This window comes from Thamnophis elegans, chromosome 1 (assembly GCF_009769535.1).
Source record: "Thamnophis elegans isolate rThaEle1 chromosome 1, rThaEle1.pri, whole genome shotgun sequence".
NCBI classification, from domain to species: domain Eukaryota; kingdom Metazoa; phylum Chordata; class Lepidosauria; order Squamata; family Colubridae; genus Thamnophis; species Thamnophis elegans.
The window spans coordinates 19,586,559-19,730,737 of NC_045541.1; the positions used below are offsets into that span (position 1 = coordinate 19,586,559).

Below are 144,179 nucleotides of genomic sequence, written 5' to 3' on the forward strand. Positions count from 1 at the left end.
CCAAAAGTGGAAGGTGGTATTTTTCAGGAACTCTGGGTACAAAAAGGATCACTAGCAGAATGTTATGACAATTCTTATTATGACTTTTTCCATCTCAGGCTTTAGCTTTGTTAGCGCTCGGCAAATGTTTAGCTTGCACATTTAACTGCGAAATGTGTGTTGAGGGCGAGAAAGCACGTTAGACCAGTCCCAAGCAATCTCTCATATTTAATCTGCAAACCTGCAGTGACTAAAATGGATAAGCCACTGGCATTTGCCTCTTCTATTCACCTGGTCTAATTGACCTAAAGACAGCGGTGACTCCAATCAGCTACATTGGGCACAGAATGACTGCCAAGAGCCTACCAAGGAATTGTATTTTCTCCGTAACTGTGAGTTGGAAGAGATGAGTTGAGCAGATACATAAATTTGATGCTGATGCTGATGCTAATAATAATAATAAATAATAATAATAATAATAATAATAATAATAATAATAATAATAATAATAATAATTGATTTTTTCATGTTCCTTCTCGGCGACCCTGCTATCACCTGGTATTGCGATGTCTATGATTGTGAAAAATAAGGTCACAATCATAGACATCGCAATACCAGGTGATAGCAGGGTCGCCGAGAAGGAACATGAAAAAATCACAAGATACCAGGACTTAAAAATCAAAATTCAACGACTATGGCACAAACCAGCAGTGGTAATTCCAGTGGTAATTGGCACACTGGGTGCTATTCCAAAAGCACTGGAATTACATTTAAAACAGTTAAAAATTGACAAAATCACCATCAGTCAAATGCAAAAAGCCGCACTGCTTGGATCTGCACGCATATTAAGAAAATACGTTACGACGTCCTAGGCCCCTGGGTGGGGCCCGACTAGTAACCAATGCCAAATCCGGTGAAACAACTGGCCGCTGTGATACAATTGTATAACAAGAACAATAATAATAATAATAATAATGGATAACCTAGGATGCTGGCAGCAACATAAATCGACCCTTAGAACCAGTCAATGGTATTTGTGATGTATTTTTGAATGTTCAGTTGGCTGAGTTTCATGTTTAATGAATAAAGTAAATAATAATAATAACAATAATAATAATAATTAAATAAATAAATAAATTAAATAAATAATTAAATTGAATGGTGGAAATACAATCAAGGCCATAAATACCTGGGCAATACCAGTTATAAGATACACAGCTGGTATAGTTAACTGGACACAAGCTGATTTGGACATTTTGGACCAAAAAACCAGGAAACTAATGACAATGCACTACAGTTTATATCCACGTGGTGATACTGATAGACTGTACCTGCCCCGAAAATCAGGTGGCAGAGGATTATTACAAGTGAAGCAAACAGTTGAAGAAGAAAAACATGCACTGGCTGATTATTTAAAAGAAAGTCAAGAACATCTATTAATCGAAGTAAAGAACAAAAATCTACTGAAGGCCCAACAGACGAAACAAGAATACAGAAAAGACGTGATAAAATCAAGAATGGAGAGTTGGCAGAACAAAGCACTGCATGACCAATTTCTGGAAAAAATAAAAGATAAAGTGGACAGTGAACAAACTTGGTTATGGTTAACAACAGGTACATTAAAGAAAGAAACAGAGTCACTAATCCTGGCTGCGCAAGAACAAGCTATCCGCACAAATGCCATTAAGGCCAAAATCGAAAAATCTTCTGATGATGCCAAATGCAGACTTTGCAAAGAAGCTGATGAAACTGTTGATCACATACTCAACTGCTGTAAAAAAATTGCACAGACTGATTATAAATTGCGGCACAATTCAGTAGCACAAATGATCCATTGGAATTTGTGCAAAAATTATAATATTAAAACAGCAACAAATTGGTGGGAACATCAGCCTGAAAAAGTCACCGAAAATCAGATGGTCAAGATCTTGTGGGATTTCCGTATACAAACGGACAAAATACTGGCGCATAATACACCAGACATCACACTGGTTGAGAAAAACAAGGTTACAATCATAGATATTGCAATACCAGGTGATAGCAGGGTCGCCGAGAAGGAACATGAAAAAATCGCAAAATACCAGGACTTAATCAAAAGCACTGGAATTATATTTAAAACAGTTAAAAATTGACAAAATCACCATCAGTCAAATGCAGAAAGCCGCATTGCTTGGATCTGCACGCATATTACGAAAATATGTTACAACGTCTTAGGCCCCTGGGTGGGGCCCGACTAGTAATCAATGCCAAATCTGGCGAAACAACTGGCCACTGTGATACAATTCTGTTGTTGCAAATATACATGTGTGTGTGTGTGTGTGTGTGTATATATGTATATATATATATATATATATATATATATATATATATATATATATATATATATATATATGTGTGTGTGTGTGTGTGTGTGTGTGTGTGTGTGTGTATGTGTGTGTGTGTGTGTGTATATATTTATTTATCAGCACAAATAAAAAAACACACACACATATATATATAATAGATACCTTTCACCCTGGCTTCGCTGATAACGGATAAGAGCCTGTGGCCTAATGGCTAAGATGTCTGCCTAGTATGTAATATAGCCCAGGTTCAAATCCCAGTAAGAGTATGGCTAGCTGATGAGAGCTAAATAGCTTGAAATAGATCTATACTAGTCTCCCTTTATTTATTTATCAGCACAAATTTAAAAAAACACAAATATAACAAAGGCAACAGTAAAAATATTGGGTTTCTGTCGTGATGGACTCTTGTGACGAGCCGATTGACAGATGATGGAAGCAGTTAGCTTCCTCCCATAATTGGGGCTTACCAGGGGTTGTAAAAAATCATATATATATATATATATATATATATATATATATATATATATATATATATATATATATATATATATATATATATATATATATATATATGTTATATTTATGCTGATAAATATTTATCAGCATAAATATAACAAATGTAACAAAAAAGGCAACAGTAAAAATATTGGGTTTCTGTCTGGATGGACTCTTGTGACGAGCCTAATGACAGAGAGTGGAAGTGTGACCTTCCTCCCATACTTGGGCATACCAAGTGTTGTGACTTTAAGTATATATATATATATATATATATATATATATATGTATGTATGTATGTATGTATGTATGTATGTATGTATGTATGTATGTATGTATATATATATATATACATACATACATACATACATACATACACACACACACACACACACACACACACACACATACACACACACACATATTTTGGTACCTTGCCTCTTGCCTTGTGTGTTCCTCCTTGTTATTTTGCAAACGGTATCCTTGGACGCATCATATTTTAGACCTCAAAACTGCAGTCAGCGTTTAGGCTGAATACTGACATAAAAATGGCCACAATAATGGATACTTAAAGTGCATCTGTCTCCTTGCCAAAGAGAAGACAACAGAGCCTGCCATGCCCTATCAGCTCTGGATTAAAAAATAGATAGAAAGATAGAATATCTGATTTCATGAAGGCCAGGGACCATTACTATGCCTAATTTTGTAAAAATGAAGGTATTCTTCTAAAAAGTTATCTATTTAACAACTGCCCTGCCTTGATACTTTTACCCAAGCAATTGTTTTATAGAAATTGCAAAATTGATTGATAGAAATAAGAGATTAAATTGATCCAATCTTATGCTGAAACCATGTCAATTCAGTTTATAACATCTTGCTGGCATGGAATTTAGATAAAAAAATCTGATGCAATTTATTTAATTGGGAAATAATCTAATATTTAGAGAGAGTGCCACGATGACTGAAAATCAGTGCAGATTTTTGGCGTCAGATGTGAAGAATTAGCATTAAAAAGATTTAGAGAAGGAACATCACTACTTTTCTGTCTCCTGTACAGTACTTTAATTATATGTTTAAAATATCTGTAGAAATCTTCAAAGACACATTTGAAATGTCCCATTCTTTTCAATTTGCTTTATAAACCAACATTGCCTTTTCACTTCTAAGACCAAGATGAGGGGAGCTCAAGGCAAAGAAGCATGATCTTCTTGGGTTCAGACTTTGGGGCAAAATGAAGAATAATTGCGTGGCCTTTTCGCCTCATTGATGATCAAAACAGCTCAATGAGGCTCAGCAAATTCACTTTATACAGTAGGTCTAATTTTAGAGGAATACCTGAATAGGATGTAAAGCTACAATGAAAACAAGATTCTTCTCTCCACATTTGTGGAGAAGATAAAACAAACTGCTTTTTCAATTCAGGAATAATGTTTTCCTCAAAGAAATGAGAATTTATAATTCAGCTATGTTGATATTGTAAGCTCAGGTTTTTTTCTTTCATTATCCCAATGTGAGGTTCCTCTTTTTATAAAAAAAATTCCAACAAATGCAAATAGAAAGTTGGAAGTTACATAGACTGGGATGGGCTCAGGGGTGGGTTTCTCGCCCCGTTCCAACTGGTTCGATTGGAACGGGGCTGGCAGCGTCCTCGTGCACGCGCGCAGTGCACGCATGCGTACTAGCGTCTGTGCGATGCTCCAGCTGCTCCTGGAGGATCGCGCAGGCGCTGTATGCGTTCTGCGCATGCGTGGAAGCGCAGAACTCGTCAAAACCGGGTAAGAAACGCGGGCAGGCAGGTGGATCCTTCGGCGTTCCCGGAAGTTACTTACTTCCGGGTTCGCCGACCAACCAGTTCGCGGGGACCGCCGCGAACCGCCTGAAACCCACCCCTGGATGGGCTGCTTACAAGTATCAGGCAGAAGACCACCCTACCATAAAAGGTAAAAATCCTTTCCAGTTTATCTCAAAATCTCTGGTGAAACAGGGAAAGAACTTTGCATCAAATTGCCATTTTTCCCTTCCCCACTTTTTCTTCTTTTTATCAGTTTGTATGTTTCTATTTTTTTAAAAGAAATCTTTAATAAAAATTATGCATATGTAAAAAATAAATTAAGAATTAAATGCTTGTCTCCTGTGATATCAGCCTCCCTCACACACTATAGGAACGTCAGTGCATTTTACGGCTCTGCCTGCATGAAAAACAAGTTTGGAAGAAGTGTTTTGGACCTGGCATAAGTGCAACATACTTCTGATATGCTAGCCTTAAAAAAAACACCAGTCTTTTAAGAATCATTTTAATGATTCAGATCATTAATGCAGCTGCATCCTTATTTATTCTTGAAGTATACCTTGTCCAAATGTGTGTGTGTGTATCTCTCTCTCTCTCTCTCTACATATATATATGTAGTATCTATACTAGTCTCCCTTTATTTATCAGCAGAAATACCATATATATATGGTACTTTAAGTATATATATATATATATTTAAGTATATATATATATATATATATATATATATATATATATATATATATATATATATATATATTTGTATTTGTATTTGTGCTGATAAATAAATAAAGGGAGACTAGTATAGATCTATTTCAAGCTATTTAGCTCTCATCAGCTAGTCGAACCTGGGCTATATTACATCTTAGGCAGACGTCTTAGCCATTAAGACACGCACACACACACACACAATCATATATATATATATATATATATATATATATAGATAGATAGATAGATAGATAGAGAGAGAGAGAGAGAGAGAGAGAGAGAGAGAGAGAGAGAGAGAGAGAGAGAGAGAGAGAGAGAGAGAGAGAGAGAGAGAATAAAAAACACTCTTTGTTTTAGTATCATTGACTTGTAAATCTGAGACAATGATTTGGCAAATACAGAACTGTGGATGGTCATTGATCCAAGTACAAAAAAGGAAAATTCTTGAAAATACAAATGTTTCAAACAGGTGGATATGAGAATGATGATAGCAGGAGAGAGTAGGCAAGCAGTAACAGAGCTACCAAGGTGGTGGTTATCTTATGTCCAGGACCTAAAAGCAGGGTGAGGCAAAAATTCCTGCCAATGGAAAAACAAACTGCCTACAAGAGCTAACACTGAGTCAAAAGAGAAAAAAAAACCCCCTCACCTCTTAGATTAGCTCTAGATAAACTGATACAGAGCCAGAAATAAGAATTAGCTGACCTTTGCAAGTACGGAGCTGATTCTCTGATGCAAAAAATCTAATGTAAATATGTCCAGACTGTAAAAGGAAGTATGGGAAGTGGGACAGTCCAGGGCTTTGAAGGCAAAAAGTTACCTCAGCACCTGGGAGCCCAATTGTGAGCACTTAGCTAACTTCTTAAAACAAAGGTTCTTTTATTGAAAGGGTTCCTGTTATTTTATTTATTTATTTTTTAAAATCTGTTGTGGTGGCAAATATTTGGTTCAGACAGAAATCTTCCTCTGTACGTAGCAATATCTACTACAGCAACATGTCCTGCACACCATCTTAAGATGATGAAGCCTGATCCTGTTGGCTGAGATTGATTGGCATTCTAGTCCAATATGAAAAAGGAACTGGGTTGTGAAAGTTTGAATTAGAACTGCTATCATACACACTTTTGTAACCTTTCTTGTTGTTTCTAACCAAGCTTGCAGAAGAAAAAAGAAAATGACAGTCCACGTTGTAACATTTTCGCCAATTGCTTTGGACACGTGGAAATGAAAACCTAGTTTCTGATGCTGATAAGCTGTTTTTTGAGGAATATCACATTTCAGTCAAATTAAAATTTATCATTTTTCTTATCTATGAAAGTAGGCTAGAACATTTACCAAGTATGCAAATGATAAAAAAGCTAGTATTTGAACTGTGATATTTTTTAATAGATTCAAGGGAACATAGCTTATTTCCCTCAAAATAGTTAAAACAGCGAACTAGTGTTTCTCAACTCAAAGGAACAACCAATTAAATAGCCACAACTCCCAAACTATGTTCTATGTTTTAAGTATTAAAAAGGTAACTTGTGCATATTTGAATTATGAGAGCACTTAATGGGATCTTTCTTTCTTTCCTCTTCTTCTTCCTCCTTCCTCTCCTCCTCCATAAAAGCTTCTGTTGTTTTCAGAAACAGTATTTCATAAATTCAAAAACAATTTGACACATAGTGTAAAAAAACTTGGAATTTGGGAAGTATCAGTTAGTGATGTGTTGAGTCTTGGACAGAAAATCCAATACATTGATACTTTAATTGCATCAACTGGATTGATATAAACATAAAGCATTTTTTTTCTAACTCTTTAGTGAATAAGCAGCCTGCTCCTGCAATTTGTCATTGCTATCAATTTGGTCATTCTAAAAAATTAAATAAATGTGAGGATGGAGAACATCCAACTTCTCCAGAGTTTGTGGAATTGCAGTTCTTGATCATTGGCCATTCTAAGTGGAGCTGTAAGGATTCGGTGGGTTCAGTAAATTCTGGACGATAGCAAGTTCTCCTTACTGAGGTATGTGTAATTCAATCATAATTACCTGAGTCATGAGATTGGGCAACTCTATCCAAGGCAAGTCATCCCTTTGTCTTGGGTTTTATTAAGTAGCCATGCAGTCACACTCATGGTGACAGGGAGTCTATGGAAGGTCAAATAAATTTGTAGGTGGCACTGTTTAAAGTTACTTCAATGAGGAAAACTTGAGTAGCAACAGCAATAGTACTTAGACTTATATACCGCTCCTTAGTGCTTTACAGCACCTCTAAGCGGTCTACATCATCAGCATAATTGCCCAACAATCTGGGTCCTCATTTTAACAATTTTGGAAGGATGGTAGGCTGAGTCAACATGGCATTGGGCAGAGGGTAGTAGCAGAAATGGCATCAAAGTTATGGGTGAAATTAGGACCCCCAAATTCTTTTACATATTTTGATCTCCAGTATCGAAATGTAAGAAGATACATCATTACATCTTTAGGCAAAATAAATATTTTTATTGACACGATAGCCTTTTTAAAAAGGATTTAGCCCTTGGGTATATATGCCCAACGCAGTTTTCTGACATACTTCTCCCAATATTGTTACATTTTTATGAGTCACTGATTATTTAACAGAATCTTAATTTTGTTAGCTGAAAACATTTTTTTAAAAAACATGTAAGGTAGTTGATTAGCATTTAAGACATGGCTATATTCCAACTTTTGAGCATTACTGTATTAAACTATATATTAGGAATAACACCTGCTTCCATTTTTATTGGCTGTGGTGAATGTCATTTTCTTTAGGCTGTAGAAAAAAAGAATGAAAAATTTCCCCATAACAGCAGACTAATGCTAAGCCCATGTTGTTATATGCCACTTGCTTTGCCTTTTAAACTAGTGTTTTTTTTTTCCAGACTTGCTTTAATAGGCAGAGGAAATGGCTAAAAATCACTTCTCAATATAATTGCAGAGTAGTTCATACATTAAGTAAAACAAAAACAAAAAACAATATCCCAAGAAAAAAGGGAAGGATAAAGAAAGCAGAAAAATATATAAATCTTTTTTTTAAAAAAAAAAGTTATCTACTTTACAAAGATCAGGCTTTCAGTGTACGCATCTGTAGTAGTTTTAAGTAAATTTGTGTAATTTTCTAAACTCTCCACAAATGACAGCTTCTCCCAAGCATTCCTTTGTACAACGTCTTCTCTTTTTTTTAAGTGGCACTTGAGTTCCACAGCAGTGGAAACGATTACTCCAAGCTTTCAAAGTGAAACAATTATTGCACAGTTAAATACCTCACAGAGGTCAGTGGGGATTTTTGTTGTTGTTGTTGTTGTTGTTGTTGTTGTTTGAATCTATAACAATCCTAGGCTATTTATAACCAGGGAAGGTCCAGAAATCTTCAAGTCTTAAGAGGAACACACAAATAAATATTAAGGCCTGCAAGATAATCACAATTCTCTTGATCATTCACGCACATCAGTAAGGTGAAAAGTGCCTTGATCTTAGCACATAGACCTGAAATGGGAAGACATGCAGAGCTCAAGTCATTGCTGCATACAACTAGCAGCCTCCTCTGGCATCAGGAGAGCAGGCAGATGCATCCGTCCACATGTCCCAAAAGTAGACATCCATAAGGTCCTCTGGATCACATGCTAAACCCTTGAGAAAAGAAACATACGCGTTATTGAAGTCAGGAAGACACATGCTTAGTTACTGTATTTTTCGGAGTATAAGACGGAACTTTTTCCCTCAAAAAAGAGGCTGAAAATCTGGGTGCATCTTATACTCTGAATACGGCATTTTTTTTGCCTCCTGAAACCCCGCCCCCTTCACCAAAATGGCCATGCATAGCTTGTAGGAGGCTTTCAGAGAGCTGCTGGGGGCTGGGGAGGGCAAAAATGAGCAAAAAATGGCCCATTTTTTGCCCAATTTTAACCACTACCCCCCAGCCCCCAGGAGCACGCTAAGCTTCCTAAAGGCTATCTATGTCCTTCTTTTTAATGAAAAATGGGCCTTTTTTTTTTGCTTATTTCTCCCCCTCCCCCCCCCAAGCACTCTGCAAGCCCCAAAAGACTATTCATGTCTTTTTTTTGGGGGGGGGGGGGAAACATTTTTGGGAGGTTTGCAGAGTGCAAAAACTTTTTTTTTATTTGCCTCTTCAATACCTTGGTGCGTCTTATACTCCCGGTGCATCTCATACTCCGAAAAATATGGTACTTAAAAGTACTAGTGGGATATGCATTAATATTCTAAAAATCATGCTTTTTAATCCATACTTGGATTCAAGAGTAGTTGCAGACAGGTGGCTTCGGAAACCTAATCAGAGAACAGGACACTTTGTGGTTTAATTTTAAATGTGAGGTTTCTACTACTCTCCTTACGTGCGGTTTGCTACTTTTGTTCTGGGAGATTCTGATATGTCTAAAAAATTAAAAATGGATTTCTCCAGAGTCAAGATAAGTAATGACGGGTATGTTTCTCTCGATAGGTAGAGAAAATTGCTTTTCTCTGCAAAGAGCAGCTAAGACATGTTCGGTGGAGGTATTTAAAAAAAACCCATTCTATTAACTACAGTTCTTAGTGAGAAACAAAGGAAAGATAAGAGACAACATGTTTTATGATAGACTATGTCTCTGTTCTATAATATTCCCAGCTATGTAAGTATGCAGAAATACACAGGAGGAACTGCATCACAAAGGAAAATGCTGTTGCTATTGTGTCTTTAAGGGTTGTTTTATCAGGGTAAATCGAATTTCTGGTCATCTCAATCTGACATTAGTTTTAATACCGTTCTTCCCCACTCAAAGGGGACTTAAAATTGAAAAGCATTTAAAAGCAATGCTGACTTGGCAGCATTCACAAAGACAGGACTCTACTGCATAAACAGATGAAATGTTAGGAATCTCCTATGGGTTATGTATAAACCTTCACCGTTTTATTGAACAGGCCAACTGACGGGCAACCAGCTGAAGATCTTACCTGTAGTACCGATTCATGGCTGGGACTCTTGTTTAGAATTAGCTGATAGGCCTGGGGCAGAAACAGCTGCTAACAGCCCACTTACAATTTCCCGTCTGATTTCACCAACAATGGACTCCTTGATCTAAAAAAATAAAACCAGAGGTTATGGCCTCTACCAGATATTTTATTTTATACAAGCCTATAGCTCACCCAGCCTCACTGGTTCTGAATGGGAAATCCCTTTTCCCCCTCAATTTTTATTTCCTACTTTGGAGTGAAGTGGAGGAGGAGGTGGGGAATCTTTTCACTCCTGCTCATTCAGCCTTCACCTGTCTCAGTAGTTTCAAAATTTGGAGGGTTAACACTATGACTCTTAGGCTCACTCCCCCCAAAAAACAGAGCAGTTCCGCAGTGAACAAAATGGCTGGGTTTTCCATGTAGGACCAAATACATCATTTCTTGGGCCAAATCAGTAAACACCTTTCCGCTGGCGATAAGCAATGTGCAGTCTTTAAAAATCCTTTTTTTTCCCTTCAGCCCTCTGAGCTCCTTGGACTAAGGCTACTGAAAACTAACAATAGTTTCCTAGCCCTCTGCGGTTCAGGGTAACTTATAAGCCCTAAAATAATCATGTCACAATTAAAAAAAACAAAGAACCCCGTGCCCTCCCCCTCACGTGACAGGGCCCTGCATCCCCAAAATGTTCAATGCTGGTTTTGCTACAAAAATATTACACGCCAATATCTACAGGGTAATCCAATTACAACACCAACTAGGTTTATTTAAGAGAATAAATCACTGTGTGGTTTATCCAAACTATGGCTGAATATATTAAAAGGACATTAAAAGAGAGTGGGGAAGGCAGAGAAGAAGAGTTCATATTCCCATATTTTCTGAAAACCAATACTCTGCATAACAATCTGTTTGAATGAAATAAACCCTTTCTGCTTCTGGAAAAAGCTTATAGGAAATGGAGATGCTTCACCATTATTTTTCTCTAATGAACTCTCCATTATCATTTGCAATAGTGCACCAGAATCGGGGGGGGGGGGGGGGAGGGGCGACTTCACAGAAACTACTAAAAACCACGGCCTTTCCTTTCACAGTATCAATCCACTTATAAAACACTTTTCTCCTTTTTTGTTGTGGTTTGTTCCATTCAATAAATAAAAGGTCGGAGTGTAAGTTTTTCAAACTTACAGACACAACGCATCTTGACTTCTTTATTTTGTAATGTTTTTTTTTTCCCCCGTAGGAGGAATGTGCTCATTTATTCTGAAGGGTCAGAAGGCTTTTTTTCATTCGAGTAGAGAGGTCAAAAGCTCAAACGCATTACAGGCCACTCAAAAATGCTCTGAAACAGTTGTTGTTTTTTTGTATGGCCTTCGCCTTGCCCCCCACTGCAAACGAAATAATTCAAACAAACAGAAGGGGACAAATCGCCAGTATGCCCGTAAGCTTAACATTGTGGGGAAATATCAAGAATGCATATTAAATAAGCCTTCTTGCAAGAGAGCCGTTCTGTTTTGAAAGCAAACAAAGCCTGGCTAAAGCTCTGGGTATTTTATGAGACACTCAAGTATACAGTGACACACATGGCGGCCCAACACCCCCTCTTCCTGCAACACATATGACATTCAGCAAACTGACCAACTCTGGAATTTGCGAGACGGGAGCTGCACCCTTCCACCCACTTGCCTGGAGAGCTACCAAGAGAGCTCAATGGGACTTCTGTATAGAAATGTGTAAGAGGCAGGGTGGATAAAAATCGATTGGGGGGGGGGGGGGATGCCAGCAGGTGGCTGTGTTTTTGAAATCTTAACTAAATGAAAATTGTGGTATGGTGATAGTAAAATATATAAATTTTTAACATGTACAATCTAGACTGAATGGAATATACATGATTGTGGACAGAACGCACGAAATGTACTTGTGACCAATGGATACGCTTTCTACAAGATGTAATGACAGATGATGGGTTTTTTTGTATGTGTGTGTTTTTGTTTGTAATAAAACTAATAAAAAAATTTATATAAAAAAAATTGATGGTTATTTTTAAAAATATATATTAAAAAACCGATTTTTTTTAAAAAAAATTTAAATCAGATTTATTAATTTTTATCAAATTTATTTTAATATGTTTTTGGAGTAAAAAATCTATCTAAAGATAGTTTTCTATTTAAGATTCCCTCCAAACAATAAAATTAGGTAGCTCCATACTGGGTTGATTTAATGGCTAACAAATATTCTTTCTCTGCTTAGTTAACAAGCTTGCACTCAATCCGGATAAGACCGAGTGGCTGGTGTGTTTCCCTCCCACTAATTGGCCAAGTTTTCCATCTCTCAGGCTGGGGGGTCAAACAGTACGCCCCTCAGACAGGGTTCGCAATTTGGGAGTCCTCCTGGACCCACAGCTGACTTTTGAACACCACCTGTCAGCTGTGACCAGGGGGGCATTTGCCCAGGTTCGCCTGGTGCACCAGTTGCGTCCCTACCTGAACCGGGAGGCCCTCACAACAGTCACTTGTGCCCTTGTGACCTCAAGACTGGACTACTGCAACGTGCTCTACATGGGGCAGCCCTTGAAGAGCATTCGGAGACTTCAGCTTGTCCAGAATGCAGCTGCGCGAGCGATTGTGGGTGCACCTCGGAGGAGGGCCTTCTCTGTGGCTGCCCTGGCCCTTTGGAATGAACTCCCTGTGGAGATTCGAACCCTCACCACCCTCCAGGCCTTCCGCAAAGCCCTTAAAACCTGGCTGTTCCGACAGGCCTGGGGCTAATGAGCTTTTGTCCCCCCTCGAATGGTATGGTTGTTGTGTGTTTTAAATTGTGGTATTGTTTCGTTCGTGTTCTTTTTTTTCCTTATTTGTACCCCCCCCCCCTTGACTTGCGTTGTGAGCCGCCCCTGAGTCCCCTTCGGGGAAAAGGGCGGCATAGAAATATAATAAATTCAATTCAATTCAATTAGTAAGGTGCTAAGTACAAATATAATGCAATTAGGTTGTAAAATAGAAAATATAGTATTTTCAGTCATATCTATTTATTCACTTATTAGGATTATATCCTTGCAACTCTTGATTCATAAAAGTTTCCACTAGAGGACCTCTTTCATTCCTTTAGTTGTTAAATTCAGCTTTCATTTTTTTCTGCAGTTTTCCCCACAGAAACTCTGGGCTGCTACTAAAGCGGGGGGGGGGGGAGGGGGGACTTGTATCCACTTAGTATCTCTTAATGGATGAACAATAGCTTAGTTAACTGTTACATTTTAAAAATAAGCAATTAGCCAGTTGTAATTGATTGGCTGGTCAATATCCTTCTTTCCAAGATGTTCTGACTCCTTCCACAAAATTCATTTGTTCTGTTTAATTCCTTCTTGCCCAGTTTTAGCTACCGTTATGGTGCAGTCATTAGGATGCAATATTACAGTCTAATTCTGCTGACTGCCAGCAGTTCGATCCTCACCAACTCAAAGTTGACTAATTCTTCCATCGTTCCAAAGTGGGTAAAATGAGGGCCCATATTGTTGGGGGCAATAGGCTGACTCTCTAAACTGCTTAGAGAGGGCTGTAAAGCAGTGTGAAGCGGTATATAAGTCTAAGTGCTACTGCTACTAATTTTCAGCTCAGGCAAAACCTCTGACTTAAAGGGAGAGAGATGGCATAAGCATACCTAAAAGCAAGCAACACATTCCTCCCTGTAGCAAATCTCTGTCCTCACCTCTCGAATGACTTGCTGCAGTTCCTCGTTCTCCACACTCTTGGACACTTCCTCACTCGTAGGCCCAGAGGGTAACTTTTCAAGTTTATGCTCCGCAGTGGACTTGGATGTCCAGGGCTCCTCCTGCCCGATTCCTGCTCTTGCCGGGGGAGCGGGCATCAAGGCTACACTTGCCCGGTAGACTTTTTGAGTGGGTGGTCTGCACTTTTCAGATGACCATCCATGGGCTTTTCGACTGGCTTGACTAGAACACACCGAAGAGGAATCAGAATGTGTGCAGTGTTCAAATATAGATTCCGAGCCTTCGGGAGGAGGTGTGTGCATGCCGGGTTCGCCTAACCCCAATTCTGATTTCAGAGACGACTGCTCTCGAATGAGTTCAGAAACCTGGGGATTCAGGGAGTGGAAAGAATCAGACAGCCGTCATAGCAAAAGCATAAACATAGTATCTTGTTTTGGGGTCATAAATTACCCGTAACAACCCTGCATCCTCTAAAGCTTTCAAGAAGAGTAACAACACTAATAAATCTAATAACTGGCAAGGGTCCAGGTTACCCGAGGAAATGTCTCTTCTAAATTTACACTGATCTCTCCCGCCTACTCTGGCACAAAGGGTGCTTTATACCCCATTGGCTACAGAATTTTGATCGGTAGAGTCTAGGAAGAGAGCCTTTTCTGAGACATTTCTATGAAAATATTGCCCCCAGAGGGGAGGTTGGCTTCTGGTTAGCTAGGCACCTAGGAAAGACCTGCCTTCTAAAAATTTTCAGAAACTACTGTATTTTTTGGAGTATAAGATGCACTCCTCCCTCCCTCTCTAAAAGAGGGTGAAAATTTGGCTGCGTCTTGTAACTGAATGTAGCCCTGCCCACCTGCCGGCCCCCACCCTTTGGCCATTTTTGGCTTCTGCGCATCATGTTTTAGACCTGTTCCATGCTGCAGGGATTGCCACAGACCATCGCTGCCTCCGTGCCTCGCGTTTTCAGCCTCCAAACGTTCCGTTTTAGACCCATTCAAGGCTGCAGGGATCGCCAGAGCACATCACCACTGCCACGATGTGCAGAGGCCAAAAATGTGAGGCACGGAGGTGGTGATGGTCTGTGGCAATCCCTGCAGCCTGAATTGGTGATTGGGGGTATTATAGGAGGCCAATCCACCCGCCAATCAGCTGCTTGTGCTAAATCAGGCTGAAATAATGTGCTGAAGCTGACCTGATTGTTTGCTATTGTTTGTTAGTTTCTCTCCCAAAACTAAGGTGCATCTTATACTCCAAAAAATACAGTACTTTGCAACAACAAGGACTTGGCCTTAAGAATAGGGTCATACAAGAACCCCGAAGCATCTTTTTATATTTACAATTGTCAACCATTAACTGTGTATTTCACTTTTGATGGTTTTTTTAAAATATATTTTTATCTTATCTTTTATCTTCATGTTACCTTTTTTTACAAATATTTTTAGAGTGTTTCTAAAATGCTTTCTGATTTTCTATAAATTTAATTTAAACAATAATGAACATCCTATTTTGTTATGGAAGATTTCCCAACTTTTAGGAACAGCTCGAGTAAGCATGTGTTTGTTGGGGGATGGAAAAGAGATTAAACCCAACAAGCAAAAATCGCATGTCCCTATTCCTCCAATGGAAATCCTATACTGGATAAAGGTTAAGGTAAAAGTTTCCCTCGCACATATGTGCTAGTTCTTCCCAACTCTAGGGGGCGATGCTCATCTCCGTTTCAAAGTTGAAGAGCCAGTGCTGTCCAAAGAGGTCTCCATGGTCATGTGGCCGGCATGACTAAACCCCGAGGGCGCAATGAATACTGTTACCTTCCCACCAAAGATGGTTCCTATTTTTCTACTTGCATTTTACATGCTTTCGAACTGCTAGGTTGGCAGAAACTGGGACAAGTAACGAGAGCTCACTCTGTTACATGGCACTAGGCATTCGAACCGCTGAACCTCCAATCTGATGAACAAGCTCAGCGTCTTAACTACTGAGCCACCGTGTCCTACTCGGTGATACTGGATATCAGCCTCTAAATCAGGGGTGTCAAACTCGATCGCATTGCGAGCCTTATTGTGACCTATCGGGATGGGGGTTTTTGCCTTTGTGGAGCCGGGGTGGGCATAGCCTGCATGGGCCGTATCCAGCTTGTGGGCCGCCAGTTTGACAGGCCTGCTCTAAATCATCAGATGCCCACTTCCATCAGTACTTATCTTCATTTATTTATTTTATTTAGATTAAAACTGAAATCAAATAGAAAAGCTTGCTTCCATATTCTGAGCTGCCCATGACATATAAGAGCCAAGGTGGCGCAAATAAGAGCCGAGGTGGCGCAGTGGGTAGAGTGTAGTAGTGCAGGCCACTTCAGCTGACTGCTAACTGCAGTTCGGCGATTCAAATCTCACCGGCTCAAGGTTGACTCAGCCTTCCATCCTTCCGAGGTGGGTAAAATGAGGACCCAGATTGTGGGGGCAATATGCTGACTCTGTAAACCGCTTAGAGAGGGCTGAAAGCCCTATGAAGCGGTATATAAGTCTAACTGCTATTGCTATTGCTATTATGCATAATCCTACTTATAGCAATGAAAGACAGGCATTTTTTTTAAACCTCCCCCCCCCTCCCCGGTCAACTCTGATTAGTAATTCTGCACATTCAGATTACTTACTGGCTCCATCACATTCAACGGAGAAGAACATGACAAATTATCAATGCTTCTGCTTCCATACATTCCCTGGAAGGGAAGAGAAAGGAGAGGAGGATTAAACATTGTTTAATTGCCCATGCATTTTGAGATAAGAGGGATTGAAAAAGCATATACGAGTAATCCTCGCCTTCCAATCACAACTGAATTCAAAATTCCCATTACTAAGCAAGACAGTTGTTAAATAAATGACTGCATTTTATGACCTTTCTTGCCACGGTTGTTAAGTGAAACACTGCAATTGCTAAGTTAGTAACACGGTTGTTAAATCTGCCTTCCCCATGGACTTGCAGAAGGTAGCATGGGTGATCACATGACCCCAGGACAATGCAACCGTCATAAATACATGCCAGTTTCCAAGCGGCCAAATTTTGATCATGTGACCATGGGGAGGCTGCAACAGTTTTAAGTGTGAAAAAGTGGTGATAAGTCACTTTTTCAGTGCTGCAAGTTTGAACAGTCATTAAACAAACAGCTGTTAGTTAAGGACTACCTGTTATGAAAAAAAGTGAAGCCTATTTGAGAAGTAAAAAGGTATTTATATAAAGATAGTAAGAAAGGAAACTATTTAAAGCATTGTTTCTCAACCTTGGCCAACTTGAAATCCTGTGGACTTCAAGCTAGCCAAGGTTGAGAAACACTGATTTAAAGCATCATAAGCAATTAAATTGTCACCCACGCATCCCCAATCACCATTAGCCCCAATTCCCCCCAGGTTCTTTCATCTCTCTCATATTTGACTGTTCCCCTTCCAGGGGGAGAAAAAAAATGTATTAAAGGCAGCATTTGATAAATGTGCACTCCACAGATTTACTCTATAACAGTTTAAGTCGTCCATCTATGAATCGTATTTTCTACAATTTAGTTTCTTCTGGTTCCCTATATAAAACTTTCTTTACTCTGTTTTTTTCCATATTAAGGATCCAGAGAACTTAATAGAACTAGACTAGTCCACAACGTAGTTATTGAGTAACAAAATACGAAGCAGCTCCAATACAGTAACGCATAATTGGTAATGAAATCGAACTGTTAATGATCTTATCAAATTTAGTGTCAGGCCTGGAAGCCATCTTTGGCATTATGTCTACTTCAGGATTTCATTATTTTAACAAGAAAGCCACATAGTATCTGCAGGAACTGGGCCAGTATTTTACCAGATTCTTCAGCCTACACTGAGAGAAAAACAACCTTAGAATGAGCTAGCCTGCCAATCTTCCAAATCCCTCAAGATTTATAGCTGTATCTGCATGTCTTTCTCATCTATGTGGGCTGCCCAACGTTCCTAATATGACTTCATGTTATGCCTCCAGCCAATGTTCCCAATATTAAATTATATTAAGCTGTGAAACCTAGATCCACCTGCAAACTCACCGTATCCCAAAACAAATTGCTCACTTCATCAGCTGCAAAGACTGAAGGCGTAATAAAAATTGGGCGGCAGGAGCATAAACCTTACTTCCCACCTATGCGGCAGCTTTACTTTTCTTAGTTAGCAGAAGTTACCCTGAAATTATTCTTTAGTTGAATAGAAATTGCATCTTTAACTATATCAAATCGAGACAGGGCCTCTTCCCATCAGACAGCAGGAAATTTGTACCTCTTTGGGTAGAAACAATCAGGCTAATATCACGTCCTTGCTTTGTACTGAGCAACTTTACATTTTTGATAGACACAAGATGCTTGAGAAATGACCAAACGCAATACCCACCATGAAGGTTTGTGGTCTGTAAGGTGATGACTCATGTATGCTCCTAAGCTGCTCTTCAAGAGCAAGCAGCCGTTCCTCCAATTGCATTTCTAACTCCTGAAGTTCCATTCGAACTGATTTCCTCAGAGTCTGGAGCTGGTCAGCTTCATACCTAAATCAAAAGTAAGTTCCATGGATCAAAAAGAGTTTTCTCATTGTATAAAGGTAAAGCGGTGAAACGGAGATGAGCAGTGCTCATCTCCGTTTCAAAGCCGAAGAGCCAGCGCTGCCTGAAGACATCTCCGTGATCACGTGGCTGGCATGGCTAAACACTGAAGGCGCACAGAACGCTGTTACCTTCCCACCAAAGGTGGTTCCTATTTTTCTACTTGTATTTTTACATGCTTTCGAACTGCTAGGTTGGCAGAAGTTGGGACAAGTAACGGGAGCTCACTCCGTTACACGTTGTTGGGCTTCAAATCACCTAACTGCTGACTTTTCTGATTGACAAGCTCAGCATCTTAGCCACTGAGCCACCACGTCCCTCTTTGTATGGACCATAACAACTAGAAATATTGATAATCATCTAAAACAGTTGAGGAACCTTAACCCAAGGGACGTGTAGATTGTAGACGTTCAAATGAAGTGAAAAGAGCAGGAGTAAGATGGGTCCAACCTACCTAATTATAACAGACTTGAGCTTTTAAATTCATTTAAACAAGCTAAATATTTAATGTTCAGTACTGTATTTGCCTACAGTATATACAAAGATATCATTTTCTACAGAACAGAGCGATCCAGAATTATTTTCATAACGCTCTGTCCAAGGTAAAGGTGCATTGATAATCATGACCATGTAATGCCTCCAAAAATCTTAAAATAGGAGTATGTTCCAGAATATCACCAGCATTTCTCTCCACCCCAGGTGACTGCACTGAAAAAAGGGATGAAATGCTGAGAAGAGGAAACGATGGTGCAAAGTGGATGAGGCCCCATCAAGGACATAGAGATATATCCAAGATTCTTTTTATTTCATGGATTGTTTTTTAGAAGGGTTTGTTTTTTGTTTTTTTGCTTATTAAGTCTTACATTTAGAGCTTAGACTGCGTCTGTACAGAAGGTATGTCACCAATTTTCAGTTAGCAATAGCAATAGCAGTTAGACTTATATACCGCTTCATAGGGCTTTCAGCCCTCTCTAAGCGGTTTACAGAGTCAGCATATCGCCCCCACAGTCTGGGTCCTCATTTCACCCACCTCGGAAGGATGGAAGGCTGAGTCAACCTTGAGCTGGTGAGATTAGAACCGCTGAACTGCAGATAACAGTCAGCTGAAGTGGCCTGCAGTACTGCACCCTAACCACTGCGCCACCTCGGCTCTTTATTATGTTATTTATGTTTATTATGTTATTGTTATTATGTCAGAGAGGGATTCAGGTTTTGTAAAACAGAATTCAGGGGCTACCTAAAAGGACTTTTTCTTGCCACAGCCACAGCCATGGTATTTATCACAGTAGGTCAAACAATCTACCGGAACTGATTGTAACACAATGCTTTCCTCCTAGAACATTTTGTGAATAAAAAGGAGGGATTCAGATTAAATTAATAACTAGCCCCCAAAAGTAGATAGCCTTGGGATCACTCAGTTTTCCCGCTAAATGTACTTCAGTGATTGGCCATTGCCTTTTTTTTTTTACGAGATTTTTTTTAATTATAAAAAAAACTGTCTTAGTTTACAGCCAGGAATATATGTGGCATTAAGTGATAATGAAATCTGCATCATTTTTCCAGTCAAGATTGACTATAAGTATATTAAAAAATACAGTTGTACCAATACTATACTTGCTATCCAACATAGTATGGATAAAAAGAAATTTCCCACAAGATTGGGATCTTCCTTGTTGGAAACATCCCAAATCCAAAGGACTAGGAACTTGAACTGATGAATGAATAACCAAAGAGAAAGAAACTTACCGAGAGAGGAGATCATAGCAAAGGACAAAAAAATTGATCCAGTCAGAAGTATTTGGAGCAGAGTGAGCAGGAGAAAGATGGCAGGAAAGAAAATGCAGTGTGAGAATAGGTGCAGCAATTTAACATCAGTGGTGATCACAATAAATTGTTTTAGCAACAGAAGCAGAAGACTGTACGAACAGAGGACGAGCAGTGGGATTTTAATTTTGTTTAGGTGGACAAGAAGGAGAACCATGTTTAAGGTTAATTTAAGATTGCATTACCTAGAAGGGATTAGAAAGTGCTCAGAGAAAAGTAATGTATGGGAGGATTTTAGTAAAAGAGAATGGGAAGAATTCTTTATTGCCACATTTACCTCTCTTCTTCGGTCATGTGTTGATAAACAGCAGTCTGCTGGCGCAACATGGCCAATTCTAAATCCATCATTTGAGTTCTAAAGATGTTTAGGTTCCTTCTCACCACTTGAAGATCCTGGAATGTATTCTAGAGAAACAGACACAAACACGCATTTGAGCTCCAGTTTGAAAGACAATATCCTGGCAATATATTCTCCTGGATGTGTGTGTAATAAGGATGCGTCTGTGTCTGTGTGTGTGTCAGAAAAGCTGAAAATCCTGCATTGTAGACTGACATTCTTCCCATCTAGCACCTGCTAAAGGATTCTTCATTCCACACAAAAAAAAAAACCTCAGAAAGAGGAAGATGAAAACAGTCTAGGATCAGAATATCGGCCACTAAGCATTGGAATTGGGAAGTGTGATGTCATGTGACCGCATCACTTAGCCATGGAAACCTTAGCAGTCTCCACTGCCATCCTTAGGTAAGGACCTCACGGGACAGCAAGTTACGACTTATTGCTGGGGAAGCCAGCAGGAAATCGCAAGTCCAGGATGGCTTGCAAGCAGGCGAATGGGTGGGAAGTGTAATGGCGTGTGGTTGAGCAGGGGGTGCTGTGGCATCGTGCAAGCATGGCTAGGCAGGCAAGCGGGCAGGCATACAATATGAAATGTGGGCAAGGAGGCATATGTGCTATGGTGTATGAGATCTCTAAAGAGGGCTCTTTGGGATAGGAAGTGGCAGGAGTAACTTACCAGAGAGACTTGTTACCTTTCCTACCAGCTTCCCCATTGACTCAGCTTGTGGGAAGCTGGCAGGGAAGGACACAAAGGGCAATCACATGACCACGGGACACTGCATCTGACCTAAGTGTGAGCCAATGGCCAAGTGCCCAAATCAAGATCGTGTGACTGTAGGGATGCTATGAAGGCTGGAACTTCAAGGACTAGTCGTATGTACCACTTGTTCAGCACTACTGCAACTTCAAATGGTCACTGAATAAGTAGTCCTTAACCAGGGACTATTCTTATGTAAAAGTACAATCAATACATGTTATCAATTCATTTTTGTTTCCTTTTTGAGAAGGAAGACAACAGCCAACTAAAATTCATCACAAAAAGGCTTCGTTGACATACATTTCTACTATATACCCCCGATGGCGAACCTATGGCACACATGCCAGAGGTGGCACACAGAGCCCTCTTTGTGGGCATGTGTGCCATTGCCAGCTGCTCTTCTGGTTTCCGGTGTATGCATGCACAACGGCCAGCTGGTCTTCACGCACGGCGGAAACCCGAAGACCAGCTGGATGGTGCATGTGTGCGTGCTGGCCACCTGGTCTTCGGGTTTCCAGCACATACAAAGACCAGTTGGCCGGTGGGCCTGTGTGCACTGGAAACCCAAAGACCAAGTGGCTGGCACGTGCATGCACACTGACCAGCTGGCGTTTGGGTTGTTGGCGCCGGGCGTGGGCATGCACACATTCCAGTTTGAGCACTCTTTGCCGAAAAAATTCGCCATCACTGCTATATACATACAGGTAACATGGACACCCTGGAAATGGCGGCTTTTATGGATGAAAGGAAGAAAAGTGCCATTTACTTCATAGAGAGGTAGAATGGATGATTTCTGAGTGCTGTAAGAGGCTCCAGTGAAGTCATGAGTTCTCATCGTAGTGTTCTAGGGAAAAGAAACACAAACATACACCTGTCAGATCATTTTAACCCCCAGAGGCAATAAGAGTCAAGCCGCGACACAGCAGGCAATGTGAGAATGAGTCATGGACTTACAAAAGGTGCGATGGGTCTTGCACCTTCCACTTTTCTAGAACCCAACTTGCTTGGTGAATTCGACGTACGTGTGTGTGTGTGTGTGTGTGAAGTGAGGAACAGATTTTTGATCCTCAGCCTCCACTCTCAGCCCCTCCCTCAAAACGAGCCGCATTCCCTCCATCCCTTTCTCTCTCTGCAGATATGGGATTACCCTTCAGATTGACTCTGCCTCCATTGCAGAATCCTAGATTTCTGAAGAATGTGTTGACACGTGCAAGGAAACTTCGCCGAAGTGTTTTCCTGAAAATAATACAGGGTCTTATTTTCTTTTGACTCCCCCCAAAAAATAAGGGCCTGGCCTTATTTTCGGGGAGGACTTATTATTTTTGAGGTGCAGGAGGCAGCGAGCGTGGTCACCTCATGGCTGCTGCTGTGTTGCAATATTTTCAGGGAGGGCTTGTTTTAGCACATGCCCTCAAAAGCCTGATTGGGCTTATTATCCAGGGAGGTCTTATTTTCAGGGAAACAGGGTAGCACTTGAAAATATAGGCAAATAGCAGTCCCTCATGCCAGCTGATGCAATTATACAGACAGCTAAGGATTCTTCAACTAAGCAAAGGAATAGTTCTAGATTGAAACCCTTCTCCACCCTTCTCTAAATAGCAAAACGAACACCACCCATGGAGTTATTTATCTGTGAAATAGGTTGCACAAACAGACACTCCCCTAGAGTTGTTTAAAAATGGCTAGGCCGGTACACCCTGGAGCTTTATGAACTAAAGATGCCAAGGGAAAACATTACATTGTAAAAGCAATTTCACGTTCAGTCAATGGATTTCACAATACAGCTGGTTAACTCTATTCGCTTTTCGCTTGATAATCCACAGGAAAAATAATTATGCCACTTCAGTTCTTTTGTATGCTAAATGAGAGATTCTATATTTGAAAGTTATGTTCAAAAAGTTTGAATCTTTCCAACACTTCCCTCCCAAACACAACTCTTTGGTGATCATCCTACAATGTAAAAGCGAAATTATGTGACAGAGATATAAAGTACAAATTGAGAAAAAAAATGTTGACATTTTTTGTGGAAGCAGGCTGGTAAAGGAAGGCTGTATTGTGAAATCCATTGACTGAAAGTCAATGATAATGGATTAGTCTGAGAAGTAAAATACAATATTCAAAATGTTCAGGTTAGTTGTCTTCATGACAAAACATGGGCCACAATCCCAGAATTTCCACATGGGCCCCTTTTATGAATGCTGTCTAGAGATTTCCTTGGCATAAATTGCCCCATGCTGCATTTCATCCTCTTTAATGTACTTGATGCATGCTTTTTCTCCAAGGAGAAAAAAAATAAAAAGATCAAATTCGTGTATATAACACACACAAACACACACACACAATTTAATTTGTATATGTAAGAGGCAGCATAAGCCATTGGAAAAAGGCATTTTATCTAGATCTGGATGCTCAAATCTTAGTTTAATGGTTGTTCTTGAGTCAAAAACTTCTCATCTTAGCATCACAATCATGAAATATCTGCTTAACATCCCTTTGATCGCAAAGATTATGCATCTAAGTAAGAAAATAATGGCAGTATGTAATAATCCCCTACTCCTTGTCCTGTCAGCCCTAAGTCATTAATACGCTTTATCCTATTCTGCTTTCTAAGCTACAGAAACCAGTCATTCTTTTACATTGGGCAACCTTCCCCATCATCCACAATGATCCATTCCATGTGGGTGGGGAAGATGGAGTCCAGGATACATGGATGGTTCTAGAACAGAGAAAGGCTGGATTCTAGCAACCAATTCCACTTCCCCTTACCTGGGAGAGGTTTTGCAAGGAGTTCCTGATTTCATGCAAGACTCGTCTCAGTTGCATTTCAACAGTGGAGGGAGGGTTTGTGGAAGGAAACCGGTGGGGATGTCCAATGTGCCTCAACATATGAGGGCAGCCAAAAGGGGAGACCAATCCCCCACAGGAAGAACCAGGGGTGCTTGGGATGCTGTGTGTACTAAATGTCCTTGTCTGGCCATGGAAGTGCTGGTCTGGAAGGTCAGAGTGGAGAGAATGCAGAGAGCATGAAGATTGAGACATGCATGGCGGGAGGTGCAAAGGGCAGCTCTGGATTCTGCTACGAAGGAACTCATCCTGCCCCTTGTTTCCAACAGGCTGGGAAGGTTCCTTCCTCGTGGCTGACGGAGCAATGTGGAGGGTGGATTTACATAAAGGAGAAGAGCTCTTGTCAGTGTCTCCAGAGGACGTTTCTTCTGGGGTCTTTTCTTTCCCGGGATCATCCTCTGTGTCGTAGAGATACGTGAAAGAAGGAGGGCCACACTGCATTTGCTTGCCTGGGTTTAGCTGGAGATTCACCGAGGAGACAACTCGCACTGGGTTGAGAAGCGTGGTTGGGAGGGACTGGGAGCGTCTCAGGGGATAACCCAGTTCTGAGACCGGATGCCTCTTCTTAAAAAGAAGGTCCTTTGATTTGAGCAGGGGGCGATCTGTTCTGGGACTGGAAGACCCGCTGTCCTTTCTCTGGGCTCTCTGTAAAGCAATATTCACCCGCTCCACAGAAGAAGGAGAGGAACAGCTACTGTCTAGAGATGACATTGATTTGAGAATGTGGTGAGTTTTATAGGGCGGGAACTCGCATTCACTGCTCTTCTCCACATCACTCTCTTCACTGCTTTCGTCCAATGTTTCCAGTTCTGCTTCGCGGACTGGAGCGACTTCGTTTCTCCTTTCTAAGCTTTCTCCGTCAAGCTCTTCCTTTTTGCCATTTGAAGAAAGCCCGTCTTGGCGTTCTAACGTGTCCTGGCCTCCTCTTACATCCACCTCAGCTACTTCCTCTTTCTCCCGCTGCTCCATTTCCAAGAGGAGGAAATTCTCCTCATCCAGCTCACTGAAAGAGCACACTGGTTCAGCCACTGGCGTCTTGAGTTCTTCGCTGTAGGATGTCACTGTTTTCTCACTGTCACAGCTATCGGCACTGCTTCCCATGGCCTGCAGTGAGTCGTGACCCTGAGGGGAGAACACATGGAGAAATGGCGGCGTGAGGGAAATCAGGAGTAATAATACAATAATACAAAACAGTACACTTGTTTCTTCCCATCACCATGAAAAAGGTGATTCCACAACATCCACAGCATACATTGTTAAACAAGGCAATTCTATTTCAAGGTCACTCATTCACTGGGATTCTTTTTTTTTTACTTTTTCCAGGCAGCTGCTTACACACTTGGCTGATTCTGACAATTTCGCAGAGACTCGGGGAAGGCAGTTCTTTAAACCTCATGGACCAAGCTTTCGTTGCTCCACACACGTTTTTCTCCGTCTTGGGATATATATTTTTTTTCAGACAAGCACAACAGGATCCGTTTTTTTCCCCTGGATCACTGTTTTGCAATTTTATTTGCAGTGAGGCGGTCAGTAGGCTGCACATAAAATATACGCAGATAGTCCTTGATTTACAACAGCTCATTAAGAGGCCGTTTGAAGTTACAACGGCACTGAAAAAAGTGACTTATGACCATTTTTTTAGACTTATGACCGTTGTGGCATCCCCATGGTCAAATGATTTGCGCTCAGATGCTTGACAACTCTCTCACATTTATGACGGTTGCAGTGTCCCAGTGTCATGTGACTATCTTTTGCCACATTTCTGACAAGCAAAGACAATGGGGAAGCCAGATTCACTTAACAACCGGGATACTAATTTAACAACTGTGGGGATTCAAGTAACAAATATGGCAAGAAAAGTCGTAAATGGGGCAAAACTCACTTCACAAATTTCTCACTTAGCAATATAAATTTTGAGCTCAATTGTGGTCGTAAGTTGAGGACAACCTATAGGTAGTATTTTATTTTATTTTATATTGTACCCATGTTACAGGTTATCCTCGACTTACAACAGTTCACTTAGGGACCGTTCAAAGCTACAATGGCCCTGAAAAAAGTGACTTATTACGGCTTTTGTAGCATCCCCATGATCATGTGATCAAACACCAGAAGTTTGGAAACTGACTCATATTTATGACGGTTGTGGTGTCCTTGGATCCTGAGATCAGCTTTTGCCAACTTCTGACAAGGGAAGTCAATGGGGAAGCCAAATTCACTTAACAACCATGTTACTAACTTATTGTGGGGCTTCGCTTAACAACCGAGGCAGGAAAGGTTGTAAAATGGGTCAAAACTCACTTAACAAATATCTCACTTAACAACAAAAATGGGGGAGGCTGAATTGTGGTCATAACTCTGTACCTGTATATCGTTTTTATTTCTCTTTGTTAAGTTTCACTAATATTTTTTTTTTAAAAAAGAAACTGAAAAAGCATTCCAAGTTTTGATTTTAAAAAGATACTGGTGGCTTATAAGCTATGAAAATCTGGAAAACATTGCCCTAACTTTGAAAACTTTTATCAAGATTTGTAAAAAAAACACACACACACAAACAGATCTACTTTTCACTTGAGAAGTCTTGACATTATTTAAAGGTGATTGTGAAATTCTAAAGAAGCTTGCGATATAATGCACTTATTCCCCCAACCCTGCTTATCTCTTATTTCCAGACTCATTATTTATTTACCCGTTTTTGACCTTGAAAGTCTCAAGTAGGCTGGAAACAGAAGGACGGCCCTCTTGCCCTTCTGCTAACTTAGGTTCCCCTCCTTCGGAGCCTTTCTTCTGTCTGCCTTTACCAATAAAATCTGGCAGGCAGGAGTGATTTGTCTTTGAATAGAGAGGACCCTCCACCCTTTCCCGTTGTGTCCTCGGCATCACACATGAGTTATGTACACAATCTCCCATTCCAAAGAAGAACTGGGTACACAGAGTCCCCGAAGTTCAGCAGGCTGGGGTTTGGGGTTTTTTTTGCCCACACTTTTTCTTTGTTGTCCTCCTGGCTCCTTTATTAGGCATCAAGCAGAGCCATTATTCATGCCATCCACTCCCAGGGAAGCAGGAAACCAAGCAGAATTAAGACAAAGAAGTAACAGTCAGGAAGTAGGACACAGAGACCCTGCAGCCCTAAATACAACTATGGAATGAGAGGGAGTCAAAGAGAAACATAAACCAAAGAGATTGTTCTCTCTCTCTCCCTCTCTCTCTCTCTCTCTCTTTCCCTCTCTCTTCCTTTCTCCCTCCCTCCCTCCCTCCCTCTGTCTCTCTCTCTCCCTCCCTCTCCCTCTCTGTGTTCAATTTTACATGACTGCAATGGAATGAAAGTTCCCTCTTAATATAGATAGTCAAAGGAACAAGCCAAAAGCAAGAGAAGAAAATTCACAATTTAAAAAACAACAACCCACTTCCTATTTTTGACTGTTTCTGATTTGACAGCCATATCAAACCCTTCCCAAGTAGTGAATTTAATAGGTCTTTTGCCCGAGTAAACACATTCATAATACACTACATATTTCCTTTTTAAAAATTACTCAGATCCTTTTTGTAAATCTGTTTTTCGGTCGCATAGCTTGTTTACAAAATTTGTCTTTACCAGTCTACCCTTGGGCAAAGTATGGACTCTCACGAAAATTCCTTTTGAGCTTTCCCCACCACTCCAACAAATTCCTTCTCTAAAGCAGAAAAACGCGGATATAGAAAATATTGCAACTGTGGGTCTTAATCATAATTTTCACCCTTCCTTTCAATTTACCCAGACACTCCCTTGGTTCCCTTTGGTTTATCCTGAGCAACGGGGTGGAGGCGGGGGGTATCTGCTACCTAGCAGAGATATTTGGGCTCAAAGGATGGTTTTTGTATAGGATGAGCAGCAGATCCATACATCTTCATGGCACCACTGCTCTCAAGCAGGTGTGTGCAACCTGAAGCCCACCGGCCACATGCAGCACTGGACAGTTAGCAGACCCACAAGATAATGAAAAATATTTAAGAAATAAATGAATTCTGTTATTTATATATATTGACTTTTATGCATTTTATATGCGGCCCAGGCAAGCTGAAATGTTAGGCAACCTGGCTCTGAAGTGATGTATCTGCTGGCTTCAGTTTGACTGATATAAAATGGGTTTCTGCTGGAGCCAACTCCAAACTTAATGGGTCATAAAGTGAGTCATCTACCAAGAGCTGCAGGTCATAATGCTTCTGTTTGGTACTTCACTAAATAAAACACAGGAAAATTGATATAGAGCAACATGTTGTCGACTCTTGATTTAGGTGGCAGGCGTTCAACAGAAGCATAGCCTTCAATATCACTCAGTGCTTTTTCCCGAAGAAGTTTATGAAGCCATGACATATACTTTTGGGGTCAAGTAAATAAGCTGGCGTTTCTAGAAATATTTGGCTGATTAAGTTAAACTTTTAACGACTCTTCCCTATTCAGTGCTCTATGCGGTTGTGAGCACGGCATTTCTATGCTGCTGGTGGTTTTATACCTGGAACGTGATGATTACATCTTGCAATCATGGTGGGAAAAAAGAAATATCAGGTCTTGTAGCTAGAAGGTTCTGCTGCAGTTCAATCCAGGCAACAAAGGAAACGTCCTGCTACTGAATCACAACCTTAGAAGACAAGAGCTTTCCCACATTTCCTCTAAGGATGACGAAGGTCTCCTTGCTCACATGACAGGCAGTTAAGAATGGGGAAAGCAGAAATAGAGCAGCCCAAGAAATTTACCTGCAGTTGATTGAGCAAGAAGCAGTCGGTGGAAGAATCTTCTGCAAAGCCGCTGCTGTCGGAATGCTGACTTGCTGATCGTAAGAGCTGATCTATCCGTGGGGATGAGGGGAACGGGAAGGGAGACAAATGTTAAAAGCTCAGCAGATTTTCCAGCATGTACACAGTTCTCCATTTAGCTGGCAAGAGGATAGGTGCATTTGTTCATTCAGCTGAGAGGCCTGACCTACCAACCCAAAAGCTGGCTCTCATTCTCAGCTTTCAGACAAAGCCTGATTGTTCCTCTGGCTCTGTTTAAGCCCTTAATTGGGCCTTTAGATGGTTAATTTCTTTATTTACATTTTATGATGACAACTTTATTCAAAAGTGCTGGGGCCACCCCTCATTTTATTCTCAAGACAAACTTTGGGAGTGAACACTACTGAGTGATAGGATGTAACCTAAAAAGAGCTATTGAAATTCTCTGGTTATGACTGGACTTTGGGCCCAGTTCTCATAATTCACATATTAATCAATGAAACATCACACACACACACACACACACACACACACACACACACACACACACACACCAGAAATTTGACTTGCTCCAACCCTGCTGACTTTTTGCAGGGTACTAAAAACCCTGTTTTGCCATGAAGTCTAGGATCCTGATACCATGAGTGTCTCTCTTTCACGACTTAAGTTGAGTATTTATTTATAAGTATTCTTATCTGCTTTTATGTTGTTTTTTTGTCAGGTGCAAGAAATCAGGAAGCAAGGGGGTTCAAATGACTATAGGTTTATTGTATGCTAAAGCTCTCCACAAGAATCTGAACTACTAACAGTCAAAGCAAATTTGCGGTAGATAAGAGTCAGTGGAATTCAAGGGGGCCTGGACCCCTTGTAGGTGGGAAGGGACTCAAAACTGATGATGCTTTGACATCTCCCTAAGGCTCAACCTGGTCATCTCCTACATCTTTGTTATTTTTCATTCTAGTTGGGGGGGGGGGGGGTGTTATTCCTTTTTATTCTGTTTTAATTGAGAGCCATTCTGTCATGTATATGAGATGGGAGGCGTATAAATGTACTAAATAATCGAATATCAACTGCGTGTGTTCTTAATTATTTTTAATTTTTGCTTCGGTGGCATACTGTATGTTTAAAAGGATACTGTCTCCACGTGCAGCATAGTGATATAAATATAGATACTGTGTCTGAATGAATGAATGAAGGAATGAATGAAGGAAGGAAGGAATGAATGAATGAATGAGATACTGCATCTCAATGCTTTAAGTATTTTTGAACTTTTCATTTTTCTTTTACTTAGAAAATGTAGAACTCTACTTTGAATTTTTGTTCAAAGAGACGTTTAAGTCATATGCTTTTCTGAGGATAAACGAAAGTAACACAACTCAGAGCCCTAACCAAAGAAAAGACACAGAGGCAATTGTTCAGCTAGGACTGAAGCAGGCTCAGCTTAGAACTGGACAGAACCTATATCTACTTCAAGCCAACCCAGGCATGGCTCAGCATGCTACATGCTGCAGCTTCATCCTCAACTTGCAAGAACGTTTGGGAAAACGTTTGGGAAACTAGCCCAGATTTTAAAACATTTCCACAGGTCCAGGGTATTAAAAAAAAGGCCACATAGTGGTGATTTTCAACAAAGGACTTGTATAGACACATTTAAAATGTACAGCTACTTTTGATGATCCAAATGCAATCCATTGTTCGGATTCCTGGACTACATTACTTGCAAAAACTGTACAGTTTATAAAGAATAGAGCAATAAGCGGATTGTAGACAATCCTAAACTACCAGAAACATCAAGTGTTTTACATCCTTAAGATCAAAAACAGCTTTAGAAAATCAGAACAAATGAAGGAGAATTCCAAGTTCTCTATAATCTTCCAGACTAGAAAAGGGCAAATTAAAGTCAATGTTTACATATTGAAAACACATCTTCAGACAATATTAATATGTTGCTTCTAAATGTAAATAATCTGATTATTTACACAAATACATAGCTGAGAGATGAACAACAGTTAGTTTTGAGGGAAGACTTCCAAATGTTTCCTCTCTCCTTTTAGAAGAATGTTGGCCTTATTTTGTGTGGTTTTAAAATATAACACAGATGGCACTCTTGTAATCAAAATAAATAAAACGCAGCAAGGGTCTTCATTGCTTTTGATCCTCAGTTTGCATGACATTCTCTCTCTCTCTCTCTCTCTCTCTCTCTCTCTCTCTCTCTCTCTCTCTCTCTCTCTCCCTCCCTCCCTCCCTCCCTCCCTCCCTCCCTCCCTCCCTCCAATGGATTTTCATATTGCAAAGATAATATGCTTGGAATTCTATTATAAACAAAAAAGGGTGCTCAGAAGGAGAATGTCCAATCATAGAGTACTGCATTGTCACAGCTGTAATGCTGCAGAAACAATGGTCATGGGGTCATTTACACTGAAGAGCTGCTGAAACTGAAGCCATTCTTCACACAATACAAGCCCTTAAAGGGTCCTAACTGGGCTTTTAAGGTCTGAAGAGCTCAGGATACAATGGGCTGAATCTAACCTTTCTTTCTGCCTTTGGCAACATCCCACAAACAGAATTTAACTAAAGGCAGCAAAAAGGGGAGAGCTGAAGAGGCGATTTTACCCAGAACAGCAGATGTTTAGGGTTTAAGAGGTGGGCTGGGGAGATATTTCATTAAACGTGCGTCGCTTTTTCCACTAGTACACTGTTGAATAAGCAGCGTTCCACAAATGAAGCTTGTTTGTATTAATAGTTGTATCTGTCTGGGCATGCCTGCCTACAAACAGAAATATGTATATAAATAGAACATGTTATGCAAATGTGCTTGTCTTTTCGATAATAGGAATAATTGAGCAAATATAGGGGGAAGCAGGGGTGGGTTTCAACCGGTTCGTGGCGGTCCCCGCGAACTGGTTGGTCGGCGAACCCAGAAGTAAGTAACTTACGGGAACGGTGAAGGGCCCACCCGCCCACCCGTGCTCCTTACCCAGTTTTGATGAGTTCTGCGCTTCCACGCATGCGTAAGACGCATACAGCACCTGCGCAATCCTCCAGGAGCAGCTGGAGCATCGCACAGATGCTAGTACGCATGCGTGCACTGCGCGCGTGCACGAGGACGCCACCGGCCCCATTCCAACCGAACCGGTTGGAACGGGGCGAGAAACCCACCCCTGGGGGGAAGGGATCAATAACCAATCTCATTCCACTCTGTGCTAAAGCATACCCCAGTAATTCTAATGAATACGTATGTTATGACCAGAAAACGTCCTATAAAGTTCACTGAAATGTCCCACTATGTTCACTGCATTCTGATCAATAATAAAGCTTTCTCCAATCTGCTCTCTTTGAATGTGTCAGATTGCAATCTTCCACAGCTATAAAAAAAAGAACAGCTCTGCCACATCGGACCGATACAAATCTTTTTGTTTCTTCCTGAGATCTGCCTTACAAGGAGCAGAAGGTAGACTTACCCTATTCCAGCCATTGCTCCCCTGCAACTAGTATTTGGAGGTAGACTGTCCTGTATCCCTAGGTAACACTGAATAAAGGTAATGGTTTCCCTTGTACTTATGTGCTAGCTGTTCCCAACTCGAGGGGGAGGTGCTCATCTCCGTTTCAAAGCCGAAGAGCCAGCACTGTTTGAAGATGTCTCCGTGGTCATGTGGCCAGCATGGATAAATGCTGTAGGTGCACAAAACCTCCCTGCGACCAATTAGATCGCACAGATTAGGCCTCCTCCGAGTTCCATCTGCCAGTCAGTGTCGACTGGCAACCACACGGAGGAGAGCCTTTTCAGTAGTAACTCCGACCCTTTGGAACGATCTCCCCGTGGAGATTCGTACCCTCACCACTGTCCAGACCTTCCGCACAGCCCTTAAGACCTGGCTAGCCCGCCAGGCCTGGGGATAAAGATAATATGTCCCCACCCGAATGATGAATGAATGTTGTTTACTATTTTACTTTTATGTATTGTTTTGCAATAGCAATAGCAATAGCAATAGCAGTAGACTTATATACCGCTTCATAGGCCTTTCAGGCCTCTCTAAGCGGTTTACAGAGAGTCAGCATATTGCCCCCAACAATCTGGGTCCTCATTTTACCCACCTCGGAAGGATGGAAGGCTGAGTCAACCCTGAGCCGGTGAGATTTGAACCGCTGAACTGCTGATCTAGCAGTAGCCTGCAGTGCTGCATTTAACCACTGCGCCACCTTGGCTCCTATTTTTGCGTCTATTGTCTTGTACCCTCCCTTCCTTATTTTATGTAAGCCGCCCTGAGTCCTCTCAGGGAAAAGGGCGGCCTATAAATTCTAATAAAATGAAAAAAAATGAAATGAAAATGAAAATGAATGCTGTTACCTTCCCACCAAAGGTGGTTCCTATTTTTCTACTTGTATTTTTATGCGCTTTCGAACTGCTAGGTTGCCAGAAGCTGGGACAAGTAACAGGAGCTCACTCCGTTACGCGGTGCTAGGGATTCAAACCGCCAAACTGCCGACCTTTGTGATCGACAAGCTCAGCGTCTTAGCCACTGAGCCACTGTGTCTCTATAACACTGAATGTTCAAAACTATTTGCTCTTAATTAGGTCTTCCTTGAGTTTATCCCCTCCCCTTTTAAAACCATCCAAGTTAATGGCCATTGCCACATCCTGTGATAACGAATTTCACAGTTTAATTATGAGCTCTGAGAACCTCTGTCTGTTTTAGATTTCCTTCCAGACCCTTATTCTGAATAGCCTCAAGTTTTACTTCTTTGAGAGAGGGAGAAATTCTCCTCTCCTTCTCCACACCGTGCATGATGTTATGCATTTGAGTAATTGAAATAATAATTAATACAAATAAAACCCCAGGTTTTAAACTGCCTCAAACATTTTAATCATGATTGAACCCTTCGATCGTTCTGACTTCCCTCTTCTGTACCACCTGCAGCTGTCATGTCATGCCAAACAATATGCTGTGCAATATTTTTGTTCCTGTAATTTATAAGAAATAGCAAAAGCTGAAGACAGGAATGTGTAAAAAAAAATCACTGTGTGTGTGTTTAATATTCGGTAGGATCAGTAGAACAGAGAAGGTGTTAGACTAGGAATAATGAAGATCTGTTAATAAAAGAGGGGCTGTGGAGTATGGTTGGATAAAACATGTGAGGCTGCTGCAAAAATAAAATATGGAAAAGAAGAAGTCTACATATTCAGACCTGAGCTTTTTAGAAGGAAGTGACAAGAAAATAATGATCAGGGCCATGTCTTCTAATTTAGCTCAAACAGAATGCTAGTTTGAATTAATCCTGAATTTCAGTGTATAGTCCCACTGTTTCATCTTAAAGAGCATATACTTTGCATCCAGGAAAAGGTCAGCTTTGGTCCAGGGTTCTTCCAAATTAAAGGTTTTTTAGGAAGCCAAACCTTTAAGAATTGCCACTAGCCGGAATGGAAAATATCTCCCCGATAATCAAATAAATCCATTCACTATAAACCAGATTTACACACGGATGTTTCTATTCTTCAACTGTCAAGATATTTGAATGTTCGTTTTTTTCCCTTGCAGAGTTAGATAATTTATTTTTAAATGTGTATTTGAATTTTGGCAAATGCCAGTAAGGCAAATCTCATGGCCTATATAAGATATACCCATTAGGCCATTCATGAATAAAAAATAGAATCATTTCCTGAATCAACATTTTTAACAATATTGAATATTGTGCCTAGCAACACTTCATATTATACAAATGAAACTTTTTGTTCCAGTCTGTCCTTCACCAAAGGAAACCTTGTGAGAAAAACATACCTCTACTTGGGTTATGTAATAACAAATACCAATGCTGAATACACAAAAGAGAAACTTGTTTTCCTGTAATTAAAGTTCATTATCTAAAAGGAACATCATATTAACTGTGCTGGAGAACTGAGCTTTTTCTCCCTGAACAATGTGTTACTAAATTAAGCTGAATATGATGAACACTTATATTAAGAAACACTATTCAGAAAATAGACAAAGTAAATGTAAAATGTAAATGTTGTTAATATAAAGAAAAGGACATACAAATTCTATGAATTTAATATAAAAATGTTAATGTTTTCAATCTTTATGCCTAGGCTTTTTTTAAAAAAAACAAAAGGAAGCAAGCCAGTGAGATAATCCACGTTTTACTGTAACCCTATTAAATAAGTTATTGATAGCAGCTGCAGGCTGATCTTTGAATAAACAAATTCTATGGGTTTAATATAAAAATGCTAACTTTTTTAATCTTTATGGTTAGGCTTTTTTAAACAAGGAAGCAAACCAATGAGATGAAACATATTTTACTGCAACCCTATTAAATAAGTTGCTGATAGCAGCTGCAGTCTGATCTTTGAATGAACAAATCTATGAAAAATATATTATCAGCTTAACAAAGAAAAAGAAAACAAAATCAAAGTAGTAGCTTTGGAGGAGAGTCATAAGCAAACAGATAAAAATAATACATCTGTTGTGAACATACTTACGAAATAAGCAGTGGAAATAAGATTGACAGATAGCTAACGGATTGAATGAGATACCATCCAAACCAACGCCAAAGATTTTCACATAGGGTTTAAAACCAAGCCTGAAGAGCTCACACTCGCAGATTTAGTCTGGTAGTAACTGCTTATTAAGTGTACTTATAACCAAAATAAGAGTAGCCGGTCAGATATATGTGTATCAAAGCTTCTGAGCCAGGATGTAAATATATATACTACATTCTCAACCTGCTAACGGCAACGAGTGATGGCTGGCATGCTCGGAGATGGCTCTGCGTGTCACTTCCAGCATGCGTGCCATAGGTTCACCATCACAGTCCTATAGTGAGCAGTAGAGGGATGTAATTAAAGTGGACACCCAACAAAGGGAAAAACTACACGAGCCTGCTCTGATCTGGAAATAGAAAGTACAGTCCTAGAACAGTCTTACTATGGAGGAAACCTCACTGAACACACTTGAGGCTTAACACTTGCGTCTTATGGCAATGCTCAGGGCTCCTATGTCACATTATCTCAGTGTCTGAACACCGAAGACTTTTGAATCATCAGCATTTGGAGAATAATAAAAAGCTTTTCGGTTTGGGGTATGCCATTTTAAGGTTCAAAACAGTCATTTTAAATGACAGGGCATCTTTCACTCATATAAATATATTGCACCACTTCAATTCCTCCACCCCGTAACTGGTGAAGGGTCAGAAAAGCCAAACCCTTAATTAAGGTTACAAGTCTGATGCAGCCTCTGTCATTTGGGGTGCCGTTTCACAAGAAGAAGACACTATGATCTGAAATGTAATTAAAGGGCAGACTAGGATCTTATGGGTGGGCCACTACTTAAAAAGCTTAAAGTACTTGGGTTGACATTTAGTGGTTGGGATGTTTCAGGAGGATCAAGAAAAAAATGAATCTACTCACCTTTTTTTGTTCTGTTTAAAGCCCGCTGACTTGCATTAAGAGCGTGTGGAATCTCTCCCTCTGTACTTTGAATCTGCAGAAGAAAATTAGTGCATTTTTAAACCTATGCTCACAGGCAATAAGCTTTCTAGTGAATATGCATGGAATTTATACCTTGCACAATTGGCTATTTAGTAATTAACAATTCCAAACACAATAACCTTGGCAAGCCAAAGGAGTCGATTATTGCTGTTTATTATTATGGTGTATCTTTTTCAGACTTCCTGGAGTGATAATGCTGAAGTTGGAACACAGGAACAATAAAATGTGAAAAAGCCGTGACATCAGTAATTTAGGATAAAAGGCTTTTTTAAGAACAATGGTGCAGAGCAAAAATAAAAAATAAATCAGCAGAACATCCCATGAGGTTTGCTTTTAGAAAACTTTTAGGCAAACAAAGACAGAGAGTTGTTAGTTCAGTAGGAGGGATGTGGGGGGGGGAAAGAAAGCTGTAAAGCTGACTCAAACTCAGAAAACCATGATAGCTAGTTTGTACATTTCATAAATGTCTTGTTCAGGGTCTACGTTAAAAAGGAGAAGAAGAACAGGGGAAAGGAGAAAAAAATATATTCAAGGTAAGGTTTCTATTCTATCGGCAACTTTCATGAAACTTTCTAATTTTCTTTCTCAGTGCTCCACAAACCTTCAAACCTAAATAAAGACTCCTGAAAAATTAAAAGCTACCGCAGATTGCTTTCATTTTTAGTTGATGCTGTGTTTCAGAATATGGCAGATTCATCCTCCAACGATTACAAATTAAAAACACAATGTCTTACAGTGGGAAATACTGCAAGCTTCAGTTTGCATGTCCCCCTCGGAAACAGCAAAAGGAAACTAGACAGGAAGTTTTTGTTTAAAGAGGAAAAAAAAACAGGGTCTATTTTTTATCTATGTCACAAGACAATTGATAGCAGCTATCTGGGCTAACTTGTTCCTTGTGCAAAAATCTAATTAACTTTAAGACTTCAAAATATTTTGGATAATCTGATCCAAAGCTACCAATCGAAGGAAATATACCTATGTTTCATAGCAACTGAGAGCTAGGAAATTATGAATGCATTCAACTTTCAATAGATACAAACTGAATGTAATCCACTCTAATCTTAATTGCAGGAAAAACGATTTCAGCAATAGAATAGTAAATGTGTGGAACACCCTACCTGATCCTGTTGTTAATTCCTCTAACCCCCCATACCTTTTACCTTACGCTGTCTACTGTATACCTTATGCCTACTGTCCCTGTCCTCCTGTCCCATTTATATGTGCTCTTTTTAAATGTTTATGGCTATATTTTGCTTATTTATATGCATTTATTTGTGCCATTTTTTTCATGTGTTTTCATACTTGTTTCCTTGTACTTGCCGACAAATAATAAATAAAATAAACAAACTTCTACACCAAAAAGTTGTATTTTTCCCTCCTTTTAATAAACAAATGAACAATACTATGAACCCACGTGCTACAAACAACACACCTGGTAGGAGCATAAGATGACAAGCTGATAGGAGCATAAGATCTTGGTGAAGTCCCAAGTATATATAGAGCCGAGGTGGCGCAGTGGTTAGGGCGCAGTACTGCAAGCCACTTCAGCTGACTGTTATCTGCAGTTCGGCAGTTCAAATCTCACCGGCTCAGGGTTAACTCAGCCTTCCATCCTTCTGAGGTGGGTGAAATGAGGACCCAGACTGTGGGGGCGATATGCTGACTCTGTAAACCGCTTAGAGAGGGCTGAAAGCCCTATGAAGCGGTATATAAGTCTAACTGCTATTGCTATATATAGTATATATAATGGGACTACATCATACATAACCCATTTAGTGTCTGTGAGTTTGCCTTTGGGAAAGAGGAGTGGCCGATCCACCAGGCAGCTCTCCTGCTGCTTGGTGCTGGCCCAGAACCAGATGCCATTTTGGGAATGGCAGGGCCGCTTCATGCCATCCTGCAGTAGGACTATCCTGGAAAGGGCTGCAATTCTCACAACCTGAGAATGGTCGCTGCTTCCAAAATGGTGCCCACTTCTGGGAAGGAACCACACTGCTTCCATTGAGGAAAGCCATATGGTGGATCAGCTGCTTCTCCTTCCCAAAAGCCATCTTTGGAAATAGTATGGTGGACCAAGGCAGGGAAGGGTGGATGGGACTCAGAGGGATGGGAAACGGAATGGGGTGCCTCAGGGTTAGGGGAGGCCCTGGGAAGCACGGGGGAGGCCACATGCGAGCTGGGGAAGTGCTGCAGTGCAGGTCTCCTAGGGCTTGAGAGACCGCCTGCTGCCAATTACCTCCCAAAGACCCATTAGATCGCACAGGGTCGGCCTCCTCCGGGTTCCGTCTACCAGCCAATGCCATCTGGCTACGACCCGGGGGAGGGCCTTCTCTGTTGCAGCTCCGGCCCTTTGGAACAAACTCCCCGCAGAGATTCGGACCCTCACCTCTCTCCTGGCCTTCCAAAAAGCCGTTAAAACCTGGCTGTGTCAGCAGGCCTGGGGTTGATGAGCTCCCTTCCCCTCTCGACAGGTGTGGTTGTTGGCTATCTTAAATGCTTGTTTTGTATTTGTGTGTTCCCTTTCCCGCTTGAGTTGTTCGCCGCCCTGAGTCCCTTTTGGGAATAGGGCGGCATATAAATAAAACAAACCACAAACCTCAAACCTTCCCCATCCCCTGAGCGGAAGCCTGTGTTCCACTTAACAATCGTAATGGGGAGAACAGGGATTGTGTGCATTAAAACCCTTTGTTTAATGACCACGACCTACGACCATATTTCTGAGCTTAATTATGGTCATAAGTCAAGGACCCCCTACACTGTTTTCACTTTCTCCCTTTAAAGTTCCATTTGCCCAAGTATCTTCTTTCCCAAGATCATGGATTCTTCTTCAAAAACTGTGGTGTTTTTCAATCATTGTGAAGCTACCATTTTTATTTTGAATAATTTCATTGTTCTTAATTTTATCTTCAGAGCCTTTTCCTGGGCACTGAAATGTACTAGTTCGCCTCTGAAGCTTTAAAATAAAATAGAAGTGACCTAAATAGAATTTAAGTAATTCAAGCAGTGTCTTAAATAAAGCATGGAATCTATTTGATTCCATTGGCTTTTAGGTACATTTCCTTGTTATTTGTCCTCTCAGCATTATAGACATAGGAAACAGGTCTTCACTTTTTTAGACGCCCTCTGAAATCTAGTAACACGTGGAACTATAAATAGCCCTTTTAATTACAGAGGTTATATTCAAAATGTGTAGAGAAACTGCAAGGACAAAACCTTTCCACAGTTGTTTTTTTAAAATCTAGATCAGTGTTTCTCAACCTTGGCAACTTGAAGATGTCCGGACTTCAACTCCCAGAATTCCCCAGCCACTGATCTAGAGGTAGTAATTAACATAAACTTGAAACTCTAGGGTATTTAATTCTAAAATTCCAATTTCAGTCTGGGGAATTTCAAGACATTTCACTATGAGTGATTATTCTGATTTTTCAAATCTTTTAAGGAGCAAAAAAGGGAAAGAGAAAGAGTTGCAGGGGGCAGTAAAAAAAAAGAATATTAATCAAGCCTCACACATTTTGCCTATACACCTTGTTTCAAGGGAACCATAGAAGAAAAATTTGAAGATATTCATTAAACATTTATAATATTTGTTATAATGGGTAACTAACAGGTCAGAACACTTGCTTTTTAAATCAAAAATATAAACATTGTATAATTATATAATTATTACATCACAGAGACACCTAAGTATACCTAAACACTGCTTATTTAATCTCCCTGAATCTAAAAAGACACATGATTTCATAAGTTGACACATACTCCTGCTATTAAGAAAAATATTTTTTAAATATAAACACGTGTCCCTATTTGTTTTTTGAAAAAACAATTTTAAAAGAAAAAAAATGGTAGAGTTAAAGAACTCCTAAAAGCAATTTTTTTTAAATAACCTGGCTATCTCCTGAATAACAAATAAAGGGATTTTTATAAATACACGTAACCAATAATTACAGCAAGGCAGTAATTTTAAGATGTTTTATTTTTGACAGCATGACTAAATATTGGCTGAACTCTTCGATGGCATCAGAAGGGACTGGTGGTGGGATCTGTAAAATATTTCCCCTTGATCTGAGACTATGAGGAGATCTGGACAGAGTAGTCTTTTGTAATCAAGGCATCAGACTTGAAACTCAGTAATCATGAGTTCTAGTCCTACTTTAGGCATGGTAGCCAGGCAGGTGACCTTGGCCAGTTGCTCTCTCTCAATCCTAGGAAAGCGGGAAGGGCAAACAACTTTTTGAAACCTTGGGAAGAAAATTGCAGGGACTTGTCCAGGTAGTATCCAGAAGTAATACTAATTGACATTATCTAAAAGAATAACAGGGCTCAGTGAATCCCTACTAATCTTTAAAATATGATAAGGAAAATGAAGATTAAAAATGCATTAAAATCCATTTTAATAGTTGCCACACCAAAACTGTTGGAATGCTTATTTCTGTTGTCTTTTCCTTCTCCTATATCTATGATGGCAAACCTACGGCACGCATGCCACAAGTGGCACACAGAGCCCTCTCTACGGCCATGTGCAGTGCATGCCTCCCGCTGGCCAGTTTGTCTTCGGGTCTCTGCCGCGCATGCGCAGGGAGCATGCAGAGGATGCACACGTGCACAGCGGGCATGAGTGGGGGCGGGGCACATGCATGGGGGGGGCAGGCACTTGCATTGCATTTTGGGCAGCACCGCGCAGTACCCTTGCACCCCGTTTTGGCTTCCAGATTGGTGCAGGCAGCCTTCCAGGCCCAAAATGGGGCGGGGGGGGGCGCTTTCAGCACACAATGACAAAATGGTTAGCCACTACTGCCTTATTTTAAGAATGTAATTCTGTACATTCCAAAGGACTGGGGAAAAAATTTACATAGCAGGAGCTCAGCTTGACCCAAGAGATACATTTTACTTCAGTTTAGCTTCATGTTGACACTGGAATTAATATAGCAATAGCAGTTAGACTTATATACCGCTTCATAGGGCTTTCAGCCCTCTCTAAGCGGTTTACAGAGTCAGCATATTGCCCCCAACAACAATCCGGGTCCTCATTTTACCCACCTCGGAAGGATGGAAGGCTGAGTCAACCCTGAGCCGGTGAGATTTGAACTGCCGAACTGCAGTCAGCTGAAGTAGCCTGCAGTGCTGCATTTAACCACTGTGCCACCTCGGCAATATATGTTTAACGCAATTTTGCCACACTGATATTTTATCTTTGAGGAAAAGAGCTGCACTATATATGGGATTTATTGAAGTCCTTCCATGAACTCCTGTTCTCAGAAACTTTATCCAATTTGTATGATTGCCAATTACATTGTAGACTGAGGAACTCCAATTATCATGAGTTAGAATTGTGCGTTCCAAAATGTAATCTAGTGAAATATTATTGTCAAGTTGGAATAGCTAAGAAATCCATCAGTTTTGCTATTTCTAAGGCCGTGATGGCGAATCTATGTACTCGTGCCCAAAGTGGCATGCGGAGCCATGTCACCAGTTCCTCTTCCGGGTTTCTGGCATGCATGTTTCCGGCATGCATGCGTGACGATCAGCTGGCCTTCGTCCGTGCAACAGTGCTGGGAACTGGAAGAGATGGTCTGTTGTTTTCCTGTGTGAGCATGCGCGCCGCCCAGTTGATCATCACAAGTGCATGCACGCCAGAAACCCGGAAGAGTGGCTTGCTGGTGTGCATGCATGCGCCAAAACCCGGAAGTTCATTTTCTGGTTTTCCGATGCGCATGCATGCGCCCTGGGAACCTCCTCTTCCAGGTTGCAGCCCAGATGAGCGTGCACTCCTTTATCAGCACTCAGTGCTGAAAGGGTTCACCATCGCTATTCTAGGCTATTTTCATTTCTTTTAAAAGATTCTTTGGATTCTCAGAACAAATTGCACCTGACATTCTTATTTGCCCAGTACAGAGAAGTAGATCCATACCAACATGGGAAGCTCCTAACAGGCATGATGGACTTACCTGCAAGATTGAATTGGAAATATTCCCCTTTAGCTGTCTTTATGCATACTGCTATTGAGGCAGAATGAGTAAACTATGATCTGAAACCATTACAACAGCCTCATTGTCAGCCACAATATGAATTTGGACTTAATTCTGAATACCAATAAAAAGGGAACCACATAAGTGCTCAGCCTCTTTAAATGCATGTGTATAGTTAGTCTTTCACCCTGACATATTATGGAACACATCCAGACGGTGCCACCTATGGGGAGAAAATACCTTACACATAATTCCTACTCATAAGCAACTACCTACACATGCTTCCTTTATAGGACTGGAGACTCTGCCTATTCAAAAGCCGTTGGTTATACACAACAACCTATTGGCATACTTAATGTTGATAAGGCAGGAGTTGGCGTTTTGATGTCCCTGTCCGAATATTTTGGGCTACAACCCCCACTGTTTCTGCCCAATGGTCATACTGGTTGGACTGGGAACTGTAGTAAACATTTTTTTTGCAAGGCATCCAGTTTTATGTGCCTGTTTAATATGAGTAATGCAGGAATATTGTTAGAAGCATTCCAAGATGAGAGTACAAAAACGTAAGAAAAATCACAAGAGGTGAAATCAAGAAAAAAATAGAAAAATATGACTTTTCTGATATAAAACGAAAAAGAAAGATAGCCTTTTGAAACTCTGCTATTAAGAGCTGCCAGATTGGTTAAGCAGTCTCCAAAGTCTGCACTGCTTTCTTAGGGATCTGGCCTCCATTTTCAGACACTTCCTTGGCTCTAAATTGTTTTTGGTGATAAAATCGTCTAGTTAATCTTTTTCATAATAATACATTCAGACAATACTTCTTTATTAAAATAGAAAACCCAAAATCAAAGGACTTCCTTTTAGGAAACAAGCCTATTTTCAAAACACCAAACTAAAGCATTGTGTTCTTGTTATCACCATTTAAAAAGAACAGAATAAATACTATTGAAATGAAAATGCATTGAACTTGATTCAAGGAAACAAAATCGGGATATTTCCGTGTCCAATTTGCAGTAATATGATTCAACAGATGCTTCCACAAATTACATTTATTTGCAGTCCTCCAAATGATTTTGTACAGCCCAAGTCAATAATCTTCATACCCCCAAAATTAAGCATTCTTACTTGAGAATGCGGGCACCGTGTTTTCCTAAAAGCGTTAACAGTTACCCATTTGTGTCCGTGCAAGCCACTTTTTGGAAGAGAAACTGATGAAGAGGTATCCTAAACCAATCACTTTTAAGGACAGATAATTTTACTAAAGTTTTGCATGAGGAACGACTGGCAAATTTGATCACGTGGAATACAAAGAGGTAAGTAGCATTCCTTGCTACCTGGAGAGACATTGGCAATAAGGCAGCATTTATTTAATGTCTCTGTTGAAAGTTAAGCCAGGCTATAAGGCCAAAGGTACAGTAACAGCCAACCTCTGGAGAGGAGATTTTGGACCTACATCAAGTTTTCTGTTTTTTTTTTATGTGTGCACTAACAACTCTCTTATGGCATACAGGTAGTCCTCGACTTACAACAGTTCACTTAGTGACCATTTAAAGTCATAACGGTAGTGAAAAAACTGACCATTTTTCAATCTTAGGATCATTGCAGCATCTCCATGGTCACAAGATTTACATTCGGATGCTTGACAACTGATTCACATTTACGATGGTTGCAATGTCCGATGGTCATGTGATCACTTTTGGCAACCTTCTGACAAAGCCAATGAGGGAACCAGATTCACTTAACAACCATGTTGTTAATTTAACAACTGCAGTGATTCACTTATCAAATGTAGCAAGAAAAGTCATAAAACGAGGCAAAACTCGCTTAACAAATTTCTCACTTAGCAACATAAATGTTAGACTCAATTGTGGCCGTACGTTGAGGACTATCTATACTACTTCTTGGCTGCTCCTGGGCAGCAGAATTGGAGGATCTACTGGTAGGTTTTTGATTGGTTTCCATTTGATTGCTAAGCGTTTTTGTTTTCTAATTAGACTGTAAAGATGAAAGAAATTTTTGGCCACGGTTTTATGCAACTGAACTGTGATCCCATTTCGAGTATAGAAAATAAGTTTCTGAGCCGAGACACTGAGTCAGAGACATAGTAAATTTTTTAACAGTGAAGTTTATCTTCTAATCTGAAGCTACTTCTTTATGCTTGAATTTCAGGGTTAAGGCATAAACCAAAATTAGATCGCGCAAAGCTAAGCCTGCATGCCTTTAAACTGCTTCATAAATGAGTCTTCGAGAGTCTCCCATTGTTCCTTTTTAATAAGCTTTCTCCACAAAAAAACACCCAGCTTCCTGCCTGCCAGATCACAAGAACTGCCATTTTGCTGAAGCAAACTCAGATTATGCCACTTAATTTTTCTCTTCCCATCTGATTCAGAACTGAAGTTAATGATACTAAAATCTAGTATCAGTAAAGGTTCCCCTCGCACATATGTGCTAGTCGTTCCCGACTCTAGTGGGCAGTGCTAATCTCCGTTTCAAAGCCAAAGAGCCAGTGCTGTCCAAAGACGTCTCTGTGGTCATGTGGCCGGCATGAATAAACGGTGAAGACGCACAGAACGCTGTTGCCTTCTCACCAAAGGTGGTTCCTATTTTTCTACTTGCATTTTTTACGTGCTTTCAAACTGCTCGGTTGGCAGAAGCTGAGACAAGTAACAGGAGCTCACTCCGTTACACGGTCGGTGCTAGGGAACTGCCGAACTGCCGACCTTTCCGATCGACAAGCTCAGCGTCTGAGCCACCACATCCCTGACTAAAATCTATACATAAATAAAATCAATACAGGACCAAAAATGGCCTCTATACATTTGAATCAGAAAAGAAAAAAAAGGCAAGATGCTGGAATAGGGTTGTCATTGGTAAAAATTAGAGAAAGATTAGAGCAAAAAAATCAGGCCGGTTGCATAGCAGAGCAAAAAACAGTAAGGACATAGAACAGAATATTTATATATTCTGTTATAATATATTTTGAACATTGAACATACAGTTCTTCTTAGTCCATAGCAAATATCTCCTTTTAAAGGAGATTTCGATAAAGATATGAGAATTGGGAGATAGACCCACTCTAAAAATGTGTGGAAGCCAGGATATGTTGTCATTAGCAAGTTGCTACCTTCAACTATACCTGCCCTGCAACCTCTAAAGCTACATACAACACCTAACTGAAACATCAACAGCAGTTCCTTTAATACTCCTTAAACAAAACAAACCCAAAAGGCAAAAATAGCAATAGCAATAGCAGTTAGACTTACATACCGATTCATAGGGCTTTCAGCCCTCTCTAAGCGGTTTACAGAGTCAGCATATTGCCCCCAACAACAATCCGGGTCCTCATTTTACCCACCTCGGAAGGATGGAAGGCTGAGTCAACCCTGAGCCGGTGAGATTTGAACAGCCGAACTGCAGTCAGCTGAAGTAGCCTGCAGTGCTGCATTTAACCACTGCGCCACCTCGGCAAAATTACTACTATTATCAATGCATATAAACATCCATCTTACAAGCCATTTGTTAGGTCTCGGTTTTGCAAAGGCGGCTCTTCCATGACTTCATTTGCTCCTAGGGCTGTGCTGAAGTTTCTGGTCCTCCCTTTCCCACTTGGGGATTAGGCACTTGGGGTGGGTGGGATAAGGGGGCAGATCCCTTTCCTTCCCCCGCCTCGGCTGCGGGTCGCGGGGTCAGAGCCCTGCCTGCATTTCTATTTGCAATCTTTGCCCTGTTCCCTCCACCCTTCCACATCTCCTTCGCCAATATCAATAGAAGGATGCCAGCACAAACGCATCCGATTGGCTGAGAAGGCAGAGGCCAAAACTCCTGGGAAAGCTGTGCCTTGACTCACTCTCCCACGCTGGCTATCTTAACAGCAGCAGACTTCCGACAGAAGCCCCAGCCACCAGAGCTCTGGGACAGCTTGGAAAACTGTGCCCTGGATATCCCTGCCATGATACGTGCAAAGAAAACATTCGAAAGACAAACTTGGAAAGAAGAAAAGCAGACCTTTAGGGCACTCCTGACTCCGTCTCATAGTGTTTTTCTATCCCCAAGACAATTAGAAAAAAGAAAAAAAGAAAGTAGAACTGTCCTCATTTTTGCCATTATTAGATAGATTCCTCACTTCTGTGAACTAACCATAAAACCATAAACATAACTTAGTCACATTATTTCAGGCGTATTTCTAAATTGCTAAATTTGCCAAAAACAAATAAACCCTCTTATGTTAGTTTGATATGGGAACATCACAGGGAGCAAATATTTTGCAGTTCCAGAAGAGATCTAGGGCAGTAGCCCCCCACCTTTGGGGCACCAGGGACTGGTTCAGTGGAGAAGGGTTTTTCCCTGGACTAGAGGGGGCGTGATTTCCCGTAATGCCTACAGCCCACAGATAGATCTTTGCTTGTATGCATGACCTGTTTTTCTGGCATGCTGCGGGCAAGTGCTGGTCCACAGACCAGGAGTTGGGGATTCCTGATCTAGGGTTGGATAAAAAATAAAAAGTTGTGCAGCTGAGAGGCAAACAAAGGCATTTTAAAGCCTTCATCAAAATTAGTACTGCTCAGACTTGTCACATGGGTAAGGTTCCATGGTGAAATTCAATAATTTTCCCTACCATTTCTGTGGGCGTGGCTTGATGGCTATGTGATCGGCTGGGCGTGGTTTGGTGGTCATGTGACTGGGCAGGCGGGGCTTGGTGGTCATGTGACCGGGCAGGCGCAACTGACTCACACACAATGTAAAAGCAGATAGACTTCACACAAAATGGCTCCTGCAACTAGCAGGAACCACACAGAGTCACAGAGAGCTCAAAAACCAACTATCACACTTTTCACAAAAATAACACGAAAGCTGCACAACTGACTCACACACAATGTAAAAGCAGCTGGACTTCACACAAAATGGCCCCTGCAACAAGCAGGAACCTCACAGACAATCAGACACAGCTATTTCTTAACATGTTTTATACTACCGGTTCAGGCGAATAGGTAGTCAAAACCTGCTTTTAAAAAGTTCCGACGATTGTGCGGCACAGCTGATCGTCCCTCAGCTGATCGTCTAAACTTTTTAAAACTTTTTAAAGCATTTTTTACTACCGGTTCGGGCAAACCGGGCCGAACCGGTAGCATTTCACCCCGGTAAGGTTATTAGAAAGTCAGGACAGAAATACAAACGGCAGCTTTAGGAATGAAATCCAGTAACTTGAAATATACCTCGAATAATGATATATAACTTGGAACTCTTCAAAATGTTATAACCAACTTCCAGTTGTTATAGCTGGCATAAATAACAGAAAGGAATGGTGCAAATTACAGCCCAGATTATCTGGAGAGCACCAGATTGCTTGTTCCTGACCTAAAAGGATAAGGCTTTAAATTCATTCGCTTGTCTATCTAATTCAGTATTACCCATACTGGAATAGGAGCTTCTCAGTAAATTGCAATAGGTTGATGGGCCTGTTTTAGAATTTAAAATATAGTTCTTACTTAATTCCCGCCTAAAATGGACAAAAATCATGCTGTCAGTTTTCGTGATCATATCGAGCTCCGAAGAGCATAAACAAATAAAACTAAGACGTCACAGGCTGTCCATCTCTAACAATAACAAACATGCTGTATCTCTGAGTGATTTTTAGGCACAATTTAAATAGGAGTATCTCAGAAGAGTATAATCTTCCTTCACATTAGTAGCCCCAACCCCTTTTTACGACCGTACCTATAGCTGAAATACTCACTAAAAATGGATCAGAGTTGTGTATGAAGCCGTAAAGGATCTGAATTTAAAATGGTAGTTTAAGATCTTCTTCTACACTGTATACCAAAGAATCACTTTAGCGGCTTATCAAAACTCTGTATCCAACATTTGTGCAATCTAGAGGGACAATAACTCTCCAAAGTCCTCTACATAGTTCTACCAACATGTACCAGATTGTGACCCATCAAAACCGCACTCGACTAAGCCGCGCCCGATTAAACCACGTCGCTGATGTCATCAACAGGGCGACAACAGCCAGCGCGGAGAAAGAAGGGCGCTTTAAATAGCGCTTTGAAAGCAAGCCGATTCAACTTAAGGTAAGGGTTAGGTTTAGGGTTAAGTTAAGGGTTAGGGTTAGGTTTAGGGTTAGGTTAAGGGTTAGGATTAGGGTTAGGGTTAGGGTTAGGTTTAGGGTTAGGTTAAGGGTTAGGTTTAGGATTAGGTTTAGGGGGGTTAGGTTTAGGTTTAGGGGTTAATTTTAGGTTTAGGTTTACAGCGTGCTTCTGTCTCCGCGCTGTTGTCGCCCTGTTGATGACGTCAGCGACGCGGTTTACTCGGGTGCGGATTAGTCGAGTGCGGTTTTGTGGTGGAACCGTACCAGATATCAGACTAGAGAAAGCATGTGCAGAATAGGTAGGGGAATCAGCACTTGAAGAACTACAACATCAAAGCAACAAATAAGCAAATAATCCTTATCTCTTTCCACATACCTCCTCCATCTCAAAGGAGTCCTTCTGCTGAAGCATGAGGCTGGCAATCGAGGGAATGGTTAGCAGAACAGAGGCCTCTTTATCAGCCACTGAAGTTGCAGGCATTTGAATTGCCCTGACATCTTTATGTTCAGAACTGGTCGATTCCAGAGTATCACCCGTGAGATTAGAAGAGTTCATAGCAGCAATCTTTTCATGAAATCCACCTGTATGTCCAAAAGAGTTGTTATTTTGCTGATCTTCGTAAGAAATAGAATAACCTTGAGTTTCTTGTTGAACACTAGGACAAAGTTCTGAAGAATCCAGAGCTCCTAACAGGCTGGACTGGTTGTAAGGGGCTTCTTCTTTTACTGTTGCCAACAAAGATGCTTTGAAGTGCTTTGGAGTTTTGACTTCGTTTTTCACTTCTGGTTCTTCACTCCCACTTTCACATTTGCCCTTCTCGGTGGACATACCACTGCCGCTATCCCCTGCTTGAGGGTTTCCGTAAAGATTGAGCTTAGACAGGGTCTTCATCAAACGATTGGCTGTGTTACTTCGTGTCAGAGGAGGTGGGCTGGATGCCTCTTTATTGGAAGATACTGAATTCATGCTCCCAATTTTCTGCATGGGAGTGCCAGAAACTTGAGAGTACAAGGAAGAGAATGCATTGGCCACAGTAGTAAGCACTTCGATTTGACGAAAGCGACCTGGCAAAAAGACAAAACAAAGTGACAAAAAGAACAAAGGGCAGCACTGTAAAAGTGCAACATTGAAACAACAAATGAACTTGAAACTTGCAAAGTTAAAAACAGAAACACCAGAACATCAGCACCAAAGCCAAGCCCGACTTCTGACTTTCAACTAGCTTTGGCTTCTGAAATCTGAGGGAAGTAGGGTAAAAAAAAAAAAGGTAAAGGTTCCCCTTGCTCTACATGGGGCAGCCCTTGAAGAGTATTCGGAGACTTCAACTTGTCCAGAATGCAGCCGCGCGAGCGATTGTGGGTGCACCTCGGTACACCCACGTTACACCTATCCTCCGCGAGCTGCACTGGTTACCAATCAGTCTCTGGATACGCTTCAAGGTGCTAGTCGTAACTTATAAAGCCCTTCATGGTATTGGATCTGGGTACTTGAGAGACCGCCTGCTGCCAATTACCTCCCACAGACCCATTAGATCTCACAGGGTTGGCCTCCTCCGGGTGCCATCTACCAGCCAATGCCATCTGGCTATTACCCGGGAGAGGGCCTTCTCTGTGGCAGCTCCGGCCCTCTGGAATAACTCCCCGCAGGGATTCGGACCCTCACTTCTCTCCAGGCCTTCCGAAAAGCCGTCAAAACCTGGCTTTGCCGGCAGGCCTGGAGGTGATGAGTTCCCTCCCCTCTCGACATGTATGGTTGTGCGACTGTTGCCTATTTTTATTATTTGTATTTTGTTTTTATGTTCCCCTTTTTCCCCTTTTGAATTGTTCGCCGCTCTGAGTCCTCCCGGAGAAGGGCGGCATACAAATAATAAAATTCTATTCTATTCTATTCTATTCTTGCACATATGTGCTAGTCGTTCCTGACTCTAGGGGGAGGAGCTCATCTCGTTTCAAAGCTGAAGAGCCAGCGCTGTCTCAAGATGTCTCCGTGGTCATGTGGCCGGCATGACTAAACACTGAAGGCACATGGAACACTGTTACCTTCCAACCAAAGGTGGTTCCTATTTTTCTACTTGCATTTTTACATGCTTTCGAACTGCTAGGTTGGCAGAAGTTACCTAGGGGGTTCCATGCACCAATTCTTTACCAAAATGTTACTTGTATAGTATTCCCTGAGGAAAAGTTGATGGTCTTGAATTGTTTTGTCATGGGATCAGTCTTAAAAACACATCTGTCTTTGAATCACTCAAAAAAAATAGTTTCCTTTTTATTGTTTTAATTTTCAGTAGGGATGTACGCCACTCTGTGTCAACTCAGTAGCATATATACCCAAGAAATTAATGCACACCGAGCTACATCACTGGGAAACTGTTCAGAGGGAGAAGAGGGGGAAAATATGTGATTCCTTCCATCACTTTTCCACCAAATAAAAACACCTATCTCCTCACTGAACTGTCTTTTAAATAAGCTCCATTCCCTCTTCTCTGAACCTTTTCTAACATTCTAGTTCCATAGGCTGCATTTTACTCCCACTTCATTCTGCTGTCCATGGACAGTTGTGAGTAGGATGGTACCAAAGTTTTAGAACTGATTCCATCATCTCTAGTTAGCATAAGAAAGAGAAGCTAAGATTTGGGAGTTATTTTTTTCCAAGGAATCCAGGCTGGAAAAGGCTGCTCAATTGCTCCTAATGCTTTGCTACAGTTATCTACATACTCACTATCATTTGAGAGACTGAGTTTTTCACACTGCATAATGAAAGGGTAAATTTTAGAGAGATAGTTAGCTGCCTTGACAACAAGTGACTAGGTTCAGATAGTTTAAAATTAGAAGGGCTTTTCATTAGATCTATTTATTTCTACTTTACCTGTCTGAAAAACAAGGAGATTGATCAAGTAATACCGCATTTGCCTTTGCCAACTTTTGAAATTATTTAGGAACATATCAATTTTTTATCCATTTATGTTTATTGAATGTGTATATTGCCCAGTAAGAAAAACATACTTGTCAAAGCAAAATTGGGATTTTCCACTTCCATCCGCTGCAGTTGTGCACTCAGAAACACTTTGATATCTATGCCCCTTGCAAAAGATGATGAATTAAAAAACCTTGATGGAATTTTAGAAGCAATATCTGGTTCATCACGTCCGAATCCAAGATTATAGAGAACCTCTTCAGGATCTTCCTCATAGAGTTCCAGTAGTTCAGACACACTATATTAAAACAATAACACAAGAATTGCACTATATAGTATGCTCTTCTGGTTAGGTACAGAGGGCAAATCTGTAAAACTATTAAATTGAATACCTGGATTAAAAGATTGAGACTGCAATTTTTAGCTTTTAAAGGAGATGAAAGGAAATGACATTATGATTCTGTGATCTTACTTGAAATATATTTATAAACATTGAAATATTTGTGGTGTACTCTCCCATAATTCTATTAATCTCAACAAGACTTCTCAGCACATCTAGAATAAGTTTCACTGGAGTGGCTGGGGAATTCTGGGAGTTGAAGTCCATAAGTCAAGTTGCCAAGATTGGATACTCCTGAGCTACACTGTTAATTTGGATATTAATGAGCCGCAAAATTTGCCTAGAACCATGATGGCGAACCTATGGCATGCATGCCACAGGTGGCACACAGAGCCCTCTCTGTGGGCACACGAGCTATCGCCCCAGCTCAGCTCTGCCGCGCATGCCTCCCGCTGGTCAGCAGGTCTTTGGGTCTTGCCGCACATGAACAGGGCACATATGGGAGATGCACGCACATGCATGGGGCACATGTGGGGGGTCACGCACACATGAGAGGGGTGGTTGTGTGCACATTGCATTATGGGTGTGTACGTGAGGCCGCTTTCGGCATGCTGTGCCAAAAAGGCTAGCTGTCACTGGCCTAGAATAATGTTTAATTTTGCATGGTTTTGGTCAATAATTATATACAAGGGCAGATTGTCAGCTACCCCAACCTTGTTCAAACTTCCTTGAAAGCAAAGCCCTACTCACAAACCCCGTAAACTCCAACCATATAGCTCTGAGAAGACTTTGCCTGTTCATTCAGTCTTTGCTATCATAACTACACCGTTAGGAAAAATTAAGACATGTAATCGGTCAGCAAACTCACTGCATCCTGTAAGATTTGGATTCTAAGCAACCAATCAGCCAAACTGTTTTGCAGAATGTGTGGCACCTTGTCCTTCCCAGTTCTTTATTTCTTAAATTCAAGGCAATGATGGCCTGAACTAGGCTAGGCCTATCACCTGCAACTTAGAGGTACTCTACCAATCTCCCTAGTCACCTCTTTTTTTTAAAATACTTAACGCCGACTGACTTGAGCTCACGCTGGTTTATTTTGTAAAAAGATCCTGCACAGCCTCAATAAGGAGCGTTTCTTTTTTTAAAGGATATGGGGAGTGAAGATTAGGCTCCTAGTCTGTTCTTAATCCAGCATTGTTGCAATAACAATATGAGAAAGGGTGTGCAATATAATGTACTTTATACTCCACTTGATTTCCTCCCAAATTGTGCCTGGAGACTTTACAGATAGAGTAGGTAATCCGCTCAAAATTTTTGCCTTCCAAAGCATGGGAAGCCAGAGAAATGCAGACTGAACCACACAGACCTGCTCTCTCCCTTACAGAAGATAAGCTGAGCTCATCTGCATGAACACATCAGTGTAGAGTTATTTTGGTAATAGAGGAGTGGTTTGTCATTGCCATTTTCAAAAAAAAAAATCAATTTGAGGACTCCTTGGTCACCTTTGGAATTTCATGATATTTTGGCATACTGCGTATTACGGCAGTACGTATGTTTCTCTGTCCTTTTTGTATATGTTTTGCATTTAAATTTAATAGTCCTTAGTGCTCTCTGAGCTTAATTGTTTCCTTGCAGACGTTACATTAACCAAACTAGGTAACATCATCAGTACTAGTGCTAGGACTATCACTGATGATGTTACCTAGTTTGGCTAATGAAACATCTGCAAGGAAACAATTAAGCTCAGAGAGCACTAAGGACTATTAAATTTAAATGCAAAACATATACAAAAAGGACAGAGAAACATACGTACTGCTGTAATACGCAGTATGCCAAAATATCATGAAATTCCAAAGGTGACCATATTAATGTATTTCAAAAAGAGATATCACCAAACTGCAGACCTGTGGAACTATGATAAAAATGTATAAAATGTGATTTCTTTTTTTCCAAAAGAAAAGAAGAGGTGGAATAAAAACAAAAACCCACTGGTTCTTTACTCCACCCTAATAATCCTTTGCTTACCTAGAAACAGTTGCACTGCTTTTTCCTGAGCCAGTGGAATTCATACTTCTCCCCCTTTGATGAAACTGAAGCCTCTTGTCTTTTGCCAATATACTGTTGCTGACAACACAAAGGGAATTCATAATTACAAGGGTGGAGAGCTTGCCTCTTCCTTTAGGAATACCCTAAATATCCAACATTCTACTACTCTGGTTTCTCTTAAATTCACTTTGGTTGCAATGCCCAAGAGCAGCTTTTCATTGTAAGCCTCTTGATCCCTTCCAAACCCCACAAGTGCTTCTTTTGCTAAAAGCACCCCACCTAGTTCGATTTACCACATTCAAAGAACTGCATGGAACTTCTGCTTTTTTTTTTTTTTTTTTTTTTAGCTCAGCACAGAATTTTAGTTTGAAAGAAATTAAATACACAAGCACAAAAGGAATGGCAATTCAATAGAGTTCCTTATTTCCTCAGCTGAAGAGTAGAACTTTTTCCTTCCAGATGTTTTGGGCTGCTGCTTACTAAAGCACAGCAGTGGGAAACGTCTGTGGACCAGATCAGTCACAAGTTATTGGCTCGATGAAGAGCAGTGTTACAGAAGGCAAGAAAAACAATGCAGGTTAAGGTGGGGTTCAGACATGTAAGCAGAGCCAGAATTTTCCATTTCTGGACAAGGAAGGGGGTCCAGGGGAGGAAAATATCCCCCCTATTAATTCTATCAAGCTGGTTTTAAATCAATACTACTGCTTCTTTCAGTGGTGGGATTCAAAAAAAATTACTACCTGTTCTGTGGGCATGGCTTGGTGGGCGTGGCAAGGAAAGGATACTGTAAAATCCCCATTTCCTCCCCACTCCAGGGGAAGGTTACTGCAAAATTCCCATTTCCTCCCAATCAGCTGGGACTCAGGAAACAGAGAATAGATGGGGGCGGGGCCAGTCAGAGGAGGTATTTACCAGTTCTCCGAACTACTCAAAATTTCCGCTACCAGTTCTCCAGAACTGGTCAGAACCTGCTGAATACCACCTCTGGCTTCTTTTCAAAACGTGGGACACTGAATTTAGAAGTACAATTTGGGAAATTTGAGGATCACTCCAAAAGACTATAAGTTTCTCATCTTTGGTTAATATAACTTTGGAGTTATAATCAGGATGACAGATGGATGTGCTTTATCTAAGTCAAATAGGTTTTTGATATTTCTCTATAATATGGAAAGACAAAATGCTGCACTCTTGACTTTTCTCAATGGTTGGAACTACAAGGAATTTTTATTGGAACCTTCAGTAACTACAGTAAGGCAATGGTAATGCAGTTACTGCGTGACCCGACAAAAGCGTGCACGACGAAAGCGCACCGAGAAAAGTGTGTCGCTAAAACCGCGACGTCATCAATGCGCCAACAACAGCGCGTCGACAGAAAGGTGATTTAAGTTAAGGTAAGGATTAGGTTTAGGGTTAGGTTCAGGGTTAGGTTTAGGTTTAGGGTTAGGGTTTGGTTTAGGGTTAGGTTAGGGTTACGTTTAGGGTTAGGTTTAGGTTTACAGTGCACTGTTGTCGCCGCGATTCAGCGCTCATTCGTCGGCGTGGTTTAGAACTCGCGGTTTTGTCACTGCGGTTTAGTCGGGCGTGCTTTTGTCGGTGAACCCAGTTACTGGACTCCACACTCTTTACCAGATCCTGGAGAGAGGTTTTTACAAAGGTGTCACATTAGGCGGTATACGTCCTATTTATCAGTCTGGGATCCGCATTGTAGTTATGGGGGTAAAAAGTGTACTCAGTCTACTTTTTAATTATCACTCAGAATTAAATTAAAATCCAAGGTTAACAATGTAGCTGATCAAAAAGAAAGAAAAATCCAGCTGCTCACATCTGGGTCTCATCAGCTTATAGTCTTGATGACAAACTATTAAAATGAATTATGCTCATATAGAAAGATCAACTTCATGTCAGATGTTACTCCAAAGCAAAAAAAAAAAAAGTATGAATTTTTACCAGATCTCCATTTGTTCAATGGTTTGATGCAGTTGGTTAGCTGAAAAAAGGGGAGGGAAGAGGAATGAGAGAATGAACATAAATCTGTACATTACAAATTATAGAAACAAAAATGCTTGGTAATCATTAACAGAAATAACAAACAATTCAATCATTTTTATTTTATAAATAGTATTTTGAAGGCATGCACTGGCAAACTGTTTTTACAATGAACTGCTGGAGAAATCTCAATTGGCTGGATTCATGCAATATGTTAAGTCACAGACCATGGTTTACAAATCACAAAGATGGGTTGACACAAGATGCCTAGCCACAGTCATATAAATGGCATTGAGACCTAGTGCACTGGATGAACTATCTATGAGACTAGGACAGTGATGGCTAACTTTTTTTGGACCGAGTGCCCAAAGTGCACACATGTGCCCAAACCCCCCAAATGCAATACGTATTCCCCACCCCCACACATGTATGCACCCCACCCCCACACATGCACCCCCGCCTGCACCCCACCCTCCTGCACATGGATGCATGCCCCCCGCATGCCCCCTGTGCATACGTGGCAGAGACCCAAAGACCAGCTGGCCGGTGGGAGGCGCGTGCACATGCGTGGCGGAGCTGAACTGCGGTGATGGCTTGCATGCCATCAGAGAGGGCTCTAGGACTAGGATAAATATGTGAGCAATAGGTGACCCTCTTTCATTCTGAGCCTGAGAAAATGATCCACTGTTAGAATTTCTCACAAGTACCTTGCATAAATATTTATTTGGCATGAGGCAAAGAGAGCACAAGAAAATTTGCTTCCTTCCTTTACCGTCAGTTTCCATAGGACTCATTTGTATTTTTCTCGGTAGAATGAAAGTATATCTCTCTATGTGTGTGGTTGTTCTTGACTAAGTTGCATCTCCCAATGTTTATGCTTATTTATGCAATGGGAAGTCCAGGACAGAATGGATACACTCAGTTCTGGATTACATCATTGGGGGGTGGGGGGAGAAGGAAAGCATTACAATGGAACAGTCATAGCATCTTTCTAGGCTGCTGCCCAAAGAGATTCAATGGGATCTCTTTTTCCCCCCCCCGCTCTACATTCTCCACTTGATCCTGCCCACTTGTCAACTCTCTTTCTTTTGCTGTCTTCTTTCCACAGAGCAAGTCTGGCCCCATTCTGTTGAGTTGTCAGTTTCTCTTCTGATGGAGAGCCCCAAACCTCTCTACCTAACGTCCTCCCAACATTCTGTTGGGTTAAAAATAAGAGAATTGCGGTGCAGGATTTCTGTTTTATGATTAACAATCATAGCCTGGTATTTTTGGCCTATATTTAAAATATATCACCTTAATTTCATCAGGACTCTGCAATCAAAACTAGGAGCATCCTTTCGATATTAAAAAGATTTGTTTATAAACAAATATAAACAAATAAACAAAATCTGAATAATTAAAACATTTTAAGTCAAGGAAAGATGCAAGGAAAGGGGCATACCTAGAAACATTTAGATTTATCACAGGCGTAATTTGATTAAAAAATCCTGCAAACACACAAAAATATGTTTGCCAATAACAGAAAAGTCTCCAGTAGTACCAATTATTCCACTTTTCAAGTATTTGAAAAGCTGGTTTTAATATATATCTGATTCCAAGACACATACTGAGTATTCCAGAAGCTGAAGAGGCCCAAAGGTAAAACTTTGGCATGGCTCAGAACAAGCTAAAACATTTCACCATATCCTGGCATCTACTTCTTGAAATCTTTGTGTTCCACATGATTAATTATGAACAGAAATCAAGTAAATTCAAACAATGAGCCTTAATTCAAGTTTGTTGTGAAAAAACCTCATGCCAATATACTCTGATTTGATGTTTATAAAGCCCATAAAATATATCTTTTTTAAACGATTCTAGAAAATGTTAACATCTTCCTCAACATTTTTCTTGCCAGAATCTGACCTCATTACTGTGATGGTGTAAGTTCAAATTAATACCACAGACCCAATATAGAACCATTCTTAAATACGTCAGAGTAGCTGGCAGTCTAAAACCAATCTCTTCAATGCATAATATTCCAAAGCAGCCTTTCCCAAATCAATCCCACTTTTATATGCTGAGATTCCAACTCCCAGAATTCATTATCCCTGTGATGGCAAACCTATGGCACATGTGCCACAGGTAGCATGCAGTCCCCTCTCTGTAGGCATGCGAGCAATCACCCCAGTTCGGCTCCACCGGGCATGCATGCGCGCCTCCCAACAGCCTCCCAACAGCCAGCTGGTCTTCAGGTCTCTGCAGTGAATGCGTGGGGGGGGGAGGGGTCAGGGATCCTGCATAGGGGCGTGCGCACTTTGGGCACTCGGTCGGTCCAGAAAAGCCATCATTGCCCTATCCTATTTTTCTAGTTCTGAATATTATGGCTGGAGAATTTTGCAGTCACATGGAAGACTGTTCTGGAGCACACAAACACCTGATCAAATTGCTAATGCAGGTCTGATAGGCGGATATTTTCTGTCCACTCTTGTCATGGAAGACAAAACAGAAAACACGACTTATTTTGCTCACTGCATTGCTGGGTTAATAGCTATTAAAATTAAAAGCCTGATGCAACCATGGAAGTTGTCTTAGAGAGAAAAGTAAGAATAAAGTTGTTGTCTCACAACCATGATTTTTCAGGCTCCTCTTCATGCTGTCAAGGAAGACAGAATGAGACTAGGTTGGTGAATGGAGTCAGGAGCTCTTAGGTTTTGAAATAGCCCAATTTGTGGTTGACTTTTTTGTTCAGGCTTGAAATATTGAGCAACTCAGTCTCCCCAAGTAACATTTTATTTTTCTACAATAAGAAGCATCTACCTGATCTGCAATAATGGGCTGTGTTGCACAGGAAATAATAATGGGGATAACTGGACAAAATGTTAAGCTAAGTTATATCGTGATTGTTTATTACATAAAATCAGGTCATACAAACACAAATGAGGCATGGGGAATAAATGATTCAATTGCCTGAATCTTGAAGGTTTGTGGTTTAAAACAAACAAATCACCCAGCTGATGAAGAGCAAGTCCACATATTTTAATAAGATAACTGATCTGAAAACAAAATACTATTTTTACAGCAATATACCTGACTCCAAGAACAATCTGCATAATATTTTGGTTAATATGAAACAGAGGGGTAAAATTTCAAGAAAGTTGTAGCGTCTCACTGAAACATAATTTGCCATGAGTATACCTGTCTCATTTTGAAAACTGAAAAAAGATCTGAAAAATATTGTATTTTACTGAAAGATTTCGGATACATTTTTCTCAAGGATCTCTTCCTACATTTTTATAGTAACAACTAGTAAGCTCACATGCTTCAATCAGAATAAAAATACACTGTTCAGTTTTAGAAAAGCTGAATAGTTTTATTTTTTTAAAAGCATATGCTTAACATCACACCCACCTTCTGCTCCCAGAGACAAATCATCTTCAAAGCTTCCTCCATTCCTCACCAGCATGCCTAAAAGAGATATCAGTTTGTCAAAATCAAAATCTATTGCTCTGGTTATTTTCCAGCAATACTGTCAACTGTAAATTAAAACACTGAACATATTTTGGAATATCTATTTATTTGCACCTCGTCTTTCCTTTATATATCATCCCCTTCTCCACTTTCTTTCCTCATCACAACAGGCCTGTGAAATGCTGACTGACCCAAATTATATTAAGATTTCACGGCTGAAAATGGGCTTACAGCTGGTCCTTGTCCTAATCCCCATACTTTAACCATCACATATGCTAGCATATTGTATGAAGTTGTAATGACATTTACAGGCTTTTTACAGTCTAATAACTGTAGCACTGGCAGTTTTGAGAAAAAATGATTAATCTTATAAGACATAAGGAAAATCTCCAGCGATATTGTCAAGCTAAAAAGAAAAGAAAAAGCAATTTCTTATTTACAAATGTCGCATAGCTTAGTACTTCTGATTCACATGAAACATGACACAAAGCTTTAACGCTCTGAAACTGCTTACCAAAAGTTTCAAGCCTAAATATTATCTGGGAACAAGCATTCCCTTTCAACCCTGGAAAATGAAATGAAAGAACTCCAGCTATTGCAGAGGCTTCTTCTTGGCCCTGTCACTACCTGCACATTCTTGTCGTACTTTGAACTTTTGCATTCTGGTTTGTGCAGGTGGTAACTTTTCAGGTGTGGTGAGTTCAGTCAGAGCCAGTCAAGAAAGAGTGTTCTGAAAGGCTGACCTATTTCACAATATGCTTCTTTCTCGCTCTCTCCTTCCAACAGGCATATCTACACAAGAGTCTCACTTAGCTTTGGCACGAGAGAGACATGCTTACTGTAAATACTTAACCATGAACATCCCATTCTTATTCAGAAACAGTGCTGGGAGATCAGGAACCCAAGATTCTCTTTACAACCTCCAAATAGTTTTCAATTCAAACTGAATTTTGGAGACTTATTATACTTTCTGCCCAATGAGAAAGAAAACGAAGACATTAGAAAGTGCCAGATATTTACCTTTTAATGCTGGGTTGCTCTGCTCATCCAAGGAAGCTCCCAATGGTGTTCTAAAACCACAAAAGAGATTAAAATATGCATGACTCCTTTAAAACTTGCTTCTTCACATCCTTCCTTTAAAAGCTGACTTTTTCACATCCGCCAACTCCTCTTCCTGAAATTGTGCATGCACGCGTACATATAACTTACAAAGCCCACTCTGAGAAAACTGAGTCTCTAATACCGATACCAGTTGCAAAAGCCAATTAGGTTGTGACTACAAGAAGTGAACTCTGCTGGATCTAATTTCCAAATAAGTATGAGCAAGATTGCACAAGCTTTCTTAAGTGTGGGCTAGCACAGCAACATAAAGGTGAAAAATTAGTCATGTATTCAATGCCTTAATGATTCAGAGAGAAAATACATGTATTGAAAATTCTTTCATATTTTAAAACACGTATTCCTCTATCCAGTTTGGAAAGAGTGGACAAAATAAGCACACTTCAGATGTAAAATGGACCCACTCAACCACATAGCCCAATGTGGCCACTGAGAAAAAGATTCGTCATTTTATTATATTCTGCCATTCAACTTATACTACAATTATAAAACACCGTAGTGAACAATAAGCATCTAGTGGAGCTTATTTCTAGAAACATACCAAGTGGATCATAATGTTGTATTATGAACTCTTTGTAGGCTTGCCAACAGTCAAACTGATGAGCATGGTGTTTCTGAAAGTCACTAAAGCAATAATACAGATGTGAATCCTAAAGATCTAATAGCCTGCTTATCTGTTTACCCTCTGCCCCATTTATGGCAAACAGACATCATCTTGCCAAACAATGAAAGCAGGGGAGGAAACTTTGGAGCCCATTGGTCCAGAGAAACATGGGTTCTCCCTTCTCCCATGCCTTCAATATTTACAACCACAGTGTAAAGAGCCCCAGTAGAAGCTGTAATAAGGAAGCAGTTGAAGGAATGACAGGACAGTGGAAGAAGAAACTGGTGCTGTATTTCACATCTTCCCCCTTCATTGCGACTCCCAAATCTATCATAGCAGCACGGTTGGTGCCAGGCTATTCTTCCTTTCATTAGCCAGAGAAGGCATATTTTCCCAGTGACACCAGGTGATCAAAGTCCCTTATGGGTCCTTGGGCCCATTACTATAAAAGGGAAGGAGCAGCCATCCTTCTTCCTTTGCTCTGCCCACCCTCAGTGTTGCAGAATGGGATGGGAGCCCAGCGCCTGAGCTCTTCCACCACTGGGAGACCCATCTGAAAATTCATAGCACCTCAACAACTCTATCCATAGGTCAGTTTTTGTGTTACAGTACAATGTGTATTGGGAGGAACACATACAACAGCTGTGTGCCATCTATTCCCTTGTGGCAGATTTGAAAGAAGAGGCCTTATTTCCAGGTCAACTGTTGATAACTTTAGGACTTCAGCAGCACTGCCAACTAAGGAAAACAGAAAACCAGCTTAGCCAGGCCTGCTTTAATCCCATCAACAGTTGCCTGCTGCACAGAATTTAGCAGGTGAGTCTGTTTACCTCCGTGCTGTGAAGAGTTTCACCTGCTGGTATGGAGAAACAACAAGTGAAACTATTCGCAGAACCCAGGAAAACAAGGCCAACCCTGCACACTAAACAGGATAAAGACAAAAGATATTGCAGCCAGTGAAACTGTCGGCAACTCAGCTCTCCAATTAAAAAAAAAAGTATCATCTTGGATTTGTTTTTACATGCATACACACTAAATTCTTTAGTATGACACATCATACAAGTGGGGAAAAAAACATTTTGATGCAAAATAATCTTTACCATCGTAATTAAATCACACAATTTGCTACCCACTTCAGTAGATTATTTAGACTGCGATGCTACAAATATTTACCTAGAAGGAAACCATAGAATGGGCACAGAAGACTGTCACCATAAAGCTGCTTATTTTCTCCAAAGATCGTAACACGCCATTTTGTGCAATTATTTCTAAGGTCATACAAATAAAGTGGTCAGGCAGCTGAGATAACATTCCCTGCCAAAGTCATTCAGGAAGAGAACCATGGGGGAGAAACCATGAATTGCTTTCCTAATGTTGTTCCCTTAACACTGTTACAAATAAAAGTGGAGTGGCATGGAAACAGTTCCCCAGATTAGAACTGCCCTTATTTTGGGTTTCGCCTAGTGTGGGATATAATAGATATAGTGATCATAAAGGAGTAATACATTTGTTGATATGTAGATGGTTATTTTTATTCTTTATATGTATTTCACTGAAGTAAGAGAAATGTAAGTCGCTGTGATATTTCTTTTAAGAAATGACTGGATGCTTAATGCTATGCCTAACTTAATGCCAAAGGCTTCTAGTTTCAATCATTACTTAAATGTAGCCTTATGGCTATCCAATCCTATTCTTTTTAAAATGTCTCCATCCTTATCCCTTATCCATCCCTTATTCACTGCTCTGCATAATATTCAGCTTGCTGAATTTTGAGAAGTTTCTTGCCACTCTGCATCAAATACTTCAAAATCCTGTGCTAAAGATGTGTTATCTTCTTAAGGACCAACATGGACAATTTTTTTTTTGTTTTCAGACTGTTTTTTGTTCTTCTCAGCCTAGGAACAAGGCGATGAGGGACTGAGGGACTGAGTCGGAACTGGGCTTTGCCTAGTGGCAGGGGCGTGGTTTCAATTAACTGTCAGGCTCAGTCCTCGCAATGTGTGGATGAAGGTCAACCCAGCCTGGATGCTATCTCCACCACTATGGAGAAGAAAACACACACACACACACACACACACACACACACACACACACACAAAGGTGCTTGGACTATTTTGCTATCAGCAAAATGCAAGTTTTCAAGCTGCAAAAAATTTTTGCAACTGCAAGAATTATTAATAAATTTCATATAACATTATTCAGTCCACCCTATAAATGGAGTTAGACGGGGAGTTAAGAGCTCTTTGTATATGGTCTCAACTGAAAGTGCAATATAATAGAATATTAATTCAAGTTTCAATATTAATGTCTTCAGAAGGGCAGAACCTTTCCATAAATGGAATTTTATCACAAATCTTTCATTGCCCTCTGTTTAAATGCTTTATTGATCTACAGTAGCATACCAATCAAAGAGAACATTATTTCAGAATAGAAGCATTCCACAGAAATAAAACAAGCATGTGTCAGCTCCAAAATGCCGTTACAGCTGAAATTTTGATCAGACTTCCAGTTTGTCTAATATTCTTCTAAAAGAGCAAGAGAACTTTGGCCTACGATTCTTATCACTCCTGGCTAGTGGCCTCACAGACGAGAGTTGAGATCCAGCAATGTTTAGAAGCCATTAGGTCCCTTATCTGCTGTTTGGGGGCTCTGGGTATTGATGAATGGCATCAAAATTGCAAGAAACAAGAACTTTTCTTAAGACAAAGAGAAAATTAAAACACATATTAACTTTAGCATAAATTTAAAAACCCAGAGTTTATATTTAAAAGTAAGATCCTGAGCAGAATCTCTTACTGTATCCTGGTAACCTCCGTAGGCTTTCTGCCAGCTGCCATGTCCTCAATGTCCTTAAATATGCTATCATGCTATACTAATTACTGGGTTGAGTGAAGTAGAATAGTAACAAAGCAGCACAAGTCAATATTATACTACTAGTCATACAGGGAAGGCATGTAATATGAAAAAGAGATTAAGCCTGATTACCAAAGATCTGTTTCTCCTCTCAATTAGAATAGGAAGCTGACGTATTTTGCCTTTGTTCATTCATTGCATCGCACAGGGATAGGCAAGCTACTGCCTCTGCAATATTACCCAACCAGTTCCAATATCTTCAATCGGCACAGTCAATAATTTGGCATGTGAGAATTGTGGTTACAAAGCCACCAGTTATCTACCTTCCACTTCCGCGTGAAAACATGTAAGTTCTAAATTAAGATTAAAACCTGAGAAACAGAACAAGAAGAATTTGCTGACTGGCATTAAGTTATTCATGGTATTATGTCCCTGTGAAATCAGTGGGATTTCAGTACAATGAATTCAGCTACTAGGTATCCTGGTAACAGTAACCGAGAAAATAGCCAGTCTGCTGCATTTTTTTGGTCTTTCCTGAATCTTTTTGCTCATCCCATTTCCAAAGCCAAATGCCATTACAAACGTTGGTGTCGGTTCTCTTATTTGCACCTCCAAAACAGTACAGAGCTGTCTCACTCATTTTAAGGGAACACTGACCGGAAACCTGAAGCCACTGCAGTAGTGTTTTAAACCTATCCCCTCCCTTTTGAATGCGGACAGAAAATATCAAACCACCAAGGCACTTTAAAGGAGTGGTCCAACCTCTGAAAATTGCTATCGGATGAAACTCTTGGAGCTTTTGTATGTCAATGAAAGAAGACTCAGTGGAGGGAGGGAAAAAAAGGGATTTCTATTAAAAGGTTTTCAAGCAACAGCCTTTCCAACCCAGAATTTAAACAAAGGCACTCATTGTTTACACCACTGGCTTTTAATGGTTCTTTTAAAATTCTTCCAATTCTCTTTCTTTATAGGCCACTCCAGAGTTTCTCCGGATCCTGCCTAGCCAGTTGCCAATGATACTGGCTGGTAGCAAAATAGTAAGTGAAGTTGACATTCTCTCCCAGAAAGCAAACCTTTCACCTCTAGAGCAGATTAACAGCTACCAGCAAAACCGCTCTGTCAAACAGTTTCCGTGTATTTCCTACACGCACGCAAACACACACACACACACACACACACACACGGGGGGGGGGGATTTATCCCACTACAATGAAAGCAGTGAGAGAGAGAGAGAGAATGTATGTTTGAGCACAGACAATTTATGTGGATAAAAAGCCCTCACTGGACAAGTGGACTATTTAGAAATGAGTTACTTCACAGTAAGTTGCTTAAGTCAGCCCATTTTGGAAGTGAATTACTGGCTGAAAAGGAAGGATGGTTCTGGAGGAGGAAAAGCCTTGGTTATTTTGCACTTCTTAAAACAACTTGTTCTGCAGATGGGGAGGAAAGGGGGTGGGGGAGATCTTTCCTTTGCATTTAGCTAAGCAGGCACCCACAAGTGGAATGCAGAAAGAGAGAAAGATGATTATGATAAAACCGGAAGCACAGACTGAACTGGAAAACTAAAATGTCTTCTCATAGCTGCAGAACCAATTTCATGTTTTATTGTAATGCTCTCTAGCATGATAATTGTTGCAGTCACTACAGGAAAGAATTGCTGTGTAGGACACGGTGGTTTTATGAATGAGTGCTAATAGGATACTGTATCCAATGACTGTCTTGGGCTAAGGGGCATTTGACCTTCCCCCCACCCCAAAGTAATCAAATTTGTCTTCTAGGGTCATGATGGCGAACCTACAGCACGTGTGCCCAAAGTGGCACACAAAGCCATGTTGCCCGGCACGCACGGCCTTGTCTGTTTGTCTTCCGGGTTTCAGGGGTGCATGCGTACACCAATAATCAGCTGTTCTTCATGCACACGGCAGTGCCAAAAACCAGTGTGCGCATGCGCACTGGCCAGCTGATTGTCGGGCATGCATGCACGCTACAACCCAGAAGTTCGGCCTTTCCGGAGCACAGCCCTGACGAGCGCACACACGTGACATTTCCATGTGACCTTTACGGCACTCGATGCCAAAAAGGTTCGCCATCACTGTTCTAGAGTATAAATGCTATGAGACATGCTTTTGAGGGCCAGGAAAGAAATCTCCAAATATCCAAACAGGGATGGCAGCAAAGTTCCACTTTGTATTAGCAAAGGCACTCTTTAACTGAAAACAAATAAACAACAACAACAAAAAACCCTCTGTCCAATCTGCTGTACATTAGAACAGTTACACAACAGCTGCTTTATTTTAATTGGCCTGCAAAGAAATCCAAAGCTCTGTGATGCAAGAAAAGTCGAGTTTGGCCTGTTTGCAGCCAAATACCTGTCTAAACCAGGACAGTACTTCTTAAATCCATATGTTTCCAATATCAACGATAGCAGTTCCAAGAGAACCCACAAATGTATTAATCCTGGGTTTTTCAACTTCCATGGCCCCTCTTCCTTAAGATTTTGTAAGAACTTCATGGGGTTCTACGAGATAGTAAAGCCAGATTTACTAACCAGATATTAAAGGAAAAAGGGACAAAAGGGAAAGAAAAAAAAAACCTTCAAATGCAGCCAATTTTCATTCATAGCCAGGTTTCTTCTTGATCAAGGATTCTGAGGTATATATATATATATATATATATATATATATATATATATATATATATATATATATATATATATATATATATATATATATATATATATATATATGTATATGTATGTATATGTATATATATATATGTTTTCTGAGGTTTTCGCGGGTGTTAGTATGTAGGTCTCTAGTTGTTCGGGTTTTCTCCCGCGTAGAATTGGAGATGTCTTGGCGACGTTTCGACGAAGTCACATTCGTCATCTTCGGGCTGCTGCTGACTACTTCAGGTTTGGTGACACAACCACACATGAAACAAACAGTGCATAACATCTCAGATAGGACCCTCACCAAAGCCGAAACCAATGTCCTTTCAAAAGGATTCAACTTTGCAGTCGCCCCCAAATACATCCCCACTGAAACCATTATATGCGGAGTTGAAACCAGCCTGACCAAAATCAACCCTGCACCAGCAAGCCACCCAAAAGCAACTTACCCAAAGAAGAACAGACAGCACTACATAATCTGAAAGAAGACACCAGCATAATAATCTTACCAGCAGACAAGGGCAATGCCACGGTGGTTATGAACACTTCTGACTACCAAACCAAATTAACCAACCTACTCCAAGACTCCACATACAAACCCCTAAACACGGACCCCACCACCTACCTGGAAAAAACCACTAGAACCAAAATAAAAGCCTCCCCCATCAGTGAAGAGATCCAGCAAAGAATCATTCCCAGAGAAAAATCATCCAGATGTCCCAAGCTCTATGGTCTACCCAAGATACACAAAGAAGGAACTCCACTTAGACCAATAGTCAGCTCCATAGGCTCACCTTTACAAAATCTAGCCAAATTTCTTGCCAAACAACTACAGCCCTATGCAGATTCCATCACCTCACATGTAAAAAACTCTTTCCACTTCATAGAAATCATAAAGAAACAAAACTTACAGCCCAGTGACCTACTCGTGAGCTTTGATGTCGTATCACTCTTCACCCAAGTACCAATCATCTACTCCTGGTAACACCAAACCTGAAGTAGTCAGCAGCAGCCTGAAGATGACGAATGTGACTTCGTCGAAACGTCGCCAAGACATCTCCAATTCTACGCGGGAGAAAACCCGAACAACTAGATATAGATATATATATATATATATATATATATATATATATATATATATATATATATATATATATATGTACAAATACAACACACACAAACACACACACACACACACACACATATATATATATATACACACACACATGCATACATATACATATACATACATACATTCATACATACATACATACATACTAATTACAGGGTCTGTGGCCTAAAATGTGAAAACTCTAATTGACAAATAGACATTAGTGTTCACGATTTGTGGCATATCAATAGTCTGGGAGTATGATCAAAACAGGCAGATTTGCCCTTGGTTATTTTGTTTCTCTGATTAGATAAGAAAATCTCTCAGAAATGGTGACCCAAAGGATCATTAGTTGACTAATTATTACCAAGAAGATCCAAAGTCATGTCTTGCATCTTTTTGCTTTCTTTTTTCCCACTTTTAAGTTTTCTCTTCGTTTTTTTTTTCTTACTTTGTATTAGTTTTCATTTTCCTTTTCAATGTAAAAAAGAGGTTTATTGAATACTGTATCATACTCAGCCTGGCAGTGATCACCTGAGTTTTAAACCCAAGTCCAGCTGTTTTAGAGATGGCAGGTACTAAACCTGAGAGTGTCTATATCAGGGATCGGCAACATTAAACATTCAAAGAGCCACAAAGGTCTAACTGGAAGCCCCCAATCAATTCAATTCAACCGGAAGTCTGGTTCCCCCACCATAGAGTATTCTCCTAGCGCAGCGTCCTTTCTCCTTTGCCAACCGGAAGTCTGGTTCCCCCACCATAGAGTCTTCTCCTAGCGCAGCATCCTTTCTCCTTTGCCAACCGGAAGTCTGGTTCCCCCAACATGGAGTCTCCTTCTAATGTGGCATCCTTTTTCCTCTACCTGTCCTAATCAAAAGCTCTATCAATTGTGGAGCCAACCAGCGACAGGAAGCCGCAGCAGAGGGATGAAAGAGCCACAAGTGGCTCCATAGTCATGGGCTGCCAACCCCTGGTGTACATCAAAACCATATGTTCTACCACTGAGCTACTGTTATTTAAATGTTTCTCATCCTTTTAAAACCTCCTCTATAAAACAACATACCAACCTATTCTTGTTTATGTTACAGTCGCTATAAATGAGAAGTAGCCAATACAGCCAGTCTCCCTTATCCTTCTCACTAGGAATTTTAAAGATACCAACTTTTCAAATTGACTAAAGCATTACTTTGCTCCCAGGCTATAATTAAGACATCCAATTTGTTCTGTTGCAGACACTTTAGAAACTGCCCATTTCTGGAAACGTTTACACATTTCCTATGTACTCCTCTGCCATGGCAATGAAGGCTCTCCCACCCAGCCCTCTAAGAGGTTCTCAAGTTTGGATAATAAAAATCACTCCACATTTAAGGTGGAGGACTTCCTTGCTTATTATATTTCAATGTGGGTTAAAAAAAATCTTAGGATACGATTAGTTTAAAAAAGAAAGGAAATTGGCAAGCAAGCACTTTTAAAGTTCATAAGGCTTATAAAAAAAACATATACAATTTGCTATATTAATTTAAGCATGTACCTGAATGCTTTTTTTTACTTATTTACTAAAAAAAAAATGTGTCCTGCTGGATTCCAAAGGCTTCAGCAAACATTTTTCACACAATATTCCAGTAAAAGTTATTTATAAAAACATCTTACTCCCAACCCCCATCTCAACTATTATCAGGAATAACTCATCCAGTTCCAGCGATGTTTTCTAGAACAGCTACACAAATTTAGAACACAAGGACAAGAGAGGAAATTCTGCCCAGCCTTGATATCACAGCAAGGAAATGCATTAATAAATTCAGATGAAAAGCACCAAAATGGGGCCAAAATAATCATAGATCCAGACTGACAAATGGCAGTTTCTCCTCCTAAATCGATGATGGATTGGGAATAGAAAAGATCTGTTCTTACTAAAACTCAAACTGGATTAGTGGAGAACCTGTGACCCTCATGTGTTTCTGAACCATAAATCCCAGCAATCCCACTCAGTGAAAAAAAAAGGATGTTGGGAGTTATAGTTCAGCACTATCACTGGCTATTTAATTCACATCTGCTAGCTTTCACCAGGACCCTTTGGTTAGAATATTTATTATTTGAGTATTTAAGTATTTATTAATACTTATAGGCCGCCCTTTTCCCTGAGGGGACTCAGGGCGGCTTACATAAAATGAAGGGAGGGGGTATACAGACAATAGACACAAAGAATACATAGAAGTAAAATAGTAAGCAACATTCATTCATCATTCGGGTGGGGGCAATTATCTTTGTCCCCAGGCCTGACGGGCTAGCCAGGTCTTAAGGGCTGTGCGGAAGGTCTGGACGGTGGTGAGGGTACGAATCTCCACGGGGAGACCGTTCCAAAGGGTCGGAGCTACTACTGAAAAGGCTCTCCTCCCTTCATTTTATGCTAAAGAGGAGCGCATTTGAGGGCTGGTATAGAAGGAATGATTATGATGCACAGATATGTATTGTTACTATATGTGCTCATATTATAGTGGGATTAGTTAATGTAATATAATGTATTTGATTTGATGTAGTGGTCCACTCCAGAAGACTCTGGGCAGCTTAAAAAATCCACCCAAAAATCTATTAAACCCACATAAATACCGTAGGTAGTCCAGACTATCAAATAGCAGAAACAATACAAAATGAGAGGGAGCCCATCAACAGATAACTAATTATTAATCCCAGTTTGGGAACAGAAGGTTATAAGAGCTGTGATTGAGATGGCACACTTTCTTCATTCCATAAAATGGCAGCATTAAATTGAAAGGAGCTGAAGCACACCCAGCCTGCCCAAATAATGTATGAGGTAGGTAGGCAAATGCAATTGGAGATACGCCCTCCCTCAGATAACTAGGTCCTATTCTATGAAAGGTTTTGAAGGTGGTAACCAGCACCTGGGATTATACCTAGAAGCCAATTGATAACCAATGCAGCTCATGTAGCAGCAGTGACACATGGGCCTACTGTGAAGTGCCTGATACTGTTTGCACTTTTGCATTTTGTACCAGTTGTAACTTCTAAATGGTCTTCAATGAATTCTGGTGCTTATATATGTATTATATTACAGTCTTCCTGTTTTACTGACCAATAATTTTTCATCAGTTAGCAGTATAGTATTAGTAGAAGTAATATGAGCAACAATAATTTGCATGGTAAAAGAGATATTTTGCATATAGGCAACATAATCATATCAAATATAAATGCAAACGTACTTTTAAAAATTGGATCTAGGGGAACTGTAAGTGCTGAAGACATCTTTATTGTATAACTCTATAAGGATAAAATTTATTTATTTTAAAAAAAACCTACTTGATCCAATATTTCTTATATGAAGAAGCATATCAAACCAATAAGATTTTTCATCATTTTTTTTTGGTATGGATGCAACTTAAGTTTAAGATACTAGATGGCTTTAAGTCCAACTTCTTGCATATTTATTCAGGAGGGAGTCCCACAGAGATTCATTTCCAAATAAGAATACATATGGAAACGAGGCTTAAACATGCTTTGTCACAGCAGGTAACATAATCTAGCTGCCCCTGGTTCAGATTGAAAAAGCTAAGCAGTGTTGGATGTAGTGAACACTGACTCAGAAGCCAGTTTAGCCCAAGGAAATCTTTATTTAAATTTGCCAATTTACAAAGCCTGCTAATATTCAGTGGATTGATTTTGCTCTTGCACCCTGCAGTCAGCCTACGGTCAAATGCAACTAAATCTAGCTGAAACAATTTCAGTTCTGTACAGTGACATATGCCTAAAATGATGACATCATTCAGTTGCCTTCAAAGTTCTAGTACTATTTGCTGCTATAAGGAGAAGAATATCTGTTCAGAACCTTTGAGTAATTTGGGCTCGTAATTATGTAGTATTATTCTGCTCTATTGGGAGCTATTTTGGTTCTGCAGAGAAGTTCCACATCTCCCCTAAAAATTAACAATTGAGAACAAACTTCTAAGTCCCCCTGCAACATCCCTCATGCTTATAGAGATTCCATAGTATATAATGCAGATACAACTTTATCCAGGCACAGTGTTTTTGTCACTCTATTCAATAATGTGGACTAGAGGAAAATATTTAGATTAAGGGTTTTTCAAAATCAGTCTTGAAGAAGTTTAAACATCTGAAAACTGAAAGGAGTGTCAACTTTCTATCTTCCCTTTAACAATTAGAATATTTCATTTTCCCTTGGTGTATATATGTTGAGAAAAACAAACAGGTTGCGTATCAGTCTGCCCTACAGCTATTCAAGAAAGAAGTCCACAAAAATTGTGAATATTGTGTGGTGGGTATCATGATTTGTTTAAAAAGCATGCAACCTCACCGCCTTTTCTTGCAGACTGACAAAACATCTTAATCTAATCTAGTACGCCAACATTCGTGGCTATTAGAATGGGGTGTGTGTGTGTCTGTGTGTGTATAATTTTCAACTCAAGGTAGCAAGCATACCTAACACTCCTGTTTCTATTTCTATTTCCCCCACAACAACAACCCTGTGAGGTAAATTGGGCTGAGAAAGTGACCGGCCCAAAGTCATCCAGCTGCCTTACACACCTAAGGCGAGACTCCTGGTTTTAAGCCACACCTTAATTACTACACCAACATAACTAAAATAAAAAAGCCACGGTATGCAAAATGTCCCAGATAATTTAGCCTCTCCTATCTGCTGATAAACTGGAAAAGGCTCCATTTTGTAATCTCAGAGTTTCAATATAGTGTAACATGCCTCACCTTGACACTTTCCAGATGTAGTAGTAGGGTACAATTCCTATTATCCCTGTTAAGCACTTCTATTGTGGCTGAAGGTTATAGGAGTTGTAGCTCTGGAGAGCACAGGCTGGGCACTAAGTCCAAGCCATGCTAAGCCAGTGAATAAATGGAGGAAATTACAAGTAGACCTCAACTTACAATCAACATTAAGCCCAAAATTTCCATTGCTAAGCAAGACAGTTGTTAAGTGAATTTTGCCCTATTTTATGGCCTTTCTTGCCACAGTATTTAAATAAGTCATGGGAGTTGTTAAGCTAGCAACATGGTTATGTGAATTTGGCTTCCCCATTGACTTTGCTAGTCAGAAGGTCTCAAAAAGTGAGCACAAAAGGGACACTTAAACTACCATAAATACATGTCAGTCGCCAAGCATCCAAATTTTGATCACGTGACCACAGGGATGCTTGTAAGCATAAAAAAAGTCATTAGTCACTTTTTTCAATGACACTGTAACTTCAAATGGTCACTAAATCAGGGGTGAAATTCAGCAGGTTCTGGAGAACTGTTAGCAGAAATTTTGGGTAGTTCAGAGAAATGGCAAATGCCACCTCTGGCTGACCCCAGAGTGGGGAGGGAGTGGAAATTTGCAGTATCCTTCCCCTGCCACGCCCACCAAGCCACACCCACAGAACTGAAAGTTTAAAACAAAAATGAATTTCACCACTGCACTAAATGAATAGTTGAGAGTCGAGGACTGCCTGTATATAGGGACCATATATAGGAACCAAAAACCAGAAGGAAAGATGGAGTTCACTGGGAGAGTCAGGGCAAATCACTGAGTTGCTACTGTATTAAAAAAAAACTGGAGGAAACAGCACTAAGTATATATTACCTGCTTACAATCTTTAGCCCTCAGAGGAAAGGAAGGTTAAAATTTAGCAATCTGTTAAAAAGATGTCATCTGAGATAAAAGAGAATACTGTCTGCTACTATTAGGAAATGATAAAAATCAGAGTTTATGAAGTTTGGATAACTAATAGGGCAAGCAAACCATAGAACTGGAGGCGAGGGAAATAATATGATTTACCACATTGGACATTTTATAACAGATAATAAGACGAGACAGTCCTCTCATATGCTCCATTTGAAGCTCCTTGGAGAAAGGGTGGAACACAACCACAGTGCATTCTAAATATGACTAACCAGCCAAATGTTTGGCTGCTGTCTTTGGTGGTTTCGGCCTCAGACCACACTGACATTTTATATCATCTACACACACACACAAAAGTCACTTTAATATAAAACGTTATGCCTTTCGCTCTCACACACAGATTGATAATAAATGCATACGTTTGCATGCATTCATCAGGATGAATCTTATATATGATTCATAGAATTAAATGTGAATATTTTAAATTTATTTCTAAAACCACCCATCTCCAACAAGATTGCGGCACACAAGTAAATCCATGGTAAAAAAAAAAAAAAGACATGCAATTATAAAATGAAACATAAGCACACAGAAAAATCCACTTCAAAGAAAAAAGTTGATCCCAAGCAAGCTCCCCCCGCCTCCCCGGAAGACAGGATTTCATAGAGCATCTAGACTTGCATTTCTAATTGTCCTGTGTTCTTTGGTCAAATCCTCCATCTTTTTCATTTCCACTCAAAAGGAAAGAAGGCAAAACAAAGTATCTGATTGTGCTTTTTTGATGAATAGTGATGGCTGTTGTCCATCTGAAGCATCACAAAACATGGACTATAGCACACACTTTAGTTGAAATCTCATCAACAGATGCAGACTCACAGACTGTTTAGAACCACAGTGTGTGTGTGTGTGCGCGCGCATATACACATACATACATACTGTACACACATATATATAATGCCAGAGTATTATATATATATGTGTGTACATTATATATATTTAGTGTCACAATATAACACAAATATAACATATATATATAACATACATATATATATATATATATATATATATATATATATATATATATATATATATATACAGATAGATAGATAGATAGATAGATAGATAGATAGATAGATAGATAGATAGATAGATATAGATATATAGGTATATAGGTATATAGGTATATAGGTATATAGGTATATAGGTATATAGGTATATAGGTATATAGGTAGATATGTAGATATATAGATATATAGATATATAGATATATAGATAGATAGATATATAGATAGATATATAGATAGCCGATGGACAGAGAATGGAAGCTGTTAGCTTCCTCCCATAATTGGGGCATACCAGGGGTTGTGACACTAAATACCTACCTACCCCCCTGGCTTAAGCTGATAAGGAGGAGGACCTGTGGCTCAATGGTTAAGACATCTGCCTAAGATATAATACAGCACAGGTTCGAATCCCAGTAAGGGTATGGCTAGCTGATGAGAGCTAAATAGCTTGAAATAGATCTATACTAGTCTCCCTTTATTTATTTATCAGCACAAATACAACATATATATATTGTTGTATATATATGCACATACATACATACACATACATACACACACACACACACACACACATCAAGGGGTTAATACTCTGGTAGAATGAGATTTACAATACAGAAAAAATGCACAGGATTGTATTATAAATCCACTAGATTTTTAAGCGCCACAAAACTCTTTGGATTTCCTTGCTGAAAAGAAACTATGTATGGAATTTTATATATGTATAATTCTCCTATTTTTCCCATAACAACCACCCTATGAGGTGGGCTGGGTTGATAGAGAGGGACCAAAATCACTTATCTGGCTTTCAGGCCTAAGACGGGACTGCAACTCATAGTCTCCTAGTTTCAAGGTCACTGGACCAAACTGGTTTCAAAGTACACCAGAAATATAAAGAAATATAGGGGACTTTTTGTTGCAATTCTATTTTAATAAACATGCTATGGGCAGAAATATTTAACATAGAGCCCAAGATAATAGAATTCTTTGGAATAGATGAGTACAGTGTATCTAGCACTAGCATGTAGACTTATATAGCACTTCACAGTGCTTTACAGCCCTCTCTTAGCAGTTTACAGAGTCAGCATATCACCCGCAACCATCTGGGTCCTCACAGAATTCTGTGGAATAGATGAGTGCAGTATATCTGATTGGGCAGGACAATAAAATGAACTTTCCTGTCACCCAGGCAAATGAAACCAAAGCTCTAATCTTCTGGAAGTAAACGATCTTCCTCAGGACCAATATTCAAATGTCTTACATTATTCCAATTAGTCATTTTAAGCAAGTTTTTTATAGACCAATTTCCCAAAGCATGATGCTCCCTTGTGCTATTGGAATCTCACGTGTTTAGAACTTCCCTTTAAGCAAGGGCATTTTTCCCATCTGTATGACACTACAATTTCCATCATCCTCAAGCAAATAATGCCCACCCTGTCACACAAGATCTCTGGAGAAAACCAACCTGGGAAAGACTGGCAGAGGAAAGCTATCACACTGAAACTAGATTGACAGATTCAGAAGTGATCTACTATGTACTTGATCTAGCACATCTAGCTACTTTTGAGAACTGGCCTTTGAAACTGTGCCTCTCTATTCACCTTCTTAATTTAAAGATGCTCCAGGGAATCCTTAAAAAAACCAAGGAGATTCTGTACAAAAAAAAGGTCTGTGGATAAGCAAAATGCTGAAGAACAAGAACAAATTCTCTCTAGAAAAAAACTTATCATTTATATAATATGACCATATAGAAGATGCATCTACTCATCTAACAAGTCTTTCGCTCCATAAAAATAAAAAGTGAATGATCATTCAAATAAGCAAGGAAGTCATCAGAAAGTAAAATGCAATGTTCCTCCTTCTCTTTCTCATTGCATTCTGGATGTTAAGAGTTTACAATTGGTGAGATATTCCAGATTTAAATTCCAAGCTGTCAGTGCAACACAAATGTTAAGCCTTTTTAATTCCATATTCCTCAGTATGAATCATAGTCACGTTTGAAACTATAGACAGTTAAATAGCATCCTAAAAGAAAAAGATAAGATCCTTATCTAAGTAACTGTTAACAACTCCTGAATATTGAGTAACTTATGATTTTAGAAATATGTATGTAACCTATCAAGATCTGGTTTTCCGAGGTGGTTTACACCACATTAGAATCAGAAAAAGTACTTTTAGTTCCCATTACTTGTTGTTGTTGTTAGTTGCGAAGATGTGTCCGACTCATCGCGACCCCATGGACAACATTCCTGCAGGCCTTCCTGTCCTCTACCATCCTCTGGAGTCCATTTAAGCTCATGCCTACTGCTTTGGTGACTCCATCCAGCCACCTCATTCTCTGTCTTCCCCTTCTTCTTCTGCCCTCAGTCTTCCCCAGCATTAGGCTCTTCTCCAGTAAGTCCTATTTACTAAGAAAGCTTTTTAAAATCATATGAATGACAGTTAATGCCTAATCTTAAATGGAATTACTAGTAGCCTTATATTTAAGAAACTGAATCTTGTCCAACTCTTGGAAGCTTCATCAAGGCTGTAATCTCCTCACAGATCGTTCACATTAGCTAACAATTAACATTGCTCATTTGGCAGCATATCCACAGCATTCCTTTCAAACAAATTGGTTTTTTTTCATACTGGGATTTGAATGAGGAAGTGCTAAATTTCATACTTAGAATTCTTTGTAGACTGTATATGAATTTCTGTTTCTATGAGTGACTGAAATAATCATACTATATATGATTATTTCAGTCATTCTTGAATAATCATGTTCATATTGCATAAACACAATAGAAAGACATCAAAAGGGACAAAATACTCTATAAAGATTACAACACATATGTAAAAGCTGGAAATCTTTCATATGTAAAAGCTGGAAATCTTTCAGTTTTGTCTCTGGATAAAGACAAAACTGAAAGATTAATCATATCAGTTATCACATAACAATATAGGAATTCTGCAAAAACAAGATTATCCAGTCCTGAAATTGAACAAAATAAAGTAAAAGCAGTTGATTTTCAAGTTTTTCAAGATTTCTAGATTATTTCACTGCAAAGACCTTAAGAGTTTTTTTATGTTTTTCTTGAACCTGACAACACAGCTCTCTTGTCTCAGTTAATATTAGGGAAATAGTTTCCTCCAGAAAGAAAAACAAAACAAAAAACACAGCTCTCTTTTTTCAGTGGCCATAGCAGACAATATCCTTTTTAACCAAAAAGATAAGACTGCTTTTATTACACAACAAGCCATTTTGGGACAAAGGAAGCGATAACTTTCATGCTACATTCAACAGAGTCCAAATATGGTCACAATAGAGAGGGGGTGCATTTATTGAGTAGAATGCTGTAACAGCCTATATTAAATAAAGCATCAAGGATTGCTGGAAATACAGTAGTTTTGTTTTCAATCTGCAAAAAAAAAAACCTGTGAAAGACACTATCTTGCTGCTACACACATGCCCTCAAATCCCTTACTCATATCTTTTTTTTTTTTTTGGGGGGGGGGGGACACGGGACGGGACCTGGAATTAATTTTGCAGAATTATGGGTTGCCTTAAACTGCAGATCGATCCTATCTATCTCTGCTGGCTATTCCCTGCACTGCTGTCATGCTCACCAGGTAAACTTCTGCCCTTCCAGCAGAAGGTGACGTAGGGTTGAAAAATTGAAAATAATCATAATAATAATCACTACCCACAAAACTACTTAAGGTCCACTCAAAAAATCAGAATGTTAGAATAATTTCCCCTGAGCAAAAAAAATCACAAGAACTACTACCAACAATACTTTAAAAGTTCCTTTCTTTTCAATATTGAAAAGGAAACTTTTTTTTAATAGGGTACATCCTTAGTTGTACTCTTCCTTTGGATGTTGGCTGATAATAACATGTATTATTTATGTACTTTGATTAATTTACTGCTTATAACAAAAGGAGGAGGGGTGGCATATCCTTTGAGTTATGCAACAAAACTATCACAAAGGTAGAAAAATGAGTTAGTTTTTTAAAAAAAAACACACACACATCACAAACTGCCCCTAAACCCAGAGGAAAATTGTTGTAGAATTTAGTTCTACTCTTAGCCCTAACCATTTTGCATGCTTTGTGTCAATCTCCATCCTCACCCCCAGCCAAGAACAATTAAGTGCATAATTTATCAGGGGGGGAAAGTGCTATTTTTCTATGTTACTTTTTCAAGCAGAATTCCATTTTCCACTGCAAACTAAAATGTTTTCTACATCTATGGGTAAATGTTATTGCAGAATGAGGAAAAAGAAAGACTATCAGAAGTAACCCCAACCTACAAAAATATGATTTCAACCCAAAACTCATTTTATTTTGTATTTTTGATTCATTTCTACTTTTTTCTTTATTTGCTAACATTTGGTTTTTAAAGTTATCCTTATAATTAGAAAAATGAAAAGTTTACTTAAAAGATATGGCCTTCTAAAATACTATGAGTAATTTAAACAACACATAGCAGAAAAACACTTGTTTTCAATAATGACCCTGATCAGGCAGCATTGCCTTTCCCCTTTTATCTTTTTTTGATAATTCTGTAAACTAAGGTAAGAACCAAGATTAACCAGTTTGCAGAAAGATCAATGTGAAGCTTTATATTTTAAATCCAGCACCAACTAGTTAACTTGTTCTTTAGAAAAACGTTTGCTCCAATATCATAATATTGCAATCTTTATTCTAACAAACTTTATTTGTTACAAATATGAATAAAACCCTTCGAACACCTGACACAAAAAAAACAGATTATGTCATCTGAGATATGTTTACTTAGAAATGAACAAACACAAGTTCTCTTAACTTAAAACCTGCTCACAAACGTAGATGAAAACCCAACTGGTTGCAATAGAACTTCCTTCCTGATAGAAGTATTTAGGTCTGCAGTTCTACAAATTTAAAATCCAGCTAAAAAAGCAAAAAGGCAACCAAAAATATTTCCTTTGTTCCTATTATATTTCAAGAAAATACTTTACAATGAGCTAGAAATCTTACAAACACAAAAATCTTTAAACCCTGGAAAACAGCTGCTATATTCTGAACAATATAGTTCCAATAGAACTGTCAAAGCAGTTTTAATTTTTTTTCTCTCTCTGTTACACACACACACACAAACACACACAAATAAAGCTGCTTCTGCAGTATTCTAATCACAACGAAGAATTATATTCCACCCATGCACTTGCTGGCAATCAAAACCAATCTCTACTTAATGCTGAAAAAAAACTCACATTTAATAATTGCACAATACTTCACAAGAAATGCTTACCTACAATCTTTAAGCCATATTGCAATCTTTTCATTGGGAATAGCGCCTGCAGGACAGAGGGAGAGCAGCAGAGCAAAACAAATCCAAGGGGAAAAGAGTTAGTTGATGAACACCAATTTTTTTTAAAAGAAAAAACTAGACAGAATCTTAAACTAAGCAACCTGCAATGCAAATCAATCCATGCACATTATTTGGGAGCAGCTGTGATCATTCATAATTTTTCCGGGAGAAGAAAACAGCAAACATGTACAATTTAAGCACCAGCTGTGTAAATCATATATATAAATACCCTCAGGGAGTGAGACCCCTTTAATTCAATTCAACCCAACGCAGAAGGACTCTTACTACTTGATCAATACAGTGCAGTAAGCACAGAAGAGCCCTCTTAGGTAAATATAATTTAACCTATATTTAAAAGCCGGCCAGGACAGAGGTTTGTGGGAAGCAAACCTTCTCCCCAAGGTCAGCATAGCTTACTTTCTCCAAAAAGGAAAAAAAAAAAAAAAAGGAGTTTCTATTGAAGCGGGAACTAGAAATCCTTCCCACCCTGTCCCGGATTTGTCCCGGCAGGAGCAGGCAGAGCCTGGTGTCTGGCATGTGAAAGGCGAACTAAGCCGATTTCCTGAGCTATAAACTTCAGCGGACGTCATCGAACGCCTGACAGAAGCGCCATCCTCGCCTCGCGCATCAGAATGCGGGAAGCGCCGAGTATAAATCTGCGCTTCAAAAAAAGCCTTTCAGGTGTCGACGAGGCTCTTTCTTTTTCTTTTCTTTTTTCCCCTTTCTTTCTTTCTTTCTTTCTCTTTCTTTCTTTCGCACCTCGCTACCCGCGGGGGAGGGCGGAACGAGCGACTCGCTGCGCCCGAAGAGACTGACCTCCTTCCGCCGTCATGGGCAACTTGGCACCGCACAGCTCTTGTTCCGCGGCCAGATCCGCCGGCTCTGGAGACAGGCGCTCGGCCTCCGACGCTTGCCAGGAATCCCTGCTTTTAGCCCAGGCTTTTCTCCTTTGCGCCACACCTTGCCATTCCTCGCCAACCACGGCGGCGGCGGCGGCGGCGCCCACCATCTTCTCCTCTTCCTCCATTGGGGGCTCCTGCTTCTGCTCCCGCTCGCTTGGCCTCCCGACACCGCCGCGGGGTTCCTCGCCGCCGCCGCCTCCTCACGCAAAGCGACCTGGCTCGCCGGCTGCGGACGGGCGGCCGTTCCTCCTCCTCTTGCTGCTGCTGCCGCTGCTGCCAAAAACGCCTCCAACCTGCACGGGGAGGGAGGAAAAAAAAGCAGATCCGGAGGCGGGTGTCTCTCAACCGAGCAGGGCTGCGAGGAAGCGGCAGCTCGGCTTGAATTCCGGCGCAAAAAGCCGACCCTTTCCGAAGTTGCCGGGGCGACCAGAGAAGCAAGCCGGAGGGAGGGAGGGAGGGTGGTGGGTGCCGCCCCAACATCTGCCTAAAAAGCACAGCTGGCAAGAAGAAAGCATCCCGGCCGAGCAATAGCCGCCGCCTCCTCATTTCTCGCCTTGCAATGCCGAAAAAGCCCAACTTTCTCCCCCGCCCCCATTTTGTTCCCCCTCCTTCCAGGGCTGCAGGACAAGTTTTCTCCCCTGCTTACAGCCCGAAGGGGGAGTCAGGAAGGGGGACGAAGCGAAAGCAAGCCAGCGCCCAGGCAAAAACTTAAACCAGGCTAGAGAGGTGCTTGAGAGTGCGCGGACTCCCCATTATAGTTTCCAATTAATCTTGGAGGGAACGGGGGGGTCCTCTCCCCTTGCCTTTATCCTGCCCGCCTTTTGAGTTGACCCGAGTTTGAATACGGCTTCTGCTGCGCGGGGAATGCGCTCTCCCGCCCGCCTGTACCGACAATAGCAGTCGGGTCCCCCCACCCTCTTTCAATCCCGGGCGAAGGAAGCTTTTGACCGGCTTTGAAACTCACGCACGACGCTCGCTTCTCTCCGCCTGTGCAGCGCGATGGCAACGGGACGAGGGCGCCTCTCGCCGACTTCCTCATACTGCGTCTGGCGGGAGGCGAGCATTGCGACGGCCGCGGCGGCTTCTGCTCACGTGACGGGGGAAAAGCAGAGGCAACCCGGGCTGGCCTTGATCGCGCCGCCGGGAGGGGTCGGTGGGTCGGGTGGCCGCTTAGCCGGCGATTGGAGAACCAGCAATAGCGTTTAGACTTTATGTATGTACCGCTACACGGTGCTTTACAGCCGTCTCTAAGCGGTTTGCAGAATCAGCCTAATTGCTCCCAACAATCTGGGTCCTCGTTTTTACCGACCTCGGAAGGATGGAAGGCCCAGTCGACTAGCGAGCGATGGCTCGCCTCAAGAGTTTCAAGGTCGGGGGGAAGGAGGGGAAACGAATAACGGAGAGGTGGGTGGGACGAGAAATCGAGAGACCCTTCCTGGCTTCGTTTCGTGCAGCCTCCCTCTGTCTTGAAGTTAACTTTGTATCGTATTTTTTTATAGTTTTATTGAGATTGCTTTCTTACCATCCCATACACCCATCTTATTTTACAACAATCCTACTTCTTCCTTCCCTTCTTCCTTCCCTCCTTTCTTCTCTCCCTCCTTCCTTCCCTCCTTTCTTCTCCTTCTCTCCTTCCTTTCCTCCTTCCTTCCCTCCTTCCTTCCCTCCTTTCTTCTATCCTTCATTCCCTCCTTCCTTCCCTCCTTCTCTCCTTCCTTCCCTCCTTCCTTCCCTCCTTCCTTCCCTCCTTGCTTCCCTCCTTCCTTTCCTCCTTCCTTTCCCTCCTTCTCTCCTTCCTTTCCTCCTTCCTTTCCTCCTTCCTTCCCTCCTTCTCTCCTTCATTCCCTCCTTCCTTCCCTCCTTGCTTCCCTCCTTCCTTTCCCTCCTTTCTTCTCTCCTTCTCTCCTTTCTTCTCTCCTTCCTTCCTTCCTCCTCTCCTTTCCCTTCTCTCCTTCCCCTCTTCTTCCCTTTCCTCCCCTCTCTCCTACTCTTGCATTCCCTCCATTTCTTCCTCTGCTTTTCCCTCTCTCCTTTTCCTCTCCTTTCTCCCCTCCTTCCTATCTTTCCTTCTACTCCTCCCTCCATCCCCTCTTTCCATTGTTGTGTTTACATATTTTCCTCTTCAGGAAAATGTATCGTATTTATTTACGGTCTGTTTCATTGCTTACCCACCCCGAAATCTCCGTTGACTTAAAATACAATGGCAGAAAAGTTCAGTGGCGAGAAAAATAAAAATAAACACAAATTTAATAACCCACCAAAGGAGCACAGGTTAAGTCTATGCACCAAATGTTTGCCAGAATAATGCTGTTTTTAAAGCTTGGCGGTTTTAGGTGACACGGTATTCTGATACATGGGCCACTAAAATGTGTGGTAAATATTAGCAGTAGCACTTAGACTTATATGATGCTTTCCAGTGCTTTGCAGCCCTCTCTAAGTGGTTTTTACAGGGTCAGCATATTGTCCCCAACAATCTGGGTCCTCATTTTACCGACCTCAGAAGGATGGAAGGCTGAGTCAGCCTTGAGCCTGGTGAGATTTGAACTGCCAAATTATAGGCAGCCGGCAGGCAGCAGAAATAGTCTGCAGTACTGCAGTCTAACCACTACGCCACCATGCCTCATATTAAATGTCTTGACTATTAACGTTCTTGTTTACTTACTGTGCTGTTCATTGTTACCTTCCAGCCTTCTTTCGGGACTTCATTATATTCCAATTCTCCCCTCAAGTTGAAAAAGTTTATGAATGGTGTTGGCAGAAGTTTTTCCCATGACAGTGGCACATAGTACAGGTATTCCTCGACTTACAACAGTTCATTTAGTGACCAAAGTTACAAGGGCAATGAAAAAAGGGACTTAGGACCATTTTTTCAGAGATATAACCTTTGCAGCATCCCCATGATCACATGATTAAAATTCATATGCTTGGCAACTAGTTCATCCTTAAGATCGTTGCTGTGTCTCAGGGTCATGTGATCACTTTTTGCAACCTTCGGACAAGCAAAGTCAATGGGGAAGCCAAGAAAGGTTGTAAAATAAGGAAAAACTCACTTAACAAGTATCTCACTTAACAACAGATATTTTGGGCTCAATTGTGGTCGTAACGTATTGGGTCAGACCTCTCAAGAGCTCTTTTATGGCTATTGGTTCTGGAAAGGACTACAGGTAGGCCTTGCTTAATATCTATACATTCAGCAACCAAAGTTACAACGGACCTGAACAAATGGACTTATGACAGATCTTTGAAGTTCCAGTTGTTGTATTGCTCAAAATCCAGACCTATCCACATTTACAGCCAGCTTTTGACAGCCTACCTACCTTTTGCTGCCAGCTATCCCAGCCCTCCTATTGCTGCTGCACCTATCACACCGCCCACCACTACTGGGGCCTTCTTTCACAAATACCTCAGCGTTCCAGTGTGCAAGAAGGCATGCAAAAGAAGATTCTTGCGGTACAGTAGTGGTGGCAGGGGTAGCTGGCAGCAGCAAGTAGATGGGTGGTTCCACCACAAATCCGCGCTCGACTAAACCGCGTCCGACTAAACCGCGTAGCTGACGACAGGGCAACAACAGCGCAGAGAGAGAAGCACGCTGTAAACCCTAAACCTAAAATTAACCCCTAAACCTAACCCCCCTAAACCTAATCCTAAACCTAACCCTAAACCTAACCTTAAACCTAACCCTTAACCTAACCCTAAACCTAATCCTAACCCTTAACGTAACCCTAAACCTAACCCTTACCCTTAACCTAACCCTAAAGCTAACCCTAAAGCTAACCCTTACCTTAAGTTGAATCGGCTTACTTTCAAAGCGCTATTTAAAGCGCCCTTCTTTCTCCGCGCTAGCTGTTGTCGCCCTGTTGATGACGTCAGCGACGCGGTTTAATCAGGCGCGGCTTAGTCGAGCGCGGTTTTGACGGGTCACGAGATGGGTAGCCCAAAGGGCAGCAGTGAGGTAATAGGGGAAGTTAGAATGGAGACAGTGCCTTATCTTCTTTCAAGAATGGCTTGCATACAGGTGGGTCCTCACCTAATGACTATGTGGAATTCACCTAATGAAACCAACAGAGATTGCCAGAACTGCCTTCATTAAGTGGAGTAGTCTAATTACATTTTGCTTAATATCCACATCTGTCAGTGATGGAATTGCTGATCCCAATTAGGATTGTTAAGTAAAGACTAACTGTACAGCATCATTCGGATAAAGCAGCAGAGCAATGCTATGACCCCTTAGCTTGGGGAGATAGAAATCTGAACATTGAAATTTAACATCTCACCATATCATTGATGTTAAAATTGAAAAGCAAAGAAGCCAGAATCCATCCCTGTTTGAGTTTTGACCATCTTTTTGAGAAACCCTTGTGTCACAATCATGTGAGCACAAGTGACAGTGACAGAGAAAAATGGCCCAGAGTCACCTAGTTGTCCAAGCTGAGGATGGACGTGAACACAGGTCCAGGCCTAGGGAAACCTTAACCACAACAACACATTTACAATTAACATATTTTGAATATTTAGATCCTGATTTTTTTGACAGATTTTTTTATTATTTTTCCCTTCTACAACACCTTACAGTCATTACATCAATATTGTTATGTCATCATACCTGTACATGTATATAATATTTCGCTTCTATATTTACACACTTTATACATAGTTCTATATATATTTATATATATTGTTTTTCGGCTTAATTAATTTTGTTCCTGTTTTGCAGCCATTTGTACCAATTGTTCCAAATTTCATAATATTCCGACTCTTCTTTATCTTTTAATTTCAGTGTTAATTTGTCCATCTCTGCACAATCCTAAGTTTTTTTTATCACTAATTCGTCCGAGGGGGTATTATTTTGTTTCCAGCATATGCTATTCTAGCTGTAGTTAGCAGATGTGTTAATATGTACTTAATTTTCTTTGTATATTTCCCTTTGATTATTCCCAGTAGAAAGATTTCGGGTTTGTATTTTATCTGTTCTCCTGTAATTTCTTGCACCCATTTCCAAATTTTTGCCCAATATTTTTGTGTTTCCGGGCAGGTCCACCATATGTGATAATAGGTCCCTTGTACTTTTTTACACTTCCATTGGAGATTTACAGCAACCAGATTTTAAAATTCCAGCCACAGTATTGTAACACAGTGTTATTGTTTCCATTCCCCCCCCCCACAAGGTAACAGTGACTAAGGCCAAATTGAATGTAATATGGGAGCATGAGCAAGAGTCATATGGAAGCCAGGGGATTCCTCATCAGTCATTCGTCCCACCATTCTCCTCTTCCTGCTCTCTAAATCAGCACCCTTTCCTGCTACTGGATTGAAAAAAACCCTCAGCCAAATGGTGGTTCCTACCATTTCAGTCATTCGTGCCCTGATTACTTCATGACTTGATTCTATCTCTGTCTTGAAGACTGCCTGGAGGTTTCAACTGGACCACAATGCAGAGGTGCAGGCAGTGATGGATATGCCTTGGTGCACCCATGTAATACTTATGAGTGATGTATGTCCTTCCTTTCTCCCTCCATCCCTTCCATGGTTTTCAACTAAACTTGCAAGGTTCTCAACTGTCCAAGAAGTTAATATGAAAATTAGATAATGGAAAGTAGAAGCAATTGGAAGTAAATAACTAGCTTATCAGTGATATATCTAAAACAGAATTCTAAGGCATAATCATACTTTCTAAAGCAAGAAAAATACTCTTTATTTGTTGCTTCCATATCTCCTGAGATTGGAGTAGAGGGAGCTAGGTTATAACTGTAGCAATCAAGTGGAAGCAGGATGGAGAGACACTTGAACTTTTCATTCAATATACATTAGGTCCTGTTGTGATATTAATACTATTTGTCAGATTAATTTACTCCCTTCCTATTGTTCCTCATAACAAAGTTCTGTGAGTTAGGTTGAACCAAGAGATACTGATTGTCCCAATCCAGCCCTTAATATACTCTACAGCTCTGTAGCTATTGGTCAGTTTTTAGTAATAAAAAGTCAAGCTCAAAATCATTATAGCATGGAATGTATGATGAGAGCTGCTGTCTTTGAGCTGAAGGAATTTTGAAATCTTGGCAGGCTCAAAAAATGACTGCCACAAGGAATGAGTATGCATAAAATAACTGATTCCATGGATGCCGCACATCACAAAATATTTTACAAAACAATAAAAACAACAGATAAATGTATGAAACTTAAATATAGTTGAGCAAGAACGTTAATTGTTTTTTTTAACCAATTCCTGATTTCATTTCCCCCTGCTTTTTATCAATCTGCCTTACTCCTCAGTTCATAAGCATGGGCAGAACATTAAAACATACTTGGAATAAGCCAAGAAACCATGTACTATGCATCCTTGTTTATGCAAATAACGATTAAACACATTAGTTTCAATACCATGGTATATTTACTGGCATTTTCTAATTTTACTAGTTCATAAACAAAACATTTTCTGGCATAGAAATGAATCTTACTAAGACATTTTTATAAAATCCCTTTAAACAGCAGCCACATACAGAACAAAAGGATCTTGGTATTAGCTCATGCATTTCTTGTCAGGCAATATGTTGACTTAAACTGTCTGGTTTTTAAATGAAGCTTGTAGCACAGAATATGTGGAAGATTGATCATCACTGTGGTTTAAAAAGAAAACAAAAACTAAAGATCTTAGTTCAAGACTGAATCTGGTGTCTGTATACTTCACTGGATTGGGGCCAACATAGTCAATGAATTCAGTGTGTTTTGCTAATTGAAGTACAAAAAATTCTTTTTCTGAAAAGAAACAATAAGTTCCCTTGGGCCAAGCGATGGCTTTGAAACAATTATTTGCATAAACCAAATACTGAAGTTTAAATAAAGTACATGGAATAAAATAGTAGCCAGCTGACCAACATATCCCCATAAGCTGTGGTCTAGTTTGTCAGACTGTTAAATTAGCACATGTGTTCAAAGAGTTTCAGCTCAACTCTCATAAGACTGAACCTCTCTGGGTACCACATCAACAGCATTTCAAGTTCTTAATTCTGCTCTTGTGGATTATTCAAGTTATTGAATCAAATTCAGCAGTTGACTTATTGCAAGGGCATAGCACAAGTCCACCAAGACAAAGAGACATTATGAAAATTGGATTAACCATTTATTTTCTTTCGTAGGAAGCAGCCTGAAATGAATCTCTACTTGGAAAGCTAATATGTATTTATCTTATTTATGTTGTGTATCTGTATTTAGAAAAGGCTGAAGTAACATGGACTGACAGAGACTGGCTCAAGTCACTCATTGAACTTACCCAGACCCAGCCCAACTCCTTTATCTCTCCGTTTGTTGCCTCTTTCTTCTTCACCTTATCCATTGCTTCCTATTTTTTTAGCCACCTTTCTTATGTGTACTCTCGCTGGTTTGATCTGCTCTGCATCCTTCCCAGCCTCTCACAGTTCCATAAAACAGTTCCTCTACTATAAAAACTGAGTAAGGTTTATAATGGGCCAAAAAATATTTTTCTCAAAAGAAAGGAGTTAAATCCGTTCGTGAATGAAAGCAAACTTTCATTTCTAAATCTGTTCAGCTCTGCAAAGTACCATCCAAGTGTTTGTGGCCATCAGCAAAATATAATATAGATGAAAATTTTTGTGGATTCAGAGGTCATCATCCCCACTTAAAGTCCAGGTTGCTTTGTTTCATTGCGGCATAAAGATCTGCAGCCGAAATATAAGTCTAAAATTTGTTACCTTTCCTCTAGTAGTATGAACATGTAGGCAAAACCGGTTTCATCACATTTTTTCCTATTTATTTGGGTTATTTATTTAGGCAACTTATATGACCAGCCATTATATATATAACTTTGGGCAGCTCTTTGCAGCAATAAAAACAAGAAACTATTTAAACACCACCACCACCCCAAAAAAACCAGTGCCCCGTAACCTAAAACAGCACTCCCCACCAACAATTACTTTGTCTCACTCAATCCCAATGCTTGGGGAAAGAGCCAGCTTTTTAAAGCCTTCCATGAAGTTAGAAGGGTGGAGGCTTTCAATAATTGATTGTTCATATTATAGTCCTTTATTGGATGATATTTTAGAATATTTTAGGCCCAAAGTGAGTAAGACTTCAGGATTACCTATATTATTTCGGAATGCTATAATATGTTGTTCAGCTCCCCTGTTTTCAGTTCTGTAGTTTGACAAAACAAGCCCAGTTTTAGACGTTTAGTGTTATTCTGAAAAAAGGTTATCAGAATTGTGATGAAGCCATGTAAAGAGAAAATACTCGTAGTTGCAGTGGCTAGCTCACCAGAACATAATCGGCATCTAGTCTGTTTAAAAAGAGAGGGAATTGTGAGAGGGGAACAGAAGAGACCAGCGAAAGAAAAGGAAAAAAAATGATAGTAAAGTTTTGTACTACTGATTCATTGGTACAATATGAATTGTACAATATGTAGCCCCACAATCTAAACAGTTGTACTTCTGTCCTGCTAAACATTGTAGGCAAAATAAACCCCTCTCCAAGATAGAAGTTACTTTATGGGGAAGAATAGATGAAGTGATCTAAAATTCTGTCAGGCCTTCAGGGAAGGCCAGGCCAGGTTGCAGACACCAGAAGAAATATAGGAACTCTGTTGATGTAGGGCCTTACATTGTAGGTTATAATGACAGAATCTTGAATGCATGGCAGTGTTTCCCCTTCCTCTCACTGTATCCCAAAAAGAGTAAATGAGTAATCCTGGGAGTTTTTTTCACATGCTCCTTTTTTTTCCAGGCCTAAGTTCATGTTTTACTAATGGTCACTGCCCTTTTCCTCCAATGTAATCTCCATACTCCTATACAAATTCAGTGACATTTAAAATAACAAACTCACAAAGTCACTCGGTGTCGGTGCCATAACTATGTTCAAACCAACAAGCACATACACATAGGTAAAGGTTACTTAATATGAGCAGAACATGATGTTATAAATTATAGCCATAAAAGCAAGGATTTTTCAGTTTTAAAAAACAAAACACTACAAAGAAGCTCTCAAAAATTCTGCAGAATTTGATTGATAAAAGTTCTAAATATTTTATTTAGGCTTCACTAGAAGGCGGAATTGCTGCATACAAGACTATTGCTATGTTATATATTTCATATTGCATATCACATATGGAATATGTAGTATATGATATTATTATATAGACAACAGATCTGCTTTATATTTGATGTCTCCAGGTGTTGGAGAAAGGAGCTTTCACTTTCAACTTCAGCCTGCCAGCCTTCTCAAAAACTCACATAGGTTGGGAAAGTAGATTTTGTTTCAAGAGATAATCATAGGGTCTTGCATGAACTGCCCTCACATTACAAGAAAATTACATTCTACAGTTACAAAAAAGGATGAGCCAGATTTAAGAAGCTTCAGCGACAAACTGCTTTTCTTAGATGAAATATTGCACTCTGCTATAATCAGAGGCAAGAAGTGGTTTTGTTACTTCTAAAGCATTGCAATAAATGGCTTTGAATCTATCATCAATTCTCCATAATCATAATCCTTAATTACCTTCTGCGGAACTGACACTTCATATTTGCTAGCTCATTAACCTTTCTCATCCTATCTCCTGTATATGCCTGCATAGAAAATAAGACGAGCTCAGTAGAAGCAAGACCAATTTTTCTAACAGATACCTTACTTAGTTTTTCCAAGTTTGATTCACTATTATGGTTTACTGAGTAAAAACTATTGTATGTTGCCCAGGGAAATCTAAGACAATGTAAAATATATGAGATGTTATTTTATCTACTTACTGATTTTTCTCCTTCTAAAAGAGCCCATAGCAAATAAATAAACTATTTGTCCCCTGAACTAACTGTTTCTTAGAATCTGATAAGTATGCCCTAAGGCAGAAGTCACCAAGAACTGTGCCATGAGAAAGGTCCACTTTATGGGCACCATGCCTGAATGAGAAGAACCTTATGAAAATCTGGGTGCCATCAGGTTTATGCTTCTAAGAAGTAATCCCTGCCTGGGCTGAGCATTCTGAAAGGATGGATTCAGCAGTTCTGCCTTCAAATGGTTCCAAGGGAATAACTTTTAGTGGTATATGTATAAGAGAGAGGAAGAGAATTGATAGAAGAGATGAATAGACGAATAGAAGGGGGAACGTGTGCATAAGAGTGTGCATGAGAGCCGTGGTAGTGCAGTAATTAGAATGCAGCATTGGAGGCTAATTCTGCTAACTGCCAACAGTTTGATTCTCATCAGTTCAGGTTTGACTCAATCTTCCATCCTTCCGGGGTTAATAAAATGTTCTTGGGGACAATATGCTGACTGGAGGGCTGTAAAGCACTGTGAGGTGGTATATAAGTCTAAATGTTATTGCTGGTTCTATAAATGGATTAATGAAAGTTTGGATCCCAGACCCCACAGAACTACCTCCGTGGCATATAATTCTTGATAGTAAAAATGATGCCTATTTTTAGTTAAGATTACATGGATGGGGCTGTTTCAGTAGGAAAGGAAGGATTGATGTTGATGTACCAAGTGTTGACACATCAGTAAATCAAATATGTTTTATATCATTCTTCATTATATGATTTATGTTCAGGAAAAAGTAATAACCTCTGTAAAAGAGAGAAAACATATATGAGGATAGATAGAGATAACACTAGAGGGATAGAATGATTTTCAGTATGGCTCTTGATTAAAATATTAGATTTTAATCTATTGGGCTATTAGTTCATTGGTCTATAAACATTCTTTTTCGTTCTTTATAGATGCTAATGTTCTATTTTGTTTAATTGATACACACATGTACACATACCAACACATATAAGCACCCGGTGCAAATCATACTGCAACAAATATTTTCCATTTTAGACAGCTGTTGTTTATTATAGCAATAAGAACTGATTCTACTTTTGACATCTGCTAATCATTAAAAATAAAAAAAATGGCAGGTGTCAGCAATATACTTGTCAACAATGTAATGCCAACAATCACCAACTTGGCATTATGAATCAAAATACTGCTGTCCTGAAATCTTTTTTCCCCCACTTGCCAGTAATTGTTTATAGATTAAGTTACAAAGACAAATGACGCAAGTGTCCCCTTTTATTGTTGTTGCTTTAGCTAAAGTTGGATCTAATCCACCTGTAGCTTTTCACAGGCTCTTGTTTTATACAGGCTGCTCTCATCAGCATTTGAAAGAAGCCCATTGAGGTTTTCCATGAAGGACCCCTCTGTGCAGGTTTTCTTTCATAAAGAGGACATTATCCTAAGGCAAAACTTGTCTTCCTAGCCAAGGAAATAAGGAAATCCGGGGCATTTTGTCAGCACCTTCTTATTGACCATTGACTTGTATAAAATGAAGGTGTAGATCAGAGGTGTCAAACTTGATTTCATTGAGGGCCGCATCAGGGTTGTTTTTGAGCGCAGGGAGCCAGGGTGGGGGCATGGCCAGCTCAACATCACTCATATAGGAGTGATGGAGCTTGCGAGGGGGCCGTCACAGGCAAAAACATAGCTCAGGAATCCATTTTCACTGGTAGAGTGCACTCTGCCAGTGAAAATGGACTCCTGAGCTATGTTTTCGCTTGTGACGGCCCCCTCGCAAGCTCCATTTTTGTTGGCAGAGGCACCGCGGGCCGATCCTTCACAGTTTTCAGGGCAGCCCCTTGGGCCAGATCTAAGCACCCTGTGGGTCAGATTTGACCCCTGGGTCTTGAGTTTGACACCCCTAGTGTAGATCCTTAGCTGCAAACTTTTAGGTACTTTAAAAGATTCTTGATAGTCATTTTTCATATGTCAAAAGTGGGAGATGATTAAATATGAGACTGGAAATTAATTGCATCAGCTACAGTGTGCTTAATTTTAATTAATATCTGCACATTAAATCAAATGAAGTTTTTTTTTCTACTTTTTTAAAAAATGGTATGTAACCCTCTACTCAGAAACCTCTGCCAATCCATCTGCCTCTCCATACACTAGTTTACCTGTCTCCATGTACTGATGTACCTATCTTCCTATTCTATTATAAAAAAATAACTAATAAAATCATGTGCAGCTCCACATAAAAAGTTAATAAACTGCTAGTCTCCCCACTTCCATATTTTCAGTGCAGATGAAGAACATACATGCATTCATTTCCCAGGAAACTCTCAAGTGACTGCTGGGGGGGGGGGGAGAATTGGAAATTCATCCATCTTTCCTCCACTGCACTGGAGCAATAAAAGTGAAAACAAAGCATATGGGCCATTTGGAGTTTATGGAGGAAATGGGGAATTGCTTTGTTTTATAATTCAATAGCTCCTGTTAGGCACAAGTAATTAGATCCACATATGAAGAGTTCAAGCTAACTACTTTTATTATATTCTGCCTCTTATACAGGAATCTCCCAAGACAGCTTATCTTCTTTAGGGAACAGATACTGTTCTATGAAACTTTGTGGGAGATGTTCAGTCCTGAATCCCTTATGGCTGCACAATATTGCAAGGCTAATACCCCCATTTCAATCCTCCCTGCCTGACTGGCATATCCCAACAACTCCCATCATGACAATTTATGTGGATCCATAAAGCAATAAAACCAAAGCTAATTAAAACTCTGACATTCATAATATCATTCTCCTAGCAATGTTTAAATACGCTAAAGCCCACCCAAATCTTCAGTGGTGGGTTGATCCCCGAGGAGTGCGGTGGAAATGGGGATTTTGCAGTAACCTTCCCCTGGAGTGGGGTGGAAATGGAGAGTTTACAGTATCCTTCCCCTGGACTGGGAAGGGAATGGGGATTTTGGTGGAAGGAGTGTGTATTGAAAAATATTGTTTCCTAGCCCTCTTTCCCCAAATTTATAAAGAAGGCGATACACAACAATCCTAGATAGGATATATATACGGAACAGGTAGATAGTTCTGGAAATACGTAAATGCCAGGTCATGTAGAACTTGATAGGTAATGACCAGAACTTTGAACCATACTGAGAAGCCTACAGATCAAAGGTGGTATTCAGTCGGTTCTGACTGGTTCTGGCGAACCCGTAGTGGAAATTTTGAGTAGTTTGGAGAACCAGCAAATACCACCTCTGACTGGTCCCTCCCCCGATCTATCTGCTGCCTCTGAGTCCCAGCTGATCAGCGGGGTCTTCTTCTATTGCCCTGCACAGAAGAACGGAGCTGGAAAGCAGGTTAGTAGGGTGGGGAGTTTACAGTATCCTTCCCCGAGGAGTGCGGTGGAAATGGGGATTTTGCAGTAACCTTCCCTTGGAGTGGGGTGGAAATGGAGAGTTTACAGTATCCTTCCCCTGGAGTGGGAAGGGAATGGGGATTTTGCAGTATCGTTCCCCTGCCATGCCCACCAAGCCACACCACACCCACCAAGCCATGCCCACAGAACCAGTGGTAAAAAAAAAATTGAATCCCACCACTGCTACAGATAACCAATGCAGTGCCCACAGTAGTACGTGGTACTAGGAGTAGTCATCCACTGGCAGGAAGCTGATGCATTTTATACAAACTGCAGTTTCCAGGTAGTCTTCAAAGATGACTCCAAGTAGGATGCATTGTGGTAGCCTATCTTAGAAGGGAGAGAATGAGTCACTGTCACCCAACATAAATCTAACAAACAAATAAAAATGACGGTGGGCGGGACAGGACAGAAACCCTTCCATTTGGGTTCTACTTTTTAGAGGTGTTACCAAAAGTTTCCTTTGTGTAGACCTGAGTCTTCTGGTCATGAAGCTCTGCTCCTAAGGAAAGAGAATGTACGTGAGCCACAATCACTATGGAATCCAAAGCTGAAGTCAACACCTGGTTACTGTTTGCAATGACATGCTTTTGAACACAAAGTGCACATGCCAGGTTTGCATAAAACCACAGGCAAGGTGCAGCAACTCCTGTGAGATAAATGGCTCCACTGCTAATTTTCTAGCAGCCACGTACTGGGGCCACCACACCTCCCTAACCTCTCCTTTCCTCCACTTCCCTCATCATGGCCTTAGCTTTCGGATGCTGCTGGTTTGAAGCCAGAAAGTTCAAAACAGCCCTGACTCATCATGCATTATGAATCAGCGGTTTCAAGTGAACAGGCTTGCTTTGACTGTGAACATGGGGCACTAGGAAATGCAGTACGTAGCTGTGGGTGTGAAACTATTCCCTTTGAGGAATTTAACCAAATATTTCCATTTCAGTCTTCACTTGGAAATTCTTTTAGGAACTCCTAAATACGTTTTCTCCAAATTGGGGGGGAGGAGGGGTAAAATGCAGAAATGAATTAGGTTGCATTCCCCCACATTTCTCGACTACCTGAAATATGGGAAGTTTCAAGGGAAAGGCGATCTTCAGTCTCTTCAAGAAATTCAAGGAGGGCATTTTACAAGCAAAGGAGGAAATTGTGGTATTGGTGAGAACCTCCAATGACAACCTTGAAGTAATTTCCTCATGAATTATTCACCCTGGCTTGTAAAAATTTGAAAGAACCTAGTAGCACCTCTTCAGACCAGCCGATTTTATTAAAAGGCAGAAGCTTTTATGAGCTACAGCAGGGGGCGGGCTTCAAATTTTTTAGCAAGGGGTTCTCTGCTCGATTGCTGGGTGGGTGTGGCCATGGTGGGCGTGGCCTAGTTGGCCTCCTGCACCACAGCGGGGAGGGGAGTTTTTGCCTTTCCCAGGCTCTGGAGGCTTTCCATGAGTCTTTGGGAGGGCAAAATGGCCTCCCCAGGCTCCAGAGGCACTCTGGAAGACGGAAACGCAGCTATTTCTGGCCTTCCTGAACTTGTGAGCCTCCACATGTGCCCTGCACTTACCTGCCTCCAAAACGGGCTGCGTGGGGACTCGTGGGAGGGGCAGGGTGGGGTAGGCGGGCCAGCCAGGAGTGGGATTTGGGGGTTCTCTGAACTGCACAGAATCTTAGCTAGAGGTTCTTCCCGAACCCCTGTGAACCTCCAGCAGACCACCCCTGGCTACAGCTCACTTCATCAGATGCATGAAGACCTTCAGTAGAACATCTCCATTACAATTATTGTCAGGCGGTATAACGTTTTATATGTTTTACAGAACTTGAATGGATGAGCATAAAAAACTAATTAGAAAAAAAATTGTAGCAAAAGTTCCTGCAAATACCAAGCTGGCTAAAAAATTAAATATGTAAGATGAAATTATTAAAAATAGAAGTACTTTGCAAAAAAAAAAAAAAAGCAAACATACATATATCTTTTTAATTACCGAACAGAGCAATATAAAGTAACCTTACAAAACAGCACTAAAAGGTAAATAACATTTGTTCCTAGTCAAATTGAATACTGGTCATGTTTAATTATCAGTTTCTAAATAATATATGTTCTGAAACAAAACTGAACAACTTCAAAGATGGCATTGTGTAAAAGTGTAGAATTTTATCTGGTTTATCTTCCTGGAAAAAATGTGGTTGCTAGGAGCCAACACTGATTTGATGGTACATAATCAGTATATCAAGAACTGACTTAGAAATGGAGTTAAATATAAGGGACAAATGAATTCCATCATAAAATTGGCAGTACAGTAGCACTCGGTCCACAGTTTCAATTGTTTTTAAATGGCAGAACAACAGCAGCAGCAATTAAAAAATCTCTCATGGAGAGAATATGTTGTCATCCTCCTTTGAGGAGGGCTACATTTGGTTTGTTAAAAGGTATTAGGCTACAGTTCCTTACAATATTTTGTAATTGCAAAATATTAGCTTGGAGATAACCACGTTGTTTTATATAGTTTTATATTATTTTTTGGGCTTTTTATGCCCCAAATGGGCACATATGTTTATTATATTGTCAAACATCTTACAGTATACTTTAAAATTGGCTTTGAAATTGATGAAACAAGGTTAAACTGCAACAAAATACGATTGACCCTCAACTGTTTTTAAATTAACAGCAAAACCACATCGTTTATTATTTGACTTGCATGATCAAATATACTTTGCCAGTCTTCTAAAAGTTATTGAGGCAGATGCACTCACATTTCTGTACTTTATTTATTTGAAGGATTTGTAGCTTTGCCAAGAAAAACCACAAAATCCACAGCATAACTAAAATACATATATAGTGACATCACCAGGAAAGCCCCAGCACTCAAAACAGTGAATTTTCCCTTTGTTGCTCTTCTAAGGAAGATAAGAGCCGCTGGACCTATCCAAGTTCTTTGTTTTTATATCCATTGTCAGCCCACTCTAGGCATATGAAGACATGCATCTGTTGAGCCATGGTGGCGCAGTGGTTAGAATACAGTATTGCAGGCTAACTCTGCCCACAGCCAGAAGTTCGATCCTAACTGATTGGTTCCAGATTGACTCAGCCTTCCAGCCTTCCAAGGTTGGTAAATAGAAGACCCAGATTGTTGGGGGGCAATGTGCTAACTCTGTAAACAGCTTAGAGAGGGCCATAAAGCACTATAAAGTGATATATAAGTCTAAGTGCTATTGCTGTTACTGTTTACTGATAGTCCTTCTCTAGAAGAATGCAGTAGAATTGATAGGATTGTGTGAATGAATTATAAATGATTGCTCGTGCATGAGATTTTGGACATCTGTTGAATTTGTCTCTCATCCTTTTTTTATCTCCTTCTGATTTAAGTGCTAATAAATATTGAATTTAATGAGGAACTAAATAAACAAGCTGTTACTATTCAGAGGGAGGTCACAATCAAGTAATCAACAATGGCTCCTCCAGACCATCAGTTTTGCAAAGAACAAATGGATAAAGGCTAATTACCACATTTGTATATTATGTAAAAGATTCTTCTGTGAGGTCATACAATTAACAGCAATGTAGCTGAGATCAGATCATTTCCTGAATGGGTGCTCTCTAGGTATATCAGACTTCTGCTAACATACTCAGAAACAGGATGAGTGCTGGCTGGAGGCATCTGGAATTGATGAGTATCACAGCTGGAGGGCAGCTGGATAGGGAAGATTATCTTAGATTACCAGCTGCAATCGTACTTTTGATATTGGATTTGGACCCACTATTAGAAGTTAAGTGCTTTTCACTTTCTTTCTGAATGATAGATGAAGATAATTAAGTTTCCTTTGGACAAAAATAAGGTATTTTATAAGGCTAAATAGCCAGGGAAAAAATGGATCATCAAATAGATCAAGCCACAGTTCTCACCTGAAGTACAAATGACCCAGCTCAAATTATCATATTTTGGACACATAATACAAAGACTGCTGTCTAGAAAAATCTATAATGATGAGAAAGATTAAAGGAAGGAGAAGAGGACAATCAGCAACAAGGTAGATGGACTCCATTGTAACAGTGATGGGTTGCCTCAGTGGAAGAACTGAAGGAACAGGTTAGGGATAGGTTATCCTGGGGGAAATCTATCTGTGTGGGTCACCAGGGTATTGACTTGATAGCAGATAATCAACAAATCAATCATGCTGAAGAGGTTGGTCTAGGACCAGGGAGATCCAAGGTTCAGTCCATTAATGGAAACTCATTTGGAGACTTTTGGCCAATCACTCTTTCAGTCCACCCTGTTTCTCAAGATAGCTATTATGAAAATGAAGGGAGATTCCAACCTAAATGGCTCCTAGTCTCTGGAGTCTGGAGTATAGGCAGAATAATAAGTAATATAACAAAAATAACAGCAGATTTTCTTCTTAAAGCAGATCTCTTAAACCTCATTGTCAAACTACTCCCAACTCTGTCAAAGATTCACTGAACTAAACAGCAGCTGTTTAATCTATGATTTTAAGGCCGGGCTTTAATATTTCACACATAGCCTGAAAGGAAGGACCACTCAATTCAACATGTCTTGCACTAATTCTTTGCACTAATGCGGTTATAAAATCCATTTAATAATGGTACAATATACAGCTCCTTCTTTCTGACTTGGCCAAAGCGTGGTTTGGAAACATTGCTTGGGAGCTTAATTAAATACTTTCTTCTTTATGAAGCCATTAAAAGTATAAAGGTGTTCCTTCCGGCTCCTTTTCCATGAAAAAAAGAAAAGATGGTTTATCAAATAAAGAGCTATATTGACAGAAGGATTATGCTTCCCCTTAATTCTGTGCCTAATGAGCTGAAGGGAGACTTTTCTATCCCTCTCGGTGTAGAGGGGTGTGTTAGATGGATTATGTCAAGAAGTCAGAGGTGGTATTCTGCCAGTTCAGACCAGTTTGCCCAAACCGGTAGCGGAAATCACGCATGGCCCAGCCCACCCACCCTGGTTCTATGTCATCCCATTTAGGCCCTTTTTTAAAGCCAAGCTCCGAAGAGTAGCACATGCGCGGATGGGGCATATGCACTCGCAAACCAGTAGGGAAGGTAGGTGAATAGCACCCCTGCAAGAAGTTGGTCAACTCTTGGTAGATGGACACACAGCTCATTGTGTCAGGGTGGGGGGAGTGTGACAGCCACGGTGAAGAAGGTGCAGAGTATGAAGGTCTCTGGGATATACAGTATTTTGATAATGTGGGAGTGGTGATGAATTGTGAAATGTTGCCTTTTTCTCTTCTTCAGAATTTTAGAGCTAATTTTACATGCGTCATGCATTTCCTCTGTCAAATGGCAGGGCAAGCAGAAGGTCAGGAAAGAGACTTTCATTTTCTCCAGCGCATGTGCTGACAAATATGCATGTGTGAAGAAAGGAGCATTTGAACCTGCTTTAAAATAGCCTTATACACATAATGAGCAAGAAATCTGAACGCATTGGACTAAACTCACTCATTAGCTAAAGATTTTTAGCCCACCATTCCCAGGGCACTTTACACAATTAAACAGTATAAGCAATATACAAGCAAACCTTTTTGTAAAAAAGGTAAAAAGCAAACATTCACCCCTAATACCAGTGTTGGTGAACCTTTTCGGCACCAAGTGCCGAAACAGGAGGGCGCAGGGGAGCTCTGGAAACCGGAAGAGCAATTTTGGTTTTATCTCCTGGAGCTGACACTGTACTCACGTAGCCAATGGGGAATGTTTGCGTACTTTCTTGGTTTGCCACCAAACTAACTTAAATTTATTTAAGGCTGCTGAAATAAGGACGAGGTCCTTTGGTATAGGGCCGTGATGGTGAACCTATGGCACACCTGCCGGAAGTGGCATGCAGAGCCATCTCTCTGGGCACGCCAGCTGTTGCCCGTTGCTTTTCCAGTTTCTGGTGTGCATGCCAGAGGTGGGTTCCTACCAGTTCGCACCTATTCGGTAGAACCGGTTCGTCAAATCTACCGAAGCGGTTAGAAGAGGTTCCACCAGTGGACCTGGAAAGCAGGCCACACCTACAGAAGAGGTTCCAAACTTTTTTGAAACCCACCACTGGTCCTTGGATATGATTATTCTACACTATCAAGCTCATATTTATAAAACTCAGTGCCTCTGTGAAAGGTAAGGATGACTACTGCGTTTGTGGTGCAATCAGAACATTGCGTGTGTTGAAGTTGTTTTAACGCAACCAAAGATGCCTTTTAAAAAACAAGTTTACCTCATATTCTTATGCATGCCAGTGCTGTGTGTGAGGTAATTTAAGGTGGTTCTGACAAGTGTCGTTGGCATCTTTATACCCGGTCACATGGGCAGCAAGCCACTCCCATCCGGTCACATGGGTGGCAAGCCACTCCCACAAAGGAGGCCACACCCACAGAGTAGGTTCGAAAATTTTTTGAAACCCACCACTGGTGCATGCGTGCGTAAAGACCAGCAGGAAGACTAGAATTATACCTTATGCTTTAACTCAAAGATTCTTTAATTACAGAATTGCGCATGTCCGACGGTGTTTTTCCTCCTCTCCCTCTTATCCCCCAGTGAGTCACGGGGGAAATAATCTAAGTCTCTTCCTAACACAATCTCCATTCCAAGGACTTAAGGAATGTTTCTGTTCTTTTTGCTTACATATCAGTTTCTGAATATTTGCTTCAGGACCACTTCTCTGGCTCTCTCCGCATGGTTGAGGAAGCATTAACAATGGGAAAATGTCACCCTATCTCTGTGCGCAATAGTAGTCATTGTGTAGAAAGGAACAAGGGCTTTCATGCCTCCAAATTGTGATGCACAGCTTTTGATCAGCCAAGAGACACCCAACCTTTGAAAAGTGTGCCAAGAGCCACAGTCAGAAGGGGAGAGACCACATTTGAAATTATTAAAAAAAGTAAGGCCCGGGCAAACATTAAATTAAATTAATTAAATTACTGTGTTTCCCCAAAAATAAGACAGGGTCTTTTTTTCTTTTGACCCCCGAAATAAGGGCTTGGCCTTATTTTCGGGGAGGTCTTATTATTTTTGAGTGCAAGAGGCGGTGAGCATGGTCACCTCATGGCTGCTGCTGGGTTGCAATATTTTTGGAGAGGGCTTATTTTGGGGGGAGGGCTTATTTTAGCGCATGCGCTCAAAAGCCCGATTGGGCTTATTATCTGGGGAGGTCTTAATTTCGGAGAAACAGGGTATAGGTCAGGGGTGGGTTCCGGCAACCGCTACTGCCAGTTCATTCAGGGGTGCACCCCGTGGGCACACTTGATGCACACTGCACACGCATGCACAATACCATTAAAATTGCTCTGCACATGCGTAGAAGCAAAAAAACAAGATGGCGGTGGCTATGTTACCGGTTCCAGCGACCCAGGCCGCCAAGTTACTACCGGTTCAGCTAAACTGGTCTGAACTGGTAGGAACCCACCTCTGTTATAGGTAGTTCTCGATTTACAACAGTTCATTTAGTGATTGTTTGAAATTACAGTGGCACTGAAAAAAGTGACATTTTTCACACTTGTGACCATTGTCCCATCTCCATGATCATGTGATTTACATTCAAATTCTTGATGACTGGTTCATATTTAGGACGGTTGCAGTGTTCTGGGTTTATGTGATCATTGTTTGTGACTTTCTGACAAGCAAAGTCAATGGGGAAGCCTGATTCACTTAACAACTCTGTGACTAATTTAACAACTGCAGCGATTCTCTTAACACAGTGTTTTTCAACCTTGGCAACTTGAAGATGTCCGGACTTCAACTCCCAGAATTCTGGAAGTTGAAGTCCGGACATCTTCAAGTTGCCAAGGTTGAGAAACACTGTCTTAACAACTGCGGCAAGAACAGTCTTAAAAGGGGCTGAGCCCACATAACAAATTTCTCACTTAGCAACATAATTTCTGGGCTGAATTGTGGTTGTAAGTCAAGGACTACCTGTAGTAATGTTATGGTGCCACTTGAGATGGAAGGAGAACATGGCAGGATGATGTGGAAACACAATGGCGGCTTATGGAGGGAAAATGATGAGAGCTGGGCGGAAGGGATGCGATGGGAAGAGATGACCCCAAGACATGGTGGGTGGGTGGCAGGAAGGAAGCACAGAGAATCATGGAGAATGAGAGGCTCTCTGTGGGCCAAGGAGTGGATGCTGCTGGAATTATCAGAACGTAGTTGTGCATCTTGAGAGCAGCATCTGAATTCCAGCAAGTCATACATGACTCACAGGCTGCCTATTGTATATCTAGACATTAGGCAAATATTACAAAACTATCACAGCAAAACCCATGAGGTATTTTTAGCATGTCCCTTGGAAAAAGGGCAAATGTTGTTTACTACGATTGTATTCCTGTTCCCAATAAATCCATTTTCTTTAGAAGACCATGCATAGCAATTACCCAGAACAGAGGAAGACTGATTTAGTCATATGTTCTATTTTAAACAAAACAAACCCTACAATTCCCATGCTCCACAGATTAATTCTAAATTTACCAAACAAGAATGCATGCTCCACACATTTCTCAGGCTGGAAAGCTATACCCACTTATTTCAGAACAAGTCTCACTTGCATTCAGTAGAGTATATTTCTAAGTAGAATGGGGAAGAGAGAGGAGAGAAAGGAGAGGGGGGGAGGGAAGGAGGGAGAGGGGCTCCCTAATCTTTTAGACAACCACTTGGTGTTACAAGCAATTATTGCAATAAATTTTCTATATAATAAACGCTCCATACTGCACGTTTCCTGCAAGCACAACTTTTATCTGGTTTAACACTACACTTTCAATATTTACAACTAGATTAAGAAATAGTGGGTGAGCCAGGACTTTTCATTTGTACTTGATTACAATTATCACCCCAATGCCATTCACCCATTGGGCCATCACTTCTCTATGCTTCCCATTTGCCATCACACTTCTTTGGAACAAAATTCTCTAATTATGCACTTAGTAATTTTCCCCTTCTGACACATTATACATTATATTCAGATGGAAAAGTCTATTCCTAAATTGAAATAAAGGCAAAGAAATAGTCTTTTAGCTTAGTACAACCTGTGAAGTCATCTAATCTTGGTAGGGTTGATTTAGTCTGAAGAACTGTAAGTGGGATGGGCTTCCTTTAGATGTACACTTTACTGTATGTTAGATATCACAAAGTCAGGTTGCAGCTAGCCACAACTCATCTTTTTCTAGATCCCAGTAGCAAATTATTAAAATCCCCAATGCAAAGCAAGTCCAAGGACTACATACTTCAATAAACAATCATGTAAGCACTCCCAAAAGCAGTTCAGCAGGTAAATGGCCATTAAAATATGGTCCTCCAGAATGATGGCAGTGGGAAGAAACCATGTTATATGCATAGGAGACATAGGCTTGGCCTGCTGCACAGCTGGAGAGAGCTGAGCACTCACACGCCGCTCTGAACTCAATCCAACTACCTCATCAGTTCTTTTTTTTTTTTCTTGTTAAAATGTTTTTATTTTCCATTTTTCATTTTCATACACTCACATATATACTGTGCATAACCGGGGCCATACAACATTAAACAATAATCACAGCAGTTCCTCTTGTCAACAATACCCCCAGAAATATAAATAAAATAAAACTCAAACTCGAAATCAAATAGAAACCCAATATACCTCTTCCGCTCTCCATACACCTCTTTCTTCCGCCCCCCTCCAACTTACTATCTTCCCTCCATCATTCCCCTCTACCCTACTTCCCCTCCCCCTCTACCACTCCTCTCTCCCAGTCCACTCCCTCCCTTCCTTCTCACCCTCCCTCCCATCCTCTTTCCCGCCCTCTCTACCCCTCTTTCTTCTATCCCACTCCTCCTCCCCTTGGTGTATTTCTACTATATGTCAATGTATTCAGCTTGTCCTATTTTTACGGAGAAATTAAAGAGAAACAGTATACATGTGAAATCGCATTACGTTGAAATCTAACACATAGTATATGTCCCCCCCTCCCCTATCCTCCCCCCTAACACCCCACCTCCCTCTCCCCCCGACTTCCCAGAGCCCGTACACGGTATAGATTTTTAACAAACACAGTCTAAAATATATTGAGACAAAAGAAATAAAAAAAAGAGGTTAATAATATCTCTACATTGATCTTAGCTTCTTTACCTCGTCAGTTCTGACAGGTTCTGGAGAACCAGTAGTGGAAATTTTGAGAGTGGGGAGGGAATGGGGATTTTGCAGTATCCTTCCCATGCCACACCAACAGAACCGGTAGTAAAAAATGTTGAATCCCACCACTGTACCTCGTCTTCTCATCAGGCTGCCACAGAGAAGAGGTTTCCAAAGCACCAAGATAAGAAACAATGGATGGAAATTAATCAAGGAGAGACGCCACCTAGAGTTAAGGAAAAATTTCCTAACAGTGAGACCCATTACCAGTAATCAGCAGAACGGCTTGCCTTCAGAAGTTGTGGGGGCTCCATCCCTGGAGGCTTTTAAGAAGAGACTGGACTATTTGTATGGAATGGCATATGGTTCCCTTCCTGTTTGTGCAGGCGTTGAACTAGAAGACCTCCAAGGTCCCTTCCCTTTCTGTCATTCTGTTATCATCCCAAGACCACAATGTGCCTTAACTCGCCGGAGAACCAATCTGCTATAGCTGGTCATTGCCTATAAATCCCTTTGTGGCGTAAGTCCTAGCTTTGAGGGTTATTGTCTCTCACCCATCAGTTCTGCCCACCCCATGCTATTTGACAGAGTTGTTGCAATTCATGTCCCACCCTTTAAGCAACGTCATCTGATGGGATACAGGAAGTAACCCTTCTCCATTGCAGTGCCTGCTCTCTGAATGAGTATCTCCTTTAGAGGTTCAGGCTGTATCATCCCCACAATCTCTGAAAACATGCTGGCTTCCCCAAACTCTGTGATAGGTTGGCATATATTCACTTGGTGTGCAGTATCAGGTTTCATTACCATGTCTTTGCTCCCCCGTTGTATTTACTGCCGTGGTTATTTTTTGTTCAATTTAGGCACTTTTTAATATATGAGGAAGAGGGAGGAAGGCAGAAAGGGGAGGGGAGGGAAGGGAAGGGAAGGGAGGAAGAAAGGAAGGAAGGAAGGAAGGAAGGAAGGAAGGAGGGAGGGAGTGAGGGAAGGAAGGAAGGAAGGAAGGAAGGAAGGAAGGAAGGAAGGAAGGATCCATCAGTACTCTAAGGAAAAGCTACTTAGATGGAACACCCTCCTCTATTCAGGCAGTATTTCACAAGAATACATATGAGTGCATAAAAGCTTTTTGTTGTCATTAAAGATGGAAGAAAAAAGCCCAATGTTTCAGGCTAAGCTTTTTCCCTCCTAAATGAGGTACATATACAGTACATATAGCCCTGTTATACGGAATAAATACAACGAAGCTACCACGAGACAGATATAAACAAACCTGCTTTAAGGTCAAATAAGGATTTATTTCTCATTATTCCCAGCCTAACATCCCACCCCATCTTGATTCATCCACCTTGTTTACCCCAATCCTTTCATTAGGCCAATTTATCATAGCCTAACTCTTGATAGTCTTAAGTGTTGATGTGCAATACAATAGCCACACAATGCTCCTTCACTGATTTAATCAAAGTCCATGTTCCTGAAAAGCCAGTATTTTTTCTCCAGAAGAAGAAGACGACAAAGATTGAGCGACTCGGTGACTTTCCCCAAGGCCACACGAAGTGTTTGTGTCAAGAGCAAGACTGGAATCCATCTTCTGTTTATCCTCCAGGCAGATATGATTCTGCTAGTTACAGCATCTATCTCTAAAAGTCATCTTTTAGAGAGTGACTAATGCTAAAACATCTCAATGCAGTAGCGTGTAATGGTTTCAAATGCCACATTCAAAGGCAGACATTGTAGTGTAAAGGTTTCCTGGACTTAAGCCCTATTGCATGCTTTTCTCTAAGGAAGATTAAGGTGCACTTTCCCCATCTGTGGGAATTTCCTATTTTCTTGGCTTGTGTTTACACAAAGGAATAATAGAACTAACATCCTTGTCCAATGCTTTTGATCTTTCAATCCCTAGAAATATGTTCCTGGTTATTAAAAGGAAGTATTTCAAACCACTACACAGCATAATTATGAAACTGAATTTGCAGTTGAGAGGTAGTGCAATCCTCCAGTGACTTAGTTTTTTAAAAAAGGGCACAGTGATAGAATTAAAGGGGGTCTGAGCAGGGGTGGGATCCTACCGGTTTAACAACCGCTCCACTGAGCGCACACTTCACACACTAAGGGCGCGTGCACAGTTTAAAGAAAACTCACCTTCTGCATAACTGCTGGTGAGGAAAAAAGCTGAGATACGCCAATCCACTCTGCCGCGCCAATCAGCTGGGCTTCAGCAAAGGAAATATAGGTGATTATAGTGCAGGGGAGAGTGGGCAGGCCCACTTCAAATTCAAAGTGAACGGGTTTGCTCCCATCTGATAGTCAGAACTACCGGTTTGCCCAAACTGGTCCGAACCGATAGAATCTCACCCCTGGGTCTGAGCTTTAGTAGGTAGCATCACTGTGGCTGACTTTGGAAGCTAAGCAGGATCGGCCCTGATTAGAACTTGGACGGGATAATTGCCTCCGATTCCAGAGCTGTAACCTAGATTGGGAAATTGGCGGGGGGGGAATATCAGAAGGTAGAAATGGTCTGCCACTTCTATAAATTATGCCAAGAAAACTCCATGGAATGGTGCTCATGTAAAGAAGCCTTCAAGCCCGGTATGATTTCTGGTGATGACATCCATAAGGTGGCTCGTTACAACGGCACATATATTTCTATTCATCTACCAATGATTTCAGATTGAGAGCTTTTTATGTCTATCTCAATAGTGAAAGGAAATAAGAATGTCATGCAAATCAAAATTCATTTTCATTAAAAGAATGAGAGGTGTTCCATAGAAGCAATAGTCTCATGTGTTCCTTCCTGTAATGATGCAAATACTCTCTAATCATTAACTCGCTGGAATTGACACAGTAGCTGAGAATCAGCAGAGTGGGGAAAACGTTCCATGATGTCTTCCCCTGGTCATGGCTTGTAGCCTTTTAAGAAAAGAATTGCTGTATCTGAATTGAGGTCGAGAGGCCTTGATTTTCTCCCCTGGAGCTGCAAAAATGCGTCGGCTAGACGCAAAGCCGTTCCACAGCAGGTCCAAGCATCTTGGAAAGCTCGCAAGAGAAAACCTGGCGCAACCACTCTAAACAAAGGGCAGCAGGCCTGTCCTGCCAACATTCATGCAGCGAGGATAGCAATAGCAATAGCAGTTCGACTTATATACCGCTTCATAGGGCTTTCAGCCCTCTCTAAGCGGTTTACAGAGTCAGCATATCGCCCCCACAGTCTGGGTCCTCATTTCACCCACCTCGGAAGGATGGAAGGCTGAGTCAACCTTGAGCCGGTGAGATTTGAACCGCTGAACTGCAGATGATAACAGTCAGCTGAAGTGGCCTGCAGTACTGCACCCTAACCACTGTGCTACCTCGGCTCATACCTCGGATCAGACAAAGAAGAAACAGCAGTGCCAATGCAATCGGGGCCGTTATATGAGAAATATTCAAGAATTTGTTGCCTTCAGCTAAGCTTAAACGGGTGGGCACTCGGTCCTCCGAAACTTTCTTAGCCTGAGCTAAACTCGCACATCATTCTAAGCCCCAATTGTGCTGCGATTTGTTTCATTTTGGTTCAGCATGTCATGTAAACCCTAACTCTGGTTTGGTCACCTGCCATGACAGGATTGTACAACCATGATTTCTGGATAGTTTTTAGGTTCGGCTTCTCCAAGCCATCTTTCATTCACTGAACCACAATAAAATCATGATTTAGCCAAATGTGAGCTCTCAGATGTAATCATCAGCCAAGCAAAACGGGCTAAACCAGGATTGCTAGATAGGACTATATAGTAGCAATAGCAATAGCAATAGCAGTTAGACTTATATACCGCTTCATAGGGCTTTCAGCCCTCTCTAAGCGGTTTACAGAGTCAGCATATCGCCCCCACAGTCTGGGTCCTCATTTTACCCACCTCGGAAGGATGGAAGGCTGAGTCAACCTTGAGCCGGTGAGATTTGAACCGCCGAACTGCAGATAACAGTCAGCTGAAGTGGCCTGCAGTACTGCACCCTAACCACTGCGCCACCTCGGCTCTTTTTTTATCTCAGCTGTGAAAGGCACAATGAATGCAAATGAACACAGTTATGCTGGGGGGGGGGGATAATAGAGAGAAATGAATAATATGAATGTTAGAAACCACGGACACAGAGAAAATGAAGAAGTTCAATTATGCCAACGGAGCAGAGCTTGAAATGATCAGGATCAGCCACATTGTACCTTATGTGGGTTCAGGTACCTTTAGAATAGAATAACAGAGTTGGAAGGGACCTTGGAGGTCTTCTAGTCCAACCCCCTGCTTAGGCAGGAAACCCTATTCCATTTCAGACAAATGGTTGTCTAGTCTCTTCTTTAAAACTTCCAGTGTTGGAGCATTCACAACTTCTGGAGGCAAGCTGTTCCACTGATTAATTGTTCTAAGTGTCAGGAAATTTCTCCTTAGTTCTAAGTTGATTCTCTTTTTGCTATTTTTTACAGGTGTCTGGTCATTTGGCAGAGCCTCTGGGTTGTGGAAATCTATCCTTTGGGCCTGAGAGTGAACCTTAGTTGCACCGTCGAAGCTGCACAGTACAACATGATTATAGCATACAGTGCCAGGGAGATCATTATTACCAGAAACTTTGTGTTGACCCTTCAGGGCAAAAGCAGAGAGCTGGGAGAAGTCAATCCAGGAAAGATTTAATACTCCCTACAATGTCCTTGTGGCTTTCTAATCTCTTTCACAATAGGGATTGTGGTGGGCAGAATGCGATGTATTCCCTTGATAACGACTGTGGAATTGTTACCCTGTTGTTTTATGAAAGATTGCAAAAGGCACAAAGCACCGGGATTTTCCTTTCAGCACCTGCCCTGGAGACGGAAATGTTTTTTCATCCCTTTCTTGCTCCATTCTTTGCAAAGATTGACAAACTCTGAAGGTGTATTTTCTAAAAGCTTCTTCCCCCTCAGGCGTCTTTGTGGCTCTTTCTTGTAAGCCATAATGCAGCTGAATGACAGAAAGTTGGAAAGCATCTGGGTGTCTTCCCACAATACAAGAGCCCTGGCAATTGAGCATCATGCAAATTGTGATGCTACTTATGTGACAGACATCAGGTTTAGACAGAGGTAGCTTCTAATGATCTTAAAGCAGCAGGAAGGGAAGAGGATTAGATTTCTCCTTATATCAACTGTGAATGTTGCAAACTACCTAGAGAATAAGCCCCATCCTGGTCTATGAAAGGTGTGTGTGAGAGGAGGGAAGGGGGAAGAGAACACACAAACAAAAATTAATGATATGACCATACACTGTATGTCTACAAGTGGTCAATCCTGATTGTGAAAAAATTAAAGCAGGGGTATCAAACTTGATTTCATTGAGGACCACAGCAGTGTTATTTGACCTCGGGGGGGCAGGGGTGGTCGTGGCCAGAGTGAGCATGGCCAGCTCAATCTCACTTGTGTTGGGGGTGCCCCTGTTGGCCTGAGCACTCTGTCAGGGAAAACAGGCTCTCAAGCTCCGTTTTCGGCCGTGCAGCCCTCTCAAACTCTATTTTTGGCTGTGACGGCCCCCTGAAACCTCTGCCAGCCAAAATGGAGCCCTCCTGAACTCCATTTTTGCTGGCAGATGCACCAGGGGCCAGTCTGTCACTGTTTCAAGGAAGCCCCCCGCCTCCGGTCAGATCTAAGTACCCAGAGGTGGGTTTCAAAATATTTTAGAACCTCTTCTGTAGATGTGGCCTGCTTTGTGGGAGTGGCTTGCCAGCCATGTGACTGGTTGGGAGTAGCTTGCCAGCCATGTGACCAAGTGGGAGTGGCTTGGCAGTCATGTGACTGGGTGGGCATGGCCAACTTGTAAAAAAACGTGGTGAAACTCACTTATCAACGCTCTTGCTTAGCAACCAAAATGTTGGCTCAGAAACTTGGGCATTTGAAGCATGCAAGTCTTACAGCTGTCAAGTTACAAGACCCTTGCACCTCTAATCCTTTAGACAAAAACTCCAGGAGTGTTCAAACTTGATAGCTTTAAAACTTGTGGACTTCAACTCCCAGAATTCCTCCTCCAGTCATGTTGGCTCAGGAACTCTGGCATTGAAGCATGCAAGTCTTAAAGCTGTCAAGTTACAAGACCCTTGCACCCCTAACCCTTTAGAAAAAACCCCAGGGGTGTTCAAAGTTGACAGCTTTAAGACTTGTGGACTTCAACTCCCAGCATTCCTCCTCTTGCTCTTCATCTTGATGATGTGTGGACGGGCAGGGAGAGGGAGCTGGAACCGGTTCTAAACAGCACTGTAGATGTGTGGAACCTCTTCTATAAAAGGGGTTAGAACTGGCAGGAACCCACCACTGTAAATACCCCACAGGTAGGATGCAGCCCACAAACCTTGAGTTTGGCACACCTGCTTTAAAGTCTTTGTCAGAAATCTGTTTCCCAGTTCAGAAGCTTGCATATATCTGGGTGTGAATGTTCATAGAATTCTTTTTAAAGCCACACCTATTTCTCAATTTTACTAACCTGAGTAACAAATCTAAATGGGGGAAGATGAAGTGATGAGTTTACTTACACAAAGGCAAATGGCAGGTTTGGATTTTGTCAGTTTTACATGCTGAGGACTGCTGTCTTATCAGTTACACTGATGCTAACACTGGACTAGTGCCTCAAATATGCAGTTCACATATTTTAATGGCTTGAAAAACTTCCTTTTCCTGTCTCCCCTTTCTCCTGAACAAGGCTGTGTTTATTACACAACTATCAGTTTGATGTGTTTGAAATCCATTAATGATGAACAAGCGTATTAAAGGAATGAAGCACTGAAATGAGCAGGATTTTTAGAAATAGTGTTTGCTTAAAATCTTGCCAAATCATGGAAATTATGATAGTAGGTATTAAGAAAATGCTGTAACCTAAACAGAAAAGACTCTGGATAATGTAACTGGAAGATGTAGCTTGCATGATACAGCAGTAATGAGAAGACAAATTCCAATTTGGTATTTAAAAATGTAAGCTTTTTCATTTTAAAAAAATGTTCTCAGAGTGAAGGAAGGAAGGAAAGAGGAAAACTGAAGTGCATATTTTCCATATTCCCCTTTGAAGAACATTACTTCCAGCAGAGGTGAATGCCAAATAGTTAATTTATTTTTAAACAAAGACATTACTGTAATATAAAATGTTTATAAATCATGTCAGATTCTTATTCCACAAGATTTTGGAAGGTTCTTGAGCTTATGTGTAAAACATATTGTATTTCCTTAATTCACTCAGACTCCTGAATGCATATCTATTATATGCATTTTTTTAAAAGGAACATGATGATAAGAATCAAAATATGGGTAAGCTTTTCTGAATCAAGTGCCCAAAGCGCATGCATGCATGCCCAAACTGCCAAAATGCAATGTGTACGTGGCCCCCGCATATGAGCCCCACCCTCATGCATGCACGTGGCTCCCCCGTGCATCTCACCCCTGCACAGTCTTCCGCATTCCACCTACTTTTCCCGCACATGTGCATGTGGCCCTGTACATTCCGCCTCTGCGCATGCATGGCAAAGACCCGAAGACCAGGCGGGCGGCGGGAGGGGTTCCACCACAAAACTGCGTTCGACTGAAGCGCGCTCGACGAAACCGCGTAGCTGACGTCATCACAGCGCGACAACAGCGCGGAGAAAAAAGCACGCTGTAAACGCTAAAGCTAAAATTAACCCCTAAACCTAAACCTAACCCCCCTAAACCTTATCCTAAACCTAACCCTAAACCTAACCCTTAACCTAACCCTAAACCTAACCCTAAACCTAACCCTAAACCTAACCCTTAACCTAACGCTAAACCTAATCCTAACCCTTAACCCTAAACCTAACCCTAAACCTAACCCTAAACCTAACCCTTACCTTAACTTGAATCGGCTTGCTTTCAAAGTGCTATTCAAAGCGCCCTTTTTTCTCCGCGGTCGCTGTTGTCACCCTGCTGATGACGTCAGCGACGCGGTTTAATCGGGCGCGCTTTAGTGGAGCGCGGTTTTGTCGTGCCACGGCGGGAGGTACGTGGACAGAGAGGGTGCTGAACTAGGGCGACGGCTTGCATGCCCACAGAGAGGGTGCTGCGTGCCACCTCTGGCACACGTGCCATAGGTTCGCCATCACAGATTTATTTACTAATCTGGTTTAATGATTACCTCTGTTGTTCAATATTTGAATTGCAACTTTGTGATGCAGGAACAATGAGAGGTTGCGTCACTTCTTTCCACCAATAAGGTTTCTATGACCACTAAGGAAAACAACAAGCTATAGGTGAAAGGAAGGGATTTTGTTATTCTTGGGTCTGTTTTTCACCTGGCCTGAAATGAATCTCGATGTTTAAAAACAAAGAGAATTTTCTCTTTGCTGTCTGGTGCTTTCCTCGAGGTGCAGTTGAAAATGATGCTTATGTACATCACATATTTCCCAATGTGCCTCACTTTTACTTCACATGTACTGAAGGTCTGTTAGTATTCATGAAGAGCTGGGCTAATCCCAAACTCTATAAAACAATTATAAAATGAGTATCAGCCTCCAATTTCGAGCTCTATGACTTAATGACAGTATTGTTTTAGCATTCTGCTTATGTTTAGGAGCAGCACATCCTAAAACAGCTTCTGTTGAATTAAATTTCCCCCAAAATAGGATATCATATTTTTTCAAAATTGAGAAACACTGTTGGAGGAAAGAAACAAGGATCAATGAAGGAAGACAACAAAGCCCCAAAATAGTAGTTAAGGAGAATTAACACATATATATGTATCCAAGTGGTTTAAATTTACTAGAGGTAATCAGCCAATATAGCAGACAGATGAGTAAGATAAGAGGGTTAAGAATGGTGAAATGCAAATGAAATAGAATAGAAGGGGAAACGATATAAGGTGAGCGATATCGATTGGCAATTGCTATTAGAAAGAACAGGAAACTCCTGTTCGTATTGTATCGTGTAAATGTGGTGTACGTCTAAGTTTCGTGTGTGTGTATTTTACATGGTTGTAAATATTTTGTTTAAAAAAAAACACTGTTCTAGACTATAACCTGCCACATAGATAGGATAAATTGTGTTTTGCCATAGCTCATAACAATTTCCATGTGATTCTGTCTAGAGTAGCTGGCAGTGCATTGTTCTTTTTCCATCTTCCTATCAGGGAGCTATTTTTTTTTTAATGTGATTATAATTTCTCTTTTATTGTAGACTACAATTAAAAATCTGCCTAGGACAGGCCCTCTTTTGGTGGAGATATACTGTATGTATCAGTGGTGGGTTCCTACTGGTTCAGACCAGTTTGGCCGAACTGGTAGTGGTATGGCAGCCTGAGTCGCTGGAACCAGCAGCGACCCAGGCTGCCACGCCCCTGAACCGGTTCTCCAGGTGGCGTCATAGGTGCTGCCATCTTGTTTTTCACTTCTGCGCATGCGCAGAACAATTTTTATTACCATGCTCATGTGTGTGCGGTCACAGCGCACCCACAAGCAAACCAGCAGCAGTGCCTTCCAGAACCCACCCCTGGTATATATGGATTTCAACCATCTGCTGAATAATATGAATAGAAACTACAAACTGGAACCTATTTCCAATTACCAAAATAGTAACTATCATATTAAAGCCTGCTAAATAAACAAATTGTGTTCAGAACGAAGCCAGTAATACTGTACTTTGTTTTACTTGCAAATTTAGGGAGAAGGGGAGAGAGAAGAAAGCTGAGAAAGATTGAAAATGAAAACTTCCTGGAATAAATGTTAGTTGTACATGACACCCTTAACATTTAACATTGTGTACTATTGCCAAAGGGGAAGTTGAAAATAATAGACTATTTTCAGTGGACAAAACTTAAAGAAATCACAGTTACAGCACAATATCTATTTTAGAAGTAAGATAAATTTTCCTACTTTATAAGGATTTCCTACTGTATGAGAGAAAAGGCTATTTTTTGTTTATTCAATAAATGAAGTATCTGCTAGTTCACAGAAAATGGGTTGACAACAACAACAACAACAACATTCTGACTCTACAAAAAACCACCCTACTTGGGACAGCTTATATTCTCCAACGTTACCTTAACAGTTCCTAGGTCCTTGGTTAGGACTCGAGCTGTTGACCCCCAAAGGCTGTGAATCTCACCAAAGATTAACCAATAATAATAATAATAACAATTGAAAAGTGAGAAGGTGAAGATCTTGTGGGACTTTCGAATATAGACGGATCGTCATTTGGAGCACAACACACCAGATATCACGGTTGTAGAGGGCCGAAGTGGACAGTTTATTGATATTGTTGTACCAGGAGATGCCAGAGTCAAAGAAAAAGAACTAGAAAAAAAATCATGAAATATCGCGACCTGGCCATCAAAACTACACGGCTATGGCTGAAGTATGTAACAGTGATACTCATTGTCATCGGGGCACTTGGCACATGTCCAAGAATTTTATAAGAAACATCAACAAATTGCAGCTTCTTGCAACAACACCAGCAGAACTGCAAAAAACTGTGCTGCTCGGAAAATCATATATTTTATGAAGGTACTTGGTTGATACCTAGGACACTGGCAGCAGTGTCCACTGGCACCATTAGCACCAGTCTGGTGTTTGTGACACATTTTTGAATGTTCAGTTGGCTGAGTTTCATGTTTAATAAATAAAGTATAATAATAATAACAACAATAATAATACTGAAAATTCAGTAAAAATTAACCACATGATAATAACAATAACAATAATAGTAATAATAATAATGTCAATTGTATTTGTGACACATTTTTAAATATTAGGTTGATTGAGTTTCATGTTAGAAGGAGGAGGAAGAGGAGGAGGAGGAGGAGGAGGAGGAGGAGGAGGAGGAGGAGGAGGAGGAGGAGGAGAAGGAGGAGGAGGAAATGGGTTTGTGGACTTTTGAAGTGAACTTCAAAAGTTACCAAGCGTTGAGAAATTAAAAATAGGCCTACCTAGTTTTTCCAGCCTTCAAAAATGTCTGCTGCATAGAATAAAATCTGTCTGAACCAGTGGTGGGTTGCAGGCGCTACCCCTTGGTACGGGCGTACCGGAGCCAGCCCGGAGCATCGGATACCGTTCCGGTACAGTACTCCAGAGGGCCCACCCGCCCGCCCATGCTCCTTACCGGTGTTTAAAGGCTTCTGCGTTTCTGCGCAGGCACATGGCACGTACAGTGCCTGCATGACACTCCGTGGAGCATCATGGAGGTGTTAAGACGCATGCACATGTCCATGAGGACACCAGCCACCACTATCCGGTTGGAATGGGATTTGAAACCCACCACTGGTCTGAACAGTTAAGCACAGAGGATTTTCTTCCCTTAATACTACTACAATATATGTGATACATAAAGGTAGTGTTTTGTGGTTCCATGGCAAGAAGCAATGATTACATCTCACTTCCCCCACCTTAAAGAAGCAGGAAGTATAGTCTAACTTTTTCTCTGGAATAATAAACTCAGACTTCCAATAGTTCAGATGAAAAGAGGAAGATTCTTTCAATTCTCAAGCAAACAATCATATCCCAAGACTTTTCCTTTCCCATTTTTTGATCACGACAGGATGAGTAATATGCTTGATTTAATACTCATCGATTCCTTCTGCATAGCTGACTTGTTTGGTTAAGCTCATATATAAACAACCTTTCTGATAAAGAAAGGCCCCCTATGTAAGGTGGCAACAGTTCAGACAATAACTGGTATGGTGACTCATGGCTGTAGGCTCCATGGAGCCCCCAGGGCCCAGCAAGTGAGACCATGGAAATTAATTGCCCAAATTCAGTTGAGTGATGTTCGTGTTTTAAAAGCCAGTGCGACTCAATACTTTGGTTAGTCTTCAATAGTAGACCATATATTATATACTGATTATAGCAACAACCTCCACCCCTACACACACACACACACACAAAAAAAACTCCCCAAAGGAGGGATAAAATTGAAGGGTTGTTGTCATGCCACTATCCTGTTTCTTGTCAGTAAAGAGGTTCAAATTAATTAAGAAGAGAAGTAGAGGAAAGTTTTTTTAAATACATGAGCTACATTTTCTCCATTATATGGAGAAAAGTCATAACAGAGGTCAGACCACCTACGCAAATGTGAAAGGCAAAAGAAGTTGAATCATGTCTCTCTGAGCATATGATGCAACCAGATATACTATTTCAGCATGTCAGGGAGGGAGGAGAAATTTAAAAAGTAGATGTTTGGGAGATGTTAGCCTCACAGGAGCTGACCCAATATTTAAAGTCTATTCATTTTGTTGAGCTACTGGTCCTACACCTGTGTTCTTCTAAACTGTTCCTGGCATTTTGCCCTGAGGTCCCTAAAAATATAAGCTAGTATGGTTGGAAAGCGCTATCCAATTTTTCTGTCTCCTTTGTCACCTTGGCTCCCCACCAAAGCTGTAGGAAATATTTATATGTGGTGGGGCTGATATACTAACCAAAGAGCAACAATTTCTTTCTTGTGGTAATTCATATTTTTAAACTTGCAAAAGGTGTCACTGTTTTGCTTTCTATTACTATTAAAATGGGGATTGGTGGGGTAGGGTGGAGTAGGGTAAGATAGGATAGGTTGGAAGGGACCTTGGAGGTCATTTTAGCAGGTGCCTTTTCTACCAATGCAACAATTGTGACTTGATTGAGTTTTGCAAAAGTGTCTTACCTACTGTATTTGCACCTGGAAGCAAATTGACAAACCAGTGCAGCTCACAAAAAAACGGTGCCGCATGGTCATGTTGAGTCATTAATCATTAATACTTGTTCTACTACATTCTGGACCAGCTGGAGTTTTAGGTGGCCTTTAAGGGCAGCTCTATGTAAATAGTATTACAGTAGTCACAAATTACATGGGATCAATATTGATTTCTAAATGAAAGGGACATTAGTAGTAGGGACATTTTAAATGAGGTTATTGTTGTAAAATTCCCATGCCTTGTCTATATAATTCCTCCAATTGGGTTGGGCTGCCAATTACCTCCAATAGACCGATTAGATCCCACAGATTAGGCCTCCTCCGAATTCCATCCGCCGGCCAATGCCAACTGGCGACTACCCGGAGGAGAGCCTTCTCTGTGGCTGCTCTGACCCTCTGGAACGAACTCCCCGTGGAGATTCGAACTCTCACCACCCTCCAGGCCTTCCACAAAGCCCTCAAAACCTGGCTATTCCGGCAGGCCTGGGGCTAAAGAGCCTCTGCCCCCCTTCTCGAATGGTATGGTTGTTGTGTGTTTTTAAATTGTGTATTGTTTGTGTGTCTTTATCCCCTGTTTGTACTTCCTTTCCCTTGACTGAGTTGTGAGCCGCCCTGAGGCAAAGGGGAAAAGGGCGGCATATAAATGAAATAAATCCTAATCCTAATCCTAATTCTGCAGGAATGCGTGGGAGCTAGACAATATCATTTTCTATGTTGAATTGCTCTATGTTTTCCGATAATTTCTCCAATTTATTTATTTATATACATCCTTCCTTTATTATTTTTATAAATGAATGTGGTGTACATATCCAACACACCTTCCCCCACCTATTTTCTCCATAACCACCACCCTGTAAGATGAGTCGGGTTGAGAGAGAGTGACTGATCCAAAGTCACCCAGATGGCTTTCATGGCTAAGGCAGGACTTGAACTCATGATGTCTTGTTTTCTAGCCTAGTGCCTTGACCGCTAGACAAAACTGACTGTCTATGTTCAATTAGTCCTCCTATTAAAAACCTATTAAGGAGAAAATGGGAAAAAATGGTTCTTGATCCATAACACAAGAGTCAATCTCCTTAGTGATTGTTTGGGACATAGGTTGTCTATAGGATGTCTGAATGTAAGTCATAAGATACCATAGGATGATGCAAAAACAGACCTTATGTATTACAGAAGACACTGAAATGCAACCATGTGAGAGCAAAGTGTGTGTCATGTCACCATATGCACATTATCATTTTGAAATAATCCTGGTTTCCTGTGGAAACCTATGCTCTGGAATTTTGTAATACCTAAAGAGGCCCTTGGTTTTCTTAAAGTGCTGAATTAGCTATCACTTGTATATTTACACTAAGAACATCCCTAAAGTACAACTATTCAGTTTCTTGGTAAATTCTAACCCATATTTTCTCCCAATAAATTTTTCAATAGTTAAAAAAAACAACTGGTACATTCTTATGAATCTTTCAATAAAATGTTCACTGTCGTTGTGTGATACAATATAAGTGTCCATAGGCCTCTGTGGAGGAGAAAGTGATGAGTGTTTCAGGCCACAAACTCTACCTCTTGTGTACTTTGGTGAAATCTCACAATGGCAGTATGACATGATGGAGTTTGTGGCATGATTTCACAATGCCTACTTTTTGGCCTCATGGTCAATAGGAATCAACATCCATTTATATGTGGTGCCTGTGTGAATTTGTTTGGATGTGTTCTCATAGATTTTTTTTATTCTTTATCTTAATATTAAAAAGAGGCAAGATAGAATATTTCCTCAAAAGGAGAATTGGAGAAAAATCTTAACAAAGGCAGAAAGAATCCCCAGTCTTCCTGCCATAAGAAAACAGCCTAAAGCAGAAGCTTGAAGAGGCTGGTCTTTAGGAATGGAGATATTGTACCCATTCAAAAAGACTGGGCCAATCTATTCATAAACAAAGAGATAAGCTTACAATAGGTAAGCCAAAGCTAACAAGAGTAGCTCAAACACCTAGGACAGTGTTGGTGAACCTTTTCTGCACCAAGTGCCGAAACGGGAATGTGCGTGCACGCAGGAGAGCACTGGAAGAGCAGCGCATACGCATACAAAGACCAGCTGGCTAGAACCCAGAAGAGCAACAGGTGATGGCTGGCGTGGCCAGAGAGATGGCTCTGTGCCATAGGTTCGCCATCACGGACTTAGGATTTGCATTTCCCCTCTTGCCTGTAGAGCCAGCCATAACCTCTACATGACCTCATAGGAATCTGGTAACAGCTATTAAAATATCGAAGGACATATTCTTGCACGGAAACAGGCATCTCAATCACAAGGCCCCAAAGAATGTATAAAAGCCCATTCCTCTCAATCCCATTTTATCAGCCACCCCAGAAAAATGCTGCTGTCATTAGTTTCTGGCTACCAAATAAATAGAGACTTCCTGCCTGCTTCCAGTTTATTTCCAGCGTCTTTCTCCCAGCTTGGAACAGGACTGGATTGTTCTTCCAGAGAATATAACTAGTAAAAGATCAAACACATTGGGTCAATCAACCTACATTCACTTCCTTCATCAAAAAGAAGAGCCGCATTCCTTCCTATAAGCAAGCCCATTTTCTTACATGCAAGCTTGTTCTTGTCTGAATCATTTACTCTATAGATGTTCTCAAACTGTTCCATCTTTAAATATGATCTCTTCAAATACAGGTTTTATTCTTTATGCAGGAAATAAACTGAGCCTGCTTTTCATCATTTTGACTTAAAACTTTCAGGATATTTTAAAAAAAAGCCAAGCAAAGGGACATTCATTTTTCTAACAATCACTTCATATGCATACACACACGTGTGCACATAGACATAACTGATGAAGGCTGATAGCATAATTAAGTAAATCAGATTAGTTGCCAACATTCTTTCTGCTCTCCCACACCCCAAAGTTAATACTTTGAAGTTCTGTGCCAACAGCTATGATTCTGTTGAACTAATAAAGAAAAATGGTTTTCCTCCTGGGAGTGACACTAAATTAATCATCTTTCATTCCGTTTTTTTGATTCCCTGCCAGGATACAGAAGTTACTTGCAGATGTGAAAAAGGAAAACAAACACACTAAGCCTTCTTCTAACACAATTTATATAGATTTTTATATACTGTGTATTGCACTAAAACACATTTATGACCGTCACACGTGTCAAAATTCAGGGGCTTGCCAATTGGCATGTATTTACAACAATTGCAGTATCTTGGGGTCCTCTGATTGCCATTTCCAAACTTCCCAGACAGCTTCTGATAAGCAAAGTCAATGGGGAAAGTTAGATTTGTTTAACAACTACACGATTCATTTAACAACCATATGTGACTCACTTTAAAAAACCCACCTTGTTTAGCAATGAAAACTTTGATCTCGGTTCTGGTCATAAGCCAAGGATTATCAGTAATCAATTTTCCTGCCAAAGGGGTTTTTGAATCTCCCTGCCTCTCACAAGTGAACTTTTCTGATGATATTCTATATACACTGATGGTTCATTTCTGGGTCATAATGATCAACCCATTTGATGTCGTGAACAATTTCCCCATCTTTATTCTTGTCACCTAATAAATATTAATTTCTGCTGTTTACATAGAAGGAACTAATTTTGCAAGAACTATTTGATACTGAAGGACATTCATTATATGACCCATAAAACTCTTGTGAAAGGACAAGCTTGACAATTTCTCTCTGAATACTCCATTGATCATCCTTAATTGTTTCTTCAATATTTCTGATGTGAAATGCTGGTTGCAGTCTCAGATTATCCACTTAATTCTTGATCAGTGAAATGGGTTCTTCCCAATAAAGTTTGTTTGCTTGTTCATCAACTTCATTGGCTGCCCACACAGTAACTCTTTTCACCTTTTGGTCCAGCAATAGAGAATTTGCATCAACAAGAGCCGAGGTGGCGCAGTGGTTAGGGTGCAGTACTGCAGGCCACTTCAGCTGACTGCTATCTGCAGTTCAGCTATTCTAATCTCACCGGCTCAAGGTTGACTCAGCCTTCCATCCTTCCGAGGTGGGTGAAATGAGGACCCAGACTGTGGGGGCGATATGCTGACTCTGTAAACTGCTTAGAGAGGGCTGAAAGCCCTATGAAGCGGTATATAAGTCTAACTGCTATTGCTATAACGTAGTAATCATCATCAACCACCTGAATACATAACAGTGAATTTCAATTGGAATTGAATTTCAATTTCAAAGAGAACTGATGAGTACTTACTGCAGGATTCCATTTCACAAAAAATAGCAAGTAACTCACAGTAACTCAGTTTCTTACAGTAACTTCCTGCCAACTGAAATGAAAGGACATAGACTACTTAAAGTACTGCCATCTATTGGTGACTTACATCATTGTAGGCATTATTTTTCATTATTAAACCCTTTCTCTGACCCCACATTAATCTTTTCTGCTGTTTTAATCACTCTAGTTAAGCTGATATAGAAAGGCTGAGTATAGAGTGAAAAAGAAAAAAGAAAACCAACCTAAGAACTTTAACTATTACAGATGGATCAATGGGAAAATATGTGACTGAAAAGATTAACATTAAATATTTTATGTCACATAAAATATGTGACTGAAAAGAGTAACACTTCATTAATGTTATAATTTTTAAAATATTTTTATAAAACAATGTACTATTACATATGACATCTGTAAAAAATTCCTTCCATGTATAAAGGTATTTCAAATCTATATAGGAAGTGTAGAAAGCATAAGGATCATTTTATCATGCTTGGTGGACTTGTCAAATTTTGAATTCAAATATATACAGAATGTTAAAGATTAATGTTCAATTGAAACTAGAACTTTTCTTGCTAGGATTACTGTATAGACAACTAGAAAACACTTATGTGCATTTGTTTTTGTATATGATTGCAACAAGATTATTATATGTACAAAGATGAAAAGATCCTGAAATACACACAATGGAGGAAGAGTTGGTAAAGATGACAACATTTGTAAAAATGACAAAATTGACTTGCTTGATTAGCAAAAAGACAATATTCATCAGTGCCTGGAAACCCTTTATGGACTTTTTGCTGAAAACAGAAAAAATATGAACATGTTTTATGGACTAGAAAGGATAGAATATAGAAATAAGTGAGTGAGGATAACAGAAATATATTTATAACTGCTGTAAAGAAGATCAGAAGCCATTTCTTTTTTTACTTTTACTTTTATTTCTTAGTCACTTATCTCTTTACTTTACACATTTTTTCATATTGTTTTTACTATTTAAAAATGATTTTAAGAAAAATAATAATAATAAAAAATAAAAGGAGAAGCCAATGTATATGCCAGCAATAACTGAATGCTGATATTTGACTTGGGAAACTGTCCCTTGAAATAATGGACATCAACGTGATGTTGAAAAACGCTTGAAAAATGAGATCTTAGGAATGTGAAAAAGGTTCTTCTGAAGGCTCTTTTTCATGCCGATTATGTGAATATGGATAGTCCTCCTGGAACAATTGCAATTGGTAGTGACAAGTTCCAGCTGCAGTCGTTAAGTGAATCATTCATAGTTAAGTACGTTACTTCAATGAGACTTGAAAATTCTTGCTGACTTCCCTGTTGACTTTGCTCATCAGAAGCTGTTGTGAAGATTATAGATACGGTAGCAATCACATGATAGCAGGACGCTGCAACTATGGTAGAGGTGAGTCAGTTGCAAAACACCTGAATTGGGATGATGTGACCACCGGGAAGTTGCAATGGCAGCAGCTTTGAGGACCAATCCTAAATCTCCTTTTTCAGTCCCACTCTAACTTTGGTGGTCAGTAAGCGAGAGAATTTAGAAGGCCAGATCCTGAAGATGAAACCCAAATACTTTGGCCACCTAATGAGAAGGAAGGACTCACTGGAGAAGAGCCTAATGCTGGGAAAAGAAGGGGACAATGGAGAATGAGGTGGCTGGATGGAGTCATTGAAGCAGCAGGCGTGAGCTTGAATAGACTTCAGAGAATGGTAGAGGACAGGAAGCCCTGGAGGAACGTTGTCTATGGTCATGATGGGTCAGACACGACTTTGCAACTAACAACAACAAAGCAAGAACTACCCGTATGTATACACCAAAGGTGGGTTGCTCCCGGTTAGGCCTGGTTCGGCTGAATCGGTAGTTAAATTCAGGCCTGGGTCGCAGAACCGGCAGCGACACAGGCCTGCCACGCCCCCAAACCGGTTCCTTTGCCGCTAGGCCACTGCCATTTTGGTTTTTAGGGACTGCTCTGTGCATGCACAAAGAACAACTTACATTGAACAGCGCACATAGCATGCATCTGGCCTGCGCGGGGTTTGCAAACTGGTAGTAAAACTGGCAGTAACCCACCCCTGGTGTACATGTTTTAATTAATCCATTAAAAACTTTCAGAAAGGAAACTGAGAACAAGTATACCTTCCACACTGCTGCCTTTGGGAAAGACATTCCAAATTTTAATAATAGGCTGTTTTCATCACCAATAGCTTAATATTTGAGAAACTCCTCTTCCTTCTCTGTCTATGTCAGGCTATGCCTGAGAGAAAAGAGAAGGTTTGTAAGACCACACCTATAGAAAGAAAGTATTACTTGTGGCCAAAACCAATAGTTTCTTCTTCTTCTGAAAGCCTTTGTTTGAAAGATAGGAGAGATTATGATGCAAATGCACCAAATTCATTTTGAATTTTTAAGTCTAATATAAATATGTCCAGAATTTGGTGACCTTTTTTTGCATTGTATAATTTCATTCTAACAACAGCAGCCTTGATATTCCAAACCGAAGGAATGTTCTTTCTGCAAATGAGAAAAAAAAATGAGTCGAGGAGGAGACATCCAGGGATGAGAAAATAATTAAAATGCTAATGAAGTTGGATGAACCAAAGGTATTTATCTAACTATCCAGGGAAGGGGAAGGTAGAATGTTAAAGGCTCAGTGAAAGGTTGTGCCTAAGCAAACATAATTACAGGAAGAAAATGAAAACTCACAATGGTGTAGTAAACATTTTAATGTATTTATCTTACAATATTTATATACCACTCCAACTTTCAGGATTTTGAATAGTGCACAAACAATTATACTAAGAAGTGATTAAGGCAAGAATATAAATATTTAAAAAAAAAAAGCTCTAGGAGGCCATTTGTAATCTTCATCCCAGATTAAAGGCACATTAAAGAAGAAAAAGCGAGAACTGAAGGAGACAAGCATAAACCCCTCTCCACCACCACCCCCAAAAAGTAGCATGGAAAGGTTCACTTCTTACTTTAGCAACAGTGATGGAGCAGGATGATGAGGATCATATTTTGTGAGGTTGATGTCCATTACATTCTCCATTTTACCTCTGTCTCCTCTTTTGTCCTATTTTTGAATGGCACTTTTCCTTCTCTCCGACGATGCATAAACGGCTGCGGTAGTCCAAATGGTCATCTGGCACTTCTAGTATTGTTCCTAGAGTGCCAGAGCTGGCTGAACACCTTCTAACAGACTCTACCCTAAGGAGGTGAAAATGCAGATCTCGTCTCACAGTGGGAAAGAAAGAGACAGATGGCATTTATTAGCCAGAATGTAACCTTATCCAAGGCCAGGAAGACATCTTCTCCAAAGACAGTGAAGTCTTTCTATAGAAGGACAAATAAGAGATGGTGCTAAGCGTGAGGCTTCCATCTCAGCTTATTGGAAGTTCACTATTTTATTATTATTTTTGCAGAACATATCTTTCAGTTCTGTTAAGATTGACTTAAATAGTAGAAGTAAAAGCATGGGCAATTAAAGAGCGGGGGAAAGTGTTACTTCCTCTATTTATTTAGTGGGGAGTGGGAACACTTGAGAATAAAAATGCCATGTAAAACTACACCATACCCTGAGCAGGAAGAAAATCATTAGGCCTAAACCAACAGTGTTTTTCAAAAGCTTCCACATAATGACTTACTGAGTCATACTTAAGATGACTCACGAAAAGGAAAGAACAAGCCTGTGGGCCTCCCTGTATCAGTTGTCACATCTCGGGTGTGGAATAAATGGTGAAGTCATTGGGAAGGGCAGAGAGAGGGAAAGCACGCTGAAGTGGGTCATATGTATACCAAGCAACCTTAAAGCAGTTTATTCACTGCCTGTGACAGGAAAGGGACTTGACATTTTGTATAATGCCAGAAGAACTCAGTCTCTTAGCTACCGTACAATGGAACCATGAGATCAAGTCCAGGTTGGTGACAGAATAGTTCCTGTATAAATTGAAGGTGGTGTGATAGGCCTAACCTATGTTCTTATGAACTATTTCTGTTTTTGTTCAACACTTAAAGGAGAGCTGCAGGTTCTGGAGATTCAACCCAAATATACCTGTCTGACATATATCAAAATAAAATACATATCTGGAACTTAGCATACCAAGTCAATGACATGGTTCACGTGTCACAGAAAACCTACAAGGAGGTTCTTTTGCTTCTGGCTTCAAGAATCCAGCCATTATGAGTTGTACTTTAAGAGACTGTATTGTTTGAATTGTGTTGACTCCTAACTGTCAGTGACCTTCTAGGGCAGAGGTGGAGAAAGATAGCCCTTTCATGACGTGTGGACTTCAACTCCCAGAATCCCTGAGTCAGCACATCTGGCTCCGGGATTCAGGGATTTGAAGTCCACAAGTCAAAAGGGCCATCATTTCCCATCAGTTCCAGGGTATCAGGGAAATGGCTTTTGGTTAATCTTTTGTGCATTTTTTTTTTTACCAAAATGTGAAGAATGAATCTCTGAGTCTTAATTCACACAAATGAAGTGTGAGAAGTTTCAGAGGCACATTTTATCTCAATATAGTTTAAATCAACGTATCCCTTCAAAGCATTTCAACAAAGTAAAAGGTTTAAGACTTCCAAACATTGAAACAGAGGAGCCTTGTCCAGTGGTGGGATTCAAAATATTTTATTATTCTCTACGGTTCTATGGACATGGCTTGGTGGGCGTTGTAGAGGAAGGATACTGTAAAATTTCCATTCCCTCCCCTTTCCAGGGAAAGATTACTGTAAAATCCCCATTCCTTCCCAATCAGCTGGGACTTGGGAGGCAGAGAACAGATGAGGGCAGGACCAGTCAGAGGTGGTATTTACGGGTTCTCCGAACTACTCAAAATTTCTGCTACCGGTTCTCCAGAACTGGTCAGAACCTGTTGAATACCACTTCTGGCCTTGTCCTTTACATCAACTGGATGTAAAATGGAACAGCAACTAACAGATTAATCTTGCTTGTTGCTTCAGTATAATATAACATCTTTAAATATTGAGTACCCCAGTGGAACAAAGCACACTTGTAGTACAAAAGTACAAAAAGAAAAAAATTCTCCTGAGCTATAGGATTTACATGGCTCTATTTTCTGATCTACCAGAAGTTTGGGGCATGACGCTGACATACCTTTAGGATGTTTCCAGAGATTCATTGGAGAGTCCCATGTTTACAGTAAATGTGACACTCCTACCAATACTCCTGAAACAAATGATTCAGAACTTGTGTCAAAAGTTCCCTACTTTTATGCATCAATTTATAATTATCCTGCTCATCCATTTTGAGTTTTGCACTACCATCATACCTTGGATAGGCTTCCTTCATTCATCCCTCTCCCCTGCAAAATGAATATTTGACATAGAATTGCAGATGTTCAGAAGTAATTCTGAATTAACACATTAGACTACAATGTGCTTGTTTGATTTTTGCTTAAGAGCATGGGAACCTACCTAATAATAGCTTACTTAACACACTATGGTAAATAAATCATGGCTTAGCATAAAGTATAAATCCAGATGCCATATTTACCTTAAGAACTTGCCTCCCTTTGCCTTGTACATGGTGAAATTTAGATTATTTGTTCAATATTGTATGTATTTTTTTCCTGTTACTGTGAAGTTCCATGAACACTGTATTGCAATATAAATATTAATGATATTAACAAAAGAACTGATATAATTCTGTTCCCCTTCCTTTACCCTTAATGAATAGACAAAAGCCTTTACATTTTTTCTTGAATTAATGGAGGATTTAGATCTCCTAAAATGCAGGACTGAGAGTTGCCTTAAAATTATGGCAGCTACCAAGAGGTGGCCACTTCTACTCCATCTTGTGTGGGGAGCAATATACATATATTCATGTGTGTGCATGTGTAGTATATATTGTAGATGGATGGATGGATAGATAGATAAAGAGAGAGAGAAGTGTATTTGAAGGAGCATAAGCAAGCCCTGAAATAAAATAATAAGCAAGTCCTGAAATAATTTTATTTTATTGTTCAGCATAAATTTAGGGATCAAAACACTGCTTAAGATTTTACTTTCATCTATTCAGAAGCACACCAAGCAGATTTGAATGGGTCTGAACCCTATTTGTCGTACCTCTGTCTGTCTGTCTGTCTGTCTGTCTCTCTCTCTCTCTCTCTCTCTCACTCACATACACACACACACACACAAACAAACAAACAAACAAACAACCGAACAGTACGGTAATAAAAAAAATGCCTGCAAGAAAACCACCAAGCTCAGGGAGAGCACCAAAGACCCCACGGTTCAATCCCGAGGTGTAAATGATCTCTTCCATCAATTCTTCAGTTTCCATCACGATCTCGCAGCTCTTTTGTCAGTCCGCGCACCAAGTCTGCAGTCCTGGCACTCAAGAGCCGGTGTCCTCGACCATACTTGCCTCCCTGGCAATTTTTCAAAAGCCCAGATAAGCCAGCCCCGAATCAAAGCCTTCCCCCCTCGCACCCCCGCATTTGTAAAGCTTCCGTTCCCGCCCGAGGGAGCGTTCCGTCCCCTACCAGTTTGAGGAGCGGCACCACATTACAGCGGCCCCGGCCCAAACAATGGGAGCCGCCATCGCTACCATTCCCGCCTGCAGACTCCCTCCGAGAAGGCGACGCCGCTGGTTGAGAGGCAGGGCGGGAGGGCTTTTGGAGGCGTACGCTCATGCACGTTTCCAGTTATTTCTGGTCGTGTGCAGTCCGTTACGTCGAGAACGATGGCACGAAGCACAGCAAGAGACGTCAGAAGCCGAACCAGGGGGCAAGAGAGGCGACATACTTCGCCTTGGAAGCCCCGCGTTGGTCTTTGGAAACATATAGAATGCAATCCAAAGGCCGTTGGTTTTCTTTGCCTTTCCCAGTATATATAATTTGTGCTTAGTAATTTGTGCTGGGTCATTTTACTTATACATAATCATAATTTTCAGTTTCTAATTTCTACATCTATCGTCTACTCTAACCATTGATAAAACATGTTTAAAAAGTATTCTGTATCATCTTTATCCTTTATCTTTAATGTCAACCTATCCATTTCTGCGCAATCTAGTATTTTTTAAATTATATTTTCTTCTGTAGGTATTTCCTCATTTTTCCAATGTGCAAATACAATTCCCGCTGCTGTCAAGACATGTAATGTTAAATATATGCTCCCTTTATCATATTTTTCTGGTAGTATACCTAGCAAAAATACGTCTATATGTTGCTTTAACATCTTCGCTAACCATGTGTGTATTTTCATCTTATTTTTGTTTGCTTTTGAGCGTGTTTACCACATATGATAATAAGAGCCCGGTGTCTGATTGCATTTCCAATATTTGGCAGACATGCCCTGCATCTCTCCCTTCCCTACACGTCTGAGGGTCCAAAGCTTATGATAAATCAAAATCAGGGTGAATAATACATTGCATTTTCTCCCCCTGCCAATCGTCCCTCCCTTCAATTCCTCCCCCAAATGCATCTTCCTTGGAGATCCTTGGTCTGTGTCCTCTCGCTTCCCACTACCTGGGATGGTCTAGAGCCGGAAGAGACAGAGACTGAGGTCAAGCCTTGAGATGTGCGTCTTAGGCTTGGTGGCTTTGAGAATATGGGGTGGAGAGGGATAAATGTATTCTCCAAAGTTGGACCTGGCCTTCTTAGCCGGGGCCTGAGGGGCCCTGTCATCCTCCTGAGGGGATGGATCCTCTACGCCCCCCTGACTAGGCCCTGGATCCCTGGGAGGGGGCTCGATGTTATCATCCAGCGCAGGCCTGCGCCTGCGGCCCCGAGGAGCAAGGGATTCGGTGGTAGGGGCAGGAGCCAAGGAGATTGGAGGCAGTTGAGGCTCCGGAGGCGGAGACGAGGCCATAGCCAGTACTCATGGTTCCTTGAATGCTCAAAATGGCCACCAGACGACTTTTGCGCCCAAACCAAATGGCCCCTGAGGCTACAGAGCTTATGGGCCAGTGCCACGAGGTAGCCGAAGCCGCGCTGTGAGCATGGGCGGTATAGGCCCTGCGGCAAGGCTGTGGAACCAAGGGCGAAGCCGTAGATATGCAGTGGTAGCTGGAGTGTTGAAAGGATGGCGGCAAGGTGCGGCGGTGGCAGTGGCATTCCCCAGAGGCGGGCGGCTCTTTGCGGCTTTTTTTTTTTGAGGCTCCCGGCGGCAGTGGCAGTTAGCGGCGCAGGCGGCAAGGCAGAGGCCGGGAATTCCCCCGCTGAGGTAGAAGCGGGGAGCAGAGCCTCCCAAGGCTATTGCAGCTAGCGCTGCTGAATTAGGAAGCCTTAGAAGCCCTGAGGCAATTCAAAGGCAAGCCTCGAACTAGATGCGGCAAACACTCTCCAGCCCTCAGGGGCTATTGAGAGTCCTAACAGGAGCCCAATCCAGCCCAATTTAGAGAAGTAATTTTTCTTTCTTTGTTTGAGTGAAATCCAGTTAAAGTAATCAATTATTAAGTATTAGTTGAGGAGAAAGCGATTAGCACAGCCAGTTCCAATCGAACTGAGTCTAAAATGCGGGAGCATGCTCCTCGGAGGCGATGACATCACTTTGGTAGACTCAGTTCTATTGGTTACTGACTGAGGTAACCCATGCATGACCGCTGTCTCCACCTGCCCAGAGAAGGGGCGTATCAGGTAAGAACCAACGCCCCAATTTCTTTTGCTACACTGCTAAAACTATTTTAAGAGAAGGGAATGGCTTGGCATAAGAGCTATCAATTCCGTTTTGGAAACTGTTCTTGGAACTCTTGTTGCCTTCTCTTGGGCTAACTTTAAATCAACTGATTGATTTATTTCCAGGCTAGTTGTGATGTGTTAAAAAACATAGCAAAATTAGCTTTTTTATTTCAAAATGCAGTTAGTCCTCGAGTTATGGCCACAATTTAGTCCAAAACCTATGTTGCTAGGTGAGATATTTGTTGAGTGAGTTTTGCCCCATTTTACAACCTGTCTTGCCACATTTGTTAAGCAAATCCCTGCATTTGTTAAATGAGTAATATGGATGTTAAGTGAATCTGGTTTCCCCATTGACTTTGCTTGTCAGAAGGTCGCAAAAGGGGGGTCACATGACCCCAGGACACAGCAACTGTCATAAGTGTGAGTCAGTTGTCAAGCATCTGAATGTAAATCACAGGACGATGGGGATGCTGCAATGGTTGTAAACTGAATAATGGCCGTAAGTCGCTTCTTTCAGTGCCATTGTAACTTTGAATGGTCACTAAGCAAACTGTTGTAAGTTGAGGACTATCCATTGAATTGAATTGATTATATTTCTATGCCGCCCTTTTCCCCGAAGGGGACTCAGGGCGGCTCACAACCCAAGTCAAGGGGGAGGGGGTACAAATAAGGGGGGGAAAAATCCATCCATCACCCATCCAATCCATCATCCATCCATCCAATCATCCATCCATTGGAATGCAGTACCCATATGTTCAAATGCTGATCTTCTGGGCAGTCTGGTTCAGAAGTGGGTTGCTCCTGGTTTGGCCCGGTTCGACTAAACTGGTAGTGTTGATTTGGCCTGGGTCACAGAACCGGCAGCGACCCTGATTGGCCACGCCCTAAACCAGTTCCCTGGTCTCTTCTGCCATTGCCAGCTTGTCTCTGCGCATTCGCAAAACAATTTATGGTCAGTGAAGCACGCGCGAAGTGAACCGGTACCAACCAATACAGGAATCCACTCCTGGTTTGGTTGGCCTACTGGAAGGAATTCAGGGTCCTGAATTTGAATTTGAGGCAAGAAGATTCTCCCCACCATCACCCTTAGAAAGCCTTTCAGTTTAGAAGGCTCTTCCCAGAAGTAACATCTTAGAGCAGTGGTTCCCAAACTTGGCAACTTTAAGACTTGTGGACTTCAACTCCCAGAATTCTCCAGCCAGCTCTGCTTCTGGGAGTTGAAGTCCACAAGTCTTAAAGTTGCCAAGTTTGGGAACCACTGTCTTAGAGCTTTACAGCTGTTGACCTACTGCAGGATACTGTAATAAGAGGGGAGTGCGTGGGATGACAGATCTCTTGTGGGGTTTGCCTCCATTTCTTTCAGCTACTAATGGGCTTCTAAAAAGAATTGCAAGGACCTAAAAATAGCTGAAACATGTTGAAATCCCTTCCAAAAGCATTCCCTTGCTCTTGCAGTTACAACAATAACCATGGTTAGAACTCTCTGAAAAGCACTAGGCGACAAAAATGCCAACAGGGCTTCATTGCTTGTTTTGGCTTGTACAAAGAAGCAGAAGGAATGGTCTCTTTGCAGCCACAGAGGTTACCTTCTGAACTGTCCAGATGTAGAGATAAGAGATCCAGGTTGATGCAACATTGAAGGTATCAGGATAACAATTGAGAGACTATGAATTTGGTGGGTTTCTTCATCCAAGGGATTTTTACTGGTCTCTCATAAAAATGCTAAATAGATCTGACCCTGTTTAGCTTTTTGGAAATCAACCAAGGCTGGCTTAGGTGATGCCAGCAGTTATAATGTAAGGGATATTAACATCTTCAGGAGAAGTGAAGAAGCTAAGTATGTAGTGTCTCTTTAATTTAATGAATTAAATTAATTCATTGAATTAATTGAATTATGAATTGAATTAATGAATTGAATTAATTCATTAATTCATGGGGATTCATTGTTATCAGTGAGATCAAAACCATGTGAAACAATAATGTTGATGTATTTTCATAATTGTGCTGTTTTGTTTTCAATTGATTTTGAAATAAGTAGATTATGATTTGTTGGATTTAAATGCCATGGATGTTCATTTCCACTTAATTTAATTATCTCATTTCCTAAGCTTCCTCCTAGTAGCCTTAATTATAGTACATGTTGCTTCAATTTTATGTCTGTTTTGTTTGGCTTTTAACCATATGCGCACTGCCCAACCACATTTGTGAGATTGGTGTCTGTATAGGTTTATAAGATAATTTTTATCCAGATAACAAAGTTAATCTACAAGGTACATCAGTCCCCAGGAGACAGTTGGGTTAAGATCATATCACAAACTTTATGAATTTATAAACTTTTAAGGGGATTATTTCCCTAATTCTGATTAGGCATTGTAATCATTATACCACATTGATTTTTGCTATGAACAAGTCAAATATGAAAACTTGCAAGTACTGAAGTACTATATTTGTTAGAATGTAATACCATTGTCTATCACATAACACACTGTAAACAGCATTCTGCATTACATGGAACTGTGGGCAGATGCCAACTATCAAATGTAAATTATTGAAATCAAATGTGACCAGAAGCTGATTATTTGGTAAATATTTCAGTATTAAGGAAAATCCAATGAGTATTTGTTATTTAAAGGGGGGGAAAAACTGCAGAGGAGGAATTGTAGCTATAAACCTCTTTTGGTTTGAATATGAGTCACCTGCGTTGTTACAAGTTCAATTTGAGCTGTTTATGAGTCAGCTATAACAAACACATCAGCCTAAGGTTAATCAGCAACTACAGGCTCATACATTCTGCTAAAATTTCTCAAATCCCAGGAAACCACAGTAGCTCAGCCAACAAAACTCCCCCATACCCCCTGCATCATTGGAACCAGGTACATTTTTTAAACAGTGTCAGAAGTCCAGGATAATGAAAATCGAGTTACTAGAGCTGAACAACCAGTAGATAGCAGCAAAGAGATATAGAAAACCCATAGATTTTCCCCACTGTCATTTAGCATTACTCTTGATCTGTGTAGCCCAGATCAGATGAATCCTAAATGGGGAGAATATATAGTTCCTTTTGGCCTTCCTTGGCAATGATTCTTAACCATTGTCCTCTTAGGCCTTTAATGGGTGAGGAGAGGAGCAATGTTGCCTCCTCTATTTCCATGCACTTATATTGTAGGCCATGATTTTTCAACATTTGAAGCAGAGGTGGGTTCCTGCCAGTTTGCACCAGTTCGGTAGAACCGGTTTGTCAAATCTACCAAACCGATTAGAAGAGGTTTCCACCAGTGGGCCCGGAAAGCAGGCCACACCTACAGAAGAGGTTCCAAAAAATTTTGAAACCCACCACTGACACACACACACACACACAGACTCACACACAGAGAGAAAGAGAAATAGAAAGAAAGAAAGAAAGAAAGAAAGAAAGAAAGAAAGAAAGAAAAAGTGAGAGAAAGAAAAAAAGGAAAAAGGAAAGAGAGAGAGTGAAAAAAAAAATACATGGCCGGCAAGCCATTCCCACCAGGTCACATGGCCAGCAAGCCACTCCCACAAAGGAGGCCACACCCACAGTAGGTTCGAAAATTTTTTGAAACCCACCACTGCTTTGAAGCTTGAAGATGTATGGACTTCAACTCCCAGAATTCCCTAGCCAGCCTTGAAGTCCATACATCTTCAAGCTGCCAAGGTTAAGAACCATTGTCTAGGCCATCATTTAGGCCTAGGCCTTTAGGCCTTCTCCAGTCATAGCTTCCACGATAAAATTGCGCCCCTCGAAATAATAAAACTTTACTAAAATCCACAAATGGACATAACCCAAGAGGGAAGAATTGGGAGAGGAGAAAAGCATAATAAGAAAACTTTAATAAAGCAAAGCTCCCAGTGTCACAGCCATGACAATGGAATGCAGGGTTGTGCAGACTTCTATTATTGCAGCCAGAGGTGGGTTGCTGCCAGTTTGGCCCGATTTGACTGAACCAGTAGTGGAATTGAAGCCTGGGTTGCAGAACCAGCAGCGACCCACGCCTGACATGCCCCTGAACCAGTTCCCCACCGCCATGTTGGATTTCAATGACTGTGCATGTGCAGTTCACTGTAAATTGTTCTGCGCATGTATGCAAAACAATTTACATTGAATAGCGCATGGGTTGCAAACCGGTAGTAAAACTGGCAGCAACCCACCACTGGTTGCAGCCCCACCAAGATTGTGTTGCTGAAGTTCAAGGATACATTGTTATTTTTAGCTATAATTTGCTTAATCTGCTTAAAGAATGAAATAAATAAATAAATAAGCATCAAATAGGTGATTAAACTTCTCCATCATTTCAAACAGCCTGAAAAAGTGTACCATTTTCTCCCTGCTCTGTGACGTCAATGGATTGATTAATTATGCCATCAAGTTGTTTTTGACTCCTAGCAACTATATAGATGACATCAATATATGACTAATATTCTCTTGTCTCCCCCAAGCAAATAAACAAAGTATGACCTCTAGTGTAACAGAAAACAACTGTTTTCACAACTCACTGTTCCCCTTTCTTTCACAGCAGCCAACTCAATCTTAATAGGGGAATTCTCCAATTTTCCCAGACTGCCTGCTCAATGCTGGTGTATCACATAGTCTATGAAAATCACAGGAACAGGTTGGAAGACTGCAGAGCAATATGCATGGAAGGAAATACAAAATGACAGGCCAGTTGCATTTTTGATTGGAAGTTTATGTTTTAACATGAACATCCAAATCAATTTGTAAATGTTATGTTTGAAAGCAGGCCCTGTATATTTTATGGTTGTTGTTTTGTGCCAATAAAGACCTTTAAAAAAAATCTTTAATTGTTTAAAGACTATGTGTATATTTATAATCTCAAGAACAGTTATAATGAAAATAAAATGTGTCATTCCCATTTTGTTATGTCCTAGAACTGTTTTAAGCAAAATATAGGTTTTTAGGAAAAACACTTAAGTACAACAAAGATTAGGTATAAAAATATATTTCTTTATTATGGTGGGGCAAGGAAGTGGAGAAACAAAAACAGTAATTATGACATTATTATTTATTCTGTTTTAGTCAGTAATTTCTTTACCCCAGATAGCAGACTACAATAGCTCATTTACTGGAACTGACCATAGTAACAATAGCTCACAAAGCGCTGAAGTTTGTTTCAAAATACAAATGTGTGTATCTAAATTTCACAGGCTAGGGTTGATTTAGCAATCCAAACATTTCTTCCAAGTGATTTATGATGAGCTGTCAAGACAAAAGTGAGTCTATACACACACACAAACACATAAAATATTCCCTCAGAACTTGGACTGGGCAATTATTCAACTTGATTTTGTAGCTTTGATTCTCTGGAACTGTTCACTTTTGGCATTGCTAGCCTGAAAAGAGAAAATCATTTAAAACTAGAACTTAACATGGGTCTATGAGAAGGCTTCACATACATCTTTATGTTGTTATCATCAGGGATACCACTGGGATGATATTTAAGCCAAATGTATCTTCTTCAGATTTTGCCAAGTAGAAGGAAAGGAGACTATTCAGCCTCTGTATGCATTCATAGAGCAATAATTCAATACAGCAATGAATTTCCATACTGGCTGTATTCAATTTGAACTCTAGGAACAAGTATGTCTTTTCCCCAAGAGGGTAGAAATTTGGATACAATTAGCATATGCTGTTTGATATGTATGCAAATGTGAATCACTAAAAGAATTACTTTTACAAAAATGCATTTCATCAGAATAATGAGAAAGACTAGTGAGCGGTCAGATTGCTTGCTCAATCTGTTACTCAGATGCTGTCTGCAGATGGGTGACGTTAAGAGTCTATTTGTGCATTCTTCTTTATCTTGAAATCTAGCATTGACCTGGGTATCTTTCCCACTAAAGTCTAACAAAAAGGATGATTCTACTTAGTAGTTAATCTGATTGGCTCTGTTGCCCCTAAAAAAGGAAGGCAGAGATCTCTCATACACCAGTGAACAAACATGTTGTGGCCAGAGTCAATATCATAATGGTTCATCTCCTTCTTTAGTGTTAACAGTTATTTCGTTTCTAGAAAAATGCAGTCTATGCAAATTCAGCAAAAAAATGGCTGGATCCAATTTCATGATGGGAAAACTCAGCAAACACCAGGCAAACTGGCGATCAGGTAATGGAGTGGATGTTTCCATCTGCTTTGTATTTAACACAGCAAAGTATAACCACCTGATACCATCTTGTCTTTTTTTTTTACTGAATGCAATCCGTTTATTGAATAGCTTTTGTTATATATAGATTTGGATAACCTAAAAAGTCTTATTTCAGACAAAGTACCTTGCCATCAATGTGGAATGATTTGTTTGATTGCAATACATCACTATAAGACCTATGTCACCTTTTGGATCTGTTGCACCTTTGGCATATTTTAGTATATATACAACCTTCTTCTTCATTAAAAAAAAACCCTATCAGGCCTATTAAATCTGACAAGTGTAAACATAGACCGTTCTAAAAATAATTAAATCCCCAAACAATTTGAAAAAGAAATTCCTCTCGTAGGTATTGCCAATTTTTCTACCATGTTGACGAAGGAGAAAAAAACATTTTTTATAAAAAGTGCAGTCCCCGAATACAAGACTGCTCCCCTCACTACTTTAGAATATCCTGTTTGATGGATTACAATTCTTACCCTATTATTGCAGATACCTATTCATTCATTAGTCAGTCATGTTAACTTGAGTTGAACCAGTCATGTCCCTGATGCAGTTTATCACTGTATCTTATTGTCTACAGACGTGTAGATGACTGCCATCATTTATGCATCTTTATTCAGAAGGACTCCCCTATATTCAGATGTGCTTATGCCGTGAAAATTGTGCATAGGATTGCATTCCTTTTCCTTACTTGAGCACCTATGATGAATTAATAGAATTTGTATCTTTTTCTGATATGGCTACTTGTCCACTGAAGCAGAGGTGGACAATATCCAGTAGGCCAAGCAACATCATAAGCCAAAGTCTGCATCATGTAAATGGAGCTCCATTATTAAAGCAAATCCAGCTTTTTGGAATATTTGGAAGTTTGGAATATTTTAAGATGTTTCAAGATGCAGGACTAAGTAGGAAGCTATCAAAAATTGTAAGTATGGAGGCTTTTTGTTAATATTTTGTTTTGTTTTATTTGAAAGTGGTTATCAACCTATTTCTCTTTTGAGAAACCTATATGCTGGTCAAGAAGCAGCAGTGAGAACTGGACACAATTTAACTGAACTTAAAATAAATATAATGCTTGCCCTCATCCTTCCCACTTCTTTGTCTTGGAAACGCTAACTCTATAAAGGTAGCTACACTCTATGAAGAGTGGCTCTTGGGCATGGAAACATTGCACCCCCTTGCCGTAGAGATTAATTAACATGTTCTTCATTTCAGAAGTTCAAGACTGAAGCTGGGACATTCTCCTTATGATCTATATGCTTTATCATTGAACTATGGTTCTTTTCCAACCACTGAAATTCATAGTTGTGACCATGATATTTACTGTGTATATGCATATTTTCTTGGCATGTTTCAGATTAACTTGATCCATAGACCATAGGGCAGTGATGGCGAACCTTTTTCGCCTCAGGTGTCAAAAGCACACAGTTGCGCACGATTGCATGCACTTGCATGCCCACCCCCATAATTTATTCCCCCGCGCCATGCCCCCTGCACATGCACACGTGATGCCCCTCCCCCACTGCCTGTGCATGTGCATACGGCTATCTTGGAGCCTGTGGAGGGCGAAAACGGCCTCCCCAGGCCCCTGAGAGGCCCTTTGGAGTTTTAAAGATTGAGGGCGGACAGAAGACGCGAGAGCCAGGACTTCCAAAACAGCAAAGGTTTATTGCAAGAACGAACAGATGACAGCGATTCAAAAAGTCAAAAACCGCGCCAAGGTATTTATATGAGGTTTGTATAACGGGGAACCAATAGGAAGCCAGGTACTGTCCAGCAACTGCTGACGCAGTACCCTGGCCAATCAGAATGGGTTGGCTGGCTAGCAACAGGCTATGCTGCGTCCCAGCCAATCAGGTCGCAGCATAGGCTGTTGCTGGTCCTTTAGAATATTTGTTAATATTCAACATGGAGGCAGGAAATGGTCCATTTTCCGACATCCGGTGGTCACAGTAGGTCTGTTCCTTTGCCCTCCCTAGGCTCCAGAGGCTTTCTAGGAACCTGGGGATGGCAAAAACGACCTTCCCCGCATCCCCGGAGGCCCTCCAGAGACTGGAAACGGCCCATTTTCTGACTTCTGGTTTCCATGTTAGGCAGTTTTTCTCCCTCCGGAAGCTTCAGGAAGCTTCCCTTAAGCCTCTGCAGGGCGAAAAACAGCCCAACATGCAAACCGGACATTTAGGAGCGGACATCCGGGTTACCTGTTGGGCCGTTTTTCTCCCGGTACAGCGCCATCTTGGTTTTCTATTCTGCACGTGCGCGGAACAATCTTCATGGAAAAATGTAATTTCTCCCTTTTTTTTCTTACTGTTGTGTGCATGCGCAGACCATTTTAAGTGCAAATGCCCTGCCCACCCACCCAGTCACTCCTCAACTCCTGGGTGGCTTCCCTGCCTAAGGTGCCACGTGGTGCCTGCCCTACGCCCCAAATGAGCTTCCTCCTCCTGCCTACAGGTAAGTCTCTCTAGCCCACCCCACAGAGCTTGCTTCACCACCACCCCATTCACACCAGGCTCACAGCCTTCCCTTCCGCCACTTTCAGGATCCCCACGAGCCCCATTTTGGCTCCGAGCAGGCTTCAGGGAGGCCTCCTAGGCCAAAAATAGAGTGGGGGGGGGAATGGGGGGAGGCCCATTATGGCTCCTAGCAGGCTTCAGGGAGGCCTTCTAGGCCGAAAATAGAGCGTGGGGGGGGGATGGGGGGAGGCCCATTATGGCTCCGAGCAGGCTTCAGGGAGGCCTCCTAGGCCGAAAATAGAGCATGGGGGGGAATGGGGGGGAGGCCCATTATGGCTCCTAGCAGGCTTCAGGGAGGGCTGCTAGGCCCAAAATAGAGTGTGGGGGAGGGCAAGAGGGGGAGGCCCATTTTGGTTCCTAGCAGGCTTCAGGGACGCCTGCTAGGCCAAAATAGTGTGTGGAGGGGCCTTCACATCCATTTTGGCTCCCAGCAGGCTTCAGGGAGACCTGCTAGGCCCAAAATAGAGCTTTTTGGGGGGGACGACTTCAAGAGAGAGATAAAGAAAGAAATCCTCACCATTTGGGGATCCCCAAGTGCATGGAGTAGAAGTCTACAAACTTGGCAACTTTAAGATTGGTGGACTTCAAGTCCCAGAATTCAGTTCTGATGCCTGGAGAATTCTAGGAGTTCAAGTCCACAAGTCTTAAAGTTGCCAAGTTTGCAGATCTCTGGCATGGAGTTGAGAGCTTATTGAAAATATGGCTAGCTATCCTTGCTCAGGCTAAGCTAATCAATAGTGGAAGGAAAGAAAGGAGGGAGGGAAGGAAGGGAGAAAAAGAGAAGGGAAAATGAATGTGATATGGATGGATGGATGGATAGAGCCCTGCTAAAACAAATGGGATGTGTGGGCAGGGCTTCGGGAGGCAAAAATGGCTGTATACGGTGTATAAAACGCAGCAACATTTCCATGCTCTTTTAGGGGGGGAAAGTGCATCTTATACTCTGTAAGCATTGTTATTGTGGGGTTTTTGCAGAGAAAAGACATTAATCACGTATGAGTGTTTTCTTTTTCAAAACAAAAACCTCATTATTCAGGTTAAATTGCCGTATTGGCACTCCGAGATAAATATGTGGATTTTGGGTTGCGGTTTGGACACTCAGTCTCAAAAAGGTTTGCCATCACTGCCTTATAACATCTTGGTTATTTTAGTGCCTCTAACACAGAGGAAAAATCCCCAGACATTGCCAACCTCTCCCCCCACCAATAAAAAAACCTAGAGCAAAAACTGCAATATTAAAAATAGAAAATTGGGCTGCTTAATGGACTGCTATATTGGCAAAATGGACAGCTAAATTGGCCATGCCCACCCAGTCACATGACTGCCAAGCCACTTCCACCCAGTCACATGACTGGCGAGCCACTCCCACAAAAGATCCCCGCACCCACAGAATAGGTAATAAAAATTTTTGAAACCCACCATTGCTGAGCATGTATTTTTACAAAAAATCATAAAACCCCAAGTGTCCCACCCCCAAATCTGAAGAAAAATGGACCCCTTTCCTGATTTTTCTGGAATTCTGCTCCATCTTCTTCCTTGCAGTTAGATATTAAAAAACCCTCACAAACTTTCCTGCAGTTGCTTTAGGACCATCTCTGGTAAAATAGCGGAGGCCATTTTGTGTACTTTTGCAAGTTTGCTTGTGCAGGGGGTTGGACTAGAAGGTCCCTTCCAACTATTAATCTGTTATTTTGAATATCATGGTATATCTTCCTTTTTCTGGTCACTATTATCATTGGTGAAAAGAAGTGAGGTCGAGGACAATATTTTTATAGCTCTTATGTAAGTATTCTTATATAAATATTCTTCATTATTCTTGTTTTAAGTATTAAAGGAACGAAATAATAGGTATATTTTCTTTTTGAAGGTCAAAAGGGCAAAGAAGTGATGGCGACATGGCCACGCCTACCCAGTCACATGCCCACCAAGCCACACCCACCAAGCCACACTCACCAAGCCACGCCCACAGAACCGGTAGGGAAATTTTTTAGATTTCATCAGTGATCTCCGTACACTCACACATGCTGACTTTTTCCAAACACTGTTAAATATTTAATCTTCAATATAATATAGAATGGAATAATATTGATTACAAAATACTAAAATTGATTACAAAAGAAAATATATAAACCCAGTGTCCTTTTAAAGGCACGTAATACAATTTGAGTAAAAAGATTGTCACTGAGAATTCTAAATCCCCTGAAGACTGCAAAGAGTAATTGTATGAAGCACTCTGGTGATCTCAAGTCTTTTTCTTGTTCAGAAAAAGTGGTCATCAGCTCTACTTTTAGTGGAGCCATCTTCACCTCTTGGACTTCCTCTGCACAAAAGCGCCCCAGCCTTCAGCGAGAACCCTTGGAGTATTTCTTGGAGGAATTTCCAAGAGGCTGCATGGATTGGACTCTGTTGCTCTTTTCAATGATAATGAGGATGCAGGGCCTTTTCTTTGGCGTAACTTCTGGGGCAACTTTGTTATTCTTTCTAAGAAAGAACCGTATTATTTTGGACAACCTGCAATAGAGAGAAAAAGATGAGAGAAATTATTTGCAGAGATTTCCCTTGTGCAGGAACAGGTAGAAGACAGCAACAATAAGAGAGGCAAAGAGCCCTCCTGGAAACTACAAACTACAAACTACACTTGGGGAGGGATCTACACTTGAGGATGAAGTTTGAATTCCTCCCCCTCCGTCTGACCCACATGTACCTTTTCCAGCTGTTTCAGAGAGGATTTCAACTCTACTCTTGCCTGTCATCATGACAAGAAAAAAAAAGTGTAAAAGGAAAAAGGCAAGAGCTGAGGTCAGGCTGAGCTAGTTGCTGCCAGAGTCCCCATGGATGACTCTGCTTAACTGTTTAAAAAAGCCTCTAAAAAACGCCCTCTACAGGAGGAGGCAAGAGAACCACGTGCCTCATCTATATCAGAATTTTTTTGGCTTTTAACCCTTGCTTAACTCTGCTCGAGTGATCATAAAGTCAGACTAGATGAGGCATGTCATTCTCCTGCCTCCTCCTGTAAAGGGCACTTTTTAGAGGCTTTTTTAAATAGTTAAGCACTAAGCAGAGTCATCCACGGTGACTCTGGCAGCAACTAGCTCAGCCTTTTTCCTTTTACATTTTTTTTTCTTTTCATGATGACAGTGGTGAGGCTCTGCCTCCCCTGCCTCCCCTGACTGCATGTCACTGTGTGTAAAATATATGCAGTTAGCAGGAAACTGGAATAAAAGTGAGAAGACTATAGATAAAATTCTGAGTGCAGAAATACTCTAGGATGCTTCCAAATTAAAGAGAGAGAGAAAAAAGATCATAACAAAAGCACAACAGTTACCTAGACAGAGCAAATCAGGAAGACAATTCATCCCATTCTCCACTTTAAAGGCCCAGCCACACACTGAGCCAAGGTCTGGGGCAGAAGCCAGACTAAGAGGCTCGCTTACAGATCTGTAAGGCCATACTAATTTCTGGAGCAATGTGGTTCGAGAGGGCAGGCTCACAACAGAGAAGCATCTAGGTATATATGCTGAATTCTCCTCCCCGCCGTTACCTTTACTTGGGACAACTATGTGGATGTGTAATTATGAAGGGCACCAAACTCTGTTCAGAAGGGTGGCTTCCGTACGAATGATAGGGAAAATGATTTCCACCAATGGTCCCCTCAGATTTAATTATGAGCTGCCTTTCATTCTCAGGTGACCAGCAAAGTTCTTCCAAAACTGAAGAGAAAAAGTGTATTAAAGATACCCTTTCCTGTACTGGGTGGGCAAAGAGCCCTCCTGGAGAATGAAGACTTTGCCATGACATCTTACCTACATGATTTCCCCTTTCCTTTCCTTTGCTTCAGCTCAGAGACTAACAAGCTAAGAGAGAAAAGAGAAATGTCTTCTCGCCTGAGCACTGGTGCCAGTTTGACATAAGGCCTGAGTTGCTGAGAGGTTAAGTGCTGAAGGGCAGGATGTCACAATGGTCCTTTGGCCTCCCTGATAATCATTGTGACTTTGAAGCAATCTTATACTTTTGATTAAGGGCATATCTCCACTTTTTGTTACAAGAAACAACAGCACAGATTTCTTTTTAAAATAATTGGTGCTGCCCCCCTGTTTAAACTCCAAGTTGGTATTCCAAACCTTAAGAAATTATCCCATACAGGGAATCATCTTGAAGAGAATTTGACTTGTATCTAATGTAAAAAGCAGTAGCCAGAATCCTTTCTGATACTGTACACAATGTTGTTAAGTATTTGGCTCTATTCTTTTATAAATTCTGGTACAAAGGCAGGAAGACACTAATTTTTCAGCTTTTGTACTTAAAACAAAATTTGGGAATATGGGCAGTCAAAAACAATTTGATCCAGTCCTCTAACTGAGATATGATTTGGCTCAAAGATCCAGTTATGGACTTTATAATTTGGATTTTTATTTGCCTCTAAGTATGGTCTTTATAATTAAACTCAGGGTAGATGCAGCCCTAGAGACACCTGATCTGGGTACTTCTCTTCCTTCCCTATAACATGGGCCAGAATCATTTCCTTTGGAGGCCCAGAATCATTTGGAGACCAGGTAGTTCTAAGGGGAATTTCCTAGAGACAGAAAGCCTGAGCAATTTTGCCTTGACTAAGCCATGGCTCTTGCCTCTTGGAAAATTCAAATATGATGAAAGATACATTTGTTGTAAGCAGGAAACCCCAAGAGAGTGATAAATACTCATTTTGACCTTGTGAGAAGATGAAAATGAACAATTCATGGCAGTTGGAAGAAGCCCTGAAACCTAAAACTTTTCACTCCACCTGTACCTCAGTGTGGCACCATGTGTGCTCCAATGCAACCACAGGTTTCCAATCATAGAATGATTTTCAAGAAGTTTCCTAATCCTGATGACTAGGGAAACTGTCAATAACATATAGTTAGCTTACAGAGCCCAAAACTTCACTTATTCATCTATCTTGATGGTCTTACTAAGCTCATTTACTTTCTGGCAGGTATCTGTTTCCTTGAATGGTAATTTACATTTCAACTTCAACGCTCTACCCATGATATCCAGACAGGTCAGGAGAATGCTAGGAGGGAGATACAGTAAGTATAGTTTCATCTTCTCCCATATACACAAGTCCACTTCACGGAGAAGGATCTTATCTCAATAGGTAGAACTCCATATTACTTTGTTCCTCTTTAAAATGTTCAGGTAGTTAAATGTGAGATTCAGAAATATCAAGCACAGGCTGAAGGAATGTCTGGAACAACCACCATAGAGCAGTTGTTCAGAATCTTAAAAGTAAGTGGGTTGACAAGATAGTGGGGGACAAAGGAAAACCTGGCAGGCAGATGTTCTGTCCTGTATTACATCTGGTCAGCACAATTAATTGCCACAGTTAAAATAAATTCCTAGAACTTCTGATGCCTGCCTCTCAGACAGACACACATGGAGGATGAATCATTGTCAATGCAAATGTCCCCTGTGTCAGGGTTCCAAGTAACAGCCCATAGGAAATCAAAACTTCAAGGAAGGATTCCTCAAAGTTTAGATTTATTAGGCATATCATCTTGTCACAGCTGGTGAAAACCTACATCTGAAGTCCCTCAGGTTTTCCCCACCCAGTTCAAAATCCAAAGTTCTTCCCCACATTACACCCATCATATGCCCCAATCAGATCTCTCTTCCCATCCCGGATGCTTCCCATCCATGCCTCTCCAGGTGCTGGTGAGAGTGTCCTTGGTTCCCACATAAGGAAGGAGCAAGAAAATGGGAAGAATTAAAAGTTGTAGGAAAGATCAGGAGAGAAAGGCAGTAACTATAGATCCGTGATGGCAAACCTATGGCATGTGTGCCAGAGGTGGCACACAAAGCCCTCTCTGTGGGCACATGGACTGTTGCCAGCTGCTGTTCTGGTTTCCAGCATGCTGGTCTTTGCAAGTGCTGGAAAATGCCTCGAAAAATGGCCAGAAACACAGCCAAAAACAGGCATGTGCACCAGCCAGTTGGTCTTCGGGTTTTCCAGCGCTCC

At 40.8% G+C, this 144,179-nt stretch overlaps 1 protein-coding gene across 2 annotated transcripts; it reads right to left on the reverse strand.

Moving 5' to 3' along the window:
- Positions 1-7,783: 7,783 nt before the first annotated feature.
- Positions 7,784-81,799, reverse strand: ITPRID2 (ITPR interacting domain containing 2). Of its 2 annotated transcripts, XM_032216879.1 has the most exons (19): positions 81,639-81,799; positions 80,589-80,967; positions 79,713-79,758; positions 60,395-60,444; positions 59,315-59,371; positions 55,886-55,925; positions 53,918-54,016; positions 51,642-51,850; positions 49,015-49,703; positions 36,504-36,576; positions 29,084-29,175; positions 24,275-25,474; positions 22,275-22,352; positions 20,692-20,819; positions 18,386-18,536; positions 16,642-16,707; positions 13,973-14,359; positions 10,274-10,397; positions 7,784-8,953 (listed from the first exon to the last, which is right to left on the reverse strand). In XM_032216879.1, the coding sequence occupies exons 2-18, from the start codon at positions 80,797-80,799 to the stop codon at positions 10,287-10,289; spliced, it is 3,687 nt and encodes a 1,228-aa protein (XP_032072770.1). In that variant the 5' UTR covers positions 80,800-80,967; positions 81,639-81,799; the 3' UTR covers positions 7,784-8,953; positions 10,274-10,286. The 2 variants fall into 2 exon arrangements, with proteins under 2 accessions (XP_032072770.1, XP_032072779.1); XM_032216888.1 differs by lacking the exons at positions 80,589-80,967; positions 81,639-81,799 and adding an exon at positions 80,259-80,305.
- Positions 81,800-144,179: the final 62,380 nt, after the last annotated feature.

Bases quoted from the DNA above. Each gene is read 5' to 3' on its own strand.
- ITPRID2 (XM_032216879.1), bottom strand. From the start codon at position 80,799: ATGGAGGAAGAGGAGAAGATGGTGGGCGCCGCCGCCGCCGCCGCCGTG. The intron at 49,704-51,641 runs GTATGTTTTTCT...TCTTTTTGCCAG, and splicing joins TCCCAATTTTGCTTTGACAA to GTCGCTTTCGTCAAATCGAA. The intron at 16,708-18,385 runs GTGGGTATTGCG...CTTCCCTTCCAG, and splicing joins ACAGACCACAAACCTTCATG to GGAATGTATGGAAGCAGAAG.